Source organism: Tamandua tetradactyla, chromosome 8, assembly GCF_023851605.1.
Source record: "Tamandua tetradactyla isolate mTamTet1 chromosome 8, mTamTet1.pri, whole genome shotgun sequence".
Lineage (NCBI taxonomy): Eukaryota > Metazoa > Chordata > Mammalia > Pilosa > Myrmecophagidae > Tamandua > Tamandua tetradactyla.
In genome coordinates this window covers 62913933-63058111 of record NC_135334.1, presented here as the reverse complement: position 1 = coordinate 63058111, position 144179 = coordinate 62913933, and the positions used below count along the sequence as shown (strand labels likewise).

General features: G+C 35.1%; 1 pseudogene; it reads left to right on the top strand.

Moving 5' to 3' along the window:
* Positions 1-71787: 71787 nt before the first annotated feature.
* LOC143645114 (TNF receptor-associated factor 6 pseudogene) lies at positions 71788-75986 on the top strand (annotated as a pseudogene).
* Positions 75987-144179: the final 68193 nt, after the last annotated feature.

Sequence of the window (144179 nt, the reverse complement as noted above, 5' to 3'; positions counted from 1 at the left end):
AAAAATGGGGCAGAAAGAATATTTGAGGAAATCATGGCTAAAATTTTCCCAGTTCTTATGAAGGATCAAATATAAGTCAGGATCATACAACTCAGAGAAGACAAGGCAGGGGAGTACCTTCAAGATCTTGTGGTAGGCAATGGTTTCTTAGATTTTATACCCAAAGCACAAGCAACAAACGAAAAAGCAGATAAATGGGATTTCTTCAAAATTAAAACTTTTATGCTTCAAGCGGCTTCATCAAGAAAGTGAAACAATAGCCTACTCAGTGGGAGAAAATATTTAGAAACCAGATATCTGATAAGGATTTAATACCCAGAATATATAAGGAAATCCTACAACTCAAAAAACGAGGACAACCCAATTAAAAAGATGGGTAAAGGACATGAATAGACATTTCTCCAAGAAAGAAATGCAAATGTCCAAAAAGCACATGAAAAGATGCTCAACATTACTATCTATTAAGGAAATAAAACCAAAACCATGAGATATCATTTCACACCAACTAGAATGGCCACCATTAAAAAAAAAAAAAAAAACTGAAAATCACAAGTGTCGGAGAAGATGTGAATTAATAGGAACATTTATTCACTGCTGAAGTGAAGGTAGAATGGTGCAGCCACTGTGGAGCACAGTTTGGTGGTTCCTCAGAAGCTAAGAAGAGAATCTCCTTATGATCTGACAATCTGTTACTGAAATCAGGGACATAATCAGAAATTTCCACATGGATGTTCATACCAGCATTATTCACAATTGCCAAAAGATGGAAACAACTGAAGTATCCATCAACTAATGAATGGATAAACAAAATGTGATATATACCTACGATGGATATTGTTCAGCCATAAGAAGGAAGTAATTAAGGACATTATGTTGAGTGAAATTAGCCAGAAACAAAAGCACACATATTATATGATCTCACTAAAATAAACTAAATATAATAAACAAACTCACTGAATTAAAATCTGGAATTTAAGTTTCCAGAGATAGAATGAGGGTAGAATATGGGAAGGTGATGCTTAATTTGTGATGAATTTTTAATTAGGTTGATTATAAATATTTGGAAATGGATAGAGGTGATGGTAGCACATTATTGTGAGTGTAATTAACAGCAGTGAATCCCATGTCTAATCGTGGTTGAAAGGGAAAGTTCAGGTTTGAATATGTCTCTAGGAAGAATGCTAGAGGATAAAACATTGGACAGTATAACATAGCAAACCTATTCGTAGTCAATAGCTTTGAGTAATAGTACAGATATAAGAATGTTCTTTCATGGACTAAAACAAATATTTATCACTATTAGAAGATGATAATAATAGGGTGATATGTGAGAAAAATACACCTAATACAAACTATGGACTATATAGTCAGACATAAATTTTTGTATTCTTTTATCAATTGTAAGAAAAGTACCACTCCAAATAAGTATCAATAATAGGAGATATAAGGAGTATGGGGTTTTCCTTTTTGGAGTAATGAATATGTTATAAAATTGATTGCAGTGAAGAATGCACAACTCTATGATTAAATAGAGAGCCATTGATTGTATACTTTGAATTGATCGTATGATGTGTGACTATATCTTAATAAAACTTCTTTAAAAAATCATTTAACTAGTTTTTTGTCTTTAGATATTTAAGATGGTTTTCATTTTTCCAAAGAATGCTACAAATGACATCCTTATTTCTAAATAATTCCTCATAATCATGTTTATTTCTTAAAAATAAATTAGTATAATTTTGGCTGTTTGTCTCACCACTGCTTGTTATACAGACTATCATTTTCCATGGATTCAAAAGGTTATCTTTACTTTATGCTAAATTAGATTCTATAAATTGATCTTTTTCTGCAGAAGACTGGTGTTTCAGATTTTATATAGCTTTTTAAATTTGTGATATGCTTCTCCCATATTCAATGCATAGCTTTAAATATATAATTATTCCCAAATATATATATATAATCCAAAATTAGTGGTTTATAGTGATATTTTGAGGATAAACATACCTTACAGCAGTCATTATTCCCACCCATATTCACTAATGAATTCCAGAGAAGTTTTATTGTTTGTCCTTCCCGTAAGAGTTTTGCACATTACCTTGTGAGTTGGTTTCTAGATATTGGTTTGTTGTTATTAAGAGTAGGTAGAAATATTTTTACCCCAATATATTTTCTAACTGATTATTGCTAATATTACTGAACTTATTCAAGTTTCTAATAATTTTAGTTGTTTCCATGTTTTTATAAACACCCTCTAAAAATGGTAATTTTATCTTTTTTAATATGCAAACCTTTTTTTCTTATTAAATTACATTCATATCATTTATTTCTAGATAACTGCACATATTTGATGCATGATGGTTAGTTTTATGTGTCAACTTGGCCAGGTGATGGCATCCAGTTGTTCAGTTAACCAAGAACTGGCCTGCTTATTACTGTAAGGACATTTCCTGGACTTAAATCATCAGCAAGTCGATTGCATCTATGGCTGATTACATCTACAATCAACTGAGGAGATTTCCTTCTGCAGTGAAAGAACTTTCATCCAATCAGCTGAAGGCTTTCAAAGGAAAAGTGATGATTTCAGCAGCCAGAAGAGAGAATTTACATCTCTTTTTTAGCCAGCAAGCTTTTCCAGGGGATTTCATTAAAAACCTTTACTGGAGTTCTCATCTTTCAGCCTGTTTCTGCCTTTACTTGGTAAATACACTCTGAGGTCATCTTTACAAAATCAATATAAAAAATAAAACAATGATAGTAGTTCCCTTGTACTCAACCTACAAATATCAGAGAGCATTCTTTTGGTTGGACATATATGGAAATAAGACATCTCATGCTTTAGAAATAGGCCCTTTGGCAAAAGAATAGAGGAAAGATAGGATGTAAGGTAGACATTGAAGACCAGTTAGGACAGATTTTCAATATTTCAAGGAAGAATTGTTCACAAAATGAACAAAGGTCTTATAAGAATCACTGTAACACAACCTATCAAAGTAAAATATAATTAGAAGCTAGAGTTGGGTTTTATTACTGGCCCATGTCTGATTACACATTTATTATTAGATCAGTTAATCTGCCCAACTGGGTAATATTCACTCTTTAACTTGATACCTTATAGCTTAAATTTTACAAAATGAACAATACAACTTATGTCATATGATAAGGGGATAAAATAGGGAAGTAAAATTATTTGTTTTATGTACATATACAAACATACTCATATTTTCACATTTTGAAAACACCTTTTATTGCAGAATTTGTTGGGTTTTGTTTCTTTGTTTTTAGTTTTACTCCCCTTTTTGCATTAATATTAATTTAGAAGTTTCAGAATAAAATAGTTCAGAGTGGCAAAAATAGTTGAAAGCAATAAATAGGGATTAATTGATCTTATTTATTCCTTTAGGCTCTTCATGAATTTGACTTGTAAAATACCGTAAAACATTAAAAAATGCAATAAGTACCCAAATAACTGGAATACTGAATACTCCAATTATTATCTGAATCCTGATACTTGCTCAGTATGTATCTGAGCAAATCTCCTCATATCCCTGCCATCTCCAAATCATCATCTAGATGATTGTTTATAATTTTTCTTAAAGCACAGTTCTAAGGTGATAGACTTCTGCAAGCTTCCCTTCTATATAATTGAACCTAAACTATTCAACCTGCTATTCATCTCCTTCTATAGTCTGTCTGTACCAACTTTTCTACTGCATTTTCTTTTTTTTTATTACCCAGTTACCTAACAATTACTAGCTCTACCTTTCCTCAGTCTTCCTCACCTCTTTCTGTCTGGTGTCCCTTTAAACAAGTAGTTTACCCCTCCTTTCTCCAGCTCTTGAAGTCCACTGAACTGATGTTTTCTCCATGAAAACTTCCCTCATTTATATGTTCTGATGCAAACTTCTTATGCTCTGATGTAAACTTTTTATCTGTTGAGTTATATACATTATTTTATCTATATCACTTAAGTAATTTTCACATTTCAGCTTTAGTTTTATTTTACATTTTGATTACTTACTTTGCAATATGTATATAAACGCAAATAAAGTGGCATACAAATATGCCTTTTAGTTTCTATATATATCTGCAAACTTTAATTCAAAAGATCAAGGTAATAATATGGTATAAAATAATTATACCAATTTATACATGAGGAAATGGAAGCTGAAAGAAGTAAAATAACCTTACTGGGTTTCATAACTAGAAACTGATAACACCAATCCAAGCCCAGAATTTACAGTGTCATTGTCTACTACACTAATAGACTAATTTAGCTCTGAGAATAAAATGTAAAAAGTGCTGTAAATACCAAATGATTATCAAATGCAAACTGTTATTATTCTTATTATTATCTCCATTTTTTTGTTCATTGTTATTTATCCCCACACCCCTGTCCCCATTTCCTCTGTGAGCAAACCTCTATTATGGCTTGGAGATGACTAGATACCAAGTTAGATTCCTACTATTTGGGGATTCTCAGAGGGACACACTGGTAGGTCCCATAAAGAAACTAGTCAAAGAAGGGTTTTGTATGAGAAGAATCCTGCCTTCTCTTTGCAGGCTGACAAATGATTCTTAGTTTCTGAAATGTATCTAAAGTTATGGCAAACTTTCAGTGGGTTGAGAATATATTTCTTCTTTATTTTGCTAATGCCCAGCACATATAGATTTTCATTGATAGGATGGGATGAAAAGTACATAAAAGCATAAGGAAGAGAAGGAAAGAATTAGTAAGGGTGGGATCAGCTAGTGAAATAAATAGATTGCAGAGGTATTTAAATACCAGGTTAAGAAAATGCAACCTTATTCTGTAAGCAGTATATGATTTTGTACTTTTGTAATGATTCTACTCTCATCATAGCCTTCAGAAAAGCTCACTTCATACTGTCACTGGGCAATGATCACATTTTACTCATATGATATGAGTAAAATATGTTAACATAAGGATACGTTAACTCTCCTTAACTTAGAAAAAGTTAAGTAGAGGTAGCAGAGCAATTAGGAAGAACATAAGATCAATTGGTACACATAATACCCTCATTAACAGAAGTCACTGGTTGTCACTCAGTCATTTCTCAACAGTATTTCTCTTCTCTTGCCTGCATTACTCTTCCTGCTTTGTTTCTAATTCCTCTACTGCTCATATTTTCTCCTTTTTGGGGACTTCCATTGCTATATTAAGACTATTTAATCTTCTAGGCAACACTGGCCCACAGAGCATCTGCTGCTCCCTCCAACTTGATTGTTTTTCTTGCCCATATAGACACAAGATTGAAAAATACAAACAAATGCAGATATTCATTGAATTATGTCCTTGTGTTATATACAAAGCTGAGCTATTTGTGCCTATATCATGTTGTACTTCACACAAACCTATGTGATAGCTATGACTGTTGTCCCTATTTATATTTGTACTTTGAGGCAAGGAGACATTTACCAGCTTTCCCAAGAACACAGAGCTTAGAGTTATAATGAGAGTCACTGTTCTGTCTGTCACTGTGAATTAGTTAGGGTTCTCCAGAGAAACAGAATCAACAGGAAATACTCGTAAATGTAAAATTTATAAAAATGTCTCACATAACCGTGGGAACGTAGAGTCCAAAATCTGTAGGGCACGCTGTGAAGCTGACGATTCTGATGGAGGGTCTGGACGAACTCCACAGGAGAGGCTTGCTGGCCGAAGCAGGAAGAGAAACTATCTCTTCTGAATCGTCCTTAAAAGGTTTCCAGTGATTAGATTAAGCATCACTCATTAAAGAAGACACTACCCTTGGCTGATTACAAATGGAATCAGCTGTGGATGTAAGCCAGCATGATCATGATTTAATTCTATGAACTGTCCTCATAGGAAAAGATAGGCCAGCAGTTGTCCAACCAGACAAACAGGTACCACCCACCTGGCAAAGTTGACACATGAACCTGGCCATAACACACTGCTTAGTTAATATTTATTGAATGAATACTCAGACCCTAATCAAACTTCAAGGCTTGGCTCAAAACCCATCTCTAAAAAGCATTTTCGGGTGCCCCATGATGGAAGAAATCTTGTTCTGTCAACTTGCAAAACATTATATCTCTATGTTTACTATTCAGTCAACTATTCATCCACCCTCATTCAACGGAAAATGTGTTGGAAAGTACAATCTCTTAAAATAGTGCTTGGCCTTGAATGAGTGTTATATGCATGTTTAATGAATAAATAAATAAATAAACAGACATATATTTAAGCAACTAGTTCTAACATGAACAAGTAAAGCATGAACTACGAGGAATCTAAAAATGAACTAAATGAGTGCGCACATATAGCAACAGGTTGGGTGTCTACTATGTTATGAGAGAAATGTATATATGCAATAAAGGGCATCAAAATTTTCCATTGAGAAGTGACATATTTGAATGAAACTCTAAATTTACAAACAAAACTATGTCACTTTACTTCTATCCTGGCCTGAAAGCATTTAAATGACATTCCCCCCATTAACAGAGATTCTATAGTATCTAACATAAGCTCTTTATGCAGTAGGTTTTAACTAAAGAAGGGAATAAATAAATGAATATCAAAGATTCTTTTAAAAATCCTAAGACTATAAAATTAGTAAGTCTAGTCTTCTTAATATAGTTTACTTTAACCTTGGATCCAAGAAAATAAATATACTCATTTTCAAACATTTTTTCTATCTCTAAGTAAGCAAAAACCTAGTGTACATTTTTCCCTATGTTTACTTTAAAGATCAAGAACCTGCTACAGGGTAAATAAATGTAAACAGTGTTGCAAGACCTAAGGAACCATAAACTTGCCCATTAGTGTTTCTATTAAATCTTACGGTATGAATGAAATAAACTTGGAGATAAAAGACTTAAAGTTTAGTTGTTGCTCTTTTACAAACCAGACTGTTGACCTTGTGATGCTAATTTTATCTAATTTTCTCTTTCTCTAATTAGTACTTGACTGCAGTGATTTTTAAGATAGCCTTCAGCTCTAATATCTCCCAGTAAATCATAGTATGAATGATCTTATGAGAGAAGCAATTATTATATAAATTACATTTTCTTCTAAAAAATAAATTGTTTTTTCTGACAGCATCCATAAAAAATGTAAAAAATGTACATTTTAACAATAAATATGAATGCAAATTCCCAGGGATTTTACAAAATTCCTCTAATGAAACAACACCAGATATCTCTGTTGATGTTTTCAATGTCTCTTGATTTTTTTAAGATTGAAAATATGTTTAAATAATGTAGAGTGCTTCCTGGCAATGTGGGAGAAGATCCCAGGGATGAGCCTGACCCTGGCACTGTGGTATCAACAAGGCCATTCTGACCAAAATGGGGAAAAGAAGTGTAACAAATAAGGTATTAGTGGCTGAGAGAGTTCAAATGGAAATGAGAGGCTACTCTGTAGGTCACTCTTACTCAAGCTTCAGTTAGACACTGCTACCTATCATAGCTTGCCAACCCCCAACCAAAACCATTTCTGCCAATCCTAAAGAACACCTAGGGCATTATATAAGATTCAATAAAGGTTCCAAGCACTAAGGTGACTTTTCAGAAACCTACAATTTCCAGATGGGTCCCTGGACCAGATAAATCCTGAAATGCAGAGGGGCCAGCCTCTCCAGGATATCAACTTGTTTCATCCCCCATCCCATATTATTGATAGCTCCTCCCAATATGAAAAAGCTAGAATGGGCATAGCCCAAATACCCCTAAAGAATTGGAGAGAGATCAAAGGTGATGGTGGAGTTATACAGAGAAGGTAGGGTTTAACAAACAAATATGATTGCTGAATCATTATATTGATATCTCTTTTACTCTCCAGTGTCTTAGAGCAGCTAGAAGTAAAAACCTAAAATTGTGGAACTGCAACCCATACTAAACTCTAAAATCTGTTCTACAACTCATTGTTATGCTGTGCTTTGAAATTTATTGCTTTTTTGTATATATTATTTTTCACACACACACAAAAGTCAATTGTGATGATAAAAAAAGTTCAAAAACAGGAAAAATTAATATAAGCTTAGTGGTTACACTTCAAAGGAGTATAACTAGGAGGGGGGTATTTGGATATTTTCTGGGTGCTGCTGATTTTCTACTTCTTGACTATGTAGTGGTTACCTGGGTACCATAGGTGTGTTCACTGTACAATTCACCAAGCTGTACACAAAAGGTGTATGCACTTTTCTGTATGTTACACTTCAATACAAATGTTTTAAAAAAATAAATAAGTAATGTAGAGTGCTGAATAATATTTCATTTCATATGGATGATACCAGAATAAGAATAAGTCAAAAATATAGGAATGCTACTTTCAAAGTCAACTTTGACATCTTAATCTTTCACGTAATATAAATAAACAAGGACTTATTTGTCCCTACTTTATACTGAACCAATTGCTCAATACAATAATGAACATGCCATAATAATTTGCCATCTAGGTAAAAGAGAAATAATAAAAAGCAATTACTATACTATACAGAACATATTATGATAGGGACAGACAGGATGTGATGGGAACACAGGGAGAGGAAGGCTTTTACTGGGGTAGGGGTATCAAGGAAAAGCTCTTTTGAGGGAAGAAATGTCCATGTTCAGGTTTGAAGAACAAAGAAGAAGCAGAGGATATTATAAGCCAATGGACAATCTGAATAACAGTCTGGAGATGGGTTAAGCCTTCACAGAAGCTAGAAATGGTCCCTGATGCTTTATGTGAACAAATCAAAGGAGATGGTGGTAAAAGGTGCGGCAAGAAAGGTAAACATAGGTCAGAACACAAATGGTCTTATGATACCTAGTAATAAAAATTACACTTTCTCCTGAATGCATTATTTGGAAACTGATTAAGCAAAGGAAGTCTGAAGGAAAACAGAAAATACAGACAAATACTGACTCACTTGTACAATCATGAGAATGTAGAAAACCTAAATGGTCTGTGAGTAGACTGAATTATGGAATATTTTAAATGTCTTCATTCTGACTCGATCTGATCAGCCTAGTTTCACAAAGTTTTGCCAGAATATTTCAAGAATAAAGATTTTTTCAGTTGCATTTTAATGAAATGTAATAGATAAGGTAATTAATGAACTAGAAGAGAAGAGACCTAGATTCTAGTTCTTGCTTTACCTCTAACAAATTGGGTGGCTTTGGAGATATCACATGACCTCTATGAGTATGAAACTGTAAAAAATGAAATATTTAACATCAAAGTCCTATCAATCCTGTGATTCTGAATCCTTTTATCTATATAATGTGATTTGTGAATTTGGCTTTTTTATTTGTTTGTAAGTAGGTGCTTCCAAACACCTTATAAAGTGTTTCTTTAGGTAGGTTCAATATCATTTACATAATTAATTCATGCAATAAAGAATATTTTATTAGATAATATAAAGCTAATTGGTACCCATGTTCATAACATCGCAAATCTCCACTTAGCCAGGGATTTGAATTACTCAAATTTGTTGTCTATCTAAAATGTCATTGAACTAGGAAGTCTTGGAGCACATTACAGGGTTTTTTTACTTTGTTTTCATTCCTTGTGCTTAACTAAGCAACTGATACATAATAGGTACATAAAAACTGTTGGGTTGAAAATGTATAGTCTGTAATATAAGTAGCTTTATTTAAGATCCTTAAACTCCCATAAGTATACTGAATTTTGAATGCAATGGATTAACATTATTAACTAGTATACATTGCCATTAAGTCCAATTTGCAAAGGAAAATAATGAGGAAAAGAGATTTAGCTAATTTGGTTCATGTCAGTCAAAAATAATTTCTAGGCTTCTTGTGCTCTTAGTTGTTCTGAAGATGATACTGATTTTATTTTTTAATCTATTTGATATCCGCTTGCAACCATCACCATTGACAATAAGATTTATTGGAAAATAAAGTATTATTTTTTCATTCATTTATTTATATTATATATTTGCAGCCTGAGAAACATCTTATATTTTAAAAAAGAGTTTACTAAGTCAAACTGGGTCTTGTGATTTCTATAAATGTCTACAGCCATTTTCATAAAAAATAATTAAGAAAGATTCTGCACACTGTACCAGAAAGAAGATAAGATGTTAAATATTAAACCTAGTAAAACAAACTTGGAAAGACAACTGTAAGTTAATTTTCCCTAAGAAAACCCAGTTTCTTTTATATTATCATCAAAAGACCATAGGCATGCTCTTCTTTCAGTTTTTATTTGGATGCAAATAATATTCAGTAATCTAGAACTGGGCACCCATCTCAACATAGAATTAAATTTTGGAGTGCCTATGATACTAGAGCATGGCACTGATGTTCATAAATGAATACAGTCCCTGGTCCCCGCTTTTGAGCATCTTTTGTTTGATATAGATGGTACATTAGATGATATAGATTGATCATTATTGAAAAATGGAATAATCATGATACATACATAGGAAATAAAGAGAATTTAAATTTTCAGAGTGCAAAATGTAAGGTAAGGGGTATCAGGCAGTAAATACAGAAGCAAGGCAGATCCTAAAGCTCTGAGGGCACTTTAGGTCAAGCTCAAGTAAAATAAACTTACCTGTGATTTGATTCTTTTATCTCTCACATGCCACAGTTCATGCTTAGCTTGAGAAATAGTTAATACTAATGAAAAAAATATTCCCTATTACCTGAAATAAAATGGCAATACATTCTTAAAACACTGTGGGAACATTTATTCCTTTAGATATTTAACACATTAAATTAAGAAACACACATTGTATTGGATATTATGTGAGATCCCAGGGTGATGATGGAGGTTGAAAAAAGATAAGTGAAGATTGGCTGCTAAAGTCAGACTAAGAAGTAAACAAATATGTTTAGAACATTAAACTGAGAATCAAAAGAGAAAGGGTTTAGTTCTTCTTGGCCACATAATAGGTGCTATTGACTACACTGAACATGCTGCTTTACATTTCTGAGTTTACTTCCTTTGTAAAAAGAAATAACAATTAGTATTAATTTTTCAAAGGTACATGGCTATTTTAATAAATAACTACAACAAAGTTCTCCGTATGTTGTAAAGCTCATATACTTGGAAAACAGGGCAGTTATTAAAAACCTACTCTGAGCTGGCTAGGTGTTTTACATGCCTTATCATTTCATGCTCACAACAACCAAAGGAGGTAGATGCTTTACTATTCTCATTGTACAGATCTAAGTAACAGAGACTCAAAGAATTTATACAACAGCTCCAAGTTTGCAAAGCTAAGAAGTATTGGAGTTATGAGTCAAGACTAGGAAATAAGATTTTGTGTCTGATCTCATATCTTTTAGTCTGTCTCTTATTCCACAAAGAGTCTTCTAACCTACAATGCAAAAATACTGTAAGCCTCCTTATAACAGTAGCATCTGGTGAAAATAAGGAAGATATGATGTCAAATATAGAAGCTTAAAATAAGCTTCATGAAAAATACAGCTGGGTAAGAATTAAAACATGTCAGAATTTTGTTGATGCTTGAGAATCAGAGAACACTTACTAGGCATTTCATTTCCCAGGCTTCCAGAGAGGAGTGCTATGATGGAAAAGAGACGAAAGGGAAAGGCAGGCACACATGCATTCATCAGTCATAGTGGACTAGAGAATCCCCTGGCCTGTAAGTGCCAAGAACAAGATGGTCCAAGAAAAGAATGACATCCTGCAGAAAAAGAAAAGCCTCAACTTCACCTGGACAAGAGGAAGACAGGCAGAGACCTGATGTGAAATGGCACCAAGAAAGGGCACCAAAAAAGCCCAGCAAATCCACCAGCTAATAAAAAGCCATTTGAAAGGCCACTTTCCCTCTCTAAAATAGAGTTCAGCCTGCTGCAAGTGGCTGTGAAGAAACTTTCTGTCTCAGGAAGGGAGTATTGTTCTTGTAGATCTTTGGACTATGGAGTCCATTAAAAAGGCACTTTTTTTTTTTCAAAATGTTTTGTAGGACATATTTGATTTCTAAACTCTAGGGCCAAAATAACAAAGAAAATTTGCAAAAAAAAAAAAGGGTAACTGGACAATAAAGATATTTTCATTAATCATAAAGAAAATAATTGAAGCTGAAAGAAATTAAAAAAAATTAAATAATCAAAGCCTTCGGACCTGGAGTTGGAAAATGATGGCAAATACAGGTTGTGCTAAATGTCAATGTCTGGCACCAAAAAGCCTTCATTTGCAACTCTTCCTGTTCTAGGTCTAAACTCCCAGGAACTGCCCCCCCTTCTACAATTAACCTTTTCATGGATAGGAAATCATATGATAGAAGTAACAAACTCCTGGGGCTTCTGATCAGATTTCACAAAAGACATTAGGAACATTGAGAAAAGAATGAATCATGGGTTTGGCATAACTGTTTAAATAGAATGTTTAAAGTACCATGCTATGACAGACCATAAGAGAAGGCACATTTTTGTGATTAGGAATGTATACTATGTACAACTCACATTCCTGAGTTTAAGCCCTAGTTCTGCCAATTTCTAGCTTTGTAATAGACAACAGACACATTAACCACCCTCTCTAAACCTCAGTTTCTTTGTTATGATAATACTATCCCATGTTTTCGTGAAGATAAATTCGAAATATACGAATCTTTCTTTTCTCAGTGCATAGCACAATGGATATCCAAATATTACTCATTATCATTCTAGCATTAGAAAAAATTAAACTTTTGAGTCCTGCTTAAGCCTATAATCCCCATTTTTATAAATAAAATTCATAATCATCCCAACTATAACTATAAAGCAATTAAAATTGATTTTATTTAAGCTTAATAATCTGAGTTTCTATGAAGGGCTGTCCTTCAGTGTCTGGACACTGGATTCCAATGCTGTTTCTATAAAAAACCTGTCGCAATGTTCCTGGAAATTTGGGTTCCTGCTCTCAGAACCCAAATTTAATGTATCAGTGTTTAAGAATTAGACATAGGGTGGGCTGTGGCGGCTCAGCAGGCAGACTTCTCTCCTGCTATGCCAGTGATCCAGGTTTGATTCCCGGTGCCTGCCCAAGCAAAAAAACCAAAAGATTAGCCATAATGTATTTTCTAAAAATAACAAAAATGCCTAATAATGCCCTTAAAGAATTCACTTTGTTATTTTGCCTTATTTTCTACAGCACTACAAAAAGGAACCTAAATTGTTATCTGATTTGGGTTATCAAAGACTGTGATAGCTATGTTCACTAGACCATATTTATGGGTGCAAAGAAAGGGACAGCAGACAGTTTAAGAAAAAGAAATCAAATTCATTTTGCTAGATTGTTCCGTGTCCTAGCAGTCGAGTTAACATTTTACAGATATTGAAAAGGCACTTACCCTCATCCTCTAACACAACAGACTTAGAAAATGGAACTAATCTATAACACTTTCATTATATATACATTTAATTCATTCATTGGCAGACATTGTTATAGCAATCTAATGACTTTTTATGACTTCTTTAAATATTTTATTAATTCTTCTAAAAATTGGGTATATGAACCCATAAAAAATCTGAATCCCTTATGAAATCATTTGCAAAATATTCAGGGAAAGTCCACATTTGTATTTTCTTAGAAAAGGATCTGGGGTTTCAACACATTTTTTAAGGATGAGTGAACCAGCTAGGAAATACATTGGCCAATTCAACTTTTAAAAATGCTTACCTACTTTCAATTATTTAGTGGATTTGGGGTTCCACATTTATTAATTACTTATTATGAGTTGATACAGTATTTTTATAAACACATATTAATTAAAATACAAATGACATCAAAGCCTATTTAATAAACATCACAACGAGATGGAAAGAAAAACAGAACTGACACTGTTTTTTACTCAGGTAAAGTTTGAGTTCATTTTATGATGATAAATTGCTACAAAGGATACAGCTTGACATACCACTTGGAAAGTTGTCAAATTATGTTGCATCAGCTGTACTGCCTCTTTTGACAACACATCCAGGAAATAGAAGGGAAAAAAATCTCCAACTCTTCTTATTTATCCTTAATAAAGCAACTTTCTACCATCACCTCCAGTGTTAACAATAGGGGGGTACATGGGAATGCTGTATTTTTATATGATTTTTCTGTGAACATACATCTCTAATTAAAAAGATTAAAAAAACAAATAGTATTAAAACATCTAACAAAGATACATAATTATGGAAACAGAGACTCAAACCTTTGCACCAAATTTCAGAGGATAAGGAAATCAAATATTCTAGACTTGAGATATATAAAATCAACTGAAGACACACCAGTACCCTAAATCTTACTTTATAGAGTCTGCCATTGAAAGTAACCCAGAAGTGTAGCTCAGTGGTAGAATTTTCACCTGCCATGTGGGAGACCTGGGTTTGATTCCCGGTCCGTGTAAAACAAACAACAAATAAGCAAAAATTCAACAAATGGTGCTGCAATAACGAGATACTCACAAGAAAAAATAATGGAATGTGACCCCACCATACAGCATACAAAAAAAAAAGAAAGTAATCCAGAAGAATATTATAGTTCTTCTTTAGAAATTACTTCATATCCCAACTGATGTCATCATATGCAAGTTTAGTTGACACCCAGCAGCAATTTAATTGGCTATATTTCTTTTGTTTCTAAAGGGCAATTTTGCACACAGTATCTAGGTATTCTGTGTTTGCTATTACTTTGACCTTTAGAGAGTCTTAGAAACAGTTTTTGAGGTTTCATTCCATTCTTCTGACTGAAAACAGCTTATTAAAGTGTTTCCTCTGAGATAATAGCATCGCCATTTACAGAGGTTGATATGGGTTTACTAAGGATATGTCAATAATATACAAAGCACATACCAATATTATTGAGTTTAGATTGTGATTTTTTTAGGTTACTTATTAACTGAGTTTTAACTTTTGATTGCTTTTCCTTTTCTTGCCCCATGAATTTAGGATGATCATTCCCATGGAAATATTTAATTGGGAGACAATGGATTAAATGGTTAATGTAAAAAGTTATAGAGATCTCAGAGGAAAAAAAAAGCAATGATTGCAGGAAATTTAAGCTGATCTTTATCTTATCTTCAACTTAAAAATTGTTCATTATTAGGAGAAGATTAAGACTTATTAAAGAGCTTACATTATTTGGAAAGCCCACATGACTATTGGTGATGGATATGATTTAAATACAGTTCACACAAAGATGGTGATTAAATGTACAAATAAAAAATGTTTTTGCATGAGGGAGAGCAAATGAATATACTATTGCAAGGTGTTGAAAATGGGATGGTATACAGGTAAAAGTGCAACAAATGCAAGCTAAGGTCTATAGTCAACAGTAACATTGTAACATGCTTCCACTGAATGTAACAAAGGCATTATGCCAAAACTAAATGTCAATAAGTAGGGATTATGAGGGAGGGTTATGGATTCTTTGTGGAAGAAAAGGAAAGATCTTCATATAGATTATAGTGGCAAAGACATGGCTATTTACTTAGGTTGGATTGTATGATATGTGACTAAAACAGTTTAAGAATGAACAGTGAAAAACAAATGCTGGAGAAAATATGGAGAAAGAGATGTTCTTATTCACTGTTGGTAGGGAAGCTGAGAGGTGCAGTCACTCTGGAGGGCAGTGTGTTGGTTCCACAGGAGGCTGGGGTGAGGCTGCCATATGATCCTGCCATCCCATTGCTAGGTATATTTCTGGAGGAACTGAGAGTGGGGAGATGAATGGACATTTGCATACTAGTGTGTATAGAGGCAGTGTTCATGATCTGCAATAGATGAAGGGCCTAAGGGTACAACGACTGAGGAAGGAAAGGGGAACTACGAGTGTGTATACATATCACAGACTACTAAGCAGCTGCAAGAAGGAATGAAGTTGTGAGGCATGCAACTAGGTGAACAAAACTTAAGGACTGTATGTCGAATGAAATGGCAATAGCAGAAAGACAAATATTATCATGCCTCACTAACATCCACTAACTATAATGTACAAACTTGGTGAGTTGAATTCAAGAGCATGGGTTGTCAGGTGAGGGCCTATTGCAAAGGTTCCTAGCTTGTAAGCTCTTACAGCAGTCACATATATTTAGGAGTTGTAACTGATATTTCTAAATTCTGAGATATTGAGCTGTTTGTATATAACCTGGTCATTCCCAGAAATTTTGGGTATTTTTGTGACACCTGAGACTCAGAGTTAGAGCGCTGAAGCTATGAAAGTCAGCATTACCCCATACAGGAACTGTTTAAAAAGTTAAAAAAGGGATCAGACTTTGACTACTGATATGAATGAAGCTGATCTAGATAGGATTAAGGTAAATCAGGATACTGGGTAAAGGATATCTTCCATATTTTAAACTTCAACCTCTATGTGAGACCAAAAGGAGAGGTGTTTATTTGGTACAAAAAAATATATTTTGGGTAATACATTACATAATTTAACACGTATAGTCAGTTTAATTGAAAACCATAAGTACATGAAATCTTGAATATGGCGTGAGGTTTCACTGGTTTGTACGGGTTGGTGTGATGCCTCAATACATCCCAGAGAAATCTGGGATAAAAAGTATTTGCGAAGTTCCCTTGGGGAACTGGGAGAAAGGAAATATTCAACTTCCCAATTTGGGAAATTTCTGGTATTTTTTCAAGCAGTGAGGGCAACCTAATCAATAGGCTGAGCCCTGGGTCTTGGGGTTTGCCCCTATGAAACTTATCCCTGCAAAGGAGAAGTTAAGCCTACTGATAATTATGCCTAAGAGTCACCCCCAGAGAACTTTTATTGCTCAGAATTGATCTCTCTCTCTAAGCCAACTCGGCAGGTGAACTCACTGCCCTCCCCCCTACATGGGACATGACTCCCAGGGATGTAAATTTCCCCAGAAATATGGAACAGAATTGCTGGGATGAGCTGGGACCTGGAATCATGGTATTCAGAAAGCCTTCTCGACCAAAAGGGGTAAGAGAGAAATGAGACAAATGAGAGAAATGTGGGACATGACATGCAGGGGTGAAAGTCCCCCTGGTGATGTGGGATAAGAGTCCCAGGGATGAGTCCAGGCCTGGCACCATAGGATCAACAATTCCATCCTGACCAAAGTGCAGAAAAGAAGTGTAACTAATAAAATATCAGTGGTAGAGTTCAAATAGAGTCGAGAGGCTACCCTGGAGGTTGCTCTTACATAAGCTTCAGTTAGCCATTGCTACCTATCACAGCCTGCCAACCAAAACCATTCCAGCCAATCTTAAAGAATACCTAGGGCAATATATAAGATTCTACAAAGGTTCTGTGCTGGTTTGAAAGGATGTATGTCCCCTAGAAAAGCCATCAAAATGCCATTTCGTAAAGGCAGAATAATCCCTATTCAATACTGTATGTAATTAGATCATCTTCTTGAAGATATAACCAAATCAAGAGTGGTTGTTAAACTGGATTAGGTGATGACATGTCTCCACCCATTTGGGTGGCTCTTGATTAGTTTCTGAAGTCCTATAAAAGAGGAAACATTTTGGTGAAAGGGAGATTCTGAGAAAGCAGAACGGCATAGCCACGAGAAGCAGAGTCTATCAGCCAGGGACCTTTGGAGATGAAGAAGGAAAACACCTCCCGAGGAGCTTCACGAAACAGGAAGCCTGGAGAAAAATCTAGCAGATGATGCCATGTTTGTCATGTGCTCTTCCAGCTAGGACCGAAGCCCTGACTGTGTTTGCCATGTGCCTTCTCACTTGAGAGAGAAACCCTGAACTTCATCGGCCTTCTTGAACCAAGATATCTTTCCCTGGATGGATGCCTTTGATTGGACATTTCTATAGACTTGCTTTAATTGGGACACTTTCTCAGCTTTACACACTGTGAACTTGCAATTTATTAAATTCCCCCTTTTTAAAAGCCATTCTGTTTCTGGTCTGTTTCAGGACCAGAAAAGTCCTGAAACCTAGAGGGCCCAGCCTCTCCAGAACTTCAGACAGTTCCATCTCCTTGCCCCATACTATTAACAGCTCCTTCCAAATGAAAAAGTTAGAGGGGCCGTAGTCCAAACACCCCTAAAGAGAGGGATAGAAAGATCAATAGTGATGGTGGAGTTATACAGAGAAAATAGGATTTAACAAATGATGTGATTGCTGAATCATTAAATTGATATTTCTTTTAGTCTCCAGTATCTTAGAGCAGCTGGTAGAAAAAAACTAAAATTGTGTAATTGTAAACTATGCCAAACTCAAATCTGTTCTCCAACTAATTGTTGAGCTGTGCTTTGAAATTTATTGCTTTTATTGTATATATGCTGTTTTTCACAAATAAGAAAAAGGTCGATAGTGATGACAAAAAAATATTTATTCCTTTTAGCCTCCTATTTTCTAGAGCAGCTAAAAGGAAAAATCTGAGGATTGTATGGTAGCCCATGACAAATTTTGGGATTTGTCCTGTAACTCCTTGTTGAAGAGGGCTTTGAAAACTATCACTCTTTTCTTTCTTTGCTTTATATATATGTTAAATTACACAACAACAAAAAGTTAAAAAATAAAGTAACAGAGGAGTACATAGGGAAAAAAACATAGCTATTGCAAACTGTGGACTATAGTCAACAGTAATATTTTAATATTCTTTCATCAACAGTAACAAATATACTACACCAATATTATGGGTCAACAATAGGGTATGTATGGAAAAGGGGTATGGCAGGATTTGGGTTTTATTTTTTTTTATTCTTATTTTCATTCTGCAGTAATGAAAATATTCTAAAATCAATCATGGAGATGTATGCACAACTCTAAGATGGTTGTGTTATCCAGTGATTCTATACTTCAGGTGGTTTGTGTGGACCTCAATAAAATTGAAAAAAAATAATATCACAGGCCCTCAAAAAGAGTGGAATTTTCCCCTTATTACTTAATGTTTTATCAGGAGGGTATTATTGATACTTTAATTACTATTATTTATTAATAGTAAACTGTAAAATTAGGCTGACTTATTTATTGAAAACCATCAACTCACTTTACGTGTTGGTCCATTAGTAAATTTAAGGCCAAAATATCTGATTCATGGAGAATCTTTAAAGGTAAAGTCTCTGACCCTTAAGAGGTCAGCATATCCCTCCCTGAATGATCTCAGATGATAAAAGTCAGCTCTAAAACTTTTCTACATCTGAAAATTAGGAGTGCGCAAAGTCGATTTGCATTGTTGACAAGATGGTTAAATAAAGAGGCTCCTGAGTCAGATAAAATAGTTTCAAGTAGTTCCACGGTACTAATTAGATGAACTCAGAGTAATCATTTAGCTTCTTTCACCTGTATTTTCTCATGCATAAATTCAAGATATTAGCTAATTTGTAGATTCTCGTGAGAATCAACTTTGCTAACATAAAGTTTTTACCACAATCTGGAATATGGTGATTACTTAACAGAAACTAATTATTATATTTATAAATTATATATATAAATTATGTAAATTATAATTATATATATAATTCTATATATAATTATAATTTACATAAATTATATATATAAATTATAACCATAACAAAACTAATAATATCTGCCTTATTATTAAAAAGGCAGAAACAAATTGTCTTAAGATAACGGGGTTTATTACCCTTAAAACTAGGAGGTCCAAGGAAGACAATTAGCATTAAGCACAGATGGATCCATGTGTTCAAATGATATCATCAGAATTCTGTTTCTCCCTCTCCCCGTTCTGTTTGCTCTTGCTTGACTTTGTTGTCAGACTGGCTCTCTCTATGACTCCTTCAGACTGTTACAGATGTCCACCAATAGTACTCCACTTCACATTTCCAGTGAGAATGTGGTCTCTTTGGGAGGCCAACATAGGGGAGACCTGATTGGCTCAGCTTGCAGAAACAGCTAGTGGGGTGGCGATACCAGAAAAAAGGGAGGTCTACTGGGCACACACAAAATGAAAGTTCACCACAGTTATCTATCATTATTTCTATTATTCTTTAATGTTACATATTTAATTCCCTGGAAATAAATATAACTTGCAGTTATTTTTATTCCAGCCTGGCAGAATATGTGCATAGACATTATTTACTTAATTCTTGTTCATTTATGGCACAAACACACTACCACTCTTCATTCCATAGAAACATATTAGTCTAGTGGAAACTAACACTAGTTAAATATAAATAATAGCTTAATGTAGAGTTAGTTATTCTGATAAAAAGAAAAATAACACTAGGAAATAATTTTTTTTAGGAATCTATTTTTTCAACCTTTAATTAGTAGCTCTATTCATTATGGACAGATCACCTAAATTCTTTGTTCACATTCGCTACCTGTAAAGTGGAGATAGATTTGCTCAAAAAGCTAAAGAGGAAGGTGCACAGGTAGTTCAGTGGTAGAGTGCTCGCCTTTAATGCAGGAGACCCAGGTTGATTCCTGGATCATGCAATCCCCTCCACAAAAAAAAAAAGCTAAGCAGGGTAATGCACACAAAAAACCTGGTTAATTCCCTAGAATGCAAAACTTCACTAGACATCAATTTCACTGTTAACATTAACAGTGCTTAGGTATCCTGGATAAATTGTAGAGGAGCAATATATTTTTCAAAGTTAAAAAATGAATTTGATGCTATTAGGACTTGAAACCTTTATGAACCCCAGCATCTTCATCTGTGTAATTGTGACAGTAATAATACCTGCCTTAGAGTGTTATGAACACTCTAACATAATTATTAAACAGAATCATTGTGCTCCTACAATGTCGTATATACTGGGTCATAAACGGGGAATTCAAACACAAGATTTGCCCTTGAATGACTTACAGGATAACAGTGACTGCATAACTACTCTGTTCCTCTCTATCTATCTATCTATCTATCTAATCGTTGATTTCAGAAATAGGTACTTCCTGAGGGTACCACTTGCTATTTGACCTCGATGACACCAAGATAAATATGTGGAGAACATTGAATATGATTTTCTGTGGATTTAATATTGGTGGATATATCTTTATTTAATGAAATTGGTCTTAAATGATGAGATATTAAATGTCTAGGATATATGAAATGAAAAATTAAAGGTTAGAAATGTAACATGTAAAAACTAAATGATCTCTTCCTGCATATTTTCAGAAAGTACATTTTTTATATTAAAGGAAAACCCATATAATCGCAAGTGCTTGTGGTGGAGGTGGGTAGGGAGGAATTGAAAGTAGGGAAATATGGAACAAATCAGAAAGGGAAAAAAAAACTTACTTGCCAACATTAATTTAGACTCACGAGCTGGGGATAGAATTCCTTATCTAACTGTATAGATGGAACTGGGATAGAACAACCTCTCTAGGTGTGGGAGCCAATCCTGTGGAATAGGAGAGAGAGGAGAAACAGGGATTCAGGGAGGGGCAACAAAAGGAAACCAGGGACAAAGGTAAAAAGAGCTGTTCTCTTTAAGTCCAAAGACTGAACAATCAAATAATAACCAAAGAAAACTGGTGTAATATTATTAGCTTGAGCAAGAAATGAGTTTGAAACAAAAAATACGGAATATTAGGAACAAGAATACTGTGTACTATGTAAAATATAATGACTAAGCCGGAGAATACACACATACACACACACACACACACATATACATACATATATATGTAAATATATATGACTACATATTCAAAAATAAACAAAATGAGAGATTATAATTCAGGCATCTCAGAAACAGAGATTATAAAATAAGGAATTCATAGGCCTTTGATTTGAACAACGTAATTAATTGTATTCATGCATGTGTAAGTGCATTTATAAAATTAAAAAACATGTTCTTTTTGAACAAATGAGATATGTATAACACATTTACTACATAATTTACAAACAGAGTAACAAGTTCAAAAAATCAACAAGATATCAACTATGTCCTCTGACCACGATGCAAATAATTGGAGGTCAACAATAAAAGAAAATATACTAAGAAAATAAATCACTTGGAAACTCAAAAATATCTTCTAAAATAACACATTGATTAGGAGGAACTCATAAAGAAAATTCTAAATTCCTTAAATCTAAATACGGAATAAAACATCATATAAATCTTACTATATGTAACATGTAAAGCTTAAATAAAATGAAAAATATAGCCTTAAATACATAATACAAAACCAGCAAGCTATATTTACAATTCATGTAATCAGACAAAAAAGGGGGGTGAGGGATAAAGAAAGTGTATTGCAGAAAGAGACATATGAAGGCCTAAACTTGGCCTATCTTGCTACGTGAACTCATATGAGACATATAGTAGGTGCCTGATACAAATGCATATATGTGAATTGATGCAGAATGTCTTCCCAAAAAATGATAGATGCCAAACTTAACTGAAGTATCTAGATGGGTCCTATTTCCCTCCAGTAGTTCTATCCCTTAAAGAAAAGGGTATAACAAAACATTTCTTTACTCAACTGACTAGTGGTACTCGAACAGTTGCTATCCTAGTTGGCCTGTGTGAGAGAGAAATGGGATGGGGCTAAAACTAAGAGAAAAAACTGATAGTAGTATTAATTCCCACCAACTATTACAATTTACCTTTAGTTTTACATTTAGTTTATAATTTTTCATAATGTAGAGAAATAACATATGCCATTTGACTTAATTATGCTCTTACAATACACATGAAAATGGTAAAGGCATTGAAATGACCTGATGATTTATAGAACAAGATACAGTTTTTCTAATAGAAAATTAGGCTACAGATACATCATTCACTTACAGGGCTGGATTTATTATTTCAAAGCTTGAACAAATCACCAAAACTTGTTGAAACTGGGTTTTCTTCTGTGAAGTAAGTTGGTAAAGTTCTTTATAAATTCCTCAATGTTGCAATTTTGTGAAAAGAGCCTTAATTTTTATGGTTCCCTTTGTATAGGAAGATTGCCTTCTCTCACTTTTTCATTCATTGTCCAACCAACAATATACAACCCCGCTGCGGTTATGGACTGTACTAAGAAGCGAGTATACAGAAAGGAACACAAGTAGTACTTTTAAACGCAAACTACTCTCCCTTTTTGGGTACCTCAAGACACTGAAGAAGACCAGTGGATGAAAGCTTATTACACTGGTTGAGCTTACAATAATGAGAAAGAGGTCAGGAAATAATAATTTCTAATGAGGCATTCACTTAGAGTTAACCCATCATCTGCTAAATGGATAAGAGAGAAGGGAGTTGCATTTGGATGAGTTACAGTAAAAGGGTTTTAAAGTGGGTTCCTATTTTTATTGACTTTAAGGCATGAACAGAAGCACTATAAAAATATAAAGAGGGCTATAAATTTGGTGTTAAAATAAATAAGTTTAAAATTTCCATTTTTCTCGTTAGGGCTTTAGGTCATCTATAAGCAGGGGATAGAGAGGCAGCTAAGTTGATCCAAGGATCATAGATAACCAAATGTTCTTTTCAGAAAATGTGGCCAATGAGAAAATTTATTATTTGGTTGGATTCCAGAGGGAACAATGTATCTCTAGAAGCTAAATCACTCTGCTAGACTAAAAGATCTTTTAAGGCATGGACTTTTACAGACGCATCTTGGTGTTTTCTCCATCCTAGCTCAATATAATGCAAAAAAAAATTGTTCAGCTTGCTAAATGAAGAGGTCTCATTCTCGCAGCATGTTTTATATTCCTTTATTACTGATATGATATTTTACTCATGAAATGTTATCACCTTTCCTTTAGGTTTCAACCTCTATGATGATAGAATTGAGAATTTTCATATCTCCTTACTTTCATATGTATAGACTATTAACTGGCCATTACTTATTAAGTAATGCATTAGATTTAAATGTCATGATCATCATCAAGTCCAATAAAGCACTTTTCCTATGATATTACTATCTATTATGTCCCTAACTAACAAATTATTGCTAAAGGAAAAAAAAAATCCTGAAAGACTTTCAAATTCCAACTATTAAAGAACCTCTAGGAAGACAGTAATGCCTACAAACTGATAACTTTTATTTACACCGGAAATATTTAATCATATTATGATAAACAGGTCATCAGTGGTAGAGAAGGGATGGGATATTTAAGGCTTTCATAGGACTGTGCACATTATGCAAGGTACATGGGATTACAAGCAAATGTCAGCTATAAGTTATACTAATTTCCAAAAGCTTAATAATGTCTTTTACTCATACATGAAGTTTTGATATTTTATAATAGGAAACTTCAACAATCAGTGTTTTGAGGTCTGTAATACAAATGCTGTAACTAATTTTAGAGCTTCAACAATTGAAAAGCTTGTCAAACCAATGACAGTGAGAACAAATAGAGATCTGCTTTAGGGAACATGCTATAAATTTTAGGAAAATCTTTTAAGCCTGAATTCAACAAGTAGAATATAATGAATACTATCGCAATTGACTTTAAATTAATCATAAGAATCAACAGAGCATTTACATTTGTTAATTTTAAAATGAGCCAGAGATCTCTGGTATGTGTGGTGGAACTAAAACTGAAATTGATTTTATCCATTTCAAATTAAGTATTAGAATAAAACCTATAAGATTTTATAGATTTTAATAAAACCTATAAGATTTTATAGATTTTATTCTATAAAATAAAATATATAGTCAAAATCTATAAGATTTGACTTATGGTTATGAACTTGCTATATAAATTGTTGTTGGTAAATTAATCTATAAAGATACACTAGGATAATTAAAACTTTTATTCCACTAATCCTCATGTATACCATACCATATCAAATTATATATTATATATATAATACATATATATAAATATATAAACAGAGAGCATGCAAGCATACATATGCTGCTAAATATAGTCAAATATAATCAAAGTTTAATATATATTTATTGCTAGTTCTGTGATTATTTCTTGGTCTCTATCTCTTAGTTTCCTGTGTTGTTCATTTACTATATATCTATTCATGTTTCTAAACCCTGATTTTTCTCTTCAGTCACTGTTTACCAATTCACTTCTTATCCCTTTGTGAAATATAAGTATTCTTTTCAAAAGATACTGCAGAAATTTAGTTCATACTCATTATCTTTTAAAAAAATCAGATGATTAAAAACATTTTTAATTAAACATATTACAATCAGATTTTCAATGTGGTTTTGATTTTTCAAATACTTGAGATATTTTAAATGATGGGAAAAAATAGTCTTCCATGAATTTTTAATTTTCCAGATCCTCCTGAATAAAAATAAGACCTAGCATTCTTTGATTGCTGCCCATAATGGAAAATTTGTGGAATGAAACCTTTGTGGAAACCTTATGCAATGGGAACATCTAAATTTAGAGTTGAATATTAAGGAACCAAATTTAAAGTTTAGACATCTACTTTAACATAGGAAGATAAATTGTCAATATCCATCTACACTGAATCTAAGTATCATGGTACAGGGTTTTAAATGAGGAATGAGGAAGAGCCTCAAAGTGGCCTCAGAGATGGCTGCTGGATTTCAGAAAAAAAATTCTAAGAGCTAAAGGAACTCTTGATGCAGAGCCACCTCCTCGGCATCCTTGGCAGGTCCAAGGACCCGGATGTGAATCAATTGCCATGTTAGCTAGTATTGTATCCTCCAGATGACATTGCTGATAACACTCTCCCCTGCCAGCATCTCGTCCTGCCTGATACATGCATCTGCACATCAAAGGAGAATACCTCAGCAATCTATCATACCCTAAGTCCAAGCTCCCATCCAATCAAGGGACACCCTCCTCTCCTGGTGGACACCCTCCCCTCCTGGCATCCAGTTGAAGCCATTTTCTTTTTCTTCCTGCTGGCTGGCCAGGCAGGATCCAATTTCAGGCTCTTACCTGCTTTCTCCTTTTTGCTCTCCCACCTGCTTTCTCCCTGCTTTATTACTTAAACAAATCTATTAATCTTTGACTCACTATTTCCTGTGGAATCCTTAAAGACTCCATCCCTAGCAATGGAGGCAAAAGACTTTTTATCTGAATATTATCATGTAAATATTGCTGCTATTTACTAAGGTATTTATAATGACCCAAGTAAACTTCCTGCCTTTACCATTAATCCTATACGTTTACGCAGAGTCGATGGAGACAGGTCACTGTTACCATTATATTTACTCCCCAAATCTCCTACTTGTCCTATTCTTCAGGCACAACTGAAGCACATAGGATGACCAGCAACTAAGTCCTTCCTTTAGGGTCCCTCACTCTGCTCATCATGGACTGACTCTATCCTTGCTTTCCTTATCCATGTTTAACCAATGTTCCTTTAACAGAAAAAAAAGAACTAAGGCACTTAAACCAAGTTCCTAAGTTTTCAAGCTCTTACACTCTCAATTTGTAAGAGTTTCAGGGAGGCCCCTTCTCTTCTTGAAGCCTTAGTTTTCTCATCTATAAAATGAGAAAGTAGGTTTGGCTGAGATAAATAAGCTTTTACAACTTCACATTCTCTAATGTCATGGCTAATGTCACAGTGAGCACTCTGCCCCCTTGAAATTTTCTTTCTGTTGCCCTTTCCATTGAACAATGCTTTCTTCCCGCAGAAGCATTTCCTATAATGTCTCATGGTGAGATTTTTTAGCATGATTTGCAGAGAATACAAAAGGCATTATTTTCACATGCTTATTGTTTGGTGGGCAAATTTCACTCCACTGCATTGGCAGTGTAAAATCTACTCACCCTGTAAAATCAACACAAAATCTCGAACTTCAGATGTGAATGTGAACAAAACAAGACATACTCTATTCTAAGAAAAGAATCACCAAAGGTTGGTACTTCGTTTAGATCTATGGGCTTAGTATTTCTCAGAAAGAATTTCCTTACATCAAAATGCTAACAACCATTTTCTTTGGAAACAGAAGGAGAAGAGTATTTTTTTTTTTAATATGCTATACTGCTGGGGTCACATTTCATTCTTTTCCCATTTGAGTATACTGTTATTGCAGCACCATTTGTTGAATTTTTGTGTTTGTTTTTTCTTTCTTTCTTTGTTTGCTTGCTTGTTTGTTTGTTTTTGGGTAGTGCATGGGCCAGGAATTAAACCAGGGTCTCCCACATGGCAGATGAGAATTCTACCACTGAACTACCCTTGCACCCCACTAGGAGGAAGATTTTGAATGACCATTTTTTCTGATTTTATTATTTACTCTACTACTCTGTACTTGTCCACATTTTAGCCCACAGTGAATGAAATATACTTATTTTACAAATATATATATATATACATATGCATTTTCTTTCTTAAAAAGTTAAATTTCCCATATAATAAACAATATGTATAATTACTTTTCTCAGGAAGGCAGCATTTGAATTTGTTATATTATATATGATGACTATTGGCAAAATATTTTTATTTTCCTTCAACAAATATTATGAAATAGCATTAGCAACCGTGATAATATGCCTAAAATGTGTTTAGGCCTATTAATTTCCCAAAGAAGCTGTGCATTTCACCTCTCATTTTATATTCACAGAATGCCTGCCAGGTGGTTAGGTCCATTATTATTCAGGATATACTATAAATCAAGGAGGATTGGGGGAAAAGAGACCCAAGATCACCACTAGTTAGTGAAAGCACACTCATAGATTCTCAGGTGATCTGTCTCTGAGTCCACTCTATTAACAAAAATTATAAAATATCAAGAATGATTTTAAAGTTTTTGCTATCTGCCAGGAAATATGCAAGCTTCTTTTACTTAGAACTACATTAAATATTCAAAGTAACTGAGGCTATGAAGGGGCTATTAGCATCACCATATTATATACTGAGTCTCAGGAATAAAGGTCACAGAGCGAGAAAGTCAAGGAGCTAAGATTTCAAACCTCATTTCTCTCCTAAGCAAGCATTTTAATCAAGATCTAAAATGACCTTCCAAAAAAACAATGCAAAATAGAGCTAAAACGTCCATAGATAAATTTTACTACAACAGAATAGTGGCATATGACATGCAATTCATGGGAATGATTTGCCTTGCTAGCAGGCACCAGGGAGCTGTACTGACTATAGAGAATTTGAAAACAGTCACAAAGCTAATTAAACTAAAATTGTGCTGGTAATTCTAAACATCGGTGATAAAATACCCCTCTTTCAAAATATCTCCCATTAGTTAAGTTCTAAGCCATCGCTGCAGTTCTGTTGAGTTTATATGATGTGTTTGTGAGCTTAAAAGTAGCACCTTTTATGACTTACCCTTAATAAGCATAATATTCAGCATGGGAAATAATTCCTATTTATAAAAGAAGCCCCTGACACACACTTTCCTTTTGAGAATATATTCATAAAATTTCAGAGCTTTGAAGCGCGTCTCTGTGGTTTGTCTCTCTAACCCTTGTGATGCTACATATCACTACATTTAAATAATAGAAATAAAATCAACAATGAAGCACAGTGATTATAAAGACAGAGAAATGCAAGTTGAGTTAATTCTATCATTCCATTTGACCTCTTGGGTTATTTCCCTTGTTTTTTCAATTGTAAAGATATTTGAAAGCTACGGCAATCAATTGTGAAGAAACAAAACACAGACAGTACTGAAATATTGGAATTTATTTTAAAACAAGGTTTGTTGTGAATTTCTGCCAAACTCTTATCTATTTAACGAATTGGACTAATTATATATATTTTTGGTTCATGTACAAGAAACTTTTCAAAATTAAAATTAATAAAAAGTGCTCTCTGATCAACTATGAGCAAAGTCAGATTGACAAATCTGGTAAGACTGCCTATTAAACAAGAATATTAAATAAAATCAGTTTTGATTCATTTCATATTTGCAGAAGGTAGGAGTGGGAAAAGTCATGGCAATGTAATTCCTCAGTCTGAGAGAGTAATATGTAGGTATAACAATTCCTTCAATTTTTTTTTAAATACTTTATTCTAATATAAGTGTTAATCTGCAAATTTTTCCTTGTTTTTTAAAAATATATATATTTTTTCCTGGCAGCAAATATAATGCTCACAGACACACAGTATTCAATAAAAGAAAATTCACTGTCTTTGTGTCTTTTCTGGCCATTAAAATTGCATATTTCATTATATGGTTACAACTGAAAATAAATTTGCTCAAAAATGATCTACTGTGGATCTCAAATACATGTGGTACACTTTTGCAACAGACATTTTCTTTAAATAACACATCTATGATATTTTTGGTACCATTAATCAGAAATATGTAAACATTTCTTGTGAATTTCAGGGCTATGTCATTATATTATCTCAGCACCTTTAGGAATCTGTGAATCCATTGCTGGTCCTTGATCTAAATTCAGATTAATGGATTTCAATTTTTTTTAACGTCAAATAAATTACATTCCCCTGTCCTATTTCAATAGCATGTTTTATGTGATTTATCTTCATTAAATCATTTTATCTGATTTTTTTAATACACCTGAATAACTCAATCCTGTGTTCCTCTACAATGATGAATTTTGTGTTCCTCTTATACAGTGTCTACGCTACTCAGATGCCTTTGAGTATATTTTATAAATGAGTCATGCCTGCGCATGAACATGTTATATAGAAATTAAAGATCAAATGACAGCTAATATCCATACTGGCAAGAAAAGTAATATTAAATTCATGGATTGTATTTCTGAACCACATTCTCTTTTCCATAGTACTTTTTAAAAGATTAAGTCCTTCATCTTTGATGAGAATCGCTTATACAAAGAACATACTTGTCAAGTCAAACTCACTGGTTTCAAGTAGTGGAAACCAAATAGAAAACATAAACAATAGTCAATGACTAAAGACCAACAGGGATAAAAGACAGATTCTCGTAATTTAACTAACAGTATCCAGAGTACATACACAAATACACCAGTCTTGAAGTTTCTCTTCTATTATGCGGTTGCATTTAATGTTCAATATGTTAGTCATTACATGCTTCTGTTCCCATACTCTTACAAACCTACTGTTTCATAGATAATCAAGATGTAAACAGAATCTCAACACAGGCTACCGTAAAGGATTTACTTATGTAAGTAGATACCACAATTTTCTTCATTTTAAATTGCAAAGTAATCAGTAACCTCTCAATTACACTAATGGAAGGGACATTTGAGTAATCTAAATTGGCTAATATAAAGACAATGTATCTGGTCGACATATAGGTCTCCATGCATGTATCAGACAGATAGGCTCCATAGTCATGTCCATTTGCTTTAAGTTTAACAAAGACAGAATATACAATCCAGATCTAGCAACAAGCTAGATAACTCAAGTCAAAATACAGAAATTCTCCTTAATTCTGAAACGGTGAGTGATGTTCACATTGTCAAAATTTATCAAAACACTACAATTGAATTCAGATAGTTTTTATAAATCAAAAACACCTCTCCTCCCAAATAATTCAAGGGAATAGTTTGAAATCTGGAAGAAATCTGTTTTGTTTATTTATATACACTTTTCTCTAAAAATGAATGTGATGCACAGAACCCAGTGGAAAGGAAAAAGTATCCATTGCCAGGGATATTGCAATGGATATGCATACTAGATATTAAATCACCATATTTACCCTACTCCTCATTGCATTAGTTTCTAGGAGTTGCTTTTGCTCTGAAAAGGGAGGTAATTTTGTTATGCTGGCCTCCTTCATTCTCATTCCTGCTTAAAACTCACTCCTAGATAAATTATTGAAGGTCAGATGTTTGAAGTAACTTGCTCGAAGTCATACGGCAAGACAGTGGGAGCCTCCCTGACCCCTCCCACCCCACCCACTGATCCCTGTTCTCTAGCACTTTTCCATTACCCCAAACTTCCGATGGTTTCCCCAAACCAAGATCATGGACTAAGATAATTCCTGCAGAACTTCTGCCCCTTGGCAAACAAGCATTCCTCTGTATGCATTTGCTTTGCCTCTATTGGAGAATAAGTTTAAATAAATGTATCTAGAATAATATTCTATTTAAAGCAATATTCTTTAAGTGGTATGCCTTTCTCATAGTGAGACTCCTGATTTCACAAGATATTTGCCGCAGATTCTTCTTGAGTCTTTCTAAGTTAGCAACTACATCTTTCATTGCTTACATAACCTGAATTTTTCTGACAGACATTTCTTAAATAATCAAATTATGTCCCAGGGCTGAGAGATAACCTAATCTGAAGGTAGACATAATAAAGGAAAGGAACGAACTACTATTAGAACTAACCATTAGCTCCCTTTAAAATATTTTTTTCATTTATTTTAGTCCAATTTTCACAAGAATTCTTCAAGAAAGCTATTTTCATTTTACAGAGAAGGAAACTGAAGCTCAGAGATACACAAGAATTTGTCTACAGTCAGACAGTCATAAAAAGAATCAGGATTAGTTGTGGTAATCTCAAGAGCAATTCTTGAGATTGAGAGCTCTGATACCATGGAATGGTTAAGGTAGGAACTTCAAGTCCTCACTCAGAATTGTTGATAAACTCTACCTCACCCCTACTCTTATCCCTTTGGGCATTCCTTAAGTCCGTCTAATTCTGGGAATAAACCTCATTTGTGGTAAGATGGAGTACATGTTCTATCTTGAATTTTGCCTGAGGAGCACAGTGGTCAGGACCATTTTCTTGGGTTTAGTCAGAGCAATCACACAGGGCCCAGGCTAATAAGGGGTTAAATCCACAATCCCATGCCTGGTATTTACCAGTCTGCTGTCACTGTTTTAGAACTCTTTAAAAGTTTTCTTTGAATTTTTGTTTCGTAAGTGTGTTCTGTAGCTTCCGCTAAAGAGCATCCTGTTTCTTGCAGCTTCCCTGCCTCCCTGAGATGGGTTTTCTGTCATGTAGTCTGCCTGCCACCTACTATTTCAGGTTTCATTTTGCCTATTCTTTCCCATGTCATCATGGAACTGCTGCCACCCTTAACCTCACAAGGGCCTCAGCATAGGCATACAGAGAGTAGAGGTTAGGTATGTGCACTCTGCAGAGTCTCATGCTGCGGCACGGTGACTTCCTTCCCTGTCTTGGGTCAGTTGGACTATTTGGTGGACACCAAGTATGTGGCAGGGGCAGAGGTTGTGGGTAAAGTCCATCCATTTTGGGCTGGAGTTGGCCTGACTGATGGGAAGGGGAGATGCCAGCCTTGACTTCCCTACCCTGGTAGGGGCGAAGCTGACAGAAGGTAAACTGATAGCTAGTGATCATGCACATGTGCTAAAGTAGAGACATTCAGTAGCATAACAAACAAAAAAACAAAAAACACCACTATGGCAAGTCAAGAAAAAGATCCTAGAAGAAAGGAAACATTTGATATTTTTGAACAAAGATCAGTCTCTGCATTTTCATTTTTCCTGGGCCTTTAAAAATTAATAGTGAATCCTGACATTGATATAAAGGGCTGGGTTTCTCTGAATATGGAGTAAATCAGAGTGTATCTGAGCCTGTCCTGTATTTTCATTCTGCCCCTTTACCTGCTGAAATCTTAGGAAAATATATAAAGCTGTACAGGACATTTGCTTTATTCTATCATGCAACAAATATGTCTTATGTCTTAAAGAATTATCTCTTATATTACACTTTGGACTTTTAAAAGAAGAAGATACACACTCATTCATTCATTTATTTTCAATCTGTGCACTTCCTGTTTTAAAAATAGAAGGACTATTCGATTCCCAGACCATGTACCCCCCCCCCCAAATAAAAAACAAATAGAAGGACTAACTGACTGTTGGGCATTGGGATTTGAAACCTGCCTAAGGAAATGCTGATTATATCTGCCTTTCCTCTTACTTGCACACTCAAATTTGCCTTCTGAAGATGAACTAAACAAACTACAGCTATTCTGTTTCCAGAAATGGGCTCAAAGGTAGCATCAGGCAGGTTTACAACCTTTATTCTCCCTTCTGAGTTTGCCTGCAGGGTCAGAGAAGTCATTAGCTCAATAAGAAGTCATTGAGGGCTCACTATACAATTCCCTAGTTGCAAGGAAAAGGAGAGTGATGTGAACTCATACTAACTATGAATCTTCCACATGCTATAAAATTTGCATGCTTTTAGTTATTTAATCCTCACAACAAACCAAGAAAGAGATATAGTTAGCCCTATTTTCCAAACAAAGGCACTGAGGTTTAATCTGTTAAACTGGAATGGCGGTTTCAGCTAGAGAGCAGGGAGTCCTTTCAATGATATTGATAAGAAACCATTTATACTGACTACATTATCTTTGCACTAATATGAAAACTCCGTGTTTTAGCTGTGTACCGAACTGGAAGGAGCAGCAAACTACATCTTGCAGCAAGCATACATGGTTAGCTTTAAAACAAACAATGACACTGAAAGTGAATGTCTATGCATAAAGTGTTATTCTCAGCAATTCATAATTGAGGTCCTTCCAAATTCTGTTAGTTTGTCAGTTGCAGGGCCTCTTTTCTAATGTCTAAGCATAAACAGTCATTGAGAACACATTTTCAGTTACTTAAGAGTTAGCTGCACTTGCCCTAGAGGAGGACAAAGATGTTTTTCATTCACCTAATATCCATTCACTCCAATATTCTTCATGCTATGGCTTACTTGGAAAAAAAACCTTTCTGCTCATGCCCAAGTTTGAGTTGTTAGGGGGTCTCTTGTACCCATTCCCTTATCTAGTGTGGCTGACGTGTTTTCCCTCAGAAACTACTTTGTATTTTGCAAAGCCTTTGAGGAGAACATCTTGCAATGCTAATTAGCTAATTTACAAACATTAATTAACCAATTCTCAAATGAGATATGGATAAAAAGTAGGCTACTCTATACTAGTTCAGCAATGGGAAAGTTCTAGTTAAATAGTTCACTCTATCAAGGTCACATCCTGTGTCACAGAACTAGGAAGAATGGATGAAAGAAGAAAAGAGAAGTGACTAATGGCTCCACTGAGCCAAAACTCCCGTTAGCTTCCAAATAGAGGTCTTACGTGTTCCCCCTTCTTCATCCAAATCCAGGTAACTCCCTCTCTGAAGCTGACCCTTATCCCCAAACTCACAAGGATAACCTCATCTCCATATCTAGAAATTGAACATAGCCTGGGTGCCTAAAACAGTTTGAACAAAGGAAGAGTGATGGAAGAAAAAGTTTTAAAACAAGGAAAGAAGACAAATAAGGATCTAGTAAGGTGGTGCAGTATGTTGAAGAGAATCGTTCAGTAGAGAAATGAGAAGGGACCTAATATTATTCCAAAGCTAAGAGAGGAGGCAGTATTTGTAGCCAGGTTTCTCTGACCTGAAATTCATGCCCTTCACCATTCTACTTCTTTAGCACTGGTTGTGTTTTTTGTTTGTTTTATTTCATGTTGTTTTCATTTTCTATTTGATTTCACTATCATCACTTAAAGAGTTTAATATAGGTAAATAATGCTTTCACATATTTCTTATCTGGGATAAATTAACTCGAAGGTCACATTGCAAGCAATGTACAAATATTTATTAAGAATTTATTAATCTGTCAGTCATTTTAAAGAGTCCATGTAACATACATAGAAATATAATATTTATAATCAGAAATTCATTCATCAGTAATCAGAAACATCTTATCATTTGATATGTTAAGCTCTATCTGAAAACATACCATTTTATTAAAACAAAACCCAAAAAACTTAAAAGTCTCAAGTTACATGGTTTTACTGTCAGGTCTTGATTTGGTAGCATACCGATTTCCTTTCTTGCAGACAAGAAACTGATGGTTCCTTCTTGCAGGAAGAACCAATGAAGAGTACACCAGTAATTTAACAAATTGTACTATCTGAACTACTAAAGTCCTAAATTAATCTGAAGAATTGGCAGAGTTACCAGAGAGATTAGGTAGGGGCCTTAATTTTTATTTTTGGTTAGCTAGTTTCCACAACTCTAAAATCTACCAGTTAATTTCTCTTTTCAATAACACCAGTCATTCCCACTGATACAATTACAACTTGACTTTTTCAGTTCTTAGTTCACAAGTTTATTATGAAAAACACTGCAGTGCTCTTGGGCTTCATCATCTTACAGGAGGAGAATGAATAGTTCTCTCCAAACAACTCACCAGGTTCTGACTATAACAAAGAACAATATGGTACAGAAATTGGAAAAGAAATAAAGTACTGAAAAATCATACAATTAAATTAAACAGTATCCCTGAAAACAAACAAAATAATATCAAAACACTCAAGTAGAGGATAGACCTGGTTACTTAGTTTTTAAAATGTTCACTAAACTTCAATGATTGTTTGGTGCTATCCTTATCTACAGTCATGCTGAGTAAAACTGTAGCTCAATGGACATTAAACTGTATTGACCAGATATTAGTGTTCATGTCTTAGTATCTGCAGTCTCTCAGAGAAAGCAAAAGTAACCACAAATAATGCTGTGCCAGAAAATGGCTTGAAACTGTACCCTAGAAGAACCATGTTCTTTTCATTCTAATCCAATCTTGTGGGGGCAGATTTATTATTTAGAGTGGATCATTTTGATTGTTTCCATGCAGATGTGATGCACGCAAATGTGGGTGTGAAATTTGATTAGATTATTTCCACAGAGGTGGAGCCCCCCCTTCAAGGTGGGTCTTGATTAGTTTATTGGGGTCCTTTAAAAGGGAAACATTTTGGAGAAAGCTCAGATGCAGACATTTGGAGATGCAGAGGAAAACACCAGAAGGACCCAAAGGATCTGCAAGAGCTGTTTGAAACCAGAAGGCAGGAGAGGAGCCCAGCAGATGTTGTCATGTGCTTTTCCATGAGATGCTATGCAAGCCAGAAACCAGAGTTTTGTCCTGGAAAAGCTAAGTGAAGGCCCACAGATGCTTAGAGAGGAAGCCACTGGGATCAGAAGCACAGCAATGAACCAGGAGCAAGGACCTCAGGTGACAGCCATGTGCCTTCCCGGCTGACAGAGAAATTCTGGATGCCATTTGGCCTTTCTTTGGAATCATGGTATCCTTCTCTGCATGCCTTAGTTTGGACTTTTTTAAGGCTTTAAAACTGTAAACTTGTAACTTAATAAATACCCTTTAGAAAAGCCATTCCATTTCTGGTATGTTGCATTCTAGCAGCATTAGCAAAGTAAAACAACTGCTAAAATGAACTTTCAGCCAGATGAAATGGAGCAACCTAACTTCATGATTATATGGTGGTCAGGAAAACTGAGAGGTTGATATCCAGAGCCCGCCAAAGGTCTATGACTATTTAGAAGATGAACGGTGGGAGGGAGTGGAGCACAGAGAAATATAAAGAATGAGAGTGAACCAAAGTATAACATCTTAAACCAGAACAAATCCCTAACTGCAATTAGTCCAAACTAATCCATCACTAATCTGAGAGGCTCAGTGCTTGCCTAAGATTTGGCAAGAAATTTGAGCATGACTAAACCAGAATACAGCTGTCCTAATCCTTGGGAATGAATTTAGCAAGTGGCAAAAAATATATATATAGAAGATACTGATGATGCATCATGGGTTTTGCAATAGTTCCTGTTAATACATGACTACAGTTGAGATGGAAATCCAGAAAAAAACTATGTTTTAAATTAAGATGGGCATAATTTTAATTATTGCCACTGGAAAATGACTTTCAGGGGATTTCCAAGTGCTTGAAACACAAAGTAATTACGTTTCTCCCATTGCAGGGCATACATTGTTCCATGTGATGTACTTTTATTTTTCTCTATCAGGGGTTAGTTTCTGGATTTAAAGAGATGTTTGAACATTACAAATAATTATCCTGATGTTAATAAATCTATCCTGCAGGGGGTGGCAATGAAGAACATCAGTTCTTATCTTATCTTCCCAAATTTGTATATAAATGCCTACTCTTATTATAAAATACTTGTTTTATTTGATCATCCATTCATTATGTCACTTCTTTCTACTATCTCATCATTTAGTAGGTCATCAATATCTCTTCTATCCTCTTTCCCCTTTTGGAAAACAAGACACATCTCTAAAGGAGAACACAATAGATACCTCAAAGAATGAACATTAAATATTGTTTTAAGTTTTTAAAATGTTAAATCAGAAACATAAGAGTTTGAATTCTAACAAAGAGGTAACATTTTTGGATACTGGAGCAAATTTCACCATGTATATCATGTGACCTAGCATTGCATACTAGTATTGTTTTTCACCAGCTTTTCATCCTAGTAAATGAAACAGGAGCAGTATCATTAATTAGGTTAACCATCTTCTAAAAACATGTTCATTTTATAAATCATTACTTATTTACAGCAAATTAAAATAAGCATAACTCTTCCCAATTGCTTTGAGAACTTGGTGGTCCTTATGCTCACTGAAGAGATGGGTATAGAATGCGTTCTTGAAGATGTCTGGCCAAGGAGAACCTATCTTATGCTCTTTACTGTCTCCAGAGCTTGTGCTGAAAATCAGTGCACTGTTAAATATACAAAGAGAGTCTCAAATCTGATATACTGTGTGTCAATATATGGAAATATAAGAGAGGAAATGGGTAGTGAAAAAAAAAGAAAAGCCAAAACACAACCTTCCGCCCATCCAATCCACCATTTCAGAGCAGCAGAACAGTTAGAAATAACACTTCCATCTGAATTGTTATACAAAACTGCAGGCAGTCCCAATTTCTTAAAAGAGCTCCCAATTGTTTTAAAGACATAGGAAAGCTAGCCAGTCATCTGGTCTTTGGAATGACCAACGCATTTGAGAGAAAATTTAGGCTGCCCATAATCCAGAATCAAAAACCTTAAGTATCAAAATAAAAATGCGCTTTGTATAAAAGGAAATCTGTAGAAAACCTGGGAATTTGGATTCACGAAGTCTTTTTAAGCACTGTGATTTCACTCCCATGTTTTCTACTCCGTTATTCTGGATTTGAGTGTTGTCCACATTTTTCATTTGTTTTTTTTTTTGTATTTTTATTAATTTTAGTTACTCAAATGCCATATCCAGCAAACATACACTCCTTCCTCTGGATTTGCCTAATTCCATCTGAAAGGCAGATGACATCAATCTGTAAACCTTGAACCTTCCACAAAAAAAAAAAAAAAAAAAGAATTTCTGCAATAATGGTTTTGAGAAGCTGTTTTCTAGATATAGGAGTCGTGGATGCTTTTAGGCCTTCCTAGGGGACAAGAACTGGCTCCACCCTGACTCTTCTCTACCTCTGTGGACTAAAGTTTCCACCCCCAGGGTGTAAGACTACTGCATGTGTCTATTTTGGGTCAGATGTCAGGACACAAATCTGTTGATTATTTTGGTTTGAATGAAATTGGCTGAATCAAAAATAAAACGGCTCAACTCCAAGTGATGGAGATAAATAAACACAAGTCTCAATCATTTTAATGTTTCCATAGGAAAAAATTTATAAAAAGATAAAGCCAATGTAAGGGGGAGAGAGAGAGAGACATAACATGTCAAGCTGTTGTTCTGGTTACATACATACCATTCAGAAATAGCAGGTGATATTCAGATCTCATTGACGGTTCAGAAGACAGCTTTGCAACTTTAATGTGCCTATAACCATCCGGGGATCTTGTTGTGAAAATTGAATGGTTAATGACTGTACTAACCATCTTGATTTGCTTGAGCCCCCACATTATCCAGGGGTGGACCGAGTCACCTGGGAGTCCGATGAAGCAGCTTCAGCTTGACATACCCTTGATCCTTTGAGTGTCCAGGACATTTTTGCAGCTACAATAACTATAAGCTTCTCAGAAAGAACCAGTGTGTTAATTACAGAAAAATCTGCTGGCAAACATCTCGCCTTTGTGATATCTGAACCGGCCCACTATGCCAAAGACACTTCACCAAAACCACGCCTAACAATGTCCTACCCCCTCCCAATGCAGCCAAGTGCCAAATGACCCATGTAAGTCACTCTCTAAACGCCAACCCCCGAGCAGATGCCTCTTCCTGGCTCTGTTCCACATGCATGTTTGCTTTGTTCAACAAAATCTCATTCTTGCCTCTCCAACAATTTCCCTGGTTATTTCTTGCATCAATACTGTTGAAATACACATTGTGATTCAGTAGCTCTGGGGTGGAACCTGTGATTCCGCATTTCTTTGCTGATGCTACTGTTCCACAGATAACAGGGTTCTGAAAATATAGATTATTCATTTACAGCAGATGCATTTATACTTGGAACAACCTGCTTAAGGCTGTTTTAAAGCCATTCCTATAATGAGTTAAAGAAATAGTTTATAAAACTGCATACATGGGAATAATGAAATAAGAACAGATTTTTTTAAAAAAAGCTATTCACAATTTTACTAAAGATAGAAATTTAGTGGAAAGAAAAAGAACAAAAACACATTTAAACAATGGTGAAGACATGTGCCATAGCACCTGACAAAGTGCAAATTCTTCCCCTACGTGCAAATTCCTTCTCATATATTCTCATGCCTAATTCAACCCAGTTCTGAACTTCTCCCTTGGTTCATTACAGTCCAGTTTTCTTCTGTAGTAGGTTCAACCACCATAAAATCTGGAACTTCTTACAGTTAACTGTCAAAATGAAATGCCATTTTTAATTGAAAAGGAAGCCAACTAATTTAGTAAATTACCACCTTGGATAACTTTGAGTTAATGGTTCCAAGCTGATATTGACTCTGTTTTCTAAGATTTCTTATGTCCAATGCAGCCTACATCCAAAACATCATAGGTTTTTTCTCTCTACAAGGAAATCAACACATTTGGAAAACTTAACATACATACAGTTTCTCTGATTATTCTCGATACCATTCACTACAGTAGAATTATACTTGTATATGGTTTACTTCATAAAGAAAACTCTTTGGTCCTGTATTGGTCCATCCTATGTTCTCAGGGTACAGAGAATAATAAGGAAATGTTGCCATCAGTAGTTGCTCATAGTTTGTGATTTTAAGGATTTTACTGTGATGAATAAGACAGTAATGGGGATTGTCATTTCACAGGCTAAAATATATCTCCAGCAAAAATAAGAAGCAGAATACAAGATTGATGTTATCCTGTCACATATCCATATTATAAAAAATTTAGTGAAAATTAGACCTATATATCACTCCCAAATTTATTGAGTTATTTTACTTCTAGTTCTATCTAGGAACCTCTGCAAATATTTACTAAGGCCTTATAATTTTAAAATGTTACAAAAATGAATGAATATAAATACATATAGAACATGCATCAGTCCTTAAAATGTGATACTTAATCTTATAACTGTGTGCATTAAGGGAAGCTAAATGCAGAAGAGGACAACTGAGCTGACTCTTGAAAGCACAATAATCTTTTGAGTAGGAAATAACAAGACATGTGAATATGGGTATGTGTGTGCTTGTGTGTCTGTTTATGTATATGTAGGTGGTAGCGGGGGATAAAAATCCCAAGCAAGAGGAATAGTAAATGCATTGACAGAAAAGTGTTTGGGGCATGTTGCTTTCAGGATAAATATATGGAGCATAAAGCATATGTAGTGTTAGACAAACATCCTAACATTCCTTTGACAATTATAAAAAGAAATGCATAAGGCAGCTCTGAAAAAATGTATCGCCTTATACACCAATCTGGGATCTGCCACATATAGGAACTGAACAAGTGCCTGCTGAATAAAAATTCCAACATTGTCAATGCTTTGAAATGCTTGCCTCAACTGATAAAAACAAGAGCTCTTCATCTAGGGGCTTAAGACCAAGAATTTACCTCCTCCATTGCTCTACTGATTGTAAGCATAATGAACCCTTGACGCCTTGCACCAAGGCTGGACATTTGGCTCTTGACAGACCTATCACCTGGTTGGCTGTATAAGAGGATTCAAAGGTCCTATCACAGCCATGTGTGAGGAATTCAAAGTCAAGAACATCAACATTATATCCAAACTAAAGGAATAAAGGGTGTTTTAGTAAGACAGAATAGAGCTATTTATTAGAATAATGCAGTTGAGTCCAAGCAGTAGGGACAAACAGAACCCCTAACCTCAGTATGAGCACCAGTATTCTGCTACCTCACAAATTTGCTCTCTCAAAAACAGCACAGAACAGTAAGGGAAAGGATATAAACCGGCTTCATCACAAACCAACTGTTTCTTTTCTTGAGCTCTGGAAAAGAAGTAGGGACCCAGTGACAAGGGTGTGGAGAACAAAACAACATAAACTGAAGTACCTATAGAGGGGTAATTTGCAAAGGTCACTGACCGGAAATAATGCCACAGCCAGTTTCTTTAACCCTAACTCTTTCCAGAAATATGTTGGAAAATATATAAAGACCATACTACCATCTAAAGTCTCAATGAATGGAACCCATGCCTCTGAATGGGAAAACTTGTAAGGTTTATTTTTAACCTAAGAGTACCCAGTGACCAAGCATTTATGTTACAACAAATACAGTAGTAAGAATTTTCTTTTTACTATGATTAAATATTTAAGAAATACTTAAAAGGAAAGTATTAAAAGGAAAAAAGTATTAAAAGTGGTTAAAACGAAAATGTTAGTTTGCATATATATTAACAGAATAAAAATTTTAAAAATAAATCCATGGAACTGCACTACATAGTGAACCCTAAGTTAACCATGGAGCATAGTTAATAGTACAATTATAGAAATGTGTTTTCATCATTTGCAACATATATTCCATACCAATGCAAGGTGTTAATAACAAGGTGGTGTTTTGGTTTGCTATACTGCTGCTGGAATGCAATATACCAGAAATGTGTTGGCTTATATAAAGGAAATTTATTAAGTAGCAAGTTTGCAGTTCTAAGGCCATAAAGCATCCAAACTAAGGCATCCAGAGAAAGGTACCTTGACTCAGGAAAGGCTGACATCTGTCATATGGGAAGGCACATGGCTGGCATCTGCTGGTCCTTGTTCCCGCTTCAATTGCTTCCAGCTTCTGATGCCAGTGGTTTCCTCTCTAAGTATTTGTGGGCCTTCACTTTGCTCCTGTGGGACACAACTCTGAGTTCTGGCTTGTTTAGTATCTCATGATAAGGCACATGGTGATGGCTGCTGGGTTCTGCATCTCCAAACGTCTGTGTTCAGCTGTCTTCGGAGAGCAGACGGCCCTCTGAGCATCTCCTAATGTCTGCATCTATGTCAGCTCTGAAGCAACTGTTTTCCAAGAATCTGGGCTTTCTCCAAAATGTTCCCCCTTTAAAAGATTCCAGTAAACTAATGAAGACCCTCCTTGAATGGGCAGAGTCACATCACCATATAATCAAAAGATCACACCCACAATTGGGTGTGCACATCTCCAGGAAACAATCCAATCAAAAGTTTCCACCCTAAACAATAGGTCTGCCCCACATAAAATGGGATTAGGAACGATAACCTGGCTGTTCTGGAATATATAACAATTTCAAACCAGCACAGTTGGTATGAGGCTTAACCTATGAATCCTGTTATTTCATGCATGATTGTTCTGTAAACCCATAATTTCTCTAATAAATAAAATAAAACAATAACAAAAAAAGAAAAGAAAAAACACTAGCATTGAAAGCAGTCTAACTTGAAAACACACAACAAAATGAGAACCATGAATTTCTCTTCTCATTATATCAAAGGATACCAATCATTCCTATAATGTGCAAGCTGAAATTTTAAACATTAATGAATGCTCCTCCTGTAAGTGATGTTATTAGAAATGCAAGGTGATACCAACAGTGAAAACCCAGCTCCTCTGTGGACAAGGTAGGATCATCTTGCAAACAGGTGCTTATTCCTGAATAACAGCAAAGTGTTAGCCTTATACACTGTTTTACAGTTAAGAGGTATGATCTTATTTGAGCCTCAAAATAACCTGTGATACAATGCTTGTTATATACATGTTATAGATGAAAAGACTAAGGCTCAGAGAGCTTTCCAAATCTACATAGGTACAGTGGCAGAGCTGGTCTCAGATCTCACTATCACCCTAGGTTGTAAATATGTGCTGCGGATTTTACCTAACCTTTCTATGGAAGAAATATTTTATGACTATGGTAAAGTTTTTTCTTTTCCTTTCTATTTGGCTTAACTTACATCTCATGAGTCACACTATGTGGGAAATATAAAGAAGGTCATAGTAATAGTCACAAACCAGTATCTCATTAATTCTTACTTACTTAGGTAGTTGTTAAGATAGAGTCTCACATGTGTTCTAGAACTGAGTTGCTTTTGACTCATTGATACCCCACCAAAATTATCTCACCTTGTTGTCAATAACTTAAGAAAAAAAAGCCTAATTGTCAAGTACTACAAATATGGAAATTACTGCTACAGCTCAGAACTAAGAGCTCTGGAGCCCTCCCTTCCTTACCCAAATTTATTGGGACCAATCCTGCCAGTTCCTCATTGTCCAGATGCCCAACAGGGATTCTAGGAGCTCTATCCTCTTCACTATTATTTTCATTCCAGGTTTCAGATGTGAATCCTTGTGACTTGGCTTGGAGAATCATGTGAGTGGCAGACGCTATCTTATATTATGGTCATCTGTCCCTGAGGTCCATTTGTTAATAGATGCATGGTGGGACCAGCCTGTGTGCCTTGCAAATAAGCCTGGGATATTAGAATGGATTTCCATTATACTCCACATATGTATGGGTAAAGTGTACCTAGGTAAATAAATGATTTCCACAATCATTTATAGGAACCTATCAGCAGCAAATTACCATTCAATGCTTTGTAGATACACTGACAAAGAAGACAGCAATAGTCCCTGATATTATGAATCTTACAGTCTAGTGAGAATCATTAAACAGATCATCACATAAAAAGCCAAACTGTCACCACAATCACAGCTGCAAAATGAGATAATATATCATTATAATTGGGATAAGTTCTTGAAGCATATAGCTGGAAGAGTTAACCTAGTCTTACAGAGGAAGGGATGGAGTGAAAGGAGGCTGGAAAGATCTTATCCAAGCAGGGAAATAGTTAAGTAAACTAGTCTAAGACCATTCAAATGAGGCTAACAAAGAATTAAACATTTAAAGATATGAAAATAATGCTTATATTACATTAAGTAAATAAAGGCAGAATATTAAATTATATATATGGTAGAATTACAATTAAATTAAATGCTTGGAAAAAAGCTTAAAATAGACAAAACAAACTACACCTTGACTATTTCTGAAGGAACGCGTTATTAGTTATTTTTAAAAGTTGTGTTATATTTAAATGCATAAAATTTAAAGAAGGAAATACTCAGAAGTATGGGAATGAACTAAAATCCTTTAAGGAGGAAGGATAGTTTTTACAACTCAATATTTTTTTATCATCTAAACTACTTCATTTTAAAAAACAATCTTAATGACCAAGCAATCAAATTATATTAAAATCTACTCTGAGAGTCCATACACAATACTGTGAGTATTTTGCATGTATATGTACATGTAAAAATAATTCAAATTTAAACATAATACTTAACAATCGTTATCAGTGTGCTTGTGATATGGCATCGATACATTCACTCATCTGTCTATCATTACAATTGAACTCACAGTTGACATTGAAGAATACACGAAATTCATCTTATTTTTATGACTAAAATTTTAATTCTCAAAAATAAAGGTAGAGGGTGTGCCACGGTGGCTCAGCAGGCAGGAATGCTTGCCTGCAATGCCAGGGGATCCAGTTTTGATTTCCGGTGTCTGCCCATGTAAAAATAAATAAATAAATAAAATAAAGGTGGAAGCTAGTTTTATAATAATCAATGGTGGGACTTCTAAAGGATCTAATATAACCAGTAACTGTTCAATGTTTGCTCAGACAGTCCATGCTTTTCACAAAATACCTGAGAGTTAAGTATCATGAATTTGATTTACTAAATACAATCAAACGGAGGCTTGGAAAATGACTAGGTGGCTTAATTTTATAAATTACTGGCATTGTGTCTGTGGTAAGGCCTCTAGAAGCTGTAGGCATTAAAATTAGTATGGTGTTTCCTACCCCTATTACAATTTAAACTAAAAGTTATATGAAATCATACTATATATGTATGTTCTGATTATTCTGATTTTTTCCCATAACTAATTTCTGAAATGACAATTATAATTTCTTAAGTGAATAATGATGCTCAACTTCACTGGTTATTAGGGAAAAGCAAATCAAAACAACAATGAGATATCATCTGATACCCACTAGAATGGCCATTATAAAAAAACAAACAAACAGAAAATTACAAGTGCTGGAGAGGATGTATAGAAAGAGGAACACTTATCCACTGGTGGTGGGAATGTAAAATGGTGAGGGGTACGGTATGTATGAGTTTATTTTTTATTTCTTTTTCTGAAGTGACGCAAATATTCAAAAAAAAGTGATGATGATGAATACATAGCTTTGTGATGATATTGTGAGCCACTGACTGTACACCATGTATGGAATGTTTGTATGCCGGAAATGTTCATATGTTTGCATGTTCTTGTTTGTTTTGCATTTTTGCATGGACAGGCTCCAGGAATCAAACCTGGGTCCCTGGCACAGCAGGCGAGAATTCTGCCTGCTGAGCCAGCGTGACCCACCCTGTATGTTGTATCAATAAGTATATTTTTTAAAAGTTGGGGCATAAAGGGGAGAGAGCAGCACAGGTTCAGAGCCAAGAGACCAGGATCTTGTGTGAAAATGTGGGTAACTTCCTATGGCTGGAGCATAGGTATCCATGAGAAGGTGATCATGTATAAAACTGAAAAGACAAATAGAACCTAGACCATAGTGGAAACTGTAAACCATAAAGAGTTTGCCACTGAAGGATTTTAAGTAAAAGGGTCACATGATCAGATTTATAAAAAGCTCACTTTCTCTGAGACCATGGCCTGCTGATTTGCGGATTCTAATGTAGCACAAAACCAGGAACGAGGATCTGCAAGAGCCCCCGGGCACATTATGCAGAAACAGGACTGGAGCAGGTAACCAGGAACGAGGCTGCAAGCCTCCAGGAACGTTACATGGAAACATAAAGGACCAGGATCGAGGCTCTGAAGTTTCAGGAAGTTTTATTAGTCTATGGCCATAAGGCTCAGCCGAGTAGCCTCTGAATATCTGAGCCCCAAGCAGTGGCTGATACAAGATTTTATAGACAAAATGGCTCATTTGGGAAAGGGTTTTTCCCAATATGGTAACTGGCAATGCTCAAGGGAGATGATTGGCTGCATGCCAGCAATCAGACCTGGAAGGATTGCAAAGCTGAGTTTACAGAAGTGGATGAGCAGAGAGGGGGCTCCTACAGAAGCCTCTTATCTTTGCTTACATGCGCTTTCAACTGTCCTCGAGGCTGGGAGGCTTTTCAAAGAGGGAGCTTGAGCCAACAAGGAGCCTGCTTGCTGCCAGGGGCCTGCACACTACACTAAAATCTCTCAGAAGATTTCATAGCAACTGTGCCTTTCTCACATTATTTCTATAGCTCCTTCCTATACTGTTTAGACTTGAATCATCTTAGAGATAAAAAGGCACACAAACTATACAAGTTACTCCTGGAGCACTGTATAGAAGTGTACGGGTGTATACTGAGGCCAAGCCACCAACAAAAATGCGTGTATTCTGGAGTTGAGTGGCCACAGGGGCAGGCCTCAGACGTACAACAGCTGTCCATGGAGGACAAGTATGCACACAGGTGCTGGCGCAGAGTCTAGGTTTCACTTTTATAAAGAGAGTGAATGTTTTATAATAAACCTGTGTGGAATTACATTGAGCTATCACTATGACTTGTCTGTTTTTCCATCCAGTACACTTAAAATTGACTAGAGAAGAATAAAAGAAAAGGCAAGAATGAGTGAAAACAAAAAAATTAAGAAACATCTTGTTTACACCATGGATTTTTGAAAGGTTATGTGATTCAGTAAAGCTATCAAATTCTAGGAAAGTCTGCCATATTTTACTTCAATCTAACATATTTTATATTTAGTAGATCATCTACTTAATAGGTAGATTAACCAAAATACTAGATGGAAAAAAATAAAAACATGTTCACATGACTCAGGATTATGACATAATTGAGGTTGGTTTTCTAGTAACTCTAAAATATTTAGCTCTTCTGGTTATTAGAAATTCAATTTTTAAAAAAGTGCAGCAATGCCTTTAAAAGCATCTAAGTAAGTGATCATTAGCATTCTAGTCCAAGTGTTTCCATCTTGAAATGATAAATTTATCTCCAAGGGATAAAATTCAAGGAATGGACAAAATTGGCCTTAGCTCCCACATTTTTGCTTTGACCAGTTTTCAGAGGTACCCAGATTTTAAAAAGCCAGATGCCCTCCGGATTCAGAGGAGCTTACACTTACTGAAACCCTGAAAAGAAGGTGTTTTTCACATCCTTTTACAGATGAGAAAACTGAGACTCCAAGAAATTAAATATTCCTTGTAGTTGATAGTCCAATAAACTGGCAAATGTCATTGTACTTTTTCTGTCTGCCCTCAAAAATGACATGTTTTCTATGATACTTCCTAGTCTATGCAAATGTCTTGGGGTTTTTCTCCCTGTCTCGACCAAATCTTAGACATTTTCTTTATCTAGAAAAGTGTACAGATAGTTACCTCCTCCCTCACAGATTTAAATATTCTAACAGACTTGTTCCATCTTTTCTGAGCTAGTGTTTTCTTTCCTTTGTTGGCCTAGATTAAGGAAAAGAAGAGAACTATTGCCTTAGCACATTTCCACCTCTGTTTAAATCATCGGATCTTTCTATAAGACATTAATCGTTTTCAATCCTTTGATTGATAACATGTAGAACCTTGTTAAACTGAAGGTACTTTCAGGCCCAGATAAAATCTTAAACAAACAAAAACAAACTAATCCCAAGCCTGACCGTTCTTCTGCCAAGTGATGCCACCTGTGGACAATGATTTCCCGCATTATCCAGATCTTAGGACTCTCAATGCCAATCCACACCATTGTATTGAAAATTAGTATTCTCAGTTAGAAACTGAATAGCAACGGCAGTTTGTAATTATGGCTTTAACCCTAAGAGAGAGTTCTGATGTAGAGGAAGGAGCAGTTAAAATCAATTTGCAAGCATTCTAGAGGAATGGATGATAATGCAATTAAAGTGAAAAAGAAAATTACCTAATGAAACATTAGAAAAATGTTGCGATCAAAGACTTGGTAGTGGCTTCTTTAATTATTGTATTTGGAAATGAAAAAAAAAAGTTTTTTTGGGGGGCGGGCCACGGTGGCTCAGCAGCCAAGGACACTTGCCTGCCATGCCAGAGAGGACCCGGATTCGATTCCTGGTGCCTGCCCATGTAAAAAAAATAAATAAATAAAAATTTAAAAAAAGCTTTTTTTAATCTGATCAGAAGCAACTGCAAGCAAACTCATTTGACAATGATACTTGCTTACTGCTTATTATTTCTTTCAAAGTATAATGTCCATCTGACACACTTTTTTCACAGACTATGCTTTGAGAAACACCAATTTAATAGAAGAGAACACTGGACTAGGTGTTGTGTCAGAATAATAGTTTGGACCTCACTTGGTGGTAACTTGCATTGCAACCTTGGGCCAGCACTACCCCTCTCCAGGGAGAGTGGTGACCTAGGGTCGAGGCCTTACAGTGTGGTCCAGAGTCATTACCACTGCCACAGCCACCATCACCACCGCCACAACCACTGCCACCACATCTTGAGAACTTACTAGAAATGTAATTTCTCAGGCTCACTCAAATACATGGAATCAGAATTTTGGGGGTGGCCCAGTAAACTGTTTGAACAAGTGCTCTATGTATATCTGATGCACACTAATGTTTGAGAACCACTGATATGGATTTTCTGTAAAATATTTTCCTACATCAATAAACTCTGGTTCTATAAACCAATTTTAGAAATAGCCTCATTCAGGTCAACTAATTTCAGGTATTCTTCTAGTATTTAAGTAGCTCACAAGGAAGATGACCGGGATGCTGCCATGTGATAAAGGATTAGGTACGGAATATTGAGAAACTGGATTTATTGGAAGAGACTGTTATATATCTATATGGAAAGGTTTTTTAGACATACCGACCAGGGAGCATAAAAATGAGAAATACAAAGTTCTGTGAAAAATACAAAAGTTAAAGTTTAAAAACAGAGAATGAAAATAACATTATTAAAGTAATGAGGATAATCACAAACTATTAGGATATTAGAACATTAAAGCTGGGAAGGATCATAACAATTCATTTATTCCAACCCTCTCATTTTGTTGATAGAAAATCTGAAGAGAAGTAAGTTGTCCCAAATGTGAGACAACTTGTGAGAAAATAAAAGCATGCCGAATCATTATGTAATAGGTAATTTTAAAAATTATTTGTGAAACTGTATAAAAAGGGTTTTCTTCAGTGCAGGTAAGATGAATTAGTTTCTATATGTAGATGATTTCGTGCACTTCATTGAACAACCCGGACATAGCTTTAAAACATTCATGTAGGAATTCATTTACTATGTCTCTGACTAGAGACATTTTTGGAATTTCTAGGATTAACTTTCAATTTAACATTATCTGGAAATGTGTCATGTTCAATCTATTCCATCATATCTTGATTTCTCATTATACCATGAGTCAGAAAGTCAGCCTTAGATTTCTAAACCAGGGCTGAATCTTTTGTAACCTGAGTTACATTTGACAGCAATCAGGTATCGTGCCTGAAAAAAAAAGCAAACCAAAATAAAAACATAGCTTTGCAAGGATTAGGGAAGCATTTCTGTATGTTACTCCACTGAATTTTCAGGAAACTGTCACTGAAAAGGATGATATAGTTAACCTGTATCATTTCAGTATGGTGGTAAAATGAACTTAAAAAGTAAATCACATTTTCTGATGATAAACTATTGAATTGAATGGCATGCTTAGATGCTGTATGATTTAATGAGGTCAAATTATTGCTGCTAGTATATATCAATTTTCTTTGAATTCATTCAACACACATTTTGCACTTACTATGTGTCTGCTCAGTGTGCCATATCGTGAGAATCCATAGATGAATAAAACAATATCCATGTCTCAAAGAATTCATTGTCCAAGGAATCAGGAACATTTAATCTGCTTGTTATGACAAAATCCCTTTTATAATCAAATTACATACAGAATGCATACAATGGTCTAGAAAAGTATAAAAAGTCTGCAAACATTGATTTATTGTAATATCAAGTCCATGATAATATAGTTCAAATTTCCAAGGTAACTGGGATTATGAATATTTATGACAATCTTTAGCTATTTAAGCAAACCATATGTAGGATTCAAGGTTTTAATTAATAGTTGAGTATTTCTGACTTTTTTGGTGGAGTGGGAAAGATAGTAACATGTTATTTTATTTTTTCTTTAAAGTAACTTTTGGGATAAATATTATCCATATGTTATAGGTAACAGAAAATCAGTAATCTTTAGTGACTTTTCAAGGTCACACATCAAGTCAATAAAAGATGTAGGATTTATAATCATGCTAAACTCTGAATGCAAAGCTTTAGCCTCTCAGTGAGAACATGCTGTTTTTTAGGGAGATAGAGAAAGCAAGAGAGAGGAGTGGAGAGAAAGAAATAGAGAGAATAGAGAGGGCAAAGACTCATGACAGGAAGAGAGAAGGATAGAGAAAGAAATAGACAGAAAGGCAGACAAAGAGAGCATGAGTGGGCATTTTACAGTATCCTGCCTCAAAATGACATAAATTGTATCTGTATAATCTAGCAAATAAAAAATTGCTGAAATATGCACCAAGTTATTTTTGTTAATGAGTTTGGGTACAATCAAAACAATAACAAAAATACAAGTAGAAATATTTTTCTTAGGAAGAAGTAATGTTAACACTGATAGGGCCTTCACCGATAAGGTTAAGTTGTGATTGCAGAAGAAATCCTTTAAACTAATGACATTTTAAAACCTACTGAGAGCCAAAATTGTCTTCCAGTGAACAGGGTCATGTTTCAAAAGAAAATGCTCCCAAAAAACTGGTCCAAGAGTTCACTGATAACAGAATGGAGCTGGTCTCTTTTGTTTTGTTTTTTTCCTTCTTTCTAAGTATTATTCTTTACTAATAGAGTTTACAATTATGTTAATGTTAAACTCAGAATGTTCATCACCTGCCAAGCCCAGTCAGTGCTCGGGAGCTCACTGAGGCTTAAGACAGCCACAGTCTATGGAGCTACTAGTCAGACCATCCCCTGGCACCTGAGAGGCCCTGAGTCCCATGAAGTCAGCAATCTGCTGAGCTGCTGCTAAGTCAGGCCACCTGCCTGCACATGATTAAACACTGGACCCTGCCCCCTCACCACCCCACCACTCTCTAGTCCTTGACAGTCCTTAAAGGCAAGAACTGTGCCTTCACCTCTGTTCCTGTTATCTGACATAGGGCTTGATATACAGGAGATGCTGAACAAGTGCTTGCTTAACTCAAATGACCCTTTGCTTTCTTTCACTGGTTTTGTTTATCCAAGTGCAAAAATGTACACATTTTTCTTCCCCCTTTGAAGACCTATCCTTTCAGAACCGTTCCTGATCACTGAAAACCTCCTTATGAGGTATAGGTTTGGGATGTATTAAATGGATCAGTTGCTTTTCCACACTAGATATCAATTAATACGCTATCTATATTTCTCCATTTTGCATAAAAGGATATCATGAGAAAACAAAATGTCAACAATTTTGCTGACATCCAAGATCATAGTGTCTATTCATTTTCCCTAATTTTTAAAAATAATTATTATATTGAGAATTATCTCTTTATAATAAAATCCAGTCATAGCAAGTCTTTCAATCTTCCAATAATGCCACATCTTATGTAGAGTAAAACCCAAGGTTTTTTTCACATGCTTACCACAAAAAATAATATAATGTCATAAATAAATATTTTAAATGAATTAATGACTATTTCTCTGTATACTAATGTTTATCGCTAGTTATTAGAACTTAACTTTTTCCTGGGGCTCATAGCTTCTTATGAATAACTTAATAAGTAACCTTTTAATCATCCTTGAAAGCACTTCTAAGCCTCAGATCTCTCAGTTTCATTTCTATACAATACAAATTCATAGTGAGTACTTTTAACTCTTAGGTACCTGGGCCAAACTAAATGTAGGTATTGATGCTACATTTCTAAAACTCCTGCTGAAGAGCATTAACTGGTTGCCTAGATAACTAATCTTTCTTTCTGATAACTATTGCTTTTAACAGTCCAGAATTTTTTATTTAGGTGATATAGGAGTTAAAAAGATGAATCTTAAAAAAGAAAGAAAGAAAGAAAGAAAGAAAGAAACAGAAGGGAGGGAAGGAGGGAAGGAGGGAGGGAGGGAAGGAAGGAGGGAGGGAAGGAAGGAAAGGAGGAAGGGAGGAAGGAAGCTGCTATTAGACCATGGAATAACACACAACATTAAAATCCCAAGTAGAAACTTGAAAGCAAAAGAACAAAAATCTGACACCCTTCATATAGAGAAGCAAAAAAACTTATCTATTAAATGCAAAATTCCAATTAATATGTGTCAGTTGAAATACTGATAGATTTTTAAGAAACAAATTTTTAGCAAATCCAGGGAAGGAAAAATTGAAATATTTTATTCTCTTCTATTACCTCCCAGCCTTCATTCATCTAGCTTTTCTAAAATAAATTACATTTTATAGTTTAAGTTATTTGAATTTTATTTTAATAATATTTATTAAGGAAAAATATCATGATATAGGTAGCAGGATAGCCACTGAAAGTAGTGTGTGTGTGTGCCATTACCCACAGAACTGATTTTCAGAACATGAATAAAGTTGCAATGTTTTTAGTATAATTTACTATTGAGAAAGGATAGAATAATTTATCACTCGCACAGACTAGCTCTGAGTAACAAATAATAATGAATTTTGTAACACCTCCTTGGAATCTTATTTGTTATCATTTTCAAAATTATCTTTTCCTTAAAATTCCTTTTTCCTATAGAGAGTCCTTAGGAACATACATAGAGAATCATAACTTTATCCAAAGAGAGAAGGAATAGCAACATTTTCCTCTTTCCAGTAAGAAGAAATACAATTATTTTTAAATTCAGGAAGAGGATACATTTTTTGGAGAACTGGCATTTTAGCCATCCTTGCAACAATGGTTAAATACTCTCATAGTCAATTATTGCTCAAGATATCTTTAAAGAGTATGTCCCTCCCTGGCTTAAAACCCACCAAGACACTTTGGTACAGGATAGAAGTTCGTCCACATTTCGGTCTTGTCCACTTCTTATAGTATTATATGCTTGCCTTCCTCTCCATCTCTCCTGCACCCATCCATTATCTATTACCAAGTAAAAGGCATTTCTTCTCATGTCTCTACTAATGTTCTATGCACCAGGGTCTGGGATATGCTTCACATTCCTGGCGGATTCTTACTTTAAAACTAAGTTCAATACTTTCAATCATTCTGAAACCTAGTTAGAAAGGGTACCTACTACTGCAGTGTCCTGTATGCATCTGTTACAACACCCAGTACACTGTTTTTGTAAATATTTTGTCACCTATCCAAGATCCTTAAACTCAGGGGCCATGATATTATCTCTGCAGCCCCAGCATCCCATGTAGACTGGTCCACAGCATGTTTTCTTCCTGAACTCCCTCAGTACCAGTACTATGCCTAAATGAAATACAGAGTATTACAGGCAGAAAACTGGGAAATTATTTTGTGGTTAATAAAAACCCTTCCAGATTTCAAGTCAAACCCTCTCTTGATTTCCTGGGTGATACATATGTTGCATTATTTTCTAACTACTTGGTTCACATGTCCTCACCTAGCTCCTACTATTTTACAAATGAAGATGTAAAGCCAACCTGAACAAAAGGAAAATAAAAGTATATAGGGCTATAGAAGAATCACAGCCTTGACATTTTGGTTCACATTAACTTCAATGAACCAATTAAATAAGATTTGGTAAAACATTAAAAAAAGTTGAAAAATTAAGGACAGATCAAGAATGAGTTGAACTTTTTAATGTGGGAACATATAAAGGCTTAAAAGCAATTGCACGACATGGCACCTGCCATGAAGTGTATAACTTCCATGTTGATGGACCTCAATTCCCTCTATGTCTGCAGAGAGACAGTTCAAGTTCTGAATTCTTGAATTTCAATCTTAGATTCATTCCCTAAACTTCCTCTTTTTAGAAACTCACCTATTTTATTCAGTGCTTTCCTTCACAAGAGCTTAGCCAAGGAAGAGATTTAAATTATGCACAACATAGAGACATAAAATAAGAAATAAAGAATATTTCTCTCACATGCTCAACATCTGTTCCTACAAAACAGGCTTTGTGCTGGAAACACATGGGAGATCCTTTGCAGCATTTTGCTTTCACATTCCTGAATTAAGGTTTCTAATTGGGATTTTCTTAAAGAATTAGTGGAAGGAAATATGTATGAGGCCAAAAAAATGAGGATATCGGTTACTTTCAACATTCCCTAAAGACTATATTTAATGTAAGCCAAATTTACTATACTTTCCACAAAGCCTATAAAAAAATTAGCTGATGATTTTACTATGTTGCATCGAATTAGACTATCAAAGAAGAAAATGCCAATGCTAAGAAATTGACTTAGAAAATAAGGTTTGTTTTTACAAATTCATATAGTATTAACTCTCTTAGCTTACATAGTAGGTATTCCAAACTCCCTCAATACCTCCTACTCCAGCTTCTTGGTTCTCTCCCTACAGCAAACTGAAAATGCAAACTGAAAATGAATCAAATATTCATCAACACTGAAAAGATCTCACTTGTCCCCAGGGAACAGCCAGAGGGAGAAATGGTAGTAATATATATATTTTTAAGAAGCAACCCAATATAGCAGTATTGATTGTAACACTCACCTGTTGTATGTTGTCTTTATCTTTTTAGAATCCTGTAATCCATATGTTTAGTGATTCTATGCTTATTTTTTCAATGAATTTCACTACTGATCACCTCTCAGGAGACTGACACTTAAAAAAATGATTCCAAAACAACATTTGCCTATTGGCAATCAGTGGTGATTTTATTCACTTGTGGATACTTATGGTTTCACCTCTTTGATATATCTTTTTCCTCTGACCAATTCTGCTTTATGTCTCAAGATGCCCTCTTAAAGTGCACCACAAAAATACAAATAAGAGACCAGTTTCAAAGATCCTGTTCTAGCAGTGATTTGATGTCTTGAAATGTATATAAAATAATACTACATTCACCAAATACAATATCCATTCAAAGGTTTCCTAAGGCTGTGATTCCCTTATTGGGTCAAATGAATGATGGACTTATGAATGGTATAAGTTCAGTTTTAGAGAACTCATCCAAATTTTGGAATGAAAAATATTTAAATAGACAAAGCTGCCCATGTACATTGTTTTTCATCATGTGTAAAGTCTAGATTGAGCTAAAATCCCTAAAACTGCTAAAAAATAATGGAAAGAGCTAATTTAAGCAGTTCCACCATAAAAAAGAACATGGAAGAGATGTGTTCACTGCCTTGAGCCTTTGGTATAATTTTTAATCGAAACCAAGAAAAGCCAAATTACTTGACAATTTTTTGCTTCCAAGAAAAGGATCGTTCATTCATACTGTAAATGGCAACACAAATGTAGGTCAGCCAGAGTTGAAACCAATAAGAGGTAAGTATGTAGTTACAGAGCACATCCCTGAGCTATAGGTGTTTGCTGGTATAACTTAAAAAAAAAACAAAAAACAGAATAGGTGATATAGTTTGCCCAGATGCTATGACAACTACCGCACAACGGGTTGGCTTAAACAACAAGATTTAAATCTCACAGTTTCAGATGCTAGGAGTCCAAAATCAAGATGTTGACAATACCATGCTTTCTCTTCAAAATCTGCAGCATCTAGTGCTGACTTGCAGCAATCCTTAGGCTTCCCGGGTGTGCATCTCTGCCTCTGCTCCTCACTCACACTGAGATTCTCTCTCCCTCTCTCTTTCTCTTCTTCCCTAACACCTGCCCCCCAGCCCCCCTCCACCCTTTTGTCCGCTCTTGCAGTTTCCACTGACTTCCTGCCTCTGACTCCTATGACTTCTCTGACTGATTGCATCCGAATTTCTTAATTAAATGGATTAAGAACTATGGTGATTCAGTTGGGTCACACGTTAACTAAAATAACATCTTCAAAAGGTCCTTTTTACACATGCATTTACTCCCACAGGAATATGGATTAATATTAAAAACATGTGTTCATTGAGTTACAGCATTCACTCTACCACAATGAGAGGCTCCTGAAGACTAAGAATGAGGAAAAGTAAATATGCAAATTTATCACATAGCCTACAACAAAATTCTAGAATAGATTATTAGTCACAGAGTTTGTGAAGATTTCATACAAGAAGTAGTGATTACCGGACACCTACACTGGGTTACAAGGAGTTATATCAACAAATTTTTTTTTTAACTGAATCAATTTACTAAATTTTGAGAGAAAGTAAATCGTAATTTTATTAAAGCATTTGACAAAGTTTCAAATAAGATAGAATGGAAGGAAAAAGCATGTAGATTAGGGGATGCACAGTTAGATGTTTGTCTCTTAATAGCTGATGTCAACCAATGTTAAGTATTATATCAGTGCTAGATTGGAAGGAAATTTTTCCAGTAGGATGTTAGACTCCATCCTGTTCAAACTCACAGATAAAAATGTAGAAAACAAAGAAGACCCACTTATTAATTCATTGACAACTCAAGGCTGAGTGGATAAGCTAATCAATCAGACCACACAGTCAAGGTTTTAAAAGATCTTAGCAGTTAGGGTCCAAAAAACTTGAATTTGATTAATTTAAAAAAATCAACTGTCTATTATGTGCAAGTTACATAATGAAGAACACAGAGATCTATGTTGGTGTTTCCCAGTCTTCTGTGATTGTGATTATAAAAGTCAATTGCTAAAAATACTAATTCCTGTGCCCTCCCATAACCCTTAAATCAGAATAATCTCCAGCTGAAGTTTTTGGATAGCTATTACTTGTAAAAAACACCTCAAGTAATTTTTATCATTATCTGAAAGTTCGGGTAAACTGGTATATGAAATAGCCCTTAACCTCAAGTAACATGCAGTAGAGAGATGAGACAAAATGCTTTCAAAAGTCATTGTAAATAGTAAATGGCTATATGCATGAAACATTGGTGGGTAGTAATAGTAGTAGTAGCTTCTAAATTATAAGGCAGGAAATAGGTATAGGGTTTAAGTATCAAAAAGTGATTTTTCTCAGCAAAGTTAACAAAGGCAACTTTGCTCTTTCATAAATTTTGTCTTTCCTTTACCCTGTCCCCCTCCCCATCTAAATAAGAGTGACTGATGTGTGGGATCCAGGATTAAGGTTCTTTTAGTGATCTTTTCAGCAGTGTTTTTCTTTTTTGCCTAAAGCTGTCCTTTGAGGTTATACTCAATATGCTAAAAAGAAACCCAAAATAAGAGGAGTCCAGAACAAAAGAGACATATCAGTCACACTGTGAAATATGCAAATGTGAAATCTGTGGAGAGCTTAAGAAAAACCAGACAACGTGGCCAAAGTGGTAAGTGGAATCAGAAAGAGTGACAACTGAAATGGTCAAGCCAGAGCTCAAGATGACAGTGCCCTAGAGTCTTAAGATAGATGGACGTGCACACACACTTACACACAGGCACACACACACGCCACTTAAATTGATGGATGTATTCCCTGGGATGGTAATTTCTAGTTTTCCTCGGTTGACTAATTTTCTTTATTTCTCGAGTCCTGAGCCAAAAACTTGGTGCTTCCTCAGGCACCACACATCAGATCTCTTGAATCAAGGGGAATATCTAGTTTACCATTTGGCAGCCATGTTTGAGCCTGCTCGGAATGCTGTGAAGACAAAATTCCACCAAGTTACAACTCCTACAGAGATGTGCCAAGCAACCATTTCACAAGCCACCCTAATTCAAAATCCCTAGAACAGGAGACGCTGTTGGTCAAGTTATTTTCCTTTTTGCATGGGAAATATTGTTTTATTATTTGTTATTATATTTAAGAAGAATAGTAGGATCTTAAAACAGTGATAATGGTTGAGGATAAAAAAAAAAACAGCCATTGTGAGGAATAAATAATGGATTAGAAACTTTCAGTTTAAAATTAAGGCAAACCATGAATATAGGATATGGTCATTGTTGCTGGATATTTGAAAATTATGAATAAATGGCTTGACAATCATTGTTTCTATATAATTGAAATATGTCACCCTCATAAAAGAGAACCAACTAAGCTATTCTAGATGCAGCATTTTATTTAGAATGATTAAGCACTGTTCAATCTCTAGGGTATTCAATAAGTCACTTTATAATCACTTTAAGAATATTTTATTTTGGATTACTGCATAGATAAAGGAGTAGAATGTATTGTCATTAAGAATCTCTTGTTTTTAATGATTATCTCTACTTAAACAATATTGATAAATATTATTATAAAAATAAATAATACATGTATTCATAAATAAGCATTACCTCAGAAAACAAGTCTAGAAAAGAGGGGAGTTTATATTGCCACACCTGGTCATTCAGGGATTCAATTGGCACATAATAGGAAGATACATTTTCTTCAAAGTTAGAAATAAACTGATGAGTACATCTTTCGAGAAAGTGTGCAAGCTGCCCGTGCCAGAATATACTTTAAAGGCAGCAGCATTCAACTGTCCTCAGCCTATGAAGCAAATGAGGAAGCTCCAAAAATATCCCGACCCTTAAACAGGTTGATTTTTTTAAAAACTTCGTGTGATTTGTGCATAAAATCTGTAAAACATTCTAGTTCACCAAAAGTTTGATTTACATACATTTAAGGGCATCGTGGAAAATAATTAACTGAATGTTATCACCATTCAGAGAGTGAATGTTGACTGGGGAATTTTAAGAGCTGTAATGGAAAACTAGAAGGTTAGTAAGTATACCAAATTAGAAAAAAAGAAGAAAGGAAAAACAAAGAAGAAGGAAGGAGCCAAGAGAAGAAGGGGTGAGATGGAAGGAGGATGGGCAGAAGAAGGGAGAGAGAGGGATGGAGTATTGCTTTCTTTGCAATGCTTGAAATTCTAAACTCATGTGAAATAAAAGCGTCTATTTTTCTACTTTTCTATTTTTTATGAATGAATAATCATGCTGTTTACTGGCCATCAAATTAAAATATTCTGAAATGACTGCAGATCAATGTGTGTCTAGTAATGTTGGCTCAACAAGTTCTAGTTCAGAGACTTGCAAGGAAAGGAGCATTGACCTGTGAGAAGCAAGCTGCATTCTAGGCCAAGCCTGTACTCCCCACATGGTGTATGCACAGGCAAAATCTAAAATGCAATAGTTCATAGCTTAATCATAAATGTTTTAATAATTTTGAGGAAAACTAAAATTTAATGGGAACTTTCTAAATATTTGAACCTTCAAATTTACTACCTTTATATTAAAATTATTTCAATATACTCTTGATCTTTTCTCATGATGAAATGGAAGCTGGCTCTTGATAAACATAAAAAAATTATCATACCTAATTCTACTAAGGACAATGGATGGGACAAGAACTCGGGACTTATCTTCACAAATCAGGTCTCAAACAAGTGGAGCATTAAATGATAACTTCCTGAGAAATATTAATTTCTGTTTGCATTCATATCTAAAGCTACAGATCAACAACTTATCTGGAAGGAAGAAGTTTCCAAACCGTGAATCTACATAATTTAAAATATGTAAGACACATAGTGAATCACTAGTTTACACCTGCTGATTGTCCAAATAAATAAGGGTAAAGAACTGCATAGGTAGGATAGGGTTGCCTAGAGGCAGAATGAATGTAAAATGTAGGGAGCAAATTTACACACTTCTCCTAGCCAGAATGTTCTCTATATAACACCATTATTAAATACTGAATTAGAGAATGAAGCAAATTTCCTGGCATTTGACTTCTCAAATTTACTCTTTTTTTATGAAAATAAAATTTCATTAAATCAAATCCTGGTTTAACTGGATCTCCTTTACCTATACCCAGTTCTTCTAAAGTGAAAATAGTCACCTGCAATAATCTTGTTTATTTTCACACTGCCTTCACGGTTGCTTTATATATTTAGAGAACTTCAGTTCCCAAAGGCATGCCTTCAGCAATCAACATTTTCAAAGGGTTGTTTTTAGCCAAGAGATAGACTAAGCTATACCTTCTATTCTAATAGCAGTGCTGTTCAGAAAGAGAAGAGAAGCTATCCTGAAAAGGAAATAAGGCAACTAAGACAAGGGTTATTACAGTCTTAGAATTGATTAGCTAGATCGTTTTAGAAAAGGCTTAGGAAATGGCACCTAATATCTATAATACCATATAAAACAAATGAATATGTTTCTATGTATTTACTTTGTTTTATTTTCTTCATAAATTTATATTCATTGATACATAAATTTTTCTTCAAATATGAACATATATGTATACTACTGCATATATAAGCTATTCAAAATGCAGTCTAAATACTGTGGGAAAAAACTGTCATTTAATACGTTTATTTACAAAGTATTTGTTTCTTGACTTAGAGTTTCACACGTGTAAAAAAAATATATATCATTAAATATGTTAAAAAACCACAAACATTAAAAAAAACATACACACATAAAAAGCACATGGAGGTGAAAAATAGAGAAAGAAATTTGGGAAGTGATGAGTCATATCAAGAATGAAAACTAAAGTAGCTAAATAGTTACTTTAAAAAGCAGAAAATACCATTAAAGGAAGCTTTCACAGAACCAAACATTCCCTTGTCATTTAAGAGAAAATTAATAACTTGGAAGGCTCAGCTGAGAATATCAAAATTACTCTTCATCACCACCAGGTGTCTCACTTTCTATACCTATGCCTGAGCAGAGATAACCACTGTGGCTCCAGAGGTTGGAGGCAATGAGATGCCTACTAAAGAGCAGAGAAAAGAGAAAAGCAATTTTTGCAAAGCAAACCAGAAGTTTTGAACAAGGAAACACCTGAGTTACAGCTAAGACACCCCCAGCAGTTCTCATCAGAACTGTCTTTACAGAGTCAGGATAATTAGAAGAGTTTCTTTTAGACAAGACATATTTAGGAAGTCAGATAGAAACCTATCTAATAACCATTCCGTGTTCAAGTTCAAACAGTAGCACATACTTCTCAAATATGTTCATAATATGTGGGAGATGCTGTGGTAAAAAAAAAAAAAAGAGTGACAGAAAAGAAAGTCAGACCTTAAAATTAAAACAAGGATATCAGCAAATCATATGAGCTACATTTAATTGAGTTTGGAATTAGAATGGAGGAAAAATAAAGGACTAGGGATATAAAAATGTTTCAGCAAAGATGGGAAATATAACATGGAGAGGAAGTTCACTTCCCTAGGTTTGCAAGGTGGCTCTTAGCAATCAGCCCTCTAACAAGCTGCATTTTAGCAGAGAGAATATAACATGGCATTAGCCATAGAAGCCTGTAACACCATTCAATGTATTGCTATAAAAAGCCTCACCATCTGGATACTAATTCTCCTCAATATTGAAACTGTAGGGCATTTTCTTTCCTTCGTTCTAATTTACAGCTATCACTCAATGCAGCCCTGAAAGGTGCATGCAGTATGCCTTTGTTAAAGCTACTGTATAATCCAAGGCAGCTGGGGGAATTTGGCTTGTGTATATAACTATATGGGTCTTTTTGATATTCAGCACCTGTTTGCATTTTATAAAAGCTCATAGGTTTGCCTGTGTTTGTTTTTTTCTTCTCTCCATTTTTCCTCAGTCAACACGGGTCTGTAAAGTCATCATGCAAATGTAGAAATGTCTCTGATCTGTGCCATCAAACTTACCCCCATTGATTGCTGAGAATTAAAATGTGCTTGACCTAGCAACACTGAACACTTCTGAAAGCCCTCTTCACAACACTGAACACTTCTGAAAACCCTCTTCTTTGATCTAATCTATAGCATTCATCCCCTGCCTTTATTTAAAACAAAATAAAACAAGCAAAACACCTATTCACCAATCTACTAGAAAGGACTACCAGATACGGGGGGGTCAGGGGGAGGTAGAAGTGTTCAAAAACTAAGAAGGTAGCATAGTGGCAGAAGAGTCCACCTCTGCTTCCAACAAAATGAAACTGATTCCCTCTCAGCAGACAGCTCTGAATGGTGGTCTGTAACGTGCAAGTAACTGGCTAACTCTACCTACCTCACAATCTACAGTGGGGAGAAGGGGGAGAGGGAGAGACCAAGAATGAGAAAGCTAAACCTCCTCAACAACTGAATTAAATTACATTTCACCTCCACTAAAGGCCTGGTTAAGGTGAGTTCTTTAGGTCTCTAATGTTGCTGGCTGAATTAGATATTTTGGCCAAAAAAAAAGGAGAGTGAGAGAGAGAACATTCTCTCTTGCTCCAAAATTCCATTCCAAGTATACACCTACCAGGCAAAGAAGAATTATTTGTCCTCTATCTCCCTTGTTGCTTCTGATCTCATGATTTTGGCAAGAGCAATATGAATACCTTGGAATGAGCCATCAACTGACACAGCACTGTGGAGAGAATCATATGAGCTGATTATTTCCAAGTTTGAATGTGAATTAAAGTGTGAAGTACCAAAATAAATTTGTGCTTTTCTGGTGTATTTGTTATTGTGTAGCAGAGTAAATAATTTTTTTTGCTAAATTTCTTCATGAACAACCGATGCAGAAACCACAACATTTTATGGGAGCCTAAGGCAATACCAGAAAACATAGGTTAAATATTTGCTGTTAAATGAAAGTCTTTATCAAGTACTTCAGAGAGATTGGTCACATTAAACAGTATTAACAAGTGAAGAAGGCAACTTTCCTTTCTTTCTTCTACCTTCTGAAGAGGCAATATAGTCTTGCACACATGGTCTTTATGCTCAAGGTATCTCTAGAATTATGTGAGAAGAAAATACCTGGGTGGCAGAGCTTGGAATTTCCTGATCCAGGTGATGCCTTGGATTTGGAGCATAAATCTCGATCTGCCTCAAGTCGTGTGCCAGCTTTCACACCAGAACTGAGGTTGTCCACATCAAGATGGACACTGCACCATGGCTTGGAGTTGCTTCCCAGAAGGGTAATGAAAAGAGACACTAACTTGTACAAGTGAAACACACTTACAATGTGGGATGCTTGTAAAAACAGTCACACAAAAACCTGCATCCTTTGATTAATTCGCTGTTAATCACAAACTCCATTAAAACCTGTTCTAAATTCAATGATGACACAGAGGTGCCGTGAATTGGACTTTGAATATAGGACTCAAGTCTTCTAAAGAGCCTTTTTCTTATGATCATTTCAACTTGATTGATCATCCTGGCTAAATTATGGTTATTGTTCTTTCATAAAACTTCCTGTGAGTTGATGAACATGAAGCAATTAAGATGCATATTAAGGGATGGAGACATTAAAAAGTTGCTGAAAAATTTCTCTAATAATTTTTCTTACAATTTTGGCCAAGTAAACATGTACAGTCAAGGAATGATAGGGCAATAACATATGCAGATTAAAATTACTAAGGGAAAGGAACTCAATACAGATCTAAGTGCAGTCTTAGAATCTAGCTTAATTTAGCAGAAGACATCTCACCCAGTTATTTCTTTACTGTGTCAAATAATCACAGTTTACCCACATCACCACAATAGACTGACTTATCTCAACCAAATATATTCTCTCTTTTCCAAATTCACATCATCTTGGTATGTACAAGAGCTCAAAAAGATGAAAAGACATATGATTCTGGCTCTCTCTGACAAATACAGCAATTTGCATGAATATTAAACTTCTGTGATTCAGCAACTTTCACTTCTGTGTATAACACTGAATGTTTACTGCTGAAGAGTTTGAATCCACAGCTCACAATACTTCGCTGTTATTTTAGAAGACTGAGATATGTTTTTCTCAGCAGAAGGGGAGAAAAATTAAAGGTCTTTAAATTACACATGCAGAGTTGCATAACAATTGTCAAGTAACTTAAAAGGTTAGAAATACATACTTATGCTAAATGCAAAGTTGCCTATGAATCAAAGAAACAAGCTGAGTCTCATATTTGCAGAAGATTTTAGGGTAGGGAGATATAAGGAGAGTTACCATGTCATTAAAACTTACACAGAAAAATCACTGCTGAATTATACCCATACCCCCTTATCATTCTGCTTTCTTTAGTGAAAAAAGACTTTGCCAGTTAAAGTAAATGCTATGATTGAGAAGGTTTTCCCGATACCTAAAACAAGAAATTGCCAAGAGCCTACCTGAAAGTGGACTGTGATGTTGCTGGCACATTCAGAAAGAGAGTGTTTAGGAAGCTGACTTACCTTCAGCACGGAGCAACCTCCTCCCCAGGTAGACTGGCTTTGGGAAGAGGGTGCCCTCTTGCCAGGGCTGGGGGAAGCAGCTGGAAAGAAGTGGCTTTCTGCCACTAGCTGTGCCAGCTGTATGATACTGGGTCTCCTGGAAACTCGGCTCCAGCGCTCCTCCAGCAAATCAGGCAGTGGCTGCTGGTACCTTAGCCAAGGAAGCTGGGACTGCAGTTGCTAACGCCTCACTTAAGGGGAAAGTGCTGGCGTGCATGTGTGTGTGTGTGTGCGTGTGTGTGCACTAACTGCCAGCTCCAGGCTGAGCCGATGTGTTCTGCATACTCAAAATGCTCATGCAGGGAGGAAGCTCCTCCACAGAGACCCCAGCCTCCCCGCCGAGAAATCACAGTCCACTGACCTTGCTGCTGGGGATTCTGCCTGAACGGCTCGCTCATCAATAGATTTACCAGTCAGTCAAATAAAGGAGATCAGATCAGCCTTAGAAAGAGAGACGCACCTCCCCAAAAGCACTGATTTTTTTTTAAAAAAAGATGACTCTATTCAACAACTCATATCTAGAATTGATTTTTTTCTTTATTTCTCTATATCTTGAGCAAGAAGTCTAATTGATGAGCCCCTAAGTTAAAACTTTTCAGGTTGTTTCCATAAGCAGGATAGGATCTTACCTAGGAGCCAATTCAAAACATTTATTTCACAGAGATCTGTCAGGTGCAGACTTGGACTTATAACATGAATTTATGATGGTTTAAGACACTAAACTACTTTCAAAATCAAGGATTCCATAGCATAGTGGAAATGTTTATAAACAAAGGCATAAATTTGGGTTCAAATCCAAACTCAGTTTTCTTTAAACCTGAATCCCAATACCAAGTACGAAGGAGTCCCTGTTCTAAGAGTGGTGTTAATAATAAGAATAATCTCATAAGAAGCCCAGCCATTATTTTGTTACATGATCTTAAGCAAGTTATTTAAACCTATTGAGAGTCAACTGTTTCACCAGTAAAATGACAGGAATTTCTGTGATTAGCAAGTCATTTAAAATGTATATAAAAATGTTTTGTAAACTATAAAGGATTAATTTATAATTTAGATAGATAGTTATACATATCACACAAGATGTGCAAAACTTTTCAAGGTTTATATTTCAAATGAAATTAAAATTTATTGCTGAACTTAGCTAACTCCTATGATTTCAATTTAGAACCTAATCACATGAAAAGAAAAAAAAAAACAGGAAAAAAAAACCTGCTATTGACTATTATGATTATCATGTCCTGTCCCTGTATATGATTGGAAAACTAGAACTGAAGTTATTTTCCTTTAATTTGGAACCTGCCAATAGCATGTTAGACCAAGCTTAATTTAAGAAATGTTGTTTAGTAGATAAAACCTAAAATGAGAGTCAAGATACCTGGCTTCAGCCTAAGGAATGCCAGGGAGTAAACTGCATGAACTTTGGCCAGTCCCTTGATCGCTGAAATTGTCTTACAATAATAATGATGTGACTTATCACCACTCAAACAAATACACAATGGAAACTGACATCCACTGCGTGCTCACTACTTGTGGGATACATTTTCTGAGCATCTTGCATGTATTGATGTATTTTAACCTCATAATACTGTGAGGTCGAAAATATTATTATTCCCGTTTTGCCTATTAGGACACAAGGCACAGAGCAAGTAAGTCAAAGGCTAACAGTCTTTTCAGGGTAAAATTGTATTAATTCAGGCCACTGTAACACTAAGGGATTTTTAAACTTTTTATTTGGGAATATTTACCAGCATATAGAGAAGATGCATCGATAAGAATAATATTTTTTCAAACACCTGTGTGTTTTTTAGTCATCTTTATGTATTAACATTTTACTCCATTTGCTTTATCACTTGATCTGTAGGCAGGTTAGGTAGATGAGTGGGTGGCTGGATGGATGGATAGATTGGCATGCAGACAGACAGAATACAAAGATTCAAGCTCTTTGAGGGCAACATAACATATATCATAGCCCTTTATATATTATCTCAGTGTAGACTGCATAAGAGTATAGATATTTCTTTACGTTTTCAACTTCAGTAAATTTAATACTGAAACAATTTTTATCTAATTTATTGTACATGTCCAATTTTACCACTTGACGTAATACCATCCTTGATGGCATCTTCTATCTAGTGCAGGATACTATCCAAGATAGCTTTCTTACATCTGGAAACACCACAACTGCCCTTACTCTTTTATATCATTGATTTTTTTTTGAAGAATGCACTTCCCTCATTTTTCTTTTAAATAGAACATTTCTAATTTGGGGTTTGCCTCATGTTTCTAATTATGTTTGCTTCATAATTAGATCCAGGTTATACATTCTCAGTTGGAGTATTACAAAGTTGAGGCTGTGCTCGTCTCAGGGTATCATATCTTTCCCTTCATAGTTATACAAATTGTGATCATGCAACCATAGCGTTTTCTATTTCTACACTCTATAATCACTGTTTTTCCTACATGGAACTACTAGGCAATTTGTGGTGGAAAACTTTAAAACCATGCAAATACCCTGTACCTCATCAAAATTTGTTCTTATATTTAGTACCCATTCATGATCCTTTCTATGATGATTGCAAAATAATACTTTTCTAGCTCCAGTATTCTCCACATTCAAAGCACTAGCTATTTTGTTATCAAAAGTCTTCCCTACTCTACTATTTATCTATCTATATCTACCTACTATTTGCTGTCTCTATATTTCTATCTATCTATCTTTATCTATCTATCCATCAAATCAGTAACAACTCATGAATTCCTTTTTTTCAATGGTCCATAATTCATTACTGATTACTGTACTTGTTTAAGTTGACGCTCTTAAATGTGTCAATGTAATCCCCTATAGCAGGTTCCTAGAGCTTTGTGAAATGCCATATCATTTTATTTTGGGGCACTTTTTTACTTTTTTGCTTTCTTGCCAAACAATATGCTCCAGGCTTATCTAGAACCTACCCTACTCCAGCCTGAGAATCAGCCATTTTCGAGGACCCCTGTTTGTTAGTTCATTTTTGTTTTAATGAGAAGTGGTGTTAAGGAAAATAATCTGAGCACTTATTGTGCTCATTTCTATGGGGGAAAGGGTTGTCTTTGCTTCTCAGCCTTTAATGAAAAGCTGTGAAATATATACATCTTTATAACATTTACTTCTACATAAATGCACATAAAAATTAATAAAAATATGTGCATAAATACATGCATGTGTGCATACATAGCCATATACTTTTAAACGTGAGTTTATACCAGTAGCTGTGATTTCAGTCCATCCCCAGAGTGTTCTTTCCTGCCTTCTCCCATTTAATCTTTATATGTTCCTTTGGCCTCTTTGAGAATATTGGCTTCCAACAACATCAGCACATTGCCAATTTGCTTCATTCATTACCGCATAAAAAAAGTCCTACTCGACTTCGTGTCTGAGAAGATGGAGTACATGTACTTTTCCCTGTTCTTCTCAACTAAAAGCCTGGCCATTATACATAAAGCAAATATATGAAGACATATGAAGACTCTGAAAAATGGAGAGAAGAAGGCATACTGGTTAGGGACCTTGTGACCTGAGACACAACATGGTAATGAGTTCCCTAAGCCTTCTTTTGACTTCTATATCCTAGAATAGTTGCTGAAAAAAGATGGAAATGTGGAAATGACAGCTACAGATTAAAAAGTCCAAACAAGAAACAGCTCCTCCAGGTTAAAGGACCAGGAGAAAGGCAGTCTAGCAAGATATAAAACTTTTAGATCCTGGGGGTGCAAGGGTATAATTCAGTGGTAGAATTCTCTCCTGCCATGCAGGAGACCCAGGTTTGATTTCAGGTCGATGCACTTCCTCCAAAAAAACATACAAGCAAAACAAACAAAAATTCAACAAACAGTTCTGCAGTAATGGGATACTCATGGGAAAAATAATGAAATGTGACCTGCCGTAGGGCATACAAAAAAAATAAAACAAAAAAACTTTTAGATTCTTATCTCTATCCTCTGTAAAGGTCAAGAAGCAAAGAACCCAACCCCTAATACCTCTCCCAAGAATGAACACATCTAATGTCGAGTTCATTATCTCTAACACCGTTCCTCCAGAAAACGCACACATACACACACACACACACACACACACACAAACACACAAACACACACACATACATGTGAATTCTAATGAAAGCAGGGTTCCTCAAAGGAATGGCTGATTCCAGAGCTGGTGTTTGCCTCTATTTTAGCCAACTACCATAAATAAACACACAGACAGACAAAACTGTGTAAGAAGGTTGGACTCCCACCCACAAGGCTGCAAAAGGCATCAAAACCGTCCTCTCACCACTGCGGTGTCAGAGAGCGCTAAAAAGCTAGCTTGTATTTTTATCCTCACCTGTCAATAAGGAGCACCCCTTGCACATGTCAGCAGAAAACAGACAGGGAGCACGAACCTGGCAGTATCAAGGTAACCCTTCCCCTCCTGCGGGGGTGATTTCAAAGAAGGCCTCATGGAGAGTCAGTACTTTTATCATTACCTAGTTGTAACAAGGCCAACCCACACGATATCAGTGCAGACCATGAGGTTAACCAGAACTCCATCCCTCCCTAGCACTGATAAGGAGGCTCACACCTTGGGTGTCAATGGAAGCCAAGTGGGGAGTCTGGACTCTTACCTCTATCAGTGATGAGATAGAGACTCCTTTCCTCTCCTAAAGCTGAATTAAAAAAAGATTTAAAGTAACACAGATTTAAAAACAACCCAGATCCAGAACATTATGTTCAGGTTTCAATAGGAACTCATTCATCATCCCAAGTAACAAGAAAATCTTAAAGTGAAAGAAAATTTTTATTCAGCAGAAGCCAATACTTAGGTGACAGGGATATTAGAGTTATCCAACAAAAGTTTTAAACAGTCATGATAAAAGTGTTTCAAAGAGTAATTATGAACATACTTGAAACAAGTTTTTTTAAAATAGAAAGCCTCAGTAATGGCACACAATGTCTCAGAAGATTTAAAGGAAAGCCAAATGAAAATTTCAGAATGTTTAGAAAAAATAACAAATACAAACTCATAGTATAGGTTCAACAGCAGAATGGAAGGGACCAAGAAAAGAATCCATTGTCTGGAAAATGTAACAATAGAAAACCTTATCTGGACAACAGAGAGAAATAAACTGAAAAAAAAAAAAAACTAAGCAGAACCTCAGGAATCTGTTGGACTATAAAAAAAGGTCAAATATTCATGTTATCAACTTCTTAGAAGGAGAGCAGAAAGAGGGCAGGGATTAAGAAGAACTCATATAAATAACAGCTAAAAACTTTATATATTTGGCAGTAGATACAAACCTTGATCAAGAAGATAGCAAATAAATACACTAAAGGATCAAGATCATTAACCATCAGAGAAATGCAAATTGAAAACTTAAAACCACAATACACTTATCAGAATAGTTAAAATAAAAAATAGTAGCAATGCCAAATTTATATAATGCTAGGGTTAGAGGTATAAATTTAATGTAACTTCAATCATGATCATTACTGGGTTTTACTGGGAATTGACAAGTTATATCTATGTCTAGCCATTACAAATAAAGCTGCTTATGAACACTTAAATTAATGCAGGAAAAACATTTGACATAATTCCATATTCATTAATGATAAGAATTCTTAGCAAAATAGCAAGAGAAAACAAGCTCACCCTTACAAATAGCATTTATAAAAACCCACTGCTGACATATTACTTAATAATGAAGCACTACACATATTTCCTCTAAAAAAAAAGAAAAAGATAAGAAAAGAAAGTCCCTTCTCACCAATTCTATTTAACATAGTACTGGAGGGTAAAGGAAAATAAGTTAAATGTATAAAGACAAGAAAAGATGTGTTAAAACGGTCCCTAAGCACTGATACGATGTTTGATGTAGAAAATTCTAAGGGATCAATAAAGGACTTATTAAATGTAATAAGCAAGTTAACAAAGTTTCTGAATACAAGTCAACTATAAATAATTGCTTAAACCAATTATTCTTCTCATACTAGAAACAAACAGTTGGAAAATAAAATTTTTAAAAGTTCTGTTTACAATAGTTTTAAAATGTATAAAATATGTTTAAATACATTTGACAAAAGGTGGGAAAAAAACACTCCAAAGAACATCACAAAATACTGCTTGGCTAAATTAGACTTATGTAAAAGTAGAAATATAACATATTCATGGATTGGAAAATTCAGTATTGTTAATATGACAGTTCTTCCCTACTAAATCTATAGATTTGATGTAGCCTCAATCATGTTCATTGCCAGAATTTTAATAGGAATTGACAAGTTAAAACTACAAATTTTAAGGAAATCTAAGGACTTAACAATAGACAAAACATTTGTGAAAAAAAGACAAAGTTGGAGGACCTGACTTCATCCTTGCTATAAAGCTACAGTAATCAAGATTATTTCATGCTTGCATAACAGTAGGAAAGTAGATAAAAATGAAATCAAAGAATTCATAAATAGAGCCACATTTATAATTCCCACAGATGCTAAACTGTTAAATTAGTGAAAGAAAGTCTTTTCAATAATTGTTGCTAGAACAATTGATTATTGTTAAGAAAAGTAAAAAAATAATAATAATTTTCAGGTCTTTCTCACACCATATACATAATTACTTCAAGGTGGATCAGAGATTTAAATGCAAAATTTAGAATTATAAAACTATAGTAGAAAACATAAAGGAATATCTTCATGACCCAGAAATAAGTAAATATTTCCTAAGTGGATCACAGAGAGCAACAAAAAAAGGAAGAACATGGAAATTTGGCAGCATTAAACATTCTCAGAAGTGGAATATGGGTCTAAAAATGATGCATGTTTTTAAGAGTTCTTCTATTTCAGTGCCTTGGAAATTCTTCCCATAAACCTACTTGAGGTTTGGGACCTGGAATTGTCCCTTTATATATTTGTCTTATACATGCATCATCACTGCAACATGAAGGAGGTGGAGAAGCGCAATTGATGATGATGATCTTTTACCAGAAAGATGGCAAACGTGATGGCAGTGAATGACGGAATTATCCAATTATAATCAAAATATGACTACCAATTTATTTGAAATAATGAAGAGGCAGAGAATGGAAATGAGGTGTTTGCCTCATAAGAGTAAGAACTCAACGAGAGAAATGAAAGATAATTTGCGGACTGGGTACTTAGGAAGAGAAATACTATACTAAAGAATACCAAAAAAAAAAAAAAAGTGAAGGAGAAATTGCTCTTGATTGCTGGCATAGAGGAGGCAAAAGTAATATAAATTTTATAAAGGAAGAGAATAGGGATGTTCTTTGTCTATTTTAGTCACTGCTCTTCCTACACTACCTAGACCATGTCTAGCACACAGCAGGTATTCAATAAATACTTGCTGAATGAAAATGAAAATGAATGAATGAAAATAAAGAGATCTTTAGTACCTATAATGGGGAGCTTCTACTATAAATTCTTTCTATTTATGAAGCAGTCATGTAAGTGATTAAAAATGGTTTTTGTTTCAAACCTGATATTACTATCTGTATGACCTTGGGGAAGATAATTTCTACGAGTTTCCATCTCTCTTCTGGAAATGAACACAATAGTAAGTACAAAGTAATTTAAAGTTTAAAAAACATATATCTATATAAAGTGTATAGCCTAGTAGCTACATAGAACAAGTGCTCAATAATCTGATATCTTACTACTATGAAAATATTCTACCTTAATTTAATCAGTTGGTATATATCTATTATTAATGCCTAAAATGTGACAAACATAATAGAAACCCAAGGACTAACAAAGTAACTCTTTATGGAGTTGACTCTAGATCGAAGAAGTAAGTCTCTCCAAATCAATTAGTCACCTGTTTTCCTTATTGCTTCTACATGAATGTAATCTTTCAATCATTCAGCGTTTGTGACATTAGTTGCATTTTAGCTACTTTATTAAATATTTGTCCTTGAATTATCTACTTTTTTTGCTTACATATTTATCTCCTAAAACATGAACTTCTCAAGTCTAAATTGCATCTGATTCAGCATTAGTATCCTCAGTGTTCAATACAAGGCCTGACACATGTATGAATACAATGTTTGTAAAAGGAACTGAAATCCCACAAAAGAAAAAAAAAAATGTTGGAAACCTGACTTACGGGTGAGTATAATGAAGCTCAGAAAACAAAATAATTGCCATTGGTTTTCCAGCCAAGGAGAGATCAGATGTATGGGGGAGATATCATAACATCAGGGATAAAGATGTGGCCTCTGAAGTCAGGCTACTCAAGTTTGAACCCCAGCTCTACCAATAACAAACTTTGTGACTGTGGGCAAGACCTTACTCAGGCAAACTCTCTAGTCTTGATATCCTCACCTATAAAATAGAAATAATAACTGTACCTACTTTACAGACTTGCTGTAAAGATTAAATTAATTAATGTAAATAAAGTATTTATTGGAATGTCAAATAAAGCAAGTATATCATCATTATTGTTATTACTTTATTTTCTTAAATATATACGCTCCTCCCACTCAGAACTTATTGATACTGTATCTAGGATCCTAAGTCTGGCATTTGATATCTAATTTACCCGTAAGAAGTGTGTCTATAGATAAAATATATAATCAGAATAGTTTTTGAGGAATGGTTCAATAAAAATACCAGAATACTCATAGGCAGAAAAGGGCAAACATGGATAAAGGTCAAAAAGAAAATCAATCAAGAGAGAATTTTCAAGATGAAAAGTGGAAGATGAAGCCTGAAAAGACCAATTTTATATCAAGAATGGTATCTGCTTTTTAGCATTATACTTCCATGGAGCACATTATAAGGTGCTCAGTTAATGAATAAATTCCCTGGGCAATTAAAAAAGGGCTACCGTAGTGGTGTGGGAACTTGGGGTGCTTGAAGGGACAAAAGGGAGGAAAATAACAGTGTCAATCTGGTGCTTACACGGGTCGATTTATTCAGGAAAAAAAATTACCTCAATTCTAAAACTCCAAATTTTATTACCATATTTTGCTCTAGGAGATATTTTCCACACTTGTTCTTACGTGTGGACTTTGCTTTACTCTTGGGAACTCTAACTTAACTTGATTAATCTGCCACATTGTCTCTCTTATTGGTACCGAGGGCTCCATACCGGACCCCGCCCCTTGTGACTCAAACACACTGTGGCTCCTCCGCTTAAACCCTGCTGGATCAACCTCGGACCCTTCGGAGTAGGAAGAGGATTAAAGTAACAAAGTCAGGTTCTAAATTCTGCCCTTCTAATGCCAAATTTGTTGTATTTAAAAAATGGAATGCACTATACGCACACATATATAAATATATAAATGGATGCATAAGAAAATGTAACAAAAAAGTATAAAAACTCTTAAGCTACCACTAAGAAAAAAATATCAATTACTTCTGTATATTTCCCTGTCACCTCTCTCACTTTCCATACCACACATACAACTTGTTCCCGCAAAATTGGAAATTTGCAGTTCCTACAGTTTCGTAGCCAACATTTTCCCACAATGTACAATGAATATCTTTCCATGCTATTAAATATTATTGCACTGAATTTTTATCACTATTATTTATTCCATTATATGGATGTGCCATAGTTTATTTAACCGTATTCCTACTTTTATATAATCAGGTCATAACAATTTATTCCTTAATATAAATAACCCTCCTGTGAAAATACTTATATATAAATCATTCTCCTCATCCTATTAGTTCACTAAGATCCATTTCTGAAACCAGAAGTATTAGGTCAAAGAACACGAACTTATTAATATATATATATACGGTGAAAAATTGTTTTCCACAGAAATTCTGTATTTTCAGAAAAAGCATTTGCAAACGTTTCTGGTTTTCTTCCGACTATTACACAGCTGTCTCTGGGAAACCTGAAGAAGACAGTGAAGATATTAGGAATGCGGAAAATGTCTATGTCTTTCAATAGTAACAGTGCAGTATATAAATAAAAAATGGGGATTTCCAGCAAAGATATTAGAATATTTTATTCAGCATAAAATATTTTTTTACTTCCTGTGGAAAGGCAGTAGACATAACACTGACAGGGAATAATAAAGGAATAACAGAATTCTTGCATGAAAAATGAGATTTTTAATCTTGACACGAATTTTCCTTTTTACCTCAGAAATACGTTGTACTGAAAATACATGCACGATCATAAATTTTAAAGTCATTTTTTTTCCTTATTTCAAATAGGATTTTCAAACTCTCTCACTGACCTTTTAAAATATTTAAGCTTTGACAGAAGACAGAAGCTGGCACATTCACTGCTAGCGTTTGGGCTCAGGCTCGGGGCGGTGGGTGGACGCAGCAGCAGCAGCCTTCAGGGCCTAGAGACTGGTGTCCAGGCCACGTGGGCTCAGAGCATGGTGTTCGTCCTCTTCGGGTGACGTGAAGAGGATCTGGAAGTCAGGTGGAGCCCTGCCCCCCTGTTTCATTGGCCCAGCGGAAGTGAGCACATTGCTGTGCTTGTCATACTCTTCTCTACTGCTCAGAACACTTGAATTTATTCAACAATATGAATGAATTCGTCAACAGATGCTTCCTGAACACATATTATGTGTAAGACCTTATGGGCAATTGCTAATTACGTTCCTTGAGTCTGCTAAATTGTAGAAATAGCTATGGATCCAGCCAATCAGAAGGTGACTGCTGTGCTGCCACGGCCAACTCCTGTGACACCGCAGCCAAAGATGCCAGTGAATGCAGGTCACAAATGCCCAGTTGAAAATGAAATACTGCCGGAAAATCAACTTTTTTTTCCTGACAATTTTGCAAAACGAGAGATTCCATCCCTGCTGCTGAAGTGTCCAAATGAAGGTTGTTTGCCTAAGATGGAATGGAGGCATCCAGAGGAAAAGCAAGGTTACTTTCAGTTTGCTCTTATGGATTGTCCCCAATGTCAACATCCCTTCCAAAAATGCCAGCTTAATATTCACATTCTCAAGGAGTATCCAAGGAGACAGATTTCTTGTGTGAACTGTGCTGTATCAATGGCATTTGAAGCTAAAGAGATCCATGACCAGAACTGTCCTTGGACAAATAACATCTGTGGATACCGCAATAATATACTCATCAGAAAACAGACGCCTAATCATTATGATCTAGCCTGTCCTACAGCCACGATTCATGCACACTCAGTACTTTTGGTTGGCATAAAAGGATGCAGAAGCATTACTTGGCATGCCACCTGCAGGGGAATACCTAGTTGCCTATGAGAATACTGGCCCAGGTGCTTCAAAATCTAAACCTGGCTTTAACTGCCATATCTCAATGTGTTATGATTCCATATGAATCGGCATCTCTGTCTCAGGTTCCCTCTGGGTGGTATCCAGCAGTTCAAAAGTTCCAAAAAATAATTCACCAGTTAGAGGGTCACCTTGTAAGACAAGGCCACTAAATCTGGGAGTTAACTGCTAAAATGGAAACTCAGAGCATGTATGTAGATGAGCTCAAACTATTCAAATGCTTGAGGACAAAGTGGCTGAAGTAGAAACTTGACAGTGCAATGGGATTTACATCTGGAAAACTGGAAACTTAGAGATGCACCTGAAATCTCAAGAAGAAGAGAAAATGGTTGTCATTCATAGCCCTGGTTTCTATACTGACAAACCTGGCCATAAACTGTGTGTGGGCCCACATCTTCAGTTTCCAACTGCTCAGCGTTGTGCAAACTGTGTATCCTTTGTCCACACAATGCAAGGAGATTATAATAGCCACCTCCCTTGACCTTTCCAGGGTCAACACCTTACAATTCTTGTTTAGTTTGAAACATCTCTAAGGCAAAACCATGAGGAGATAATGGATGCCAAACCAGAGCTGCTTGCTTTCCAGTTACCTGCAATCCCAGAGAATGCTAAATGTTTCATCTATGTGACTAATGCATCTGGGAGCCTTAAGACAACCTTCATTAAGAATGATACTTTACTAGTACACTGTGAGGTCTCTCCTTCAACATGGCTAGCCATCATAGGTTGAGCTGTTAGCCATGAACCATTGATGCAGGGGTATAGCATCCCATCACTTTTCCAGAAATACTGTACAGAGAAAGCAGTGCCTTTCCTTGCCCTGCTCTCACTAATAAAGCACAAACAAACAAACAAAAATAGTGGTATTTTTTAGAGAGGTCACTCATAACCATGGTGAATGCTTTTAGAGAGGTCGCTCATCACTTCTTCCTATTACAAATATCAAAGGTAGATTTTTCTTCAAATCTATATGCTCCATGCTTTTTCAGCAATGTTACATCAAAAGTGCCTTTGGCATGTTGCAGCTATTTTGTCAATTAGCATTTCTCTTTGTGAGACTTTCATCGGCTTTTGGTTTAGTATGTTTTATTGTTAAGTAGCCCAAAGTTGGAATACTAAATTTCAAACCTTCCTTTTCCCCAAATAAAGATTTTCCTTAAAATTTCAGTCTTAATTTTATAGTATTATACTTAATATATTAAACTTGAGAATCAAAAAACTATTTAAGCCTAGAAATGTTATTTGCTAACCTAATATAGAAAAATTGTAGAAACGTATAAATTACAGTTTTATTGCTGGCATGCTAACTATACAATGTCTTCTCTATCCTGTAGTGATGTATGTAATAATACAAGTAGCACACATTTTTAGTTCTCTGCCTCACAGCTATTTCCCTCATCTTACTTTCTGGCATAGTTCAGATTTTGATCAAGCTTAAACCCTCCACATGTCAAGCCCATGCCAGTAACGATGAGCTCATTCCCTTTCCCAGTGATAGGTTTAGAGCATGGCATGAGATATATTTCCTGTCAGTAAGATGTAAGGGAAAGAGTGTTGGGGATGCTTCTAGGAAAGGTTTATCACTATGCAAAAGGGATGGAATTTTCCAGGTAAAGAAAGAAGGAAAGACATTTTAGGAAAAAAGAATGATGTTATTATGATAAGTAGGCTCATAAACAGTTTATTTGGAGTAGTAAATTGGTAGATGAATTTGCTGAAGAAAGATACAAAATATAAAGCACCTATCTGCAATTCTAAAATAAATTTGTGTTTTCTTCTTTCAAAAAATATGTATTAAGCATTTAACATATGCCAGATCTTTTCCTCACGTGTTTGTGTGTGTGTGTGAGGGAGTGTATGATGAAGCAGTTAAATATAAAAAATATAAGAGAATGACAGAATTGTATATGGTATTAAGTGTTACAAAGACACTGAATAGAGTAATATATCAAAGATTGACAAGAGAATGAGGATCATCAAGCACTTAGATTGGATGGTCAAAGTGTGTATCATTAAGGTAATTTAATTTGAGTAGGTACTTGAAATTAACCATGAGAAGATATGAGTGAAGGAAAGGAAGAGGGAGTAGGAGGTATAAAGGTTAAAAAATATAAAAATATTACTTTGTAGGAGAGTAGAGAGTAACTCTGTTATGCAGTGGTCAAATCATGTAACGTATTTTAGGGCATGATGAAAAGTTAAGATTTTATGCTAAGTAAAGCAAGAACAAACTGGAGAATTTGAAGCAAGGTAGTGATATATGGTCTGATTTTTATTTCAAAAATGTTCCTCTGTTTGCTGACTGGAGATTAAATTGTAAGATAGGACAAAATGTTAGGATAATAGAGAGGATAATATTGTCATTGTCCAGATTAGACATAATGGTATCCTAGAACACAGGGGTAAATAGAAGATATGAAATTGAATTATGAAGGACCTTTGGCAGAATCTTCTAATCTTTCAAGCATAAGGTGAAGTAAAGGGAAGAATGACTACTTAGTTTTTGCTTTGAGAGACTGTGTATACTGCCATCTACAAAGATATGAGAATATCAGGGAAATATTAGGATTATGAATGGAGGGTAAATCAATAATCCTTTTTTAGACATGCAACATTCAAGATACATGAAAATGTCATTAGGCATTTGGAAATATGAGCCTAAGGCTAATGAGAAGATCAAGGCTAGAGATTAAAAATGTATTTGAAGCAAGAAGCATATGTATGATATTTAAAATCATGAAACTAGTCAAGAATATTTAAGTATCGTACATAAGAATCTAGGAGAAAAGTGTCCAGATCTGGGTCATTGTGGTCTCCAATGTGGAAATGCTGACTACAAGAGGATACAGTCAAGGAAGCTGAGAAGTCAGCATGAAAAAGAAAGAAATTCAAGATCAGCAAAATTATAGAAGTTAAAATCAGGAAGTATCTCTAAAAGGAATAAGTACTCTACTAAATTAAATACTATTGTACAGACAAGAAAATTAATGACAGAGAAGTGATCATTTCAGTTTGTAAGAGATACAAAAGCTGTTTGGAAAGAGTAGCAAGAAAAAAAAAAAAAAAGAGTAGCAGGAAAAGACTGTCAACTGGATGGGGCTGGAAAAATGAAGAATTTTGCATTTGATGCCTGTAAAATACTACCACAAACTTGGTGGCTTAAAATAAAAGAAATGTATTTTTTCAAGGTTCTGGATACCAGAAGGCAGAAATCCATATTACTGGGCCAATATCAAGGTGTCAGCAAGACTGCACATACTTTAGAGGCTCCAGGAGAGAGCCATTCCTTGCCTCTTCCAGCTTCTGGTAGCTGCTAACTTTGCTTTGCTGCGGCTGCATCACTCCAATCTCTGTCTCCATGGCCACCTTTCCTTCACCTCTTTTTATGTGTGAGCCAACTCTGCCTCTGCCTCTGCTTTACAAAACACTTGTGATTGCATTTGTCTCACCCAATAATCCAGAATAATCTCCTCAATCACAATCCTTAGCACATTTGCAAAGGCTTTTCTTTCCATATGATTTAAGACTGACAGGTTCCAGTGATTAGGAATTGGATATCTCATGGGGAGACATGCTTCAGGCTACTACAAATTGGAAATGAAATTCTAGAGAGACACAGAGAATAGTAAACACAATGTTTTTCTGTGAAAGGAATCAGAGAAACGGGAGTAATAGAGAGGCAGGTGAAGACATATCCATTATTTACTTATGCATGGGACTGTGTTTTAATTATGCATGTATCTATGCATGTATGTACATATGTATGTATATACATGTGTGTATGAGGATGACAGGTACCAAAACACGTTTATGTGCTGCTGCAAATACCCTAAAAAGAAAGATAAATGGGTAATATATGGAAGAATATTTCAGTTCATAGATATTTTGAACTTTTAAGCAGGGGCACAATACAGTCATGTTAGTGTTTTATAAAGATCACTTTGAAAGGGGTGAGAACAGTTTAACACGGTTAAGAATTTGTCACGTAGAGAAATCAGATGTGAGGCTACTGCAATAGGCCAAGTTAGAATTCGTGAAAGTACATAAAAGAGATTTATGGTGATGAAAGACAGAAATAAAGAGATTCCTAGACATTTGAAGCCATAAGAATTGGAGATATTGAATGTCTATCAGAATGTCTATCATAAGTATAGTTACCCTCTTTATAGGAATCTATTTGAATTTCCTAGAAGCTAATTTCAAGTTGTTTCAAAACCTCAAAATTTTTAGTGGCTTCTTACTATCTACCCAATTACTTTTGCACAATTCAAGACCTTGCCCAATTCAACTGTTCTCTTTCCTAGACTTTCTCATGTTTCACTGCCCCCCAGCACTACCCATCAACTCTGCTTTCACTGTTCCTCTCTATCCGCTGCACAAGCCATGCTTATCTCTACAAATATGTATTGTCTGTTGCCCTCAATTTGTCCAGAAATCTTTCTCAGCCTTTCCCTTCACTGAAAGCCTGAAAAATCGTAAGGCTTAACTCACATTTTAAAACAGCTGTATAGAAATATAATTCATTTACCATAATACACACCCATTTAAAGTATGCAATACGGTATTGGAAAAATCATCACAATTAGCTTTTATAATCTTGAAAGGAAGCACAGCCATTGCCCATTCGCACCCTCAGCAGCTTGCCTACCTCCTCTGCCCTAGGCAATAACTCATCTAGTTTGTTCTATCTTTATGGATTTGCTCTTCTGGACACTTTATGTAAATGGAATCATGCAAAATGTGATCTTCTGTGTAAGGCTTCTTTAACTTAGCATTATGTCTTTAAGGTTTGTCCATATTGTATCATGTATCAAAGCTTCATTATTTTTTATTGCTGAATAATATTTCATTGTATGGATATATGTTTTATTTATCCATTTGCCAGATCATGGATATTTGGGGTGCCTCCACTTTTTGGCCATTATAAATAATGTTGCTATGAGCATTCATGCACAAATATTTTGGATGGACTTGTGAAGCTTAGTATGTAACGGAGAAGCTTAGTCTACTTATAACTATGCCTAAGAGTTACTTCCAGAGGATGTTTTTTGTTGCTCAGATGTGGCCTTTTTCTCTCTCTAAGCCCAACTCTGCAAGCAAAATCACTGCCTCCTCCTAGGACATGACATCCAGGGGTGAGAGTCTCCCTGGTGACTCTCTGAGATGAGTCTGGCCCTGGCACCATGGGATCAACAATGCCATCTTGACCAAAAGGGGGAATAGCAGTGTAACAAAAATACGATACAAGTGGTTGAGAAAGTTCAAATAGAGTTGAGAGGCTACTCTGAAGGTCACTCTTACACAAGCTTCAATTAGGCATTGCTACCTACCATAACTTGCCAAACCCCAACCAGATACATTCTAGCCAATCCTAAGGAACGCCTAGGGTTGATACAAGATTCTACAAAGGTTCTATGCACTAGGGTAACATTCCAGAAAACTACAACCTCCAGATGGGTCGCTGGACCAGCTAAGTCCTGAAAATGCAGAGGGGCGAGCCTCTCCAGAACATCAACTAATCCCATCCTCCTATTCCGTATTATCGAAAGCCCTTCCAACATGAAAAAGTCAGAATGGACATAGCTCAAATATTCCTCAAGACTGGGAGAAAGATCAAAGGTGATGGTGGAGTTATACGGGGAAGGTAGGGTTTAACAAATGAGTATGACTGCTGAATCATTATATTGAATTGTATTTCTTATAGTCTCCAGGATCTTCGAGAAACTAGAAATAAAAACCTAAAATTGTGAAATGGTAACCCACACACACCAAACTCTGAAATCTGTTCTACAACTAATTGTTGTGATATGCTTTGAAATTTATTGAGTTTTTGTATATATGTATTTTTTTTACAGAAAATGAAAAAAAAATTCTTCTAGCCTCCAAAGTTTTGGAGCAGTTAGAATGAAAAATGTGAAATAGTGGAATGGTAACCCACAGCAAACTCTGGAATCTGTTCCATATCTACTTGTTAAAGTGTACTTTGAAAATCATTGCTTTTTATTTCTTATCTTTGCATATACGTTATTTTTAACAATAAAAAACATTTAAAAACAAAAACAGTTTGAGTGAGTCTCTTGCATATATACCTTGGTGTAGACAAACTGTGTCATATGGTATGAACTTATTTGTATGAAAGGCAATAACAGGCAAAACTGATTCATTGTCAAAAAAATTCATAACAGTGGTTACCTTGGGGTAGATGTAAAGGGGATACTGACTAGCCAGGAGCACCATGGTATTTTAAGTGTTTAAATATATAGATACAGAGAGTGATTACTCAGAGATAGACATATGTAAAAATCGGTATGACTTAACTAATGTACTGTATGCATGATACACATCAATAAAAAGGTTACAAGAAGAAAGAGCAAAATTTGAAATTTTCCGAGGTTTGGAAACTAGTATAAATTCACAGTGTTAACAGGTGGCAGAATTTGGCTTCCAAACCTGCCTCTAAAACTCATGTTGGCCTGTCTCTAAAACTCATGTTATTTTTCATTCCATTACAATCACTCCCTCATTCATGCACTATTCCTTTTATATAGACCCTTCAAGACCACTGACCTCTTTTTCCCTTTTATCCTCTCATAACCCAAAGGAAGTCAATTTGAGTCAAAAATGAAAAGCATAGCCATTGAAATTATGATTTAATTTGTAAATCTTCTTATTTCTTTTTTTTTTTTAAATGCATGGGCAGGCACCGGGAATCGAACCCGGGTCTGCGGCATGGCAGGCAAGAACTCTGCCTACTGAGCCCCCATGGCCCGCCCTATGATTTATTTTAACATTTATTGACAGTTTTCCCTAAAAACGATATATGAATAGCCTTTCACACAGAAATATCAAATAATCCCAATGAGAATTTTAACCTGGTTAAAAAAAAAAGTAGAAGGCAGTGATCATTTTGTCCTTATGATGTCCTTTGGTCATCACTACAGAAATAATCACAAGCTTGAATATGTGTACACTTTCTCAAATTGACCAGTTATCAGAAAGCACAGTAAATTTATGATAACAAATTTCAGGCACTTCATGAATATTTTTCACAAAGAAGTTGCAGTTGATAGCAACAAATCTATAACATGTATATGTATGTGTGTAAATATACATGTATATATAAACAGTCTATAAGATATGATAAAATAAATACAGAAGCAGAAAGCCAGGCCATAATGGAAAGAAATGTCAACATGTATTAATCATAATTTCAAACGTTGATCTTCAAATTTGTTTTTGAGTTTCCTCATATGCACTAAAAATAGTAAATGAATCAAAGGGTAAGTATTTCACTGTGAGTCATAGACATAACATCTTTTCTACAACTGAATTCCACTAGATTTCTTATATGTGGCTTTATTAAAAGATAACTGATGACTGAATATCTGCAATAATATAATTATTATTCTTGAAATACTGCATTTATATTTCATGCTCTAGTAGTGACTTTAAATAAAGTTCAAAGATGCAACTTCAAAATGCAACTAAGAGAAGGTAAAGTAGCTTAGTTTACATTTGCAACATTTTGAAAACTCATGATGATCTCAAGTTAGAACTCCTGGAAGAAGTCACTGGATAAATTATTCCTGGGATATTTTGCCTAATTGTCACTCCTAACAGCAAACATTTTTAAAGGAACAGGTGAACATAAATTTCAAGATTATACTTCTGGATGAGGCTATAGTATATTTTATCCTTTGCAAGACTCAAGGCTCCCTTTTCTTATAAGAAGATAAACATCCCTGCATAGTGCTGTGAAAATTTCAGTGTTTCTTGTGGAAGCACAATTCTCACCTCATTGATTTTGAGTTTGGTGATGTAAAACGATTTGGCCAATGAAATGTGTGCAAGCATTATATATGTCATCTCTGAGCAGAAGGTTTAGAAGGCATCACCAATGCTATTGCTGTCCACCCTGCATGAAAACACTTATGTCCTTCATGGGTTTTGTCCTTTAGCCCAACTCTTTGAATGAGAATATACATGGATCAGAAAGCAAACTGGTTCTTGGAAGAAAGCCACTTCCTACTGGTCACCTCACATGAAATGAGAGCTTATAAACCTTTGTTTATATAAGTGGCGAAAATTTGGGAGGAAAAGCTCTCATATACAAAAATTGTATCAACCAAATGCAGTAGAAAACTAAAGTATGTGATAGGTTGGCAAATTTTATTAAAACTAAGAAATATAATTATCTCCTTCTGATGAAGTGCTACATAATCTCCATGGGTGGGGGTGGTGAGGGAGGGATATCTATAAAGAGAGAGAAAACGTATTCATTTCTTATTATGGGATAGAAATTGTCCTATATGTTTTCAATATATTTTTTGAATTAACATTGTAAGGAACACTTTCAAGCAGTTATTACTTCCATTTTATAGATAAGGGGACACAGATAAAAGAAGATCAGATAGTTCATCCAGTCAGTAAGATGGTAGAGATGAGATGTGAACACAAGTATTTCTGATTAAAAATTCAAGTTCTCTCTTTTTTTTCTATGTTTTATTAAGGAATGCTCTTCTCAATAAATAATATTGAGTTGATGTCAATACATCATAACACATGATAAACTAAGTTTGAAAATTTCTAGTGAATAAAACATGGTCAAAATAACTTTAACCAGGAAAGTGCCCACTTAAAGAAGATACAGTTACCTGTCATAAACTCACCCTATCTTGATGGACTTTCAGAACATGAAATAATTATGGAAAAATACTATTAACATATGCCATATGGATTGACCTTATTGGCATACCTAAAGCTAATCTAGCCTACTTGTCCAAGAGAAAATTATGAAGTTATGGAGACAACACTGAATTTGGGATTCAGAATACAAGAGTGTAAACCTTCCAGTTTTGATCGTGCTTTTTTCTCTTAGAAATTTGGGCAAGTGTCTTGAGTTTCAAGACTTCAGTTTCTTCATCTCTAAATAAAAAATAATAACTAATAACTATATGCCATTTATGCTGTGAAGACTTTGTAGGATATCTCATTCCCTTGTCAAAAAAATACAAAACAAAAAGAATGTTGCTGTCTTCATATGTTACTAGATTAAGATTTTTCATTAAAGTTTATTAAGTTTCATTAGTTTATTCTTGTTTTCCTGACAATATTCCAGCACCTGATTTTAACATTAGAATACATACAATAAATTATAAAACAATGCCTTCATATTATTGAGAGAAATATGCTCTTATATCTTAAAGTTAATTTGGGGAATTATATATATTTATGTTACACATGCATTTAATTTGATGTGCTTAACCTGTGACATTAAATGTTATTCAAAAATCATTACTTTTAAATTTTTAATATTCATTCTTAAAGAGAAAATGTCTCAGGTAGGTTAAAGAAACAGCCCTACAATCATGACATTGATTTATCTTCACTTGCAAGTAGAAAGAAAAAGACATCAACACAATTAAAAACTGAATTGGAGAATGCAACATGCAGTATAACCTTTTGTAATACTAAGTCCATGTAACTTATTCATAACTCAGTGAAAGTCAACATTTTCTCCCCAATATACTTGTTCCACATTTTCTAGTAATTACTAAATATATTATAAATTTAAAGAAAGTTAAAGCTTTCACTAGTACGGGGTCAGAAATTTGGGGTTCAACATTGTAATACACTGAAAGTGTCCATGTAGTATAACTAGAAGCAAAATCTGGTTCTAAGGATTTCGATTCTATTATTATCAGTAAGATATTCTTTACTTTACTCCTAATTTCATTCAGTTTTTCATGCTATCTGGGCATCCTTTTCCTTTCATTATTGCCCTTGCATCTGACCTTTATTGCTCTTGTCAAATGATCTTGGTTTCTCAAGCTCAACCTCAATATTTTTTAATCATCTTGGCTTAGCCTCATCTCACTAAGATACCCTATCTTGTCTCAGGTACTTGAGATCTGGATAGATCGATAATAATAACTGAGAAAGCAGATATATTTTATTAACTGTGTACTGTGTGCCAGGAAGAAAAATATGTCATGTATATTGTCTCTTGTAAAATTCACATCTGAAAGATAGGTATTATGATACTCCCATTACATAAGTGATAAAAACCAAAGTTTAATTATTTTAATAAACATGCCAAGACATACACAATAAATGGTGAAGATGAAATTTGAAAACAAATGTAATACCAAAACTCATGATTTTTCCACTGTACTACTATGATTGCTTTGGGACCCTGCATAAGACCTATGCATAATCATGGAAAATAATTTAAATTCTCTTAGTTTTGTCTTGTATAAAGAAAAAGAGATTGGAAAAGATTATATATGCATCCTTCCCTTTGTAGCAGCTATGAATCTAAGTTTTGTCCTCATTGAAGCCAAAAATGAACCAAATAATAGACACGTTTGTTCTAGTTTGCTAGCTGCCGGAATGCAATATACCAGAAATGGAATGGCTTTTAACAAGGGGAATTTAATAAGTTGCTAGTTTACAGTTCTAAGGCCGAGAAAATGTCCCAATTACAAGTCTATAGAAATGTCCAGTCACAGGCATCCAGGGAAAGATACCTTGATTCAAGAAGGCCAGTGAAGTTCATAGTTTCTCACTCAAGTGAGAAGGCATGTGGTGAACACTGTCAGGGCTTCTCTCTCAGCTGGAAGGGCACATGGCGAACATGGCATCGTCATCTGCTAGTTTTCTCTCCTGGCTTCTGGTTTCATGAAGCTCCCTGGGAGGCATTTTCCTTCTTCATCTCCAAAGATTGCTGGCTCGTGGACTCTCTGCATCTCATGGCTAAATCATTCTGCTCTCTCTGAATCTCTCATTCTCCAAAATGTTTCCTCTTTTATAGGACTCCAATAAGCCAATCGAGACCCCCCAAATGGGTGGAGACATGTTGTCCCCTTAATCCAGTTTAACAACCACTCTTGACTAAATCACATCATCCAAGGAGATGATCTGATTACAGTTTCAAACATACAGTATTGAATAAAGATTATTCTACCTTTATGAAATGGGATTTATATTAAAACATGACTTTTCTTAGGGGGCATACTTCCTTTCAAACCAGCACATTCCACCCTCTGGCCGCTAAAAAAGACATGCTTTTCCCATATACAAAATACACTAATTTCACAACAATATCAGAAATCCTTAAACCTTCCAGTAACAATACAAATGAAGTATAAAACTAAAGACAGTATAAAATCTCAAGTCAGTTATAGGCATGGTCTATCCTAAGGCAAAATTCTCTCCATTTGCTCTGGACCTTCGGAAACTCATAACAAGTTATTTGCTGCCAACATACAAAGGAGGAACATTCATAGGATACATCCATATTTCCATAGGGAGGAAGGAACACAGGGGTCACTGGACCCATACAGTTTCGAAAACTCGCAGGGCAAAGTCCATTAGATTTCAAAGTCTGAGAATCGTTTATCCTCAGGGCTTTAGAAAGCGACAGTCCCACCCTTTCCAAGGATGTACGCAGAGGCCTGCCTCTCTCTAAATGCAACCTTGGGGGATACTGGGGAGACCACCTGTCTCTCGGCTCCACCCTCTCCAAGCATTGGGGCCTCACCCGGGCTCTCTGCCATCTCTGGGGCACACGCTCAACCCCTCCATGTGGTGGCAGCCAGGCTCTCCTTAAACCCCAAGAAATGTGCTGGTTTGAAAGGGTCCACCCTCTCCAAGGTCTGAGGCGGCATGACTCTTCCACTGCAATGAGGTGGAAGGCCCACCCTCTGCCTTTGGGGCAAATCACCCTCTCCACAGGCTTGGGTGGGTCCGCACTCCTGGCCCGAGGCTTCTTGACTTCAGACCTCAGTCTCCATGGTTTTGCCTCTGAAGTTACTTTTCCTCCAATGTGTCCCTTCTCTGAACCCCTCAGTCCAGACTGGCAGCGGCTTTGTTTATACAGGTCCCACCACACTCTTCCTCGGCTTTCTATGCAGTAGTGTTGGATCATGCCCATCAGACGTGAAGAATTTCCACAAATCCTTCCTGGATAACTCCATGTCCAATCCTGACTTTCTCTGAAATGACTGGCTGGTTCCACATTTGGTTAAATGCACACACAGGGCACTATACTCTGGAGTCTCCCTTTCTGTAGGCCCAGAATTTTCCAGGACCTCAATTTCTGGTTTCTTTTTACTCAAGAGTTCAGTTTTCAGCTTATCTCTTTCCTGTCGCATTTCACTATAAGCTGCAAGGAGAAACCAGGCTGCACTTTCCACATTTAATTTGGAGATCTCCTCTGCTAAATATCCAAGTTCATGGCTTTTAAAATCTGCCTTCTAGCCAAAACCATTAGTCAACTTTGACAGATTATCTGCCATTTTAAAACAAGGATCGCCTTCCTTCCAGTTTGCAATAACATGTGCCTCATTTCTGTCTAGAGTCTGGTCAGAGGTATCTTTAGAGTCCACATTTCTACCAAACCAGCAAATAACTTGTTATGAGTTTTCAAAGGTCCAGAGCAAATGGAGAGAATTTTGCCTTAGGATAGACCATGCCTGTAACTGACTTGATGAGATTTTATACTGTCTTTAATTTTATACTTCATTTGCATTGCTACTGAAAGGTTTAAGGATTTCTGATATTGTTATGAAATTAGTGTATTTTGTATATGGGAAAAAAACATGTCCTTTTTAGGGGGCATACTTCCTTTCAAACTAGCACAACCTTTTTAAAAACATAGATAATTGGAGGGCGATATTGATGAAGAGATTATCTGAGTCCTATACTAAGAATTATCTAAACTCATATATTGATGTGCCCTAATCATTGATTATGTTGCTGGGCAATTTCTCACAGTTCTGAAGGCCACTCTGCTCCCTCTGGAACTAGAACCATAGATTCAAATTGGGAGCAAACTTACTCCATACCAAGACTGTAAGGGTAGGGTAGTGACTAGCCAGAGTGCCACAAGATCCTACTGCATTTAAAGGAGCATTTTTCTTGATTCATCAGTCAACCTTTAATGCAGTCCTTTAACTAGTTTCTGGAGCTTTGAGAAAAATATTTCTGCAGGTCCTTGTTGGTCATTCAAAGCTTTTGCAGGGAGAAACAAGTCCTAATGCATCTTACTCAGCCATCCTCACTGGGAGGAGTTCCCTAGGTGTATCTCTTCCCTTCATCACAGATAATCATAAACTTACATCAATATGTTTATTTATATTCAATTTAGATTGATGTATTCTACTCATGGAGCTAGCACAACTTCAAAGTACAAGAAGTCTTACAGTATAAATATGAAATTGAAACTTGGCTTAGAAATATAAAGAAATGAAGGCTACTTTATTTTATAAGGATTCCTCTTCCATTCTTGAATACCTTCAACATTTAGAAATATTTTATATGTGATATAAATTTTCCTTCTCAAATTTCCAATTTTAATTATATTTCAATTAAAAAAATCACTCAAATTTCATTTTTCTCACTGAAAATACTGAAATAAAGTGGACAGATTTATGATTCATCATCATGGATTGTACAAACTAAAGGAAAAGGGAATAAACAAGCTTATAATGATAGTTGATATGTGTCATGGTTAGAGACAGGTGTCAACTTGGCCAAGTTGTGGTACCTGTTCATCTGATTGGGCAAGCGCTGGCCTGTCTGTTGCAATGAGGACATTTCATAGGATTAGGTCATGATCACGTCAGCTACATCCACAGCTGATTCCATTTGTAATCAGCCAAAGGGGAGTGTCTTCTGCAATTAGTGATGCTAAATCCAATCATGGGAAGCCTTTTAAGGAGGACTCAGAGGAGACAGGTTGCATTCCTGCTTTGGCTGGTGAGCCTCTCCTGTGGAGTTCATCCAGGCCATCCATTGGAGTCATTGGCTTCGGAGCCTGCCCTGTGGATTTTGGACTCTGCGTTCCTACGGTCACGTGAGACACTTTCATAAATTTTATATTTGCAAGTGTTCCCTGTTGATTCTGTTTCTCTAGAGAACCCTAACTAATACAATATGAAAGAAAATTTACAGAGTGTTATTGGTACTTATAGTTAACAGAGTGGTAGATTGAACTGTTTACATAGAGTGCTGGTTTGAATCTGTTATGGACCCCAGAAAAGACCATGCTCTTTTAATCCATTCTTGCGGGCGGCAGACATATTGTGGGCAGGACTTTTGTATTAGGTTGTTTCCATGGAGATGTGGCCACCCAATTCAAGGTAGGGTCTTAATTCTTTACTGGAGTCCTTTGTGAGTGGATAAAACACAGTAAAAGCCAAGAGAGCTAAAAGATGTTTAAAGAGAGAGAAAGAAACACCCCCAGAAGAAGTAAGGAAGATCCACAGGAGCTAAGCCAGCCACTGTCCTTGTGATAAAAGGAACCCCTGATGCCATCGTCCTTTCTTCAGAGAAGTTACATTCTTGTTGATGCCTTAATTTGGACATTTTCATGGCCTTAGTCTTGTAACCCGTAACTTGATAAATCCCCATTGTTAAAAGCCAACACATTAATGGTATATTACATTTCGACAACTTTAGTTTTAGTCAAACAAAATACCAAGTTTGGACATGTTTTTGGTATTGGTCCTCATTCTGGTGGATACGGACCACTGTAAATAAGATCCCTTCAAAATGATGTTCAGTAAAAGTGTGACTCAACTGTTAGGTTGGGCTTTAAACTAGATTCCTGGAGTCCTTTATAAACAGAGTGAAAGGAGAGACAAGCCATTTAAGCCACTGGGTGCAACCAGAAGCCAGAAGTCAATGGAAGGCAGAGGAGAAAGGAGAAGACATCACCATGTGTTTTGCTATATGCTGACAAAACCAAGGAACCCCCAAATTCCCAGCAAGTCAGAATTTATTGAACGTGAAGGAAGCAAGCCTTCTAGGCTCTGAAACCATGAGTCAATAAATTCCTGCTTTTATGCCAACACATTGCATTGTATTTGTTTTACCAGCTAGGAACTGAAAACAGATTTAACCTGATCTAGGTTAACAGAAATTATCTGCTTAATATTTTGCTCCTTCACTAGTCTAAGGATTATTTAAGGAAACAGATGATCTTATTCATCACTGAATTTTTAACATCTGGACAACATCTGACTTTATAGTTGTGGATTCTTGGTTTTTGTTTTTTATTTTTTACATGGGCAGGCAAAAAGAATTGAACCCAGGTCTCTGGCATAGCAGGTGAGAACTCTGCCACCGAGTCACCATGGCCCGCTCTGTGTTTTTATTTTTATGGGTTGCTTTCATTGTTCCTATCTGTTTAGATCTTGTAATGACTTTTATGAGTTAATAAACTAACTCAGGCTTGTATTATTTAGATATATATTAGAGGTTTTTCCATCTAAAACTAGTGTAAAAATTGCTTCCAATGTTCCATTCTGTCTAGAAAATGGATTTTGTGTGCATGCAGCAGGTGGATGGTGAGGAAGAAGGGAGAGAAATTGCAATTTTTCTAGGGAAATGTGACAATAGGACAAAGTTACCATATAGTTCATACTCAATTTCCATTATTATTAGGATCTTACATTAATAAGGTACATTTGTTTCAATTAATAAATTATAACAATTGATGAATGGATTATTGTTAACTTAAGTTCATTTTTCATTCAGATTTACTTAGTGTTTACCTAATGGCCTTTTTATGTTCCAGGATCCCATACAAGATACAATGATACATTTAGCCATCATGTCTCCCAAGACTTTGCTTGGCTATTACACTTTTTCCAACTTTCCTTATTTCTAATGACCATGACAACTATAAGAATACTGGTCATTTGTAAAATGTCCTTCAATTGGAATTTTTTTTTTTTTTTTACACAGGCAGGCACCAGGAATCGGACCCGGGTCTCCAGCATGGCATGCAAGAATTCTGCCTGCTGAGTCACCGTGGCCCACTCTCAATTGGAATTTGTTTCCTGTTTTTTTTATACTTAGACTGAAGTTATTGCTTCGTGGGAGAAAGACCATATAGGTAAAGTGCCATTCTCATCACATCAAACTACAGGTACGTTCTATCAACCAGACTTATAACTGATGAAGTTGACCTTGATTATCCACCTGTGGTAGTGTTTTAAAGCTTTCTCTACTGTAAAATCACTCTTTTATTCTTTTCTATACTGTTCTTGTTGGAAGAAACTCAGATTGCACAGCCAATGAAAATATGTAAACATGCTGAATGGCATTAGTCATCAATAAAATACATATTTAAATCAATAAAATACAAATTAGATATATCTACACACCACTAGAACAGCTAAAATTAAAATATATGCCATTATTGCCATTGATGTAGAAATGTGGGATTTTCATATATTGTTACTTGGAATTTAAAATAGTATAAACAGTTTGGGAATTTCTTGTAAATTTAAATATGGACTAACACATAACCCAGTAATTATTTTCCTGGATATTACCTAGGAGAAATGAAAACATATGTCTACACAAAGATGTATATATAAAAGATTACAGAATCTTTATTCATCATAGGTCCCAATTAGAAACAACCCTCACGCCCATCAACAGGCAAATAGGTGATAAATGTGGTGTATCCAAATAATGGTAATTTACTCAGGAATAACAAAAACAAACTACTGATGTATACAATATTATGGATGAGCTAAAAAACATTATCCAGAGCAAAAAGAAGTCAGACTCAAGAGAGTACATCATAATAAGGTGACTCATATGAATTCTATAAAAAGAAAATCTAATATATAGTAAGAAAGCAGATCAGTAGTTGTTTGGGAACTGGGTTGGCAGTAATGATTATAATAGGCATAAAGAAAATTTGCTGCTGATGGAGATAGTCTCTGTATTGATTATGGTAGTGATTAGATGAGCGTATGCATTTGTCAAATAATCTGTACTCTTAAAATTAGTGCATTTATATGTATGTAAATTAATGTTTACTAGATTTGTACTAATAAAACAATACTATTTTGAACAACTCTGCAGTGTTTTTATTGGACAAATTTGCTCAGAAAATTAATGTTTAATACCCTCAAACATATTACTTAGTTACCACAAAAGTTTCAATAGTATATATAAAGCTTATAGAAATACAAATGGCCTAAAATAGGCAGAACAATTTAGAAACAAAAAAATAAAGTCAGACATTATTGTAGGGTCTGTACTACTTGACTTTGAGTATTACTCTAAAGATACAATGAAAATACAGAGTATGTCCTGGAAAAGTGATAGACATATAGATAAAGGAACGGAACAGAGAATCCACAGATAGGCATGTATATGGCAAAGTTATTAAGGTGATTTCATAGAGAATGAACAGCCCTTTTAAATGCATGATTAAACTTTCAATAAAGTAAAATCAGGATATATATATATGGAATAAAAAAGTGGTGTCTCTGATACAATACAAAAATTAAATTTAAATGGATCAGAGACTTAACAAAAGCTGAGTATATAAAGTATCTAAAGGAAAAAGGTGAAAGAAAATATTCTTGAATTCTGGGTATTACAAAAGAGTCCTTAAAAATCATGAACTATAAAAATAAAAATCATGAACTATAAAAATAAAAATCATGAACTATAAAAATCATTAACTAAAAATCATGAACATAAAAATCATGAACTATAAAAAATACACTATATGGCATTTCATTAATATTTCTCAGAAATGCTCTTCAAAGCCACTCACAGGGGAAATCAAAAGTAAAGCAATGGTGGTATAAGGGTAGTTCAGTTGTTGAATTCTTGCCAGCCATGAGGGAGACCTGGGTTCAAATCCCAGTCCATGCACTTCTCCAAAAAACAAACAAACAAACAAAAACAAACAAATAATTCAACAAATGGTGCTGCAATAATGGGATGCTCACATTGAAAAAGACTGAAATGTGACCCCACCATACAGCATGCAAAAAAAAAAAAAAAAAAAAAGTAAAGCAACAAATTGGGAGAGGAATGTTCACAATACAGATATGTCAAAATATTTGTATTCAGAATATGAAAAGAACACTTACAATTCAATAATATGTGGACAGACACCCAGTTTTTTAAATGAGCAAAATATTTTAACAGTCACGTTACAAAGGTAATACATGGATTTTCAGCAAAGCCATGAAACATAGCTAACATCACTTCTCATAAGGGAAATACAGAATGACAACTTAAAAAGACTGATAACACCAAATATTGGAAAGACTGTGAAGCAACTGGAACTCTACAAAAGGCACTATGTGTTATTTTTATATTTTAAATGTTTCTTATTGTGAAATAACATATATAAAAAGATAAGAAAGAAAAGGCAATAATATTAAAAATACATTTCAACAAGTAGTTACAGAACAGATTTCAAAGTTTGTTATGAGTTAACATTCCAGTATTTCAGATTTTTCCATCAGGCTGTTCCAAAACACTAGAGGATAAAATAAATATCAAAATAGTGATTCAGCAGACATACTCATTTGCTAAATCCTATTTTCTCTGTTATAACTCCTATTCCTTTGACCTCTCTCCCAATCTACAGAGATCTTTGGAAAATGCCCATTTTGACTTTTTCATGTTGATAAGAGGTAACAACAATAAAGGATAGAAGGATGTAAATAGTTGACAATCTTGGAGAGGCTGGTCTCTCTGGGATTCAGGATTTATCTGGCCTAGGAACCCTCTGGAAGTTATAGGCTCTAGGAAAGCAAACATAGCGCATGAAAATATTATATAGTCTCAAGAGTCCTAGGTGTTCTTAAGAGTTAACAGGAGTGATGTTGTTTGGGTTTTTGTTAACCATAGCTATTAGCAATATCTAGCTGAAGTTTGCCTAGGAGAAGCCTCCAAAATAACCTCTTATACTTCTTTTCCCGCTTTTTCATGAGGGTGTTCTTGATTCCATGGTGCCAAGGCTAGACTCATCCTCGGGAGCCACACCCCACGTTGTCAGAGAGACTTTCACCCCAGAATGTCATATCCCACATATAGAGGAGGGTAATGATTCTCCTTGCAGAGTTGGGCTTAGAGAGAGAGAGGACACATCTGAGCAACAAAAGAGGTTTCCTGGAAGCAACTCTTAAATCTCATTATAGATAGTCTCAGCTCCTCCAATACAGAAATAAGTTTCATACGTGCAAGACTCAAAATCAAGGGTTTGGCCTATTTTCTTGGGAGTTCCCAAAGTTTGAGAGGGATACCTGGGGTTTCCCAAGTGGGAAATATTTTTGAAGGTAATATAAGAATCCCTAAATAAATGAAGGATATAAGAAATTTATGGATATACATATTCAGTATTAGAAGATGACAAAATTCCACATTTTCTATAGAATACCATAATCCAATATAACATACAATCCATTTTAAAAATATAGACACTGATAGGCTAATTCTAAAAAAAATAATGGAAATGGAAATGGTCAAGATAGTTATAAGAAGAATAAGATATGATACATAGCTGTACAGGATATCAAGATCAACTATAAGCAAACTACAAATAATTCAGTGAGACATTGCCCTAGAATATATGAGCAGACCAAAGAAATAGAATTCAGCATCCAGATACAGAGCCATGAATACATAAAAATTAAATTCATGCCAAAGGAAACACTTCAGAAAAGTGAGAATAAACAGTTACTGAAATAACCGTATCAATATAGAATAAAACTTCAACCATACCTCACATAATACATAAAAGTCAGTTGTAGATGTATTACATATATATGCATATGTGATCTATGATATATTTATATGAAACAATAATGCTTCTAAATGGCACTGTCAATAGATATTTTTGGATGATGGAAATGTTTCATTTCTATGTTGTCTATACTATGATAGTCACCTAACAACACTGAATACTTGAATGTGGTTATGGACAAACTTTTAAAATTTAACTTAATTTAAACTTAAATCACCACACATGCCATGGCTATTGCGTTGAACAGTATAGTCCTAGAAGATAACCATGGGATAATGTATTAGTTAGGGTTCTCTAGAGAAACAGAGTCAACAGGGATCACTCGCAAATATAAAATTTATAAAAGTGTCTCACGTGACCGCGGGAATGCAAAGTCCAAAATCCACAGGGCAGGCTGCGAAGCCAGTGATTCCGACGGAGGGTCTGGACAAACTCCACAGGAGAGGCCCACCAGTTGAAGGAGGAAGAGAGCCTGTCTCTTCTGAATCCTCCTTAAAAGGCTTCCAGTGATTAGATTAAACATCACACATTGCAGAAGACACTCCCGTTTGGCCAATTACAAATGGAATCAGCTGTGGATGCAGCTGACATGATCATGATTTAATTCTATGAAATGTCCCCATAGCAACAGACAGGCCAGCACTTGCCCAACCAGACAAACAGGTACCAGCATTTGGCCAAATTGACACATGACCATGACAGATAGGAAAAGATCCCCTAAACATAATATACAGAACACTAACTACAAAAGAAAATATTGAGAAATTGCAAACTAATCACTTTTAAACGGTATTTGTAACACAATAGCAATAAACTCATATTCAGATTATGTAAGGAACTTCCAATCAACATTAAAAGAGACAATCCAAAGATTAAAGTGTAAGAGATAAGAATAGGTACTTCATAAAAAGTGATAATAAAATGGCTAACCAACATATGTAAATAATGCTTAACCACTTTATTGACCATGGAATTGCCAATTTTTACCTCAAAATTATACTTAAAGGCTAAAATTATATTCCTAGATAAATATCTAATACAAATGCATGTATGTGTCCATAACAGCATTATTCATCATAGCCCCAAACTAGAAGCAATAAGTATGGATTGATACTCTATCAATAAGAGAACAGACAAATGTATTGCCATAGACTCAAATAATGTGACGCTCTAAAGGACACACAGAAATATAAATGAGCAAACTATGTGTGTCTACATTGATAAATCTCAAAAACATCCTGTTTGGAGGAAGAAGTCAAAGAAGAGTTCATACTCAAAAGTTCATATGAAGTTAAATAAGCAAACAAAAATATATAATCTAGTACCTATGGTTACCTTTGAGGACGAAGGAAGAAGTTGCAATAGGAAGGAAGATGAGGAGGTCTTTCCAGGGTATTACTCTAGACTACATTTTACCTGGGTTTTGATCGCATGGGTTTGCAAGCACTTATTTCTAATTCATCACATCTATCTGTACACATCTATCTGTCCACTTTTCTTTATATATACTGTACTTCAACATACATTTTTAATCATGAAGCTTAGTACAAGCAATAAAGGGTAAAAACTCTGAAATGAGGATAATTTTCCCTGAAGTAAAGATCACAATAAAATGAAAAAAGAAAACGTATGCAATGATCAAACTTAAGAACATGTCCCAGAAAGTAAGAAACAACTGTAGATAAAAGATCACATTGTATTTCAAGATAATTTGATGCATCTTTCTTAACACAGAGGCACATTCTAATTAATGCATTGAATGGGAAATATAAAGAAAGCATTGTTCAGGCATCCTTGCATAAAAAATGGGAAAATATCACAGTGCCCTCAGAGTTCTTCAACAGTATTCAATACTAGAGTATAGCACTGAAGCTCTAATGGTAATAAAAAAAAAATGATTCAAAATGGTATTCCCAGACATTATGTTCAATTATAAAGTCAATATTCAGATATTCTCAGAGAATTTATGGATGATGGTAACTTTAAGCTTTTCTTGGAAAAAGAAATAAACAAAAGCACTTGACAATACAACCTAGTCAACTGCAGATAAATGGAATCAATTATAAATAAACAGACAAATGGAAATAGGCTAAAAAGAAAATGAGAGAACATTTAAATTTAGGAAAAAAATACTTAATTTTAAAAGCCTGATTTTTCCAAGAATTAACTTTATGGTGTTTGAAAAAAATTCTACGGCAAACTCACTGAGTCTGTTTCCTCACCCTAAGGGCTAGGAATTTGTTAGAGTAGTTTTAGATTACAGAAAAATTGTGAAATGAGTAATGAGAGTTCTCATATATCCCACAGCTACTTTCCCTCTTTTTAACATCTTGCATTACTATGGCTCATTTCTCATAATTAATGAATCAATATTGATACAAAATTATTAAGTAAAATCCATTATTTATTCTAGTTTCCTAAGTTTTTACACAATATCTTTTTATGTTCCAGGATCCTATATGGAATACAACATTACATTAAGTCACATCCCCTTGGCTGTGACAGTTTTTCAGACATTAGTTTTTTTATGACCTTGAAAGTTTCAAGTACTAGTCAGGCATTTTGTAAACTGTCCCTTAAGTGGGATTTTTCAGATGTTTTCCTTGTGATTAGACTAGGGTTATGGATTACAGGGGAAAAAACCACAGAGGTAAAATGCCATTCTCATCACATCCTAACATGGGTATATACTACCAGCGTGACACATCATTGTTTTGTTAACCATGATTACCTGGTGGAAGCAGTATTTTAAAGGTTTCTCTACTGTATATTTACTCTTTTTGCTTCCTTTCCACATTGTTCTCTTTGTAAGGAAGTCACTAAGCAACAGCCTACACTTAAGAAGTAAGAAGTTATACTCCTGCTACTCGAGGGTAAAAAAATCTTCATAAACTATTTGGATTTCTTCTGCATAGGGGATCTGGGTGTTTTCCAGCTTCCAACATTCATTTATTTATTCAATCATTTATTCATATCAGTATAGGACCACAGGCTTTTATTCAAATACTTTGTTATATAACAACATTATTTAGGCTTTTGTACAATTTTGCTCAAATTGTTTCAGCTTTGAGTACTGGAGTGTCTTTCAGTAGGTTCCTGTGTTCCTTTTGACATATTTTGAGCACTTTCTTTCTGGAACTATAACATGCTCCAAGATCATAGTGCTATTTTCTTTCCCTACAATCAGCCATTTCTCCAAGAACTCCTGGTTCTCTTATGGTAGAATTGTATTGGAAAAGAAGTTCTGAATATTTGTGTGTGTGTGTGCATGCATGTGTGTAAACAGAGATGTCATTATTTTAGGCCCTATCATTTGACAGAACAGGGAAATGTATGTGTATGTACAAACACAGGAATATACATAAATCTATAAATATTTCCATATTATTACTAAGTTAAATATGAGTTTATACTAATCTCTCAACTCTAATCCATTACCACATGGATCATTCTAGCCTTGTTCCCTCTCTTGTCTGTAAACCTCCCCCTCCCACCTGGTTTTTATCATCTTCCATACAATTACTTAACTGTTCAGTTTCATTTACACATGTACAGTGGTTTTAGAATTGTTAACTTGTATCCCCACAGGGAAAATAAAGAAAACTATTGCCATAGTCTGAATTCTATCCTAGGACTCCCCCCACCTCCAAATTAAAAAATATATACAGCAATAATAATACATCAGTGTCCATTTTTTAAGCTTTAAATTTCTGTGTGTTTGGCAAATGCATAGTTTCATATACCCACTATTGCAATACTATGCAGGATAATTTCACTGCCCTAAAAAACTCATGTGCTTCATCTGTTCAACTCTCCTCTATCCCTTAATTCCTTGCACCAGATTCATTTGCAATATTCATAATTTTGTCTTTTCCAGAATTTCATTTAAGTGTAATTATATGGTATATAGCACTTTCAGACTGGCTTCTTTGACTTAGAAATAGGCTTTTGAGATTAATTTATTTCTTCCATATCTTGAAAGCTCATTTTATTTTTATTGCTGAGTTGTATTCCATTGTATGGATGTACCACATTTTTCCTATCCACCTACCAGAATACATCTTAAATGCTTCCTGTTTTTGGTGATTATGACTAAAGATGATGTCAATTTTCACATGAAGACACTGTGCAGATATGAATTTTCAAATAATTTGTGTAAATACCTGGGAGTATGACAGGGCATATATAAGGCTATGTTTAACTTTGTAGAAAACTGCCATTTTCATAGCGGCTCTCACATTTTGCATTCTGGCCAGCAATGAATGAGAGTTCCCGCTGCTGCTCATCCTTGCCATAATTCACAGTCAATTAGTTATTTATCTATTTATTTTGGATTTTAGCTATTATAATAGATATTTTGATGTTATTATAATTTGTATTTACCTAATGACAAATGAGGTTGAGTATATTTTCAAATGCTTATTTGCAAGCTGTATATCTTCTTTGATATGGTATCTGTTCATTGCTTTTAATTAGGTTTTCTTATTGTTGAATTTTAAGGATTCTTTGTATATTTTCTATACATGTCCCTTACTAGATATGAGTTTTGTATGTATCTTCTCCCACTCTGTTGTTTGTCTTTCAATTCTATTAGGCTATTTCACAGAGCAGAAATTTTTAATTTTAATAACAAACTATCTATTTTTCTGTCATGGATTTTGCTTTTCGTGTTTTAATTAAAAAACATCACCAAACCAAAGGTCACATATATATTTTCTTCTACTAGTTTAAATAGTTTTACATTTAGGTCTGTTCATTTTGAGCTAGTTTTCATTAAAGGTTGAGGTCTTTTTAAAGATTTTTTTTTTTGGCATATGAATGTAAATTGTTGCAGTATCTTTTGTTGAGAATACTATCTTTCCTCCCCTGAACTGGCTTTGTTCCTTTGTCAAAGATCAGTTGACTATATTTCTTTGTGTTCTATTATGTTCCACTGATCCTATTCTTCCATCAATACCAGGCTGCCTTAATTGCTTATTTTCAGTGTCTTGAAATCAGATAGTGTTCACCCTGCAACATCGTTCTTCTGCAGTATTACATCAGCTATTCTAGATTTCTTACCTTTCCATGTAAATTTTGGAATCAGTTTGTTAGTTACTACTAAAAAGATGGCTAGGATTTTTATTTTTATTTTGCTGAATCTGTAGATCAAGTTGGCAGGAATCAACATTCTAACAAAGTTTAGTCTCCCAATCCATGAAAATGGAATTTCTCCCCATTTATACAGATCTTCTTTGTTTTGTAGTTTCTACATATTTTGTTAGTTTATGCAAACTTAAACTTAAGGCTTATTCTTTTTTTTATGTTTTGTATATGTTTTAAAATTTCAAATTCCAATTATCATTGTTGGTATATACAAAATCAACTAACTTTTGTATATTGATGTTATACACTACAACCTTCCTACACTTGCTTATTAGTTTCAAGGATGTTTTTTGTAGATTCTTTCACATTTTCTACAGACAAACATATAATCCGTGAATAGCACTGTTTTATTTCTTACTCCTAATCTATTTACATTTTCCCTATTTTTATTGTTTTGTTGCACTAACTAGGACTTCCAGTTTGACAGTGAATAGGAATGGCGAAAGGAACATTCTTCCTTTGTTCATTCTTAAGGAAAAACTGATTCTTCATCATTAAGTATAATGCTAGCTCTAGTTTGTGTGTGTGTGTTTGCATATGATTTCCCATCAAGTTGAGAAAGAGCCTTTCTATAACTAGTTTGCTAACAGTTTTTAACATGTTATTATGTTTTGTCAAATGCTTTCTCTGCATCAACTGATATATTATTTTTCTTTAGGATGTTGATCTGATGAATTACACTGATGTTTACACATTGAATCTGCCTTGAATGGAATAAATCACACAGTATATTTTTATATTGGATTTGTATACAATGTTGGAATCCATTTGCTAATATTTTTGAGTTTTCTATTAGTGACTTTATCAGTTTTTTTGGCATTAGGGTAATGGTGGATTTATGAAGTGGGATTGGAAGTATTCCCTCTGTTTATATACTCTGGAAGAGATTATGGAGTAATGATAATGTATTTTTTCTTCCTTAGATGTCTAATTCACCAGCGATACTGTCTGAGTCACTACTTTCTTTTTTTGCAAAGATTTTAATTATTGATTTAATTTCTTTAGTAGATATGGGCTATTCAGGTTATCTACTTCTCTTTTTTTTTGAAAAAAGTTTATTTCATCTAAGTTATCACAATTCTGGACATAAAATTTTATTGTACTCCATTATTTATCATTGTAAGGTCCACAAGACAAGTGGTGACACAACCCCTCTTTCATCTGATAATAGATTAATATGTTCCTTCTTTCTTTTCTTCTTCGTCACTTTGCTAGAGGTTTATCAATCTTTGCAAAGAACTAGATTTTGGTTTCACTGATTTTCTCTGTTATTTTGCTGTTGAAGGCCCAACATTTGACTGTATTGTTTTTTGTGTGTTTGGTTGGTTTCATTGGGGGGGGGGGAGTGTTTCTACTGTTCTTTTCACCTGGTTATCTGACACACCTTAGGAACTCATATGTTGAATGAATGCACAAGTTTCAAATTACTGAAATATTCAAATAAATTTTCATTGAAAGGGTGGTACCAATATGAGATTATCTTTCTAATAGTAATTATAATTTATAATCGGCCATTTACTAGGTTAATTACTCTCAATCATCAAAAAATTGTTGCTAGATATCCTTTTCACTATTTTACAGATGAGTAAAATGAAGTTAATAGATATTAAATAAGATTAAATGGTGGACAAAATACTTGAAGTCATATGTATCTCATACCAAGGCTAGTATATTTTATTAAATAGTCAATTAGCTTGAATAGTACTAATACAAATCAAAAATCATTTTTAATACCTAATACAGGCCCACTGCTGAGCTTTGTGATGTGAAACAGCAAAGGCTCTGTGGAAATTTTTTGTATACGTCAGACATCCTACATATCTCCAACTATGCTGACTAAAAATTAGAAATTGACAGATTAAGGCTGCAGATTGTAGCAGGTTTTAGCATCTTGTTGCTAAGTGATAACTTCCTATGAGATGATTATTTGCCCTCACAAAGGGAAATCAGGCACTTCAGGTTTGATTCCTCTTATCTAGCTGAGATCTGAGTTTCCAAGCAGAGCTAAATTACATGTGATAGTTCTGGTAAATGAAGTAAGGAGACTGAGCTCTTTTTAAACATTATAACCATGATCCACACACTTGATAAATATTTAGAGAACATGCTACATATGCAGATTCTGCGTTACACCCTGGAAATATAAATTAAGACAGGGCCCTTGCACTTAAAGTATACAGTCTATTGTATACTTTGAAACTTTGAAATAATACTTGGATTATAAACAGAAAGAATGAAAATTACCATTAGTTTAGGCAAAGATGTGGGTGAATCTCATTGAGTTCACAGCCAAAGAGATAATGAAACAGACTAAGTACTGTAGAAGAGGTAGTCACAGTGACGTGTATAAGCACATGGGTGAGAATAACTGATTTTGCATGGTCTGTTTGAGTTGTTTTTGACAATTTGGTTCATTTTTCTATTTTATCAAATTCATGAATTGTTAAAGCATTTATTTGGAGTAACACACATTTAGAATGTGCAAAACAATCATAATTATAGAGCTTGATGAATTTAACAATAGAACTGTGACTCCATGCAAATATCATCATATCTATAGTCCATATTTTACCACCATCCATTCATCAACCACACCTTCTCCCTAAAGGAAACAGCTAAACAGAGATTAGCCTTGAATTTTATATAAATGCAATATTCAGTATTTGTTTACTTTTTACTTCCAACTCACTCAATGAGGTTCACCCACATCTTTGCCTATACTAATGGTTAGTTTCACTCTTTTCTATTTATAACCCAATTATTATTTCAAACTATTTATTTCCCATATATATATATATATATATATATATATATATGGGGATATATATATGGGAAATAAATATATTTATTTTATTATTTATAAAATAAATATATGGGTGGTTTTTGGGGCTATTACAATAATATGCTGTTATGAGCATAGGTACACATTATAATTGGGCATATTTATATAAGAGTAAAATTGCTTGTTCATAGGATATTCATATATTCAACTGTAGTCACTACTGCCAAATTTGATTTTCAGAGATCTCAAGTCTACCACTATACGAAATAAGATTTTTCTTCAGAACACTCTTAGAAGTGTTCACATTTGTCAGACAGCGTGTGGGCTTCTCATTTGAAGCCTTAAGTCCATTTCTTTCAGTCATTAATGTATACAGTTTATCTAAAAACAACCAGCCAACATCTCTATACCTTTGTTTCCACAAAACTCTGTAAAGGTGTCAAAATCATTATTCCCCAGAGCCTGGCTTCTTACAAGCGAAGTGTTAGAAGAATCGAATGGTGATATGTTGACTATCTCTTTTGTCAACTCACCGCATGAATTGGCAGTATAATTCTGATTACAGGTATCAGAGTCCTTAGTGCCTTTAAGTCCAGTCAGAGTAGATAAACAATTGTAAAAATCCATTTTTAAGATTCTGTTTCTTAAGAACCATTCCTGGTACCAAGGTGTATTAGTTAGGGTTCTCTAGAGAAACAGAATCAATAGGAAATATCCATAAATATAGAATTTATAAAAGTGTCTCACATAACCATGAGAACACAGAATGTAAAATCCATAGGGCAGGCTGTGAAGCTGACGACTACAATGGAGGGTCTGGATGAACTCCACAGGAGAGGCTCGCCAGCCACAGGAAAAACAGAGAAGCTGTCTCTTCTGAAACCTCCTAAAAAGCCTTCCATTGATTAGATTAAATGTCACTCATTACAGAAGACACTCCCCTTGGCTGATTACAAATGCAATCAGCTATGGATTCCGCTGGCATGATCATGATTTAATTCTATGAAATATCCTGATAGCAACAGACAGACCAGCACTTGTCCAACCAGACAAACAGCTACCACCACCTGGCCAAGTTGACACATGAACCATGACAGATGTGGAGAAATGTTTCTTGCTTTCAGGTCACTTGGAACAGCATAAGAAGTATTCATTTAAGAAAACAAGGCCTGAGCCTAAGTTACAGACAGCAAGAAAGCTATGTAAGAAGGAAGATTCCAAGGAGTGGTGACAAGTGAAAAGGAGAAGCAATATCTGAGCAAACAATTCTTATACCATATTTACCAGAAGACTTGAGGTCTTGCATGTGGATAAAAGGTATATACATTTTTAGTATATACCTTGACTTTTGCAAAGGCACAGATAAGTGAATAGTGGAGAAGAGTAACAGCAAAGTAAAAATGGTGGATGGGCACTGCACCTGAGGTAAGTCTCTGCAAACTTTCACTCTATTAGGAATGTCTCCAAGATACCAATGACTCATACAAGCAGAGGTCTTCTGTTACTGAGTTCAGAAGACTTCTTCTGGTAGACAGGTTGTAATAGAGTATCCAGAAATCTTTCTCTTTCCTGCCTTACCCCCTTCTTTGGTGGTACATATATGAGAAAAAAATGCATGGGAGATAAAATTTTGAGATCTAAAGGGTCTGAAAATACCTTTATTCAATCCTTATAATTAAGGATATAAAATTCTGAATGGAAAGTCATTTTCCCTCAGAATGCTGATGTCATACACCAATGCTGAGAAATCTGATGCCATTCTTATTCCTGATCTTTGGTTTTCTCTCTGTACAAAGTTTAAGCATCACCTCTTAAAACTTTTGCATGTGTGGGTATAAGTCTATTGAGAATTCACAGTAATGTTCTTTGATATGGGTACCCCCCTGCCAACCCACCTTGCTGAGCACTCAGTGCATTCTTTCAATTGGTAAACTTACATTTCCTTTCATGTTTGTAAGTTTTCTTTTTGTTTTGTTTTCTTTGCCTTTCACACCTGTAAATAATGCTCATGTCCAGGAGACAAGCATTCAAAGAATTTGAGGAATGGTTCACAATGGAAGTGAGACAAGTAGAGAAGCAGGCATTCTAGATACTCAGAGCCATGGGAACGGAGGCATGAGGGGAAGAATTAGCACAGTCCAGGAAGGAGAGTGAATGGCATTGACACAACAGAGGAGCATGAGAATGGGGAGCAACAAGGAGAGGTGCAGTGAGCTAACCGTGGAGAGCCCTGTTCTTGCACAGGAGTCTTCTCAATGTGTTTTTGATGAAGAATGAACCTTCAACATCAGCTGAAGGCTTTTCCACATACCTTAAAGTCATAAGTTTTCTCACTAATGGGAACTTGCTTGTGATGAAGGAGAGTTATTTTCCAATTGAACACCATTCTACATTTCCTGCATTCAAAGGGTTTCTTGCCAGTGTGAAATCACTGGTGCTGAGTCAAGGCTAAGTTGGAGCTTAAATGATACCCTTTATATTCATAGAGTTTCTCCCCAGTGTGCATTCACTGATGAGCAATAAAGCCTGAGTTACAATGGAAAGTTTTCCAACATTCTTGGCATTTACAGAGTTTCTTTCCACCGTGGAATCTCGGGTGCTGAAGGAATACTGAGCTGCTACTGAGAGCCTTCCCACATTCCTTATGTTCAGAGGGCTTTTCTTCAGTTGGATTTTCTGATACTTAATCAATGCTGTGTCCAAACTTAAACCTTTCCCACATTCTTTACATCTAAATGGCTTCTTTCCAGTGTGAATTAACTGATGCCAAATAAGTAATGGATTATATTTGAAGTCTTTTCCACATTTTGCATTAATAAGATTTTTCACCTGTATGATATCTCTGATGTTGATGAAAGTCCACTGTTCCACTGAAATATCTGTCACATTTTCCACATCCATAACATATCTGACTAGGAGGAAGTGTCAAATATAATGAGTTGTGTGTAGATCTGATTATTTTGTCCTAATTTCTCACACTTTTTCCTGCTTTCAACAGCACAGATCCCATGATGCTTCCTGCTCTCAACAGCACAGACCCCTACACAGGCAACTGCTAACCCCTAGGCTGTTGTAATTTTTATTGACATGGCATTGGGTCTGTAAATCATTTTGGGTAGTCTTTCAAGTCTTGAACATGGGATGTCCTTTCATTGATTTGTCTTCTTTGATTTTCTTTTCTCCTTGATTCATAGTTTTCTGTATATAAGTCCTATACATTTCTTAAATCATGGATTTAAGAGATCCATGAACTCTCTTCTCTTTGACTTTGTCTTCCTGACTATCCAATGACTGTGTTGCTTCTTTTGACTGTTCCTGAAGACAAGGTGCTGAGGAACATTCTCCAGCAGCCCTCCTGATATCAGTCTGTTGGACTGTGTTTCTTGGAAATGTGTTTTTTTAGTTCTGGTCAGTTCTGGTCTTATTTCCTGGCCAGATACATTGGAAGACCTTCCTGCCCTCATGTTTCCAGGGATCAAGGATGCAGGATAGTTTCTCTTGCTCCTGTGTTAAATGGAAACACCAGGGAAGCTCTGTTTGCATAATTCTCCAGCATCACCTCCCTGTACAGGGCTTTCTGTGTAGGATCCAGGATGGCCCACTGATTTTGTTCCAAGTAACAGCCACATCTTCAAAGGTCATTTGCTCCTCAAATACACAGGGGTTGAAAACTGGGCCCTGGGCCATGAGAAAGCAAACGAGTTAACTAGTGCCACTGACCCCTACACAGGCAACTGCTAACCCCCAGGCTGTTGCAATTTTTGTTGACATGGCATTGGGTCTGTAAATCATTTTGGGAAGTCTTTCAAGTCTTGAACATGGGATGTCCTTTCATTTATTTCTTTTTTGATTTTCTTTTCTCCTTGATTCATAATTTTTTTGTATACAAGTCCTATATATCTTTGCTTAGTTTTATTCCTAGATATTTGGTTTTTTTAGATGCTATTGTAAATGGGATTTTTTTCTTGATTTCCTCTTCAGATTGCTCATTACTAACATATAGAAAGACTACTGATTTTTGTGTGTTGATGTTATACCCCACCAATTTACTCAATTCATTTACTAGCTCTAGTACCTTTGTTGTGGATTTTTCAGGACTTATACATATAGAATCATGTCACCTACAAATGTGGAAGCTTTATTTCTTCCTTCCCAATATGGATGGATTTTAGTACTTTATTTTGCCTAGCAGCTCTGACTAAAACTTCCAATACAATGTTGAATAAGAGTGGTGGAAACTGGCATACTTGTCTTGTTCCAGATCTTTGAGGGAAAGTTTTCAGTATTTCACCATTGTGTATGATGTTAGCTGTGGGTTTTTCATATATGCCCTTTTTCATGTTGAGGGAGTTTCCTTCTATTCCTATTTTATAAGTGTCTGTTGAGATGATATGGGAACAGAGAATGTGTATGCTATTGAAGCTAAGTTTGTAAATTAGTCGGTTGAAGATGTAGGTCATAAAATATAAGGTCAGGTGCATGGGACATGACTCCCAGGGGTGTGGACCTTCCTGGCAATGTGGGACAGAGATCCTGGAATGAGCTGAGACTCAGCATCAAGGGACTGAGAAAAACCCTAGAATGAGCTGAGAATTAACATCAAGGGATTGAGAGAAACTTCTCGACCAAAAGGGGGAAGAGTGAATGAGACAAAGTGTTTATGGCTGAGAGATTCCAAACAGAATCGAGAGGTTATCCTGGAGGTTATTCTTATGCATTAAGTAGATATCACCTTGTTGTTCAAGATGTAGTGGAGAGGCTGGAGGGAATTGCCTGAAAATGTAGTGCTGTGTTCCAGTAGCCATGTTTCTTGATGATGATTGAACAATGATATAGCTTTCTCAATGAGACTCTGTGAATGTGAAAACCTTATGTCTGATGCTCCTTTTAGCTACTTTATCAACAGAAAAGTAGAGCATATGGAATAAAAATAAATAATAGGGGGAACAAATGTTAAAATAAATTCAGTTTGAAATAGTGGTAAATGAAAGCAAGGGGTAAGGGATATGGTATGTATAGTCTTTTTTTCTCTATTATCATTTTATTTCTTTTTCTGTTGTCTTTGTATTTCTTTTTCTAAATCGATGCAAATGTACTAAGAAATGATGAATATGCAACTATGTGATGATATTAGGAATTAGTGATTTTATATGTAGAATGGAATGATATCTAAATGTTTTGTTTGTTAATTTTTTAATTAATAGAAAAATTAAAAAAATATATATAAGGTCAGGGTAACCACAAAGCAAATAGTTTAAAAATATACTAAAACAGAAATGAGGAAAGGATCAGTCAGATACATCACCAAGAGGTCAACTATATAGAAAAGGAGGTTCCAAGAGACAAAAAAGATATTACACATAAAAAACAAAGGGCAAAATAGCTTAAGTAAGTACTCCCTTTACAGTACTAATGATAAATATAAATGGATTAAACTCCCCAATCATTCTGCATTCCGGAAGCTTTAGCAAACTGAACAAACTGTATGACAACAAATTAGACAACCTAGATGAAATTTCCAGGACAAATCCCTGGAAACACACTGACAGAAGACAACCAACCACAGAAAAAACAGAAGGCCTCAACAAATAAAGAGATTGTATCAGTCATCCAAAGCCTCCCAACAAAGAAAAGCTGAGGGCCAGATGGCTCCACAAGTGATTTCTACCAGTCATTCTTAGAAGAATTAAAACGAGTCCTGCTCAAACTCATCCAAAAAAATTGAACAGGTGGCCACACAACCTAATTCATTCTATGGGGCCAACATCACTCTAATACCAAAGCCAGCTAAAGACACTACAATAAAGGTAATTACAAACCCATTTCTCTTATGAATATAGACGCAAAAATCTTCAACAAAATGGTTGCAAACAGAATAAAATAGCACATTAAAAGAACTATACACCAGGCATTCAAGAGAGGTTCAACATAAGAAAATTAATTAATGTAATAGACCACATTAACAAAATGAAAGGGAAAAAATGCTAACTTTTAAAGTCTGTGGGACCACTCGTGGTGTTCCATTTTTCAATTCTGATATTATTCATTTGTATTTTATCTATTTTTTTCACTTGGTCAGACTTCCCATGTTAGACTCTAATTTATAAATCTATTAAAGTTACAAATTTTGGCTCTGGTAATCTTGTCTATTTCACTTTTTATAATTTCATTCATTTATGCTCATAAGTACTGTTATCCTTTCTTATGCTTTCGTTTGATTTGCTCTCTTGAAAAGTCAGAAAAATGATGAGAAGATGTATTTCCAATACTTCTTCTATTCTGATTGTTTGAGATGTAAATTTATTTCCAAGCACTGCTCTAGTTGTATCCACAAGTTTAAAATTTCTTTTATGATTTTTTTCTTTAGCCAAGGTGTTATTTAATAGTGCATTTTCAAACAATTTGAAATTTTCTAACAATCTTTCTATTATTGATGTCTGGCTTATTTTAACTCTGATCAGAAAACCTATTTTGATTGATTGTAATTGTTTAGTATTTCCCTGTGACCTGGCATATAGTGAGTTTTGGAAATTATTCCATTTGCACTTGAATAGGATATTCATTTTTCAATTTGTTGGATACAATTGAAGTGTTCTGTACATGAAAATCAATTAAATTTAGTGAATTGTATTGCTCAAATCTTCGAATTCTTACTGATTTTTTGTTTGCTTATTTTATCTGCTGTTCTTAGAGCTGTTTTAACATCTCCTATTGTGCTTATGTATTTGTTCATAGCTCTTTTATATTCTGTCTTATTTTTCTCTCAATTCTGATGTTATGCCACTCAATTCTTAGTTATATCAGTATCTTTTTTGTTAATACCACATTTTATCATTTTGAAAGTCCCCTTTTATCTTTAGCAATATTTCATGCTTTCGTTTTGACTGATATTACTTGACCAAATGCAGCATTTTAAAAACATTTTTTTGAAAATTTAATGGTATCTCTATTCTGTTCCCTTCTTTTTGTTTTTACATGGGCAGGAACCAGGAATTGAACTCGGGTCTCCAGCATGGCAGGCGAGAACTCTGCCTGCTAAGCCACCATGGCCTACCCTCATTTCCCCTCCTTTGAGTCAACCTTTCTATAATCTTATATTAAAATTGTCTCAGTTGGATGGTGTCATAGTTTGCTTTTAATTTAAATTTATTCTTTGAATCTTTGGCTTTTGATTAGAATATTCATTTTATTTATATTTTATATTATTATTGATATATTTGATTTCAATACTTCATACTATCATTTGTTTTGAATCTCTTGCCCTACCTGTTTTTTTCTTTTCTCCTTCTTTCTTCTTATTCTGACTTTAAGTATTTTTATTATTTAAATTGTTTTCTCTAATAGCTTTATTTTTACATTATCTAATTACTCTTTTAGTTTTAACTGTGAAAATTATAGCATGCACCCTTGACTTATTAAATAATACAAAGTATTAATTTTATCATTTTTCAGATACTCTGAGGCTCTTAGTGCATTCTGTCATATTAGGAAATTTTCTACTTACCTGTATTTCAGTTCACTAATTCTTCATCTAGCATTTCTAACATGCTGTTTAATACAGTCACTGAGTTCTTAATTTGCTATCTTATTTTTAATTTCTAGAATTTCTCTTTTAGCTCTTCTAATATTTTCAAGAACTCACCTGAAATTATTTCATCCTGAAATATTTCTATGGAGTTTGCTTTTCATAACTCATATCCTGCTGTGTATCTAGATCACATATTCTGTGCTATAAATAAATGATCAGCTAATTTATTATGTAAATATGCTTAGGAATTTCCCATATTTGGATCTGTATGAATATGCTGCTACCTACTGTTTCATTGATAATTTCATTATACAAGTAAAAATTGGCCTCATATAAAACAGTGATGATCTGAAGTAAAATCTTTCGTCATATGAAAGTCTTTCTTATATTCACTGATCCTTTTGTATTGGTGGTGGTGGTGATGGTGTGATGTGTATGTGTGTTTGTGTGTGTGTGTGTGCATGTGTGTATTCTTATGAAAATCAGAAGCTTTGTGAAGACGGACCAGCTCATATTATGTTGTCCCCACCACAGACAGGGAGCTTTACTATAATTACAAGCTAAGGATAATACAATGGGACAAAAGCAAAACCTATTAGAAAGAATAAAGGTTTGAAATGAGAGAAAAACAATCTTGTTCAAATCTCAATTTTCCACTCACTATGTGATCTTGAGAAAACTATTTAAACTATGTGGACTTCAATTTCTTATTTATTACTTTTGGAATAATATTAGTATTACCTATATTGCAAGTTCTTGGAAATGTTTAATTAGGAAAATACATACAAAAATACCCATTCCAGCATAGAACAAGCTGTGCTTCTGCAATAAAATGGTCAAGTGTTTCTGACTAAAAGTCAGAAATGCTTTTAGTGATCCTACTCAAATGTTAGGTTGCTTCATGCAGTGCTGATGGAGTCACTCAAATCAATGTGTATTGAACACAAAATGCAGGTACCTACAGCATTTGAAAATTTCCCTTTGCCCTCCAAAAATAAATGAATTGGTTTTGTATGAAACAATATCAGCAGGATTAACCATAAAATAGTATACACAACTTTTAGTAATTTGATCAAATGTTTTATTTGGTGGGGGAGAGTGCAGAGTAGAACATGATCATATCCTGTAGCTTTAACTTACTTTCCACCTAGATGTCTTTACTGAAGCTGTGTAAAAAATATTTCATGTGGAAAACAAAAAGACTCAAAAAGAGTTCATTTGGCAATTTCTCTCGACTAGATGGTTTCCGGCATTTCAATACTTTCTCACTTCCTATAATATGAAAAAAATAATTTTATATTGATTTTTAGGGGCTGGGTAATTTTCCTGCTATTACCTACTGATATTAAAAACACAACAATTATTATTGATTTGGAACATCATTCTATCACCCCATTTAGTATTTTATAAAACTCTGAAATATTTTATAAAAATTTCCCCTGATTCATAGATGCCTAAACCTTGTCCAAATGTGGTTCTTTGTCTCTTCTCCAGTGCTTTAACTACGTCCCAGCCCAAACTCAGCCCTGAATCAAAGTCAGTACTCTATAAACATTGTTTTAAATGGAAAAAAAAGCGACTGAACAAATAAATGAATCATGGTATATCCCTGAAATTCAGGAAGAGCCACTAATAACAAATAAGATATTTTTTATTTTTTCCTGGACTACTGTTTTAATTTATGAGAAAAACAACAATAAATTAACAATGTATGTACAATGTCTTATATATTATAAAATACATTCTCATCACATATTTAATTGTTAAGTCTCTGAAAAACAACGTGAGATAGCTATTGCTATATAATTTACACTAACACATAGATGAAAAGAAAGAGGAATTTAACTAATTATTCATGTTTGTACTTGGTGGTGGGGCTGGCAGTGGACTGAGTCCCCAAAATACCTTCTTGCACCATTCAATATGACATCACCTGAATGAAATCCTCCTTTCTTTAGTATTCCTGTGCTGACTTATTGGAATTCTGTTCCATGTCCTTTCTGATTTCTCCCTTCTGTGATCTCAGAAAACTTGGAGATAGCTATTATTTAAATGTGTGCCATCATATACTGTCTTCTATTGTCAAGTTTCTTTTTTTCCTAAAAAAAAATAGTAATTTCTTTAAGACAAGGACTGAGATGCTTAATTTAATGTAGAGAAGAAGAAACATTTAATAAGTACATGCAAACATTTAATTAAAGAGAAATTCCACATCAAGTATATAGAAATAGCATTCAATCAAATTAGTGAAGAGGAGTTGACAGACAGTGCTCTGAAGAGAACTCATTAGTATCCCTAAATAAACCTAGCTTAATGATTTTTTACAGAACTGTTGCTGGATCAACACATCTGTTCATTACTGAGGTGCCTATCTTTGCAGCCCTTAATATAATGCAATGCCAAAGGATTTTGAGACTTCATTCTGTGGTTTATTAACTCTTTCTATCACATACAGGATTTCTTGATGACTTAGATGAACATATCAGACAGAAATCTAAAGAGAAAAAGATGCAATACAGATTTCTAAAATTGTGCTCTGTTCTTGAATAAATGGTTCTTCTTCTCCACACAAGCAAAAGAAAGGAAAGAAGAAAGAAAAATACAAATCTGAGGAGAATGAACATGCTTTGCGATTATAGATTGGATATGTACCATTTGGTAGAGGAAACAATACTTCTCAGGGTCTTCAAATGCTCTACGAAAAGCAGCAATTCTACCCTGCCCCCCATAGCAGTTTCCCTTTTCCTACTCTCTAAAAAAGATGTTAACATTTTTCCTCTCTTCTTTAATATGACTTCATCCAAGCAGCATATAAGTTTGCTTCATACTTAATTGAAACAATACAAATAATCACAAGGAAATTTTTTCATCTTTCTTTCATCAGTTGTCAACCTACTAGTGTCTATAATCTATCCATACTCCCTGCCTTCCTTCTTGTCACCATAGATTTATTCCTCATACTTCATGTGGGTGCCATAATCTACCCAGAATCTTTATACTTGTCACTAACGATACTTTACCACCCTAAAGAAAACCAATATTATTTATTTCCTGGATAACATTCTTACCCTCCCAAAATACATTTCCCTACTGAATCCAAAATAAGGCACTTAATTCATCCATACATTACCCATTCATTCAATAAATATTTATTGCATTCTTACACTGTTTTGGACACCATTTCAGGCACTGAGGATATAACTAAAGGCAAAACAAACAAAATGCCCTACTATAATGGAACCTGTATTTTAGAGGATGAGAAATAAGAAATTCAGTTCCTAAGTTAAATAAGACTGCGTGTATATAAAATAAGAATATATTTCATTAGTTAGAAAATAATAAATACAATGAAAGAATTATAAAGGAGGTACAAGGAGGACATGAAATGCTGGTAGGTTAAAAATGTGTTATGGTATCCTGGAAAATTTTCAACCAAAACATGATTTTGAGTGAAGATCTGAGGAAGTAGAAATCTATTTGAGAGTAGAGTGCTCAAGAAACCATAGCTGCTGTGTTGAAATTAGTCTGCAGAATACAAAGGCAAATGCTGGAAAATCAGCTCGGGGACTATGACATTAGGTATGATGACCCCATGGTCCTGAGTAGTGGTGATGAGGGTGGTATGAAGTGGTCAATCCTGTTACTATTCTGGCAGAAATAATACAAGGTATGAGAGAGACAGAGAGAAAGGAAACAAGAAAACATCAATAATTTTAACCTGGTCAGGCAGAAATACAGAGTTATCTTTAAGGTTAGAAAGACTGCTAGAAAAGCTGGCTTTAGAGGAAAAACCAGGAGCTCAGTGTTTGAAAAAATTGAAAAAAAACAATGACTAGGATCTTCAGAATAATATACAGGTTTACAGTTTAAGGGAGAGATCAGGATTTAAGATCAAAATTTAGAGGTACGGTGCGCACACATAAGGCATGGAGTGAGTGCAGATAGAAAAGGCAAGAGTTCTAAAGCCTGACATATGGGGTCAGAGAAATGTGGTGAAACCAGCAACAGAGACAGAGAAAGCTTGGTCAGAAAGATAGAATGATACCGAGTTGAGTGTTTCATTACTCAGGGAATAAAATGTATACTATTTATTGCAGCCTTTAAGCATCTACCTGATCCAGCCCCTGCCTATGTCTTTGATTCCATCTTGTAAGTACCTCTTTTCAAGGTTCTTTAGTACAATGTGCCCCAAGGACCCATACTTCTGTTCCAAAGATATGCCAATCTAATTTCTGCTCAGGACCTTTATATTAGTTCTTCTCTCAGCTGGGATTCCTTTTCTCTCAAATCACACAGCTGTCTGTTGGTCAATCAATATTAGTTGAAATATTTCTTCATAAAGAATGTACTTGTTTACCTCCAGCTAAAGAAATCACTCATAGTTACTTCCTAACACATTACTTGTTTGTTTTGCTCCTCAGCTCTTTATAATATCAAAATAATTTTATTTATGTGTAAGCATGTTGATTATGTTTTCACCTCTAAGACAGAAGCACAGTGGACGGAGGGACTCCAGCTGTCCGATTCACTGCTGTACTACCAGGGTCTAGCATGTCGCTTGGAATATAGTATATGCCCAGCAGATAGTACTCAGTGGAGGAATATTTAACTTAAGGTAGCTTTTTCTTTTCATAGAAGTAGAACACTGGGGCTAAGAGATTAAATAAATAATCTTTATCATTGAACTATGCCTTGATACTGAGTCTTCGTGACTTCCAATCCTCTGTCCTGCGTGTGATTTTGTACTTACAGTCCTCTGTCAGAATTATAGCCAAAATCACAAAGCCAAGGACAAATGCTACATACCCCAAAGCTGCTGGAAACATACAACATTAATTTCTAACAAGAAAGAAACAGCAAATAAAGCCAGCAAACCTGGTTGTGCTAATCCCTACCAGATTGCCTACTCCAGTATATATACAACAGAATACCAAGAAGTAAAACAGTTTGTATAGGTAGTAGGCATTTGCTTAATAGCAAATGTTTGGAAGATAATAGTTGATGCCTTCCCAATTTCCAAATGAGGATGCTGTCTTAATGCCTGAAAGGGGAGCAAACTGGCTTTTCATTCTGTGGCTGAGCCTTGCTGAGCTTCAGAAAGTCTAAGGATGACTTTGTGCTACCACGTGGTCAGGGACCAATGGGAGAAGGTTCTTGGGAGAGTCTGACAGGTGTCCTTTCTGGGAGTTAAGACAGGGGTAAGTACTGATTTCTCCTTATCTTATAACAAATATATATATCATAGCACAAAGCAGTTGAGGTTATGGGATGCTTCATTAGAGGGAACTTTAGTGAGGAGAGGTAAAAAGACTTAAAGCCCAGCACCTAATCCACAACAGGGAAATGAGTTGTGGGAAGGATATGCAGAGCCTCCCAGAAAACTCCCATAGGTGCCACAGGAGAGAGCCAGCATTACGGTGCCTGCCACAATGAGTGTATTAATGGCTATTCTGGTTAGGAAGAAGAGGCTAAGGTTAAGAAAGAGTTTAGCCTCTTCTTCCTTAGCTGCTGTGTCAGAAACAGGAGGGAGAACAAGGGGAGGAATGGCAAGAAATGTACTCCTAATAACTGGTTAAGAATACTTTAATATCTAAAATATGAACAGAATTCAATGGGATTTGTCTAATTAATGTTTCAGGAATGAAAAAGGGAAATTCAATGGAGCATGAGTGAAGGCACTGATTAGAAAGAATAATTTCATGTTTTTGGCTCACTGCGGTTTTTTCCCCCCAATAAATTGGTTATATCAAAATTTATTTTCCCATATGCATTGGATTCATCAGACTTCTAAACAAGTTTTCTGAATAAGAAATATTTGCTAAACTCGGTGAATTACAATAAGATACATTTTCTCATTCATGGGCCTATGGCAAAACCAGAATGGCTGATCAGGACTCCACAATGCGGTCTGGGTTTATGTCTGCTCTGTGTTTCTGCATTCTGGGAATAGTGACTAACTGAGACACATCATTTCTTAGGGCCTATGAGGGAAGTGCAAAAGCCAGTGTCAAATTACTTAAGTGCACTTAAAAGCACGGGTCACATCATGTCCTCTAATACTAAAATTCGCCAAGGTAAGTCACATGGCTAAAGGCAATGTCACTGGTGTCAGAAGTACATTGCTCCCACAGGGGAAGGGAACACAGAGACATTCCAGGAATATGAAAAAAAGGAATAACCCTGAACAATAAATCAGTCTTGCAAATATGCGTTAATCCTGCAAACCGGTCTCATGGAAGAATCCTATATTCAAAAAGGGATATAAAGATATATTTGTTGGAAGGGGTCATAAGGAAAATATCATCACAAGCCGATTGTGGGGAATGGAACCAAAGAAAAGCAGCATTGAAAGAAAATGATACAATCCCATTGTCTTAATCAGGAAAGATGACTGGCAGCCTGTATCTTCCTTCTCAAATGTTTGTAGGTATGAACATCACAAGAATGAAGACAAAAAACCTGGGTGACTAATAAAGAAAATGTAAGCTGTGAAATGTTTAAATCTTCCTATTTTTCCAGACTAGGATGCTTTTCACTTTAATTATGAGCCATCAGGGGACTGAAGTTGGGATTTTTGCAATGGAAACACTGAGCAACAGCTGATTTTAGGGTAAAAGCTCAAAGACATAATTAAGAAAAGACCTTTGCATTTCCTTCAAGGTGTTCAGCCAGCTATTTAAGAGGAAAGATAGCACAGATGTTGAATAAAAATGTGTTTTACATGTTGGACAGCGGTAGTTAGGTCTTGAGAATGGACAAATGACATCTTTCTGCCTTAGTTGCCTCACCTGTAAAACAGGAAGAATTTATATATATAATAATTTGTAAGATGCATTAAAATGTATTATATATATATATATATATATATATAAACATAAATTTCCGGTCAGTTTTAAGAATAAAGCAAGCCGATATGTGTAAAGTCTGGCAAAGTTTGCAGTACATATTAGATACATATTGACAGATAATTACTATAACGATTGTGTAGGAGACTAGCCTGCAATGCATTGTGGCCTCCAAACATACATTTACCAGGAACCTGCAAATGTGACCTTATATGGAAAAAGGGTCTCTGCAGGCTTAATTAAAGGAAGGATTTGGATATGAATTTTTCTGCATTAGGGTAGGCCCTAAATACCAGTATCCTTATAAGAGACAGAAAGGCAAAAAGGAGTTGAGACTTGAGACACAAAGACCCAAGGAAAAAGGCAATGTGATGACAAAGGGAGAGATGATAGAATTAGGCTGCCACAACCAAGGGACACTAGGAGCCAGCAGAAGTTTAAAGAGAGAAGAAAGGACTATGTGGAGGCTTCAAACAGAATGGCCTTGCCTATACATTTATTTAGGACTCTTGAAGTCCAGAAGTAAGAGAGAATAAATTTCTGTTGTTTTAAGCCATCAAATTGGTGTTATTTTGTTATGGAAGTTTTGGGAAACCAACACAAATTCTTCAAACAAAAACTGGATTTCCTCAGGCCCTTCTGAGTTTTGCATGTTTACAAAGTATGAAATTACTTAGTTGGATAAAGATTCTTAACATTCACTTTATGAAAAGCAGCAGTTGATACAATTCAAATCAGTAACAGAAAACTTAGAAAGATGATCTGTCCAACTGGCTTCTATTTGAAGGAGATGGATAAAATAAACCAGCTTGTGTTTATACATTATTATTCTCAGTTAGGTACTATCATTATATGATTTTCCTTACCATTCTTATCATTATTACCATAATTCAAGTGTTCTTCATCCTATGCTCAGATAATTGTTATCAATTTATGAGACCACTTCTTTGCTATTGTCTTTCCCAACCAATATTTCCTGCACATGAAGGTCAGATTCTCATTCCTGAATCATTTTCTGCATGATTCTGCTAGTCTTCTCATGAACTTATAATGTGCCCTTATCTCCCTATTGCAAACTCCTCTGCTTGGCATTTTCATCCCTAATAGGGTACCCTGTTTCATCCTTTGAAATCATTACTTTGTGTTCTATTTTCCTAGGCTGCTTAAAGCAAATACCATGAAATAGGTTGGCTTACACAATAGGAATTTACTAGCTTACAGTATGAGGCTGAAAAAAATGTCCAAACCAAGGCAAATCTTTCTTCTGGAAGACCAGCTGTTGGCAATCATTGGCCCCTCTGCTAAATGGCAAGGCATATAGTGGTGCCTACTGGTCACCTTCTCTTCTCAGTTTCAGTGCTTTCAGCATCGTGCTTCTGCCGCGCCTGTGTTCTTGCTTGCAGGCACACACTTTCTCTCTCTCTCTCTTTCGGTATTCTTTCAACTTATAAAGGACACCAGCAAAAGGATTAAGATCCATTCTGAATGTGCTGGTTCACACCTTAATTGCAGTGGACTCCTCAAGAAGTCCTACCTACAATGGGTCCACATCCACAGGAATTGATTAAATTTAAGAATTTGTCCTTTTTGGGTACCTACAACTATAAACCACCATACTCCATCATCTGGGCCTCAAAAAGATATGTTCTTTCCGCACACAAACTCATTCATTCCATCACAATATCCCAAAAGCCTTAAGTCAGCACAGTACAATGGTAAGTATAAAGTCTCATCAAAATAAACTACTGGTGTGGTCTGTCCTGGGGTATAGTTCCCCTCAGGCTGTGGACCTGTGAGACTCAAAGAAAAAGTTATCTGCTTTCAATATACTGTGGAGGGACAGTCATAGGATAAATACTCCCAATCCCACAGGGAGAAACTGGAAGGAAAACAGGGTTCAGGATCCCAAAGAATTCCGGAACCCTACAAGACATTCTCCATTAGATTTCAAGTGTATATATGTATCCATATATGTATATATGAACTGTCTATGTAAAATATGATAAAATAAGCACAAAAATAGAAAACCAGGGCCTACTGGAAAGAAAAGTCCATTTCTATAGAATGATGTCTTGTCTTACCAGCCTGAAGGAGTAGCAGCCTCACCATTTGAAAGTGCTTGTGCACTGGCCATATTCTTCCCAAATAACAGGGTGAAGCATTCAACATCTTCAAGCATTGGCATGACAGCCAGGCTCTTGACTCCATCTTCCTCAAGCATCATGTTATGATGCTTGAAGCAGTAGTTTCCACCCTAGTCAAGCACGGGCAGCAGCAAGCCTTTCTGCAATCCCAGGCATCTAAGAAACCTTTGATGGAAACACTTTTCCTGAAAAAATGGGATGGAAGGTCCACCCTCTCCAAGCTCTGGGGTACGCTCACACTTTCCACATACATGAATGGCTCTACTCTCTTGGCCCAAGAAAATACCGTTAGTCCAGAGATCAGCTCCCATGAAATATTTTCCTTCAATCTCCCTTTTCTGCCCCTTTCATTCCAGACTGGCAGTGGTTTTCATTCATAAAGATCTCACAAAACCTGGTCTGTTTCATATGTGGTACACAGGGGTCCGAACCATCAGACAGAAGAACTTTTTGCAAATCCTTTTTGGATATTTACATTTCCAATTATGTTTTTGCATTGAAATGACTGACTTTTTCCATGCTCAGTTAAACCCTCACATGGAGCACTATTCTCCGAGGACTTATTATCCAAACCATCAATTTCTGATTTCTTTTTGTCCAGTTCAGTTCTCAGTTTATCACTTTCCTCTCCCATTTTACTATAAGCTGTAAGGAGAAGCTGGGGCACACTTTCACACTTAGTTTGGAAATCTCCTCAAGTTCATCACCATTGAGTTTTGCCTTCTATTGAACATCAGAACTCAGCTAAACCAAGTTCTCTACCATTTTAAAATAAGGCTTGCTTTTCTTCCAATTTGCAATGACACATTCTCATTTCTGTCTAAGGTCTTGTGCTGGTTTGAATCTGTGGTGTAGCCCACAAGATCCATGTCCTTCAATCCTCATTCAATATTGCTGGGTGGGAACTTTTTTATTGTTCCCATGGAAATGGGATTCACTCAGTTGTGGGTGGTAACTTTTGATTAGGTAGTTTCCATGGAGTTGTGTCTCCATCCATTCAAGGTTAGGTAGCTTACTGGAACCCTTTTAGAGGGAACCATTTTGGAAAACATTTTAGAGCCCATGCAACCAGAGAATTTTGGAGATGAAGAAGGAAAATGCCTGCTGGGTTGCTTCATGAAGCAAGAAGTCTGGAGAGAAAGCTGGCAGATGTTGCGATGTTCACCATGTGTCTCTCCAGGTGAGAGAGAAACCCTGAATGTCACTGGCCTTCTGGAACCAAGGTATCTTTCCCTGGATGCCTTAGATTGGACATTTCTGTAGCCTTGCTTTAATACTGGACATTTTCATGGCCTGAGAACTGTAAACCAGCATATTTCGTTTCTGGTATATTACATTCTGGCAGCTTGCAACTAGAACAGGCCTCACCAGAAGTTTTTTAGTGTCTATATTTCTACCAACAGTCTCTTCAAAGTCATCTAGACCTTTTCTATCAAGCACCTCACAATTCTTCTTGACTCTACTCATTACCCAATTATGAAGTTATAGCATTGCTGGTTTTTGCAACAGCAGCACCACTTTCCCAGTACCCAAATCTATTTTAGTTTGCTTTGCTGCCAAAAGCAAATACCACAACATGAATTGGCTTTTAACAGTGGAGATTTATTAGCTTAGAAGCTTACAGATTTGAAGCCTTGAAAATATCCAAATCTAGGCAGCGATACAATGCTTTCTTCCTGTGGACCTGCTGCCAGTGATCCAGGACTCCTCTGTCATATGGTAAGGCTTATGGCAGCACCTGCTGGTCTCTCCTTTTTCTTCTAGGTTTTGTTGCCTTTCATGACTTTTTTTGCTGTCTCCTTCTCTCTCCCATAATCATCCTTCTTATAAAGAACTTTAGTTAGAGGATTAAGACCCACCCTTAGCCACGTCTTAACTGAAGTAACCTAATCAAAAGGTTCTACTTATAATATAAATTTACACTCACAGAAATGGATTTGGTTTAACTACATGATTTTCTGGGATGCATACAGTTCCAAACTACCACAATATCCAAAAGAATTGAAAGCAGGGGCTGGAACAAATATTTGCACACTGATGTTCATAACAATATGTTTCAGTTTACTAATGCTGCCAGAACACAATATCCCAGAAATGGATTAGCTTTATGAAGAGAATTTATTAAGTTACAAGTTTACAGTTCTAAGGTCATAAACATGTCCAATGAAGGTATCCAGAGAAAGATACCTTAACTCCAAATAAAGGTTGATGTCTGTCACATGGGAAGACATGGGACTGGCATCTGCTGGTCACTGTTCCAGGTCCCTTTGCTTTCAGCTTCTGATTCCAGTGGCATTCTCTCTTAGTATCTGTGGATCATGACTTAGCTGGTCTGGGCAAAACTCTGAGTTTCTCTTAGCTTTAGCATCTCCCAGGACCAGAGACTTCCTCTGTTCAGGTTCTAGCAATTTCTGTGAATCCCAGCTTAGCACCATAGGTATTTCTGTCTTGATCTCCAAACATCTGAGTCTTGGCATCTGCTCTCTGTATCAGCTCTTTTTAGGACTTCAGTGATCTAATTAAGACCCACCTTGAATGGGCAGGTTCACATCTCCACCTAATCAAAAGGTCCCACCCACAGTTGGATATGTCACATCTCCATGGAAACAATCTAATCAAAAGGTCCTACCCTAAACATTAAGTCTGCCCCCACAAGACTGGATTAGGATTAAAACAATATGGCTTTTGAGGGGTACATAAACAGTTTCAAGCCAGCACACAGCATTATTCACAGTTGCCAAAAGATGTAAGCAACTCAAGTGTCCATCAACTGATGAATGGATAAACAAAATATGGTAAATACATGCAAGGCAATGTTATTTAGCCATCAAAAAGGAATAAAGTTCTTATACATGGAAAAACAAAGATGAACATTGAAGACATATTGAATGAAATAAGCCAGACACAAAAGGATAAATTTTGTATGATCTCATTAACATGAAATAATTAGAATAAGGAAATTCAGAGAGCCAGAAACTAAAAGGTATGCTATGAGGGGTTAGAATGGAGGTGGGGAATTGAGAATTAATGCTTCAATTATATAGTGTTTCTATTTGGAATGATGAAAACTTTTGGTCATGCACGGTGGTGATGGTAGCACATTGTAAACGTAATTGACAACACTCAATAATATGTTTGAATATGGTTAAGAGGGGAATTTTAAGTTGTATATATGTTATTAGAATTAAAATTTAAAAAAGCAACAACATAGTACTATACAAAATAAACAGTGAATCCTGATGAAAACCATGGACTATAGTTAATAGAACGATTATAATAATATTCTTTGATCAATTGTAACAAATATAACACATTAATGAAAGGTTTTAATGTTTGGGTTTTATAATGTATTTAGGAACTTGGTATTTTTCTATACGACTTTTCTGTAAACCTACAATTTCTCTAAACAAAATAATCTGAATAAAAGTCTCCATTTTATAAAGAGTTAACACAAAACAAGGATGAAAGCATTACCTCTCCCCCCCATAAATGTGCATAATATCTGATTGCATACAAAAAAGTAAATACAGCTATCAAACACAGATAAGTGGGAAAATATTCAGCCTTTTCTGTAAAAAAGAAATGAGTTTTTTTTACAAGAGCGCAAGTAGGAAATCAGACAAATAAGAACTTTAGAAACCAAAACATATTCTTTAAAGTTTAAAACTTCACTTGAGTGTACCATATTTTATTAATTACCTATTTTTGAGTTCTTGAATATATGAAAATTTAGAAATTTATTTGGTCAGATTGTACTTTTTATCCAATATCATTGAAGCCCTTTAGCTTTCAGATTTTTTGAAAACCAAGGCACAATTTTTCACTCTACCCAAATTAATAGCATCTTTCCTGTTCCTGGTCAAGAGAAACAGCCATGTTACAAAATGAATACCTGGCAATGGAAGCTAAGTCACTACAGCAGAGCAGTCACACAAAAATTAGAACATGGGAATTATGGGGAACTGACAAAATGAGTTCCCTATCACACTCAGGAAAATGTGTTTGTTTTTTATGATGGGAACTAATAAAAATAATTCATATCCTTTTGGTTCATTTTTTTTCCTTTAAAAACTGACTGCTTCTAAATAATGGTATAAAAACTTGGATAAAAGACAAGTTGTTTGTACCTACCTTGAGATACCTATTACTTCAAGACATCATTTTTTCCATCAAATTAATAATGTAGTAGCTATTATTTTACTTTGGGTAAAAAGTTAGAGTCTCTGAGCCCAAGTCAGCTCTGTAAAACTCTTATGAGATTTAATAGAAAACAGTAAATATATACACACATGAGTGTGTGTACTGTGTGTATTGGTATATATGATAATACTATAGTTAATATTATGTCTAGCACATAGGAGAAAATTAATAAATGTGAATTCCCAGAAATGATCTCTTTAGCAGCCAGTAAAAAATGATTTTCTTTCCCAAAATTTCTATTTGGGCCCAGAATCTGCTACAGTTTGAAATGTTTCAGCCATTATGTGAGCTGGTTTGAAAGTATTATGTACCCCAGAAAAGCCATGTTTTAATCCTGATCCAATTTGTGGGGGCAGCCATTTCTTTTAACCCTAATTCAATATTTCAGGGCAGAAACTTTTGATTAAATTATCTCTACAAAGTTGAGGCAGGCCAAAGGTGGGTGTAACTTTTTGATTAGATAAAGATTTAACTCTGCCCATTCTGGGTGGGTCTTGATTAGTTTAATGGAATCCTTTAAAAAAGGAAACATTTTGAGAAACCTCAGAAATGACAAAGCCAACAGAAACTACAGAGCAGAGCTGACACAGATGCTGACACCTGGAGAACAGGGACACAAATATTTGAAGATGCTTGGAGCCCAACAGATGTCACCAAGAGATATTAAGCAAGCTAGAACCTGGAGAGAGCCAAGAGAGGCCAACAGATGAAAGCCAGCCTCAAAGAAGCAAAGTGAGAAACCCCCACAGGAACAGAGGCTGAAAGCAATGGAGCCCAAGAGTAAGGGACCAGCAGATGCCAGACACATGACTACCCAGCTGACAGAATTGTCCCTAACTCATCGGCCTTTCTTGAGTGAAGGTAACCTCTTGTTGGTGCCTTAATTTGGACTCTTTCACTTCCTTAGAACTGTAAACTTGTAACTTATTCAATTTCCTTTTTAAAAGCCATTCCATTTCTGATATAATGCATTCTGGCAGCATTTAAGAAACTAATACACCATGATACCTAAAAACCCTGATATTCTTTAAAATACTTTTTCCAAATCAATTTAAACTTTATGATCAGGGTCTTGCTCAAGGTCACAAAATTAGATACTGAGATTTTGTACTTATAATTCAGAGTAATTGATTGAATATTCCTCTTTTTGTAAGAGAATTCTGGTTAATGCAGACTCCTGGATTTTTTGGCTCTCTAAATAACTAAGATTCTAGTTGTTGAAGTATGGAGGCAGTTACTGAGTTAGTACAACCTTTCTATGTGACCATTAAAAATATTCAATGCTTAGCTTAAACATATGATGAAATAAAGTCTACTGAAAGATTACTGCATACTCTAAATTTTTTTAGGAACTTGCTTAACAAAAATTATTCCAAAAGCTCTATGCCAGAGGTGCATATCTTAATATTGAGCCTACAGATTAAGGTTGAGCAAAGGAAAAGATGAAGAGAAAGTATATAGATATTAATGGTAAAGCAAGATAAATCAGACTATGCTAAGGAAAAAAAGAAGGTATCAATGATAGTTTCTTGTGTAAATGTCAAATTTTATATCCATTAGTTCCACTTTTTGAGGCTATATATGCCTTAAATTTACATATACCCCTCAAATAAATTATTTTTGTGTGAGGACTCCTGCCATAACACAGGAGAAATTTCTGAAAGAAAGTATTAGCCTAGATTTTTTAAAAAGTCATAGCAATGATACTTGTGGCAGCATTGATGCTGTCCTATGTGGATCAGGATAAAATTTGGAAACTACAATTTGCTACATTAAGATTCACCCAAATATAGAGCGAATAACCTATGGAGGTAATAAATTTTCTGCTATTATATAAGGATTCAAGAATAAGTTAGAAAACCTGTGCTAGGCCCCACCAATCCAATAATCTATGATTTCAGGTGCAATTTCCCTGAGAATGGTCATGTATCAGTGGTAATATTGTATAGACAGCCAAATGCTGACTCAAATGTAACACTATTGTGAAGTTATCTCTTGATGGTCATTAAGATTGCTAATCTAAAGCTTTAGTTCATATCATAAGCTGAACCATAAGATCATAAGGCACCTTCATAGAATGCATATCTCTTACAAAGAAATAACACGTTATATGTTCATTCTTCCTAAAGATTTAAAGAATGTTGTTGTCTAAGGAAAACATTGTAAAGCTCCAAAGGTTTAGGAGATATTGGAGATAACTGTCTTTCCCTTCAGAAGAAATATATATGGTGATCTTCTGGACATAATTAAAATAAGAAAACCCTGTAAAATATGCCATTCCATTGAATACACCAAGGGCTTAAAACTAGAACAAAATGAAGGATGTAACAAAAATAGTAAAATTTTATAAATTCTTATAGATGGAAATGCATACTATGAACCTGTAGACGTGTCTTAGCCCAAGATTGCTTTTAACAAGACTCAGTTGGATGAGGAATGGTTTGATTACATTCAAGGAATGACTAGAGCTCTCTGGAATGAATGCTTAATAGGCTGGGAGGGATTGGCACATGAGGGTGGGTTATTTAGTCTAACCATGGTACTGGCAGGCACTGGACATCACATAAAAGTAAAACCTTGAGATCTGCAAATTACCCACTGTCTCCACCAAAAAATCACTACCTATTTAACTCAATTTAATTAATTACTATTTTCTAGTGTTCCTGGTTTCTAATTTCAACCTTGCCTTATTTCTTCTAACTACATTTCACGAAACTTTTGGTCTTCTTTTGAAGTTTAGATTTCCACCTCAAATTTGATTCCCAGTGATGCTCTTCCTGTGGCCTCCAAGCATGACTTATTGTTATCTTGGTACACTACAAATTAGAAAAGTCTTCGGATTTTGTGACCCCAAACAGTTTGTGCCAGTCCTGTGACTTAAAGGAAAATAATGAATTATATGTACTTAGAAATATATATTTTTTGGAAAAAAATTATTATGGTATATTTTCAAATTCAAAAAAGCCATTTAAAATAATAACATTTGACGTTGATATGGGAGCACCCCGTTATGTGAATCCTCCTTTTTAAAAATATCAGCAAAAGGATATTTTATGTCACAATCAATTCACTAAACCTCATTCACTTCACTCAATAGAATGACTATTCACTCTTGTCATACAGGTACTTCTAATCAGCATATTTTATTGCTTCCAAAGGGAAGAAGCCATGACAATATCAAGAAGAGATGATATGAGTTTAAAAACAAAGCAAAACAGAACAAGCACGAGATTTTAAAATGCAAAAATTTGGAGCTGTTTAATACTCCTGCTTAAAATCTCTTTTTCTTATTGCACTCAAGAATGAGATGATAATATTGCTTTCATGACTCTAATATGACCTAGCTTTTGTGCACATATTGTAGATCCTTCATGTTTTCCTCTCTTCTGTCTTCTCTTCTCCTCCTTTCTCTTTTTCATTCTCTCTTGCCTTTCCTCCCTCTCCCCCTCCCCTCCCTCTCTCCCACTCTTCTTCAGTCATATTCCCATTCTCACTCTTTTCCAAATATAAGCAGCTCATCCCCACCCTAGGATCAATGTGGTATCTATTCCTGCTGCCTAAAATAACTCCTGCCTGGGTGGCTTCTCCTTATCATTTATGTATCAGTTCAATGTTTTGTCTTAGAGAGAATTCATGATCCCACCAGCAGGAATAGCCACTGAGGCATATTCTAACAACTCACCCTATTTCACTTCCAACAAGGATGATAAATTTATATAAATGCTTGCCTAAGTATCTGTGTTATTGTTATTCATGGATTTTTCTCATCAATTCCCTTCCCTCACTATCTTCCAATAAATAAAATGTTAGCACCATAGGTACATAAACCACCTTCACTTTCATCTCTTTTCACTTCCTAGAGCCCCCTTTTTTTTTTCAAAACTTTTAATGGAAAAATGTTAGACTTAAAAGGATAAAACTTCTAACAACCCCATGAACAAGTTGTAGAATTTTTCAGGTTATGTTAGCCATTAATTAGGTTGATGTTTTAAACTTTTAATTTCTCAGTAGCTTTAGAATTACAAAACACTTGCTAATGAGAACAGAAAGTTCCCATATGCCCTAGAACCATTTTCCCTTATTGTTGATATAGTATGGTACATTTGTAACAACTAATGAACCGATAAGAGATATTATGATTAACTAAATTATCATTATTATCTAAATATAATTCATAAGGTAAGGACTCACATAGACAAAGGACTCTAATTGTCTGAGGACTTTAAATTGGAAAGCAATCAAAATGCAAGGACAGATGGTTAATAAAAGCAAGAAGATGGAAATAAAATGTCAGATATTTAAAAATAGTATATCAAAAATAAAGAATGACTTTGATGGTCTCATCAGAAGACCGGACACGACCAAGTTAAAAATCAATGACCATGAAGCTAAGTCAATAGAAACCTCCCAAACTAAAATACAAAGAGGAAAAAGAACAAAACATCCAAAAACTGTGAGACAATTTCAAAAGATGTAACATATGCATATTTGGAATACCAGGTGGAGACTAGAGAACAGAACAAAAAAACTGAATATTTGAACTAGAAATATGAATTCCTCACATTGTTAAAAATCGATGATAGACACCAAACTAAAGATCCAAGAAGCTCAGAGAACGGCAAGCAGAATAAGCACACAACAAATTAACAAATAAAATGAAACAACAATAGAAGTACATATAAACGTATCATATGCAAAACACAGAAAACCAAAGGCAAATAGAAAACAGTTTTTAAAAGCCAGGGGAGGTAAGAAAAAGAGCAAAACTAAAAGAGACTTACCTCTAAAAGAACAAAGATTAGAATTTCTTCCAGAATTCCTGGAAGAAACTATGAAAGCTTTCTTTCTAAATAAAGAGAATTGGAGAAAGAATAAAAGAAGGTAAAATAAATCTATTTTTTCTTATTCTTAGCTGATCTAAAAGATAATGCAGTACAATACTAGCAACAATGTATTGAGTGACAACACATGGCTAAAGAAAATAAATGACAGGAAAATCTTCAATGAAATGGTAATATAAAATAAAATCAACAAGATAGAAATGAGATCATACACCATGATCAGGTGGGACCTATTCCAGGCATTCAGGGCTGGTTCAAGATTTTAAAAACAATCATTGCAACCCATTACATCAGCTGGATAAATAATATATATGTGCGCATGTGTATATATGTATAATCTTATCAATTTAAGCAGAAAAAAGTTGACAAAAATTCAAAACAAATCCATGAGCAAACCTGTCAGCAAACCAAGAACAGAGTTGAACTTCCTAAAGTTGACAAAAAACTTCTCCCCAAAATAAAAAACACTACAGATAATATCACACCTATTTGTGATAATATGAACAATTCCCTCCAAGCTTCTGAAGAAGACAAGAATGTCTTTTCTCTTCACTCCTATTTAATATGGTCAGTACTGGTCAAACCAGATAAGGCAATAGGTAAGAAAATGAGAGTAACATTATATACATAGATTGGAAAAGATTAATGAAACTCCTTTGTTTTTATATAATATGATTGTCTATATGGATTTCCTAATGTTAGTACATAACACCCTTTTGCAGATCCAAGATCCCATCCAGGATAGCACATTACATTTAATTACAATATCTCCTTAGTGTCCTCTGGCTATGACAGTTTCTGGTTTTCCTTTTTTTTTTTTTTAATGAATGTGAAAATTTTAGAGACTACTGGTCAAGTATTATGCAGCGTTTCTCACTTAGGATCTATTTGATGTTCTTCTCATGATTACACTGAGTTATAGGGTTTGGGGAGGAAGACCACATTTGGGAAATAAAGTGCCATTTTCATCCCATCGTACACATGTAGATTACATAATATCAACATGACTTACCAGTGTTGATGTTGAGCTTGATCACCTGGCTGCATTGAATTACCTTTGTTCCTGTATCAATGGTCATTTGATTGTATTTGCATGGATCTGGTTCTTGTTCTCTATTCTGTTCCACCGATCTACATGTCTATTCTTTTACTAATACCATGCTGTTTTGATTACAGTAGCTTTATGGTAAGCCTTGAAACAAGATAGTGTCAGTCTCTTAACGTTGTTCTTTAAAAATATCATGTTGGCTGTTCTAGCTTTATTCTTCCCTTCCACATAAACTTTAGAATCAGTTTGGCAATGTCTGCAAAATATTTTGATGGGATTTTAATTGGTATTATATTGAATCTATAGATCAAACTGGGAAGAACTGACATCTTTGCAAAATTGTATCTTTCAATCAATGAACATGGTATATCTCTGCATTTATGTATATATTTTCAAATGTTTACATCAGAATTTTTTTGTTTTCCACATATAGATCCTATGCTTATTTTATCAGATTTATCCTAAATAATTAATTCTTCTAGTGGTATTGGAAATATTTTTGTGTATGTAATTACAGATCCCAATTGTTCATTGCTGGTATATAAGTAAGTCATTGGATTTTTAAAAAATTTTTTTTTGGATTTTGTATATTAACCTTGTATCTGCAATCTTGCTACATACAATGACTTACTAATTTTATATATATATATATATATTATTAATTTTTAGAATGACTACTGGCAAAAATTCTGCTGAATTCTAATTTTTGCTTCTCAATAGGTACGGTTTATTTTTTTGTTTTTGTGTGTGTGTGTGTGCATATATGTTCCCCCCCTTTTATGATTTTCTCATGGCTTTTGGTTTCTGCGGTTTGAATATAGATATGCCTAGATTATTGTCAACCTGCTAGGAGTTCCCTGAGATTCCTGGCTCTTTGGTCTGCTATATGTCATTAATTTTAGAAAATCTTAGCATTTATTATTTTAAATAATTCTCTGTTCCACTTTCTTTTTCTTCTTCTGGCATTAGAATTCCTTGCATTTTTCACCTTTTGAAATTGTTTCAGAGGTCTAAGACACACTGTTCCCTGTTTTCATTCTTTTCTCTCTTTGCATTTCAGTTTGAAGTATTTTTACTAAACACTAATCCTTTCTTCACCTGTGCCCAGTTCACTTATGAGCATATCAAAGTCATTCTTCATTGGTGATATAGGAATTTTGATTATTAGCATTTCTATTTGATTTTTTCTTGGGTTTCCATCTCTTTTTTTCTTACATTACCCAATTGTTCTTACATATTTTATACGTTTTCCATTAGATCCCTTAACATATTTATCACAGTTATTTTAAATTATCTGTCTGATAAATCCCAAATCTGCCATGTCTGAGTCTGGTTCTGATGCTCCCTTCGTCACTTCAGACTGCTTTTTTTTTTTTTTTTTAATGTAATGTAATTTTCACTGAAGGCAGGAAATTATGTAGAAGATAAAGGGATCCAAGGTAAAGTAGACTTCAGGTGAGGTTTTATGCTATTCTGGATAAGAGTTCAGAATTATGTTTAACATTTGCTCTAGTTGTGGACGTCAGCGTCTTCAAATTCCTCTGGTGTCTTCATTTTTAACCCTTTTTTTGTCTTTAGATTTCCTTTAAAACTCCTTTTTAAATATACACTGGGCTTTGCCACTCTTTTATATGTAATCACTGTTATTATCAGAGCCCTGCTGATGTGGTTTTGAAGGAAAGCCTTCTATAAACTTATGATTAAATATCAGTTTTTTTGTTTTATGTTTTTTTAAAAAAAAATTTTATTGAAATATCTTCATAAGCCAGTCTTTCATTGGAGCTTTTTCCCTGGGCAATGACCATCATAAATGTCTCTTAGCTTTATTATCCCTTAGGTGAGACAGGAAGCCTAAAGAAAGCTAGCCTTCCCCCATCCTTAGATAATTATATATATATATATATATATATATATATATATATATATATAACGTGATATTTAGAGGTAAGTATGAAGCTGATCAAGTCAGCATTAAAGTAATTCAGAATATAGAGGTAAGGAAGACATTGTCTGTATTGTCTATATTTTAGAACCACACATATTCTTTGAGACCAAAGGAAGAAAAGTTTAGCTAGTCTGAAACCTAAATTTCCTGTAGCACATAATCTAACTCAACCTACACGTTAGCTCATTTGAACAACTGAAACACAGAGAGCCCAGAATAAGAAAGAGATCCTTTAACCATGTATAGCTTAATGTGATGCCTGAAAACATCCTAGAGTGTACTAAGCAGATAATCAAAAAGTACTGGCAAAGTCTTTGAGGGATGGGAGAAAAATATGGAACTATTACACTTTACCATCAATAAAGTTTGATACTGTGTCAAACTTTGGGGACATACAAATTAATAGGCCAAACCCTTGATCTGGAGGCTTACCCTGTGAAGCTGATATAGGTAGCAGAGAAGACTAGCCTACCTACAGGTATGCCTAAGAGTTACTTCTGGAGGACCTCTTTTGTTGCTCAGATGTGGTCTCACTCTCTCTAAGCCCAACTCTGCAAGTGAAATCATTGCCCTCCCTCTCTGCATGGGAATGACATCCAGGGGTGAAAGTCTCCCTGGCAGCATGGGAGATGACTCCCAGGGTTGACTTTGGTCCTGGCACTGTGGGATCAAGAATTCCATCCTGACCAAAAGGGGGGAAAGAAGTGTAATTATCAAAGTATCAGTGGCAGACAGAGATCAAATAGAGTCGAGAGGCTACTCTGGAGGTTGCTATTACTCAAGCTTCTGTTAGTCATTGCTGTCTATCACAACCTGCCAAACCCCAACCAGGACCATTCCAGCCAATCCTAAAGAACATCTAGGCAACATATAAGATTCCCAAGGGTTTCAGGCACTAGAGTAACTTCCCAGAAACCTACAACCTCCAGGTGGGTCTCTGGACGAGGTAAGTCCTGAAACCTATAGGTCCCAGCCTCTCTAGAACATTTTAATGTTCCATCTCTCTACCCCATGTTACTGACAGATCCTTCCAACAAGAAAAAGTTAGAATGGTCATAGCCCAAACACCCCTAAAGAGAGGGATAGAAAGATCAAAGGCGATGGTGGAGTTATCCAGAGAAGACTGGATTTAACAAATGAATATGATTGCTGAATCATTAAATTGTTATTTCTTTTAGTTTCCAGTATCTTAGAGCAGCTAGAAGTAAAAACCTAAAATCATGGAACTGTAAACCATGCCAAGTTCTGAAATATGTCCTACAACTAAATGTGGTGCTGTGCTTTGAAATTAATTGCTTTTTTTGTATATGTTTTCACAAAAAAGAAAATAAAAGTTGATTGTGATGATAAAAAAAATATATGCCTTCTAGCCTTCTATATTCTGGAGGAACTAAAGGGAAAAATCTGAGAGGATTGCCTGGTAGTCCATGACAAACTCTGGAATCTGTTCTGTAACTACTTGTTGAACAGTGCTTTGAAAACCATTGCTTTTTTTTTTCTTTGCTTTGTATGTATGTTATATTATATAATAAAAAAATTAAAAAAAAAAAGAATTTATCAAAATCACCACGTAAAGTGCTTCTACCAGTTTGTGGCTCTAAGAACTTTTGTTCCAGGTAAGGTGAACTAGGCTATGATTCTCTACATGTAATTGTCTAGATTTTGAAGTTGTGATTTGCCCTGATATCTCAATTCTTTGATAAGTCCAAGAACACTCATTCGTTTTCACTTGGTTCTACCTTTTTTTTTTCTTGGTGTAGGATATGAATGATAACTTCCAAGATCTTCACTTATCAGAACCAAGGGTAGAAACAGCAATATACTTTTTATCTAATGTGGGATACTTCTGCTGTCACCTTTCAGCTTCCAGGTTCTTGGCCTTGCTGCAAGAAAGAATTCAATATTCTGTACAGTATTGCATAGAGTAAGCAGGCAGAAAATTTATTGAGAACACATGTAAGAGGACAGGTAGGCTCTCTCACAGAGACAGAGGTGAGGGATGCAAGAGGTAAAAGGTAAAGTGAAGCAATTTGCTTTCATAGATTAGCTTTACTTATTCTCCCTTCCCTCTTCCTTGTTCAGGGATTTTTATTCTACCCTCCCTTCCCTCCAGGGTGGTGGCTGGGGGTGTAAATAGTGCATTTGGGTGAGTTTGTTGGCGCTACCTTTCTCCGGAGATGACTCATTCAGGTGGGGTCATTTGGCTTCAGATAGCTGCTGCTGAATGTTCCCTGTAAATGAGTAACCTCTGGGGCAGGTTGTCTGTACAGGACACAGGCCCTCCTGACCTTAATTCACTGGCCTTGCTTAAGGGTTCCTTCACATTTTTGCTGTGTTTTTTTTCTCTCCCGCCTCTCCCTGTTGTAGCCTGCTTCACTATCACTATGGATCTACCCTCAGAAAGGTTTGTTGGGGCACTCTTGTCACTGGATATAGCCTAAACTCAATTTTTCACAGAGAACACATAAAGACAAACTTTAATATGGAAACTGGAATTAAGACATAGATATAATGGATTCCCCTCAAACTGGTGAAAATAATTCTTAATCAAACTATCCATTCAACTGAAACCTGACGAGAAAGAGGTACACTTAGTAAAACTATCTATGACCAAAAAGATTTTTTGGGAACAGAAGGCTATGGATATAGCAGTCCTTACATCCCATGAAAGTACCATCTTGCAAAAAATCCTTACAATGAAATTATAAAGCTTCGATAAGTATGGAGAGCGAAAGAAGACAAGAAAGCAGGGTTCATGACCAAGAAAATGTCATACCAGAAAACAGCAGTTGCAGCTACTTTAACACAGGGTATTTCTAGTCTTTGGATCTTGTTGGACATGATCCAATAAGCAAACTTCATGAGGGTGGGGTTGCAGAAGATGAAACATGGTGTTTTTAGTTTTGCCTTTTTTTCCTTTTGAAGAATGGCTGGTCTTTGGAAAAGGGGTAATAGAGTCTATATCTGATGCTGGAGAGAAGTGCACTCAATCTAGATCTAAAGGGTCAAAATTATTAGACTCAGAAGGAACTTGAATTTACAACTGAAGGCATGAGAAGAAATAGAGTAAACACAAGGTCACATTCAACACACCGTTCTGGACATTGATTTACATCACAAGTTTGGGAAGCAAATGGTTTGAAAAACCATGGAATTTAACTGTGGACCAATTTTTTTTTCCCCAAAGTGGAAAAAATAATATTGTTACTTGGGAATAAGAGGGATTTAAGATGAGATTACCAATTGGGTAAAACCAAACTTATTCAATAATTTCAAGGCAACATGATATTTGAGAATAGTGAGACAATTTTGTCCCATGCACTGAGAAACAACTATTATTAAGGTAAACAATTCTAAGAGAGGGCCTAGGCAAGATGATAATTATTAAGAAACCAGGAAGGAAGTTAATAGGTAAGATCAAGACCTGAATTATATGGGGAACTAACTCCTATAAGGCTTAATATATTTCAGATTATTCTATTAACCAATGTTGGACAACATTTTTGTGAAATGTTTTCATTAGAAAAATCCTGAACTTGGTAATTTTACATCTTCTACTTAGAGTAAGCAGACCACATGGGCTGTAGTGGAATATGTCAAGAAATCAACTAGCAAGTCAATTGGTCATCAAAATTATTGGTCAGAAGGATCGACTCATGAGGTGGATAGGAATCAAAAAAAAATATGGGATAATTTTTTAATAAGATAAGCTGGACAATGTCCTTTAGAAAACATGTGTCCTCGTATGGAAATTGGTTTACCAAAGAGAAGGAGATAGCCCAAGGACTGTGCTTTTAAGGAACACTATTATTCTCACAGTCTAACCTCTAAAGGAAACTTGGTTTTCTAAAGCAATAGTATAATGAACAGGGCTTTCAGGGTGAGGAGTGAAGGCCTCAAAAATGTCCTCTGTTCTATTTCCCTGGTATAACATTTTTACACCATTTTTATGGGACTCACTCTCCTCTACATGATTTATAAAATGATCAAGTGAGGAAAAATGCCCAAATTTTCCTCTGAGTGACAGTCCCTTAAACCCCCTTATATGTCCAAATGGAGAACAAAATAAGCCTCAGAAAAGATAGAGCCATAAGCATGGCCACTTAAATGTATTTAACATGTATATAGAGTGAAGTTAAGACTTTTAGCCCAGTTTTCCTGACCAAAGAAACTACATGAGGTAAAATACTACAATCCTTGTTGGTAATTAACTGGATATTTGAATTAACAGTTTCTTGGTTTGTGTAAGATTTAGGTCTTTGACCTCCTAGCTGAATGCCATCTGGCCAGAAATATTCATTTACCTGAGAAATGTAAGGGAATTGCCTAGAAGTCAGGAAGAGTACTCTCATTAGACCAAAGGTCAGAGATATATCCCTCTATGGTGGGTATTCTGTGCATGCACATTGAGTCTACTAGGTAGATTATAAAGTTTTAAAATGTCTTCTGATAACATCTGCCCCTATGTGCAAAAAGTAGCCTTAAGAGATTCTTTATGGCATATTCAGAGAGGCCATAAAGTTTAGAAACACAGATAATATACAACCATATATTTTATGCAATATCAGTAAATGAACAATTTATTATGAATTTACTTGCATTTCCATACTTGGTGGTCTCTCTGTATATATAAGTCTTGAACTAGGTATGTCAAATTTGACTATCACTGATTTCCTTAACTATCTATGAGAATTAAACATATTACCTAAGCATGAAGAAATCCCATCTTCTCTAAGATGGGTTTTTGGTAAATTCTGCTCCATAGCGTAACTACAGAGTATCCAAACTGAGACAAAGAAATAATCTCTCCAGGTAAATTTAAATAAATTTGAATAAATATAATGTAGGTCATATGAGTTCAGTCATTTTTTCAAAGAATCTATATTTTTGTTCCAGTTATACCTGATATTCATCCAAGCTTGGAAGCACTGAACTCTAATAACATCCAGGGTTAATGAGGAAATATCTTATGTCAACCCATGTTCCAGGATATCCTTGCAATAAAATACTAATACCCAAGTTAATCCATATGCTTTTGTTTTTTTCTTAGAGCACCCAGAATGTGCCTCCATAGGACCAGAAGGTGAGAAAGAACAGTTACGCTGCCTCTCAAATGTAAACTGCACATATAGTGTCTTACCATCTTATCCGCTGTTCACAGCTGGCAACTGAGACTTAGAATACCATCACAACTCACTCAAACAGAAATACTGTAGGAGACCAAATTAAAATAATTTGACTCTTTCCAGTATTTCAAATCTCATTTTGTTCTTTCTTTATTTTTTCATTTTTTCATTCTTTCATAACATGAAACTGCTGGAAGAAACTAGTTCAGTTTTAGACATTATTGCCCTTCTCATGACTCCAGATCATCCAATTTCTGGAAATCTCAGCCCAACCATTTTTATGATGTCTTACCTCATGATATTTGCTCTAGATTAAGTCATTTATTTATTACCATATATTGCTAAATATATTAAATAGCAAAGGATGCCCATTTATTACTCATAAGTAAAGAATCTCTGGTCCAGAGGTGTTGAATTAGAGCTTTTCACTGTCCCAGGCTATTAGAAGAATGGACAGATGACCATGGGGCACTAGGACATGACCCTCCAGAAACCAAATTTTAAAAGTTCATTCCCAAAACTACATTTAAAAACAAAACAAAGAATAAGGGGGTTAGGAAGTGCTGGCCTTGATCAGAACTACTATCCAATTTGGTGGAATGAATCATTCTTACAAGTGGAGTAGAGACATATAAACCTGGGTAAGATAATTTGAGTAGCAGCATAGAGGGTCTTAAATGTCAGATTTAAGAGTTTGTGAAAGCTTGGATTTTAAAATTAGATGCATCTCAATGATGATACAGAACTCTTATTCCTAATCTCTTCTTCATAATCATGTTCTATACATTCAGAGTTCGTGTATGGTGGTGGGGCATGGTGACAGGGAAAATGCAATGGGAATATTTTCTGAATAAACATCAATAGAGCAGAGTATGCATAAGTACCCTTCTCCAGAGTATACACTTGATATACTCGATCTTGCTAAAATCTTCAAGTAATAAAATACAGCTGTTCTGGGAGCTTCTTAAGCATCAGTTATCTAGAAGGAAGGTTAAATTACAGCCCAGAAGATACATCAGAGGAGTCAAGATGAATGTACAATAGCCTCAAGATTAACAGGGTTTTAAAATCAGCTTGCACACCAAGGGACTATTAGTATATACTGCAGATTTCATTTAAAAAAACAAACTGAGCCAAAATATATATAAGCAAATGGGAAATTTAGATAAAGGGCTATGGGTACTTATTTGAGAAAAAAGCTATAAACATTGTGTTTGCAACAAAATGTAAAGGAACAAAAATTGTTTTTGCCAAGAAGATGTCTCTCTTGTCTTTTATTATTTTATTAACAGTCTTAAAATCTTAATTAATCACTAAAATTATATATAAGCGTACTGTGGAAACAGTTATACCTACTGTAAACTTATACTTACTCCAAACAAATAGACCTTATCTGTATGCATACTACAATTTCTGGAAGCTGCATTTTGCTTATTTTCCTTTTTTAAGAACTATTCCTCTAATACTGGCTTAGATAAGAAAACATAGATTCTCATTTTGGTTTACCACTATAAAACTCTAGCATTGGATAAGTCATTTTCATGGTCCTGTGCCTTAGCTTCTCTGTCTCAAAAATGGTAAAAAAGTGGGAAAATAAATCAAACTGAATACTGATGTCTATGCTTGGCGAAACAGTACATGTTGAAAGAAATATGATATGTAAAGGTGATATCTGCCCTCTAATTGGTGTCACTACTTCTCTCTGGAACTATACAGAAAGGATAATATGACTTACCCCAAGAGATTAGGGGTGATCGCATATAATATGATTATGAAAAACTCAAAAGAGAGATGGATATTTTTAAATCAAAATACAACTCATTCTCATCATTTGATCTTCACAATAACTCAAATCAGGTTGTGGAAATAAATGAAGCCTACCAAAATGAGAACAAACATAGGCTATTTATTCAGAGCTTGCTATACCGAAGGGGTCAGACACGAGCACTTGCTTTTGGCAGACTCACAAGAAGTAGAAGAGTGCAAACAATTTACAGTGGCAAAAAGGGGATATTTCAGGTTTTGTCCAATTGGAGGCTATAAACCTGAGAAAGCTAGAGGTTGTCTAATCAGAATCAGGGCAGCCTATATCACTGTTTAGGAAAGCATATTTGGCTTTGTCCAGTGACCCTAAGTTGGATAAAGGAGCAAAAATAAGAGAAGCTGTCAGTTATTGATAAAGTCCTGGCTATTTAGGGTCAACTGTTGTAGGGACTGAGTTATAGCTTCCTGGATTGGTTGCATTAGATAGCAGTTCAGCTTCCTGGACTGTTGCTGCTGGATGTAGGTCACAGTTTTATTTTTATATATGGTCTGGCCATTGTCCATTTGCATATTCCATCTCTCTAGGAAATCCAACAGCAATATCCACATTAAATGTTATGACTGAATAAGTAGAAAACTAGAAAGCAGTGGAGCCTGAAATGGCGGCCAGTTTGCTCTCCTCACCTTCTCAAACACTGTTTTGTTTGCATTGGAGTGTCAGTCAGGTCACTCACCCTCTGTGCTCTGCATGACCTTCCCTAGGCAAATCTGACTTAATTGCTTCTTCCTTTGTATATCAGTTCTACCTGGAATATATTTCCATTGCAGCAATTATCACTTTGCCTTGCAATTGTTTGTTCATGGTCTATTTTAAAGGTCAGCAAGCTAGTTTCTGCAAGCTAATGTGTGGTCTGTTTTTGTAAATAAAATTTCGTTGGAACACTGCTATATCCATTCATCTAGGCCTTGGGGATGGTTACTTTTACTCTACAACAGTTGCACAGGTGAATAGTTGTGGCAGAGCCCTTATCATCTGCAAAACCTAAAACATTTACTCTTTGGCCCTTTATAGAAAAGACTGTCAATCTCTGCTCTATTTCATTAGAGTACAGGGACCGTAATTTTTTACTATATAACTCCAATTCTTGCCTAGGATTACCTTCTTTTCAGTACATGTTTATTGAAGGAAGAATGGAAGAAATTGAAGTGAAAGAAGGGTAGGCAACTACAACAGAAAATATCTGGATTTGAACATGTTTAACCTTTTCAACAGGCTTTCTTAACAAAAAAATAATTAACATTCGCTTTACTGAAAGGGAATGAATAGGAAAACAAAGAAACACAGCATCATCTACATTAACTACTCAATTTTTTTGAGGTCATATGAAAGTGGCCATAGTAGGTCACTTTAGCAAAATGATAACTACTAGGATGAACTCCCAACTTCTGTATACAGAAGTACCATTGGCAATATTTGCACAGATACATTTTCTGACTTCCTAGGGACAACTTTCAACATCTGCTTCATTTCTATCTTCCTTACAAACAAGCAAAGGTTTATTTCTTTTAAAACTTAGTCACACACAAACGCACTCTAAAAACACCCACACATGCTTAATTTGGATTTCAAACGGTATCAATGAATAATTTCACCAAAGATGATTTTTGAGTATTTTTTAAAACTACCTGCATTCAATTCTAAACTTCCTTCCCTAATTAGACTTACTTTTCAGCCCCAAATACATGATGCTATCTTTCACATTAAGCTGTGTACTCAAAAACTGCAACAATTTCCCTGATCACTTTAGTGTTGGCATATTAGCATCTAAATTCAAAGCTGAGACAATGAATGTGTTAAGGAGGCAATTTAACACCTTCCAACTTCTTTTTCCCTCTGCTGCACATCTTGGAAAATCAGCAGCATTTGTGCAAACATATATTTCACTTGTCAAGCTTTGGTCTGTGGGGTCTTACTTTGACCTTCATTAAGATTATCAGACTAAATCCCCAGGAACCAGCCTTGAAAGAAGAATGTGAACCAAGGGCCAATCAGAACAGCTTGTTATTTGACACATTTTTGGTTTTAATAAGAGAAAGAAAATTCCTATATCAACTAAGTTTTGGTGGATTATATTATGGGGTGAGGGTTATAAATTGTATCATTCCATGTCTTGACTCATATATAAGACTGGAGAATGGAAGTTTATCCAGTCAGTGAAGGTAATTGCTTAAGAAAGCCTAAATTTTTAAATGACTGAGGAATGATATGAACTTGTACTTCTAGGAGCCTTGCCAAGTGGCGTGTATCACTCTCTACACTCCTTGTGTAGAGCAGGCACATGCCACCACTCAGTTTCCGGGCTTCCTATCATGTCCAAGATGAAAACCAAATGGTTTGAGAAGGCATACAAGGCCTTTCACTATAAAGTGCTTGACTGCCTGCTAATTCCAGGTACTTTTCTTTATGCATGCCAGTAAAATCAGACTGCTTGCTCTCTCCTATAAGTGTGCCATTTCCCTTACTCTCTATTCCCTTAATAAACCCAATCAGATTTTAAAATGAGGAAATCATATTTAATCACTTATTAATTTTCTTCTAGCTCTAGAATCCTACTGAATTCAGAATCTAGATTCTTATGAGTACAAAGATGGAATAAAAATCATATTCTTATAAACCTCAACAGCCTTATTTTCCACAATCTCCATAAATTCTCCCTTGCAAGGCCAGTTTCAGTGCCCTAAAGCAAGAAACTAGAAAATTGCCTTTCCCAAAACATTTACTCAATGTGCTCCATTTCCTTCTCTTATATCATTTCCCCTCTCTATTACTGAAATCCACTCTTTCTTTCCCTCAAGGTCCAACTATAAGCACATAAAGAGGAACCCATTCTTTTCAGTGAATCCTACTGTGACTTCTCCAATGCAGATACCATTTTGTATGTATTTACATTCTATGCCTCCAAAACTTTGCCCACAAGGCTTTGCACTCAATAGCCACACTATATATTTAAAGGTGTCTTTAAGTTTGTCTTGCCTTAACAGATGGAAAGATCTCAAAGCCAATTCATATTTCACTACCCAACTTCCTCACTCTCCTGCTAGAACTCATTTTGTTTCTCAAAATATTCATAATGGAGTTGAACATGTCCTTACTTTATTTGCACATATATATTTATACACACATACATACACATACATACACTCACACTCCATGCCTGGATTTTCTACTCAAATTTTATCTTATTAAGGGAAGAACTTATTTTATTTATTTATCTTTGCATCCTCAAATTTTATCATCTAAGGGAAGGATTTCATTGTTTTATATTCATCTTTATATTTATTGGTACAGGCCTTAGCACTGTTAAGTATAAAATCCAAATTAGTAGAATAACTGATCATTTCACTTTTAGCAGAAAATCACAGCAAAATCTAGTGTTGGATTTCATCTTGAAACAGGGAAATAAGTAACTCTTATGAGTATTTTTAATGAATTCATTAAAGTTATTCTTAAGTCCATTTGCTGACCATAGTTTCCTGTTAGCAACAACCTTAAAATATTTGTAAGCAACATTTCTATGATACAATGGTAAACAATGCCACAGTTTCCTCTTGTCCTTTTCATAGACTGTTAAGAGGTGAAATAGCTGACAAAAATATGTTCAGAATTCCTACTGACTTTTTTAAACCCAGTGGGCTCAACTTAAAGAGCAAAAATTGAACTGTCCTCATGTTCAACCTAACAGAAGGACTTAATTTTCCTTAATTTTCTCTAAAGCCTTGGAACTTACATTTTATTTAGAAAAAAAAAAAGGAAAGGAAGAAAAAAGAAAGGCAAAACTTCCTTACTGTTGGTATGACAGCCTTATGTATGTAGCTGCTGCCATGTGGAACAGCCTTTGAGAAACACTCATTCTCATCAGCTCACAACCTTAAACATCACTTCTCCTCATCATCTGGAATTCGTGCTCTAAAGGTAGAATTCTCCAAAATTTGGGAGAACATTTCCATCTACATGATGAATCATTTTAAAATGTTCTTCAATTATACATGTTTTATACAGAGTATCACATTTAATATTACTATAATAAATCCTTAAGTCTCAGATTTTGCTGTAAATTGTCTTGCATAATATATGTGTGTACAGACATGCACACACACACACATACATACATTACCTCTAGCACCAAAAAAAAGAAAAGAACTGTGAAAAAGAGGAAGAAGAAAAGAAAGAAAAGTGGTGAAGGAACAAATGAAGGAAGGATTCCCTATAATTTAAACTCTATAGTTACTCTATCATTCCATATTTAAAGTGATATATACTTACTAAATTAAAATATATTAATAAACCAACATTTATTGAGTCCTTGCTGTGTTCATTGTACTTCATTAAGCTCCTGTATTAATTTTTATTTGGCTTGCTTCTTTTCTTTTCTTTTCTTTTTTTTTTTTTTTTGGCATAGGCAGGCTCCAGGAATGGCTTTTTAAATATAGAAGGCAAATCAATTAAAGGTAATTGATTTGTTTTATTTTTCACATTCTAGAGCTTTGACTAGAATTCTTTCATATTGTCAGTCTATTTGTATATTTTTAAAAGCTTGGCACTTGTTGGCAATGAGTTTAAAATGTTGATGGTTATACCTAAGCAACATTATCTTCTTGAGAGATGAATCCATATCATGAACTTTTTCTGTATTTCAAAAAAACAGTTATAAGAAGAGTGAAGCCACACTCCTGATGTAATCTATAATGAGAGAGTTGATAGCCCAACATTTACCTCACATGGGGAGATGCCTGGAGATTTAAGAGCCACACTTTCAAAACAATATATACCTAGTGCAGACAGTTCAGAAAAGAGTTACCACAAAGGATGAGAGGTCTCTAAGCCATGCCATTCGAGGAGCAGCTGGTAGCTCAGAGTTCATTTATTCTGAAGAAAAAACTTGAGGCTCATGATAACTATTACAAATTCGGCATTTAAAGATCTCTAATGTGGAATAAGAATTAGCAGAGCTTGGAATAATGGGGAGATCAATATAGATTATTCTTTTGATTCTGATTTCAAATGAGTGCTCTGCAAATTGAATGAATTATCCATAGGAGCTATCAATCATCCTTTGAATGACTGCTATAAGGAGAAATAGTTCAGAACAGAATAAGACTGCAATAGACAACCTTTATATTTCTTGAACTCAAAGGGATCTTAGAGGTAAACTGATTAATACCACTCCTTTCTACACCTTGCACTTTGACTTTCTAGATTAGGAAGTTAAAGTCCAAATTTGTTTTAACAAATGTCCCTCTGATAATAGAAGGTGGTGAAAAATAAACTGGTCAGGTCCACCATCCTAATATGACCTCATTATTCAATGCCTAGGACAAGGCACGTGACCCCAACAGACACCCAGAAAATAATTGGTTGTGACAATTTGAGCTCTGGGACTTTCATTCTACTGTTCTTTTATTTAGAGTTTTGATTGTATAGGTAATATTCTCCTTGAGAGTGAAAAACCAATCACATCTATTTACAATAGAACGTTTTTAGAGGTTATCATAGTTTTAGCATTAGAAATCTCTGGTATTTTGAGCGTTAAGTATCATACATGGATCTGAGTCCAGGCAATCAGATCTTTTCATTCTTTCCTATCCATGTTCACCATTGTTTTCTTTCAGGGATTAACCATCCTTTGCCTGGCTAATGGAGACAATTCTCCAGATGGTTTTCAGCAACCAGGCATTTCCAGGTTAACACCATGAGATCACATAATATTATGTTACACTTAAAAAATCATTACTGACTACTCTGCCTTCCATAGGATGAGTCAAATTCCCTCAGTATGACATAAAATATTTTTCAGACCTTTGAGATTTTGCTTCTCTAGTTACCTTTTACTATAATACTTGTGTTCAACTTGTCTCTCTATCAACAATTCATACTTTCTGGCACAGATTTTGTCATTTTTCTGTACTGCCCTACCTCTGTTCCCAAA